Genomic DNA, 121,896 nt, shown 5'->3' on the forward strand with positions numbered 1-121,896 from the left:
CGCATTGAGCCATTCTCAAAATTTTTCAGTTTTCCACTCTTTTTATTGTTTTTTGCTTTTCATTAAGAAAAAAAACTAAGCGAGAGGGTTTCTCACAAATAAAAAAAGAACGTTTTTTACCCAAGAATTCTGAACAAAAAATTAAAATTTTTCTCAAAAAAGGTATATTTTTCCTAAAAAAAAGAATGTGTTTAAAAATTATTTTCTACTAAAAATTAAATAATATTGTAAAAATGTTAAAAGGAAAATAAGATATAAGAATAAGAAATAAGACTTTAAAAAACTCCTTACAAAATTATCTACATTGAACAAATTTCAAAGTTTTTCAGTTTACGTTTTACTTTATTTAAAAAATGTAAAAATTAAAAAAACCTAAACAAAAATCAAAAAAAAATATCTATTAAAAAATTAAATTTTTTCCAAAAAAAGAATTGTTTCTAAAAACCATTTTTCTTAAACATTAAAAAAATGTAATAATGTTAAAAGCAAAAGAGGTTATTTGACTTTAGATGACTTCTTACCAAATTTTCTACATCGAAAAAAAAATTTAAATATTTAATATAAATTTAAAAAAATAAAAAATTTAACAAAAAAAATTTTTTTTAAACTGTATTTTATCCTAAACATTAAAAAAAATGTAATAATGTTAAAAGCAAAAGAGGTTATTTGAATTTAGAAGACTCCTTACCAAATTTTCTACATCGAAAAAAAAAAATTAAAATAAAAAAAAAAAAAAAATTAACAAAAAAAAATTTTTTTTTAAACTATATTTTATCCTAAATATTAAAAACAAATGTAACGATATTAAAAGGAGCAAATGTTATTTGACTTTAAAAGACCCCATACCAAAATTTTCTCCATTGAAGAAATCCCAAAATCTTAAGTTTTTTGAAACATTTTTTCGGTTGCCTTACTTTTTATTCAAGTCTACAAACAAACCAATTTCAAGAAATATTTTAGACTAAAATGCTTGGATACCTTCACATGGAATCGCATATTTGTAGGTTTCTCATCACAAATACAGAAAAAGGCTGATTAGTTTCATATAGGTACATGCAAGGTGGCGCAAAATTGTGCACCTTATCAGAAGATTTATGATTTTTGCAAATGGCATCGTACATCAATCATGACCGTTGGAAATTTGACAGCTGCAGTATTCAACAGACAAAGAATAGAACGCGTAAAGCTCAAAATAAAAATTCACTCAAAACGATTAATTTATTCAGTAAAAAATTTATTAAAAAACAAAATTAAAGATAAATTTTGCGCTACCCCTAAATACAATATTCTTAATATGTAAAACATGCTTCGGAATAGAATGCGCCTACTAATTTTAGTAATCTGATAACCAATAATCTTGAATTAAATATATTTGTAAATATTTGCGCTGCTGGAAAACATTTGGAAATCCCGGCAATAGCAAATTACTCCCTCCAAAAATGCCGCAAATAGCAGCCACAGCTTGTGCTACAACCGATATTTTAATGCTGCAGGAGTAAGTTACTTTCACGTGAGCAGGAGGTAAAATCGAATCAGCGAACGAAATATACACAAATATGCTGATATAGCTGTGCACTAATCCGCACACACACATACACATGCATACCTATGTATACTCTGATGCGAGCAGCACAAAACCATAAACTAACGCTTATATTCAGTTTATGAAAACGAATGCTTTTGCGCCACGAGCCGCACTCGCTGCTGTGGTAATTGAATGGCTGCTGCCGATTTTGTGCGATGAATTAATTTTCCAGCAAATCGAATGCACTGATAAAGCAAGTTTTACTAGAGAGAGTTTCTAGTGTTGTCCGTTGAGTTGAGGCGGTGTCGAAGTAGATTTAAATTATGTAGATTCACGCACACAAAGGCAGTGGGTATAAAAATTCAAGCAATAGTGAGCTACTAAAACAATGGAATGAATTCGGTGGCAGCAGCTTAATTTCGTATTCTAAGTACACGAATTCTCGTAATGTATCCTGTCACATACATAAATGTGGTAGTGAATATAAGAAATAAAAAGAAATAATTGACGAGTACACTTCTACACGAGCTCTTATTCCTATTTGTGGAGGGCGTCTCGATATTTTGTCCACATATAGATGGATCTATAATTTTACGCTACCTCAGAACCGCAGATGGATTTTTATGAGAAACCTTGACATGGCAGAAATACACTCGGAGGTTTGCCATTGCCTGCTGTGGGACGACTGCTGTTAGAAAAACTGTTTAATTTTGCTGTTTCATGCACGGAGATTTGAACTTACGCACTACCGAATAGTACAGGGTGGGACATATAGCGTTTGCTTTTTGAACCACCTATTTTTTTGAGAATGGTAATACAAATGAGATGTCAAATGTGTTCATAATTTACTTAAAGGTTTGACTTGGGAAATATTGAAAACCTATTCCCAAAGTGGTGAGCCTTCTTCTTTTTTTCTGATTTGCACATCGGTGGCTACGTCAATAAGCAAAATTGTCGGGTTTGGGGCTCAGAAAATCCACACGTTACTGTAGAGAAGCAAATGCATCCACAACGAGTCACTGTTTGGTGCGGTTTTTGGTCTGGTGGCATCATCGGGCAATTTTGGTTCGAAAATGAGCGAGGAGCCGCGGTTACAGTAAATGGCGAGCGTTACCGTGACATGCTCAACGAGTTGTTTCCAAAAATTGAAGAGGATGACATGGACGACATTTGGTTTCAATAGGACGGTGCAACTTCTCACACTGCCAAAGTTACACTCGAACTTTTGGCTACTGTTTTTGAAAACCGAATAATCAGCCGAAATTCCAATATCAATTGGCCGCCTCGGAGCTGTGATTTAAGCCCGTTGGACTATTCTTTGTGGGAAGCCGTTAAGGACAAATGCTATGCGAACCATCCAGAGACGATTGATGCTTTAAAACACGAAATCGAAGTAGCCATTCATGAAATTGGAGCCCAAACAATCGAAAATGTGCTTAAAAATTGGGTTGATCGAATGGCCTACTGTAAAGCCAGTCGTGGCAGTCATTTGAACGATATTATTTTTCATTCATAAATGACAATGTTCAATCTTCAAAATAAAAAAAAAGTTTGGACGGTCGCCGTGTAAGTGTAGGAATAACAAAAAGCACGCTGTAGAGTTCATCATTTGTATTCACTGATATAAAGCAACTTACTGAGGACCTTTCATGGCCCAGCTCCCTCAACAGATATAGTTTTTAGAACGGTCCAGACGAAATGAAGTGAAGTGAGGTTTTAGATCGTCGAGTGGGCGCTTTACTGCCTAACTGTCTACTTAGTTTAAGTTAATGGCAAGAAAGATTATTTGTTTTATTTCAAAGCTTTACATTTACTTGCCGGCCACAAATACACTAAGGCCTATATTTTAACTGTCGCCGGTGGTTTTCGAGTTTAATCACGCTATTTATTTGATGTTCGAAGATACTTTGCTCTAGCAAGTTTAGGGAAGGCAGAACAAACGGCGTGACTGCTAAAGATTATATGCTCCTGAACGCATTGAATTCCGCGGGTAAAATTATGTTCTCCAATAATGAGTTAAAGAAATTTCGTGATTACGGGTTACCTTACCTTTGACTTAGTTCGTTATCAAACAGTTAAGCGAGGTTCTTTCCAATTCCGATTGAGTTGGTGAGCTCCGCACAGTTTTTGGGAAACTTTGTTTTTCGTTTCAGCTTTTACGTTTGTTCAAGCTCTTAACTTTATATAGGTTGGCTTAGTTCGGTGTTTTTAGTTTACACTTATATATAACAGGTGCACTTACGAGCTTTCTTTGTTCTTTTTTCAGTGAGTTGAAAAATTCATTTCGCCTAAAAGAGGGAATTAAATCGCGAAAATTTTCTTGCAATTATTTACATATTATGATTTTCAACGTGGATTATCGAGACAGGAGTACTTTGATCAACTTACTTCAACTTTTGTCGTTGCAGCATCAGAGTTACTCGTAATCACACTGACAAGCTGGTACAACGTGTTCCAACATTTATGTCGATCCTCGCAGGATGAATTTCATGAACTACGTCTTTGAAAGCCCAACTTCGTATTTTCACAACTGGCTAATTTGTGGAGATCAAACTCAGTACTCTCGCCCGCAAAAGTGCAGATTTTAAATGCTTGCCTTAAATTGATTTTTTTATGCGGATGCGTGATCTAGTCAACCACAAAGACAAACGTGAGGAAGCCTCAAATTGTTGTTAATATGTTGTTTTTTTGTCGGGACAACTAGTAAGGGCAGCACTCAGACATTTATTAAGTCCATTGTACTACACTTGGATTCCATTTTAATTTTCTTTAAATCTTCCCGATCTCCGAAGAAATCTGAGTAGATTTTGTGGTGCCAAGGAGCCAAGATGGTCGTTTCTTAACACATCAGTGCCAAATACCCCAAACTTGATTCGAGCGAAGGTGCGGCAGACGCACAGGAAGTGGTCCGCCGTCTCGTCTTCCTCTTCACAAGCTGGGAAGAGTACACAGAAAGTGGCCCATCATCAGTCCAACCAGCCGTCTGCTCTCCCCTCTGCTTAATGACAGAAGGGTTTGCGACAGTCGATCGTCCATGACAGGTAACATCAGTTTAGTCCATCTGCAGCCTCGCTTGTGGGTGGTAGTTACCATTTGCTAAACGTGGCTTTCATAGCCGGAGAAGGGAGTGGCAAAACGGGCTCTGGGCCATAGAAGTTGGCCTCAGAGCTCATTTTAGCTAAGAAGTCAGAGGAACCATGTTCGCATCAGGCTATTATGTCTACCGACATAGTTCAGCCTGGATTTACAGGACTTGACTACCTCTGATGTGGTTGGGGGGCTGTCTAAGGCCATAAGCGCAGCTTGGTTCTCGCTGAAGACACATATAGATATGCCCCTCCATCGCTTCTCCATAACAAAGTTTATCGCTTCTTGAGCTGCATACACCTCCGCTTGAAACACAGATGCATGCATTCCAAGAGCAAAGTGCAGTTTTGCCCTGCTGGATTCCACGTAGGCCCCAGAGCCGGAGCCGAGCTCTGTCCTGGAGCCATCAGTGAAAATCTGAAAACAGAGTTTGCCGGGCTCATTTTCAGAGTTTGGCCACGACTGAGCCTCTGGCAGCACTACACTGTATCTCTTTTCAAGTACGACTCTTGATGGCGTGGAGTCAAGGAGTATGGAGAGAATCGTTGGATCGAAGTCCATGCCTTCTCTGTTTTCCAATGCCAGACAGGGGACGTACCAGTTCCCATTGTGTTTCAGTCTGCAGGTGGCCTTCAAGGCCTCTCCTTGGATGAAAGCATCAAGTGGTGGGAAACCAATCAGAGCATCTAATGCCGGGCCTGAAGTAGTCGGAAAAGCTCAGGTGCAACAGATGGCCACAGTGCGTTGTAGTCTCGATAAGGTCCTCCTGACTCCCACGAGAGAGAGAGACCACTGATGCATAGGTGATAATAGGTCTTATCATAGCCATGTAGATCCATAGGACCTTGATAGGTGAAAGACCCAAAGAAAGCTGTCAGTGCTTTGGATATCTTTGTTTCAACGTGTGATTTCCAGAGGAGTTTACTATCGAGGATTACTCCAAGATATTTAATTTTCTTGGATAGCTGGATTGTGACTCCTTTTAGCTTAGGCAGAACAAGTCCATCAAGCTTCCTCCTTCTGGTGAAGAGGACAATACCAGTCTTGGCGGGATTTGCCGATAGCCCATTTGTACAGCACTAAGTGTTAATCAGATTCAGAGTTTTCTGCGCTTTCCTGCAGATGTTCATAAGCGAATGGCCTGTTACCAAACAGGCAACATACAATTAAAAATGTACATTTTCAAATATATTTTCTGAGAAAAAAAAGGATAGAGATAAAGGGTAAATACCTTTAGACAAAAAATCTATGATACTTGTAAAATTTATTATAGAGGAAAAAAGAACACTAGGTATTCAAAGGTTCCAAACCAAACGTAATAAAACTGATTAGTTGATATTACGCCGATTCTTGAGTGAGAGGTAAGCTAAACGGGTTTTCTTTTCTCCAGCTATCTCCTGAGAGTCAAAACATTGTTAGACGTTGCGAACGCAAAGCTTAATACAGTGTGAGTTTTTCTTACTTTTTAAGAGCACCGGGAAGTAGGAAGAAAGATTCGTTGGGATAACTTAAAAAATATATGAAAAATTTCTGTGAGTGATCTCGTGTAGGCCGATTTTATTCGTAGACCCAAATTTTTTGTCAGCAGACCTGGTGCAGGTACAAATCTTAGCAATTAGGGCTGAAGCAATTATAGTTTCACATATTTTAGATTTAGTTTTGGAACCTATTACTGAATGTTAACTAGAGCTGGAATTAAGCGTTCTTTTAAATGAAGAAGAATACTTATACGAATCCCAAGCCATTGTATGGCAAGCTCAATGCTGAAGGAAAAATAGTCGAGAGTAAAAATTTTACCTTCACTATTCAAAGTGTCACGTTTCTGTATCCATTTAAATTCTGCTGTTAAACAATTTCAAACTGAGCCAAGTTATAACAACCAAATTTATATGTATAAGTATGCATGAAAATGTTATTGGTATATTCGCTTTGTAGCTAGAAACCTTTATTTTCAATTATTCAACAACTGCTACACACTAATTCCGCATTTTTCTTTTTACTTTCGTCTACACGAACCTTTTTTTTCAATTTATGCATTTTCTCTTATTTCTCATATTTTTCCCGCTACTCTTACATACCCAGTTCATAAGCCCAGGCGCACACAAAAGCATATCTAAGGCCGTCGGGCCGTATGAGTGATATTTTTTGCCAGCCAGCACGTGAATGTTGCATGTTAATGTGAAAAATGCTAGCAGATAATAATATAAGTATAACAGTTAACATATTTAAAGATGAATATGTGTTGATTTATTCGTACATATGGTGCATAAATAAGTATATAAATGCATACGCCTGTGTTCCAAATAGTAGGAGCAGACGATTTGACAAGTTTTAACTTTTTTTTGTAATAAGTTTTTTTTTTTTTTATATTTTTTTAAGGTATAGCGCATTCTACAATAAACATATATAACTTAAAGTTCCTAAATTTGTAAAAATTTTAAAAATTACAAATAAGCAGTTTCCAAAGTTGGTTGGTATATTTCTTAGAACCTACAATCATTTATTTTCATTTATACAACTTTTTATTCAGAATATTTAGAAAAATTCGGAGTATGCAATTTTATAGCTCATTCAGTATTAGTTTCAATTAGCAAGTTTCAATTGGCTAAAAATTCTTTTAGATTTTTGACAATTTTTTTTTGCTGAGGTGTTGAGACTTCCACGCATCTACAGGTGCATTATATGGAGGAAAACTCTGTACATCGAAAGCAAAAAAAAATTTTAAAAATCAACGCGTTGCTTGAGCGACTTCAAACTTCCAATTTATTATACTAAAATTTAATGAACTATAAAACTGCGTACTCAGTAATTTTCTGAGGATTCTAACTAAAAAGTTGAAAATTTGTACGAGAATTTTTTTAAATTTGTTAAATTTTGTTTTGAATTTTGCACAAAGTTTTGTATTTGGATTTACAAGGTTTTTGTTATGCAAAGAACTATATTTTTTCACGGCGAATCTATTAAAGGTGGTAGCAGTCGACCGTCTGAAATGGTTTTTTTTCTTTCGCCTTGTACATTCGGATGCCAGCACAAAATGAAATAAGGAATAGTTGTTCCATTCCCGCTATCGTCGTATGCTTTTAGTCTCAAAGGAAGGTCGGCTGTTGAGCTAAGTTCGTCCTTTGCTTTCTCTTTTCTATTCTCTTCTGCCGTGATATTCCTATATAAATAATATATAAAACGCTGTTATTCGTCTAGTGCCATCGCCTTTAATGAATGTGCCTTGTATTTATAATATTTTTCTAAAGAGTTAGCATGAAAAGTATTTGTGAACATTTTAAAAAGCTAAAATGACTTAGTTCTGTGAGCACAAATGTATGCCCCCTAAGGTGTCTCAGCAAAAACATTTCTTGAAAATACCTCTTAAAACTCTTAATTTTTAATGTAAATAAAAAAAATGATGTAAATTTTTCCCTGAAAAACACCAGCTTTTGAAGCAATCGAATGTTATAGCTGATATGTCAGATTTTCTTTTGACGTCATCTAGCTTCAACACATATATGGAATTTAGCACAGGCTCGAAGTATTTTTTAAATGAAAGAAAACATCCAAAACTGGGGGGGGGGGAAATTGCAAAAAAATCAGCGCAAACTTTGAGCCCTTTATTATATCAAAATTTAATGAGCTTTGCAACTGTATACCCAGATTTTATCTAAAGATTCTGAGTATAAAGTTTGAAGCTTAGATGGAAATTTGTCAAATTACAAAAAAAATTGTACAAAGTTTGAAACTTTGCGTTATGTGGTTTTGATTGTAGTATTAGTTACATTTTTCTAGAAAAATAATTGAAGTTGAAAGTAAATAAATAAATAAAAAATAGTCAAAACTGGTCAATACGCAGCGAATACTTTCTTTTGATACTGAGTGTATGCAAGCGAGTTCTCTAGCTTTTATTTAAATCTCGATGCTTTTAGGCACTAAAAAATTGCTGTTTGCGTCGCTTTCAATAATTTTACAAACTCGTTTTGCATTTTACTTGAGCCTTCAATGTGTAATGCCTTTAAACGTTCATATTCCGGTATTTTTGCAACTGGTTACTTGCGTTGGGTGTCAGAATAAATGCATCTAATTTTGATACCCGCACGAAGTTTACTTCCAATAAAGCTCAATAACTTTTAGCAGCAATTTTCGAGTTGAAGAACAAGAGCAACCTTCCCGCAAGTACTGGTACTGGTACTTCACATTCTATCTCACTTCGTTTTATCCATTCGTATACTTGACCGTACATAAATATTATTGAGGCCATAAATACCACTGAGTGGTGCCGAATCGAAGTTAGAAGTTTAGAATATTCCACTTAAATGTTAAATGCCAGTCTTTCGTTGAGACTGAGTAGTAAGGAAAGTTAAGAAAATTATTATTTCTGATCACTGATTTTGATAAAACGAAGCATAAATCACATTTTTTGAAACGCTTTTGCAACTCTTTGTAAGTAAAATTTGAGCTAAAACTCAAAAGATCAAAAAAGGCCTTTGCAAATATTTCAATTTGAGCGCCAACTGAGCGCCGTTTTGAATAAAAGCCAAATCGGATCATAAACATAATTTTTAGAAATATATCGGTGCCACGCTACCTAAATTTTGACTTTTCCGCTGGCTTTGTATAGTTCAGTCGACAGAATACCGTCTCTAAAGACTCCCAAACTTACACATAGATTTTGTAGTTTACCCATGAGTTTTTCACAATTGTCGCAGTTCGAGAGTAGTTGGAATTCTGAACATTTTTTTTTTTATAATATTTCCCAATAGACCAAAGCTTCATAGTCAATGAGTCTATGATCTAAAGACTTACTGAAGGATATTATTTTCAGAGTAAATAGTAGCCTGTAACCAGTTGAACAAAATTCTATAAAAAAATTACCTTTTTAAATCAACTCCGTCAAATTGGGCTCATCTATTCCGGAGATTGTCGCACTGAAACGAACAAACAAACAAAACAAATTATTCTAAATTATGCTGTTACACATCCTACAATATTAATTATTGTCTTTTTCATCTTAATATTTTCCATTTTTTTGGCACTACAGTTTTATTACTGTATATACCCCTCGAAATTATTATAAAGGTGCCACATACTGAGTAGTTTTGACTGTTTTCTTACTGATTTATTAATTTCAATAATTTTTAATTTCTTACTTTTATTTTTTAATATAGTTCAATCTACAACCAATGCCATAATAATCTTGGTTTCAAATTAGGTTCGTTTGTGCATGGTGCGCCATATTTTATGTAGGCATGTAAACGCTGAATAACTTTGTTTTCGATAGGTAAATTCAGTACAATATTAACCATGGATCGCTTTACATCGAAACAACGCGCTGAAATAGTGACGCCATACATCGAAAACAGTCGTTCTATTGTTCTAACTCAACGCGCATATCGCACCGTCGCACCGCAGGCACCGTCTGACAGTACTATTCATCGTTTGGTGTCGAATTTTTTCGAGCACGGGGCAGTAGGAGATCGTCAACATGCCATTCATCAACGACCAATAGGTTCCAATGAACTTGTTGAAGCAGTGAAGGAGAGTGTTGCCCAGGAGCCAACAGTGTCGTATTGTCGGCGCGCTTAGCATTTTGGCGTCAGTGAAACCACAATGCGATGCATTTTAAAGGATGATTTAAATACGTTTCCGTATAAAGTGCAATTGATGCAAAGAATATTGCCGACAGACCATTCACGTCGTTTGGAATTTGGCCAAACAAGCGCTCGAATGGTTAACACTGAGCCCAATTTTTGGAAGCACATTTTAATGACTGACGAGACACATTTTAACCTCTCTGGCAGCGTGAATAAACAAAATTGCCACATTTGGTGAACTGAGAATTCACACGAGATCCATGAAACGCCACTGCATGACCAGAAAGTAACTGTTTGGGCCGGCACTTGCGCCATATTTTTACTGAGAAAACGAAATGGTCAATGGAAACCGATATCGATGGATGTTGGTTCATTATGTCTGCCCGCAAATGCGGAGAAAGGTTCAGACGGTTACTCGTTTCGACAAGACCGTGCGCAATGCCACACTGCGAATGCAACAATTACATTTCTGCTACGAAATCTCTAGACATGTGTCAAAAAGAGGCGACATCTACTGGGACCCTTGGGCAACTTAAGGCAAAGATTCGTGCCGAAATCGACGCTATAAAACCCGAAATGCTTAACAAAGTGATGACAAACGCAGAAAAAAGATCGCAGCTCGTGATTGCTAATAAAGGTGGCCACTTGACTGATATTAAAAATAGTTTTAATAGATTGTAAATAACCAAACCAAATAAAAATACCTCACTTATACAAATCATTTTTTTTTTTGAAAGTTATTCAATGTTTTCATGCCGACATAAGAGATGGCGCTCCCTGTATAATAAAAACTCACGATGGAGAGAATAATGAGATGACGCCTATCGGGGTCCCGTTACTTTGCTCTCAGCGAATTTGACAACTAGTTACGTGATTTTAGTTCCAGTATGGCCAGATTACCATTTTCGTAACTTGATTTAGCATTTTTTTTTGTTATTTAGTCTCGGAGATTTAGTTCTTTCTTCATGACATTTTTCTAGCTATTCTAATTAAAATGTTATGATTATATTTTTGTAAAATATACATTTTTTAATATTGTAATTATTTAAATAATTCAACCAGTTTTATTTAGCTTTACTTTTTTTTAACATCTGGTGGCATTGCCCGCGATTGCAGGTGTTGTTGGTGTTCTTCTGCTTTCGGCAGTCAAATCTCTCTCTCGCTACTGCAGTGTTGCCTAGATTTGGATATAAAAACGCACTAAAATGCCCATTCAAAGAAAATAACCCAACAAATTTTTATTGAATCACTTAAAGAACTTTGTATGCGTCACAAATTGTCTTTAACATGTGCGTTTTTTTTTAAATAAATGTGTTATGCTTATGTACAATTTAATTTATGATTTTGGTTTTTACTAAGCGAAACTATTTTTTTAAGGGAACGACTTATTTGCTAAATTTGAGGTTATGTATTGTAACTAGATAAGGTACTGTTTTTGCAAAAATGTCAGTATGGTTTCTTTAGCATTTTTGGTATTTTGTGGCTTATTTTTACAATGAATACAACTCTTAATGTCCTATGTCTCACTAAGGATTGATGACCGGAATTCGCATTCAATAATTTCAAAGGCTTTTTAAAATGTGTAAAAAGGTTTTCAATCTTAAGAAGAGTTGAGAGAAGAAGATTTAATATTCTTGCATAACCTTAAATGGAGCCAAAAATTAAATTTGCACTTTCAAATTATCAAATTTTATAAGAGTAAAAAAATTTTCATTAGCACTAAAATCTTCTCAGAGTGACCTTTTCTTGTTTAATAATATAGTTTGTTTTTTAACTTAAAGTTTCTGTAGCTTTAAATTAAAAAAAAAGAAACAAACACGAAACTTACAAATTTTTGTATTTTGGGTATAAAAAAGCACTAAATTTATTGTGAAGAGCAAATGGTTGGTAATACTGCACAACTCGGCATACGTGACGTCACGCACTCTTGATGGGCGCAATCTTCTTTCTATCATTCTTGATAAAAACCCGACAAAATTCAATCAAAATATCAAAATTTTTATTGCAAATTTTTAAAACATTTTGGGTACACCGCTTTGTAGACCATTAAATTTTAGTATAGCGAAGTATATATATATGTATGTTTGGCTGAGCTCCTCCTCCTATTTGTGGTGTGCGTCTTGATGTTGTTTCACAAATGAAGGGACCTACGGTTTTAAGCCGATTCCGAACGGCAGATATTTTTTATGAGGAGCTTTTTCATGGCAGAAATACACTCGGAGGTTTGCCATTGCCTGCCGAGGGGCGACCGCTATTAGAAAAAACTTTTCCTGTATTTTGGTCTTTCACCGAGATTCGAACCAACGCTCTCTCTCTGAAAACCGAATGGCAGTCACGCACCAACCCATTCGGCTACGGCGGCCACGAAGTGCAAGTTTGAAGTCACTTAAAATTTCGGTTGATCATTGATCATTTTTTCCCTGACGATATATCGCATTTCCTCCGCATAAAAAAAAAGTTCGTGCATTTGTCATAGTCGCATGGAGCAAATGCGCAACAGCTTCAGGCGAAAAAATTATGAATAATCACCGAGAATTGTCAGCTACTTAAAAATTGCACTAAAGTTATGTTCCAAGAACATCAGGCGGACAATTAATCTATCTGACCATTCAATATTTTTCAAGCAGACGTCTTTGCGGTAGGAAAGACTGCAGAAATAGCACTAGCAAGGACATCGAGCAATTCCAACATAAATATATACGTTGACAGTTAAGCGGCAATAAAGGCAATAAACTCATATGAAATTTCATCTAAAAACGTTTTTAGGACCAGGGAGGACACACGGGTGCACATCTATGGGATACCCGAACATAAGGGCATTGCAGGAATCGAAATTGTAGATGAGATTGCCAAAAGCGCTGTTTACATAGGTACAATTCGAACAAGAAAACAACATGCTGAAACCTTTAAATACGATATACAATGACATCGCTGCGGACATGAAAACACGGATAGACAGGGGGTGGAATAATCTAGCCACTTGCAAAACCGCGAAAATCTTGTGAACACAGAATGCAGATAAATTCTCGTACGTCCGATTCGTACTAGCCCTGTCTAGAATGGAAAGCAGAACTATGGTAGGTATACTGACAGGCCACAATTTGTTAGCGGCACACGCATACAAGATACGAATTACAAACAATGATAACTGCAGATTTTGCGTTGAACTAGAAGAGAGGAAAACGCTAAAACACCTTCTATGTCAGGTAGAACCAGATTGAAATACTTAGGAGCTTTATAATATGACATGTTAGAATGCCTCTCGGGGTTAGAGCTTTAGAGTTTACTTAGGTCGTCTACTACAAAGAAACGTAAGGATCAAGCTCCATCTGGTACTACTAAGGACCAGAAGGTCCATGTGATGGCTTTCAGCCAGCCAGCTCAACCTAACCTAACTTATGCTCCAAGAAGTACCCAGAGACGAATCCCGGAATCCGACAATTACTTTTAAAATCTCCCAAAAAAATATACCCTACTGCATAAATAAAATAAAAATTAATCATTAAATTTTTTTGTAATAACTTTTTTACAATAAAAAAACCCATTGTGAGTGATGGAAAATGTCGACTTGGTGCTTTACGTGCCCCATTGCTTATTTGTTTGTGTACTGCAACTGTCTTGTTCACAGGTGTCAAATATTATTGAGGTGAGATGCTATTTGCAACAGTAGATATAAATCTTCCGATTAGGTGATTAATTTTGCGCCACCTTGTACAACTTCAAACTTTCGTTCTAGCTGCGATCACGCTTCAGTAGGCAAAGGCAAATTTCTATCATGAAGTGTAAAGAACTTTTTGCTAGTGCATAGCCGGCGAACTTGAAAATAGCAACTAAATCTCATCTCAACATCTCAGAGCCTTTAGCCGTTTTAGCCTGAGGAGAACTACTGCTCTTATAGAAGTTGTAGTCAAATGAGGTATAACTACAAATACTCGTACAATGCATACATACTTACAAATCGCCTTGCTTGAGATCCACTCAATATGAAATTCACCGTAAAGCTCATTGGGCATTACAGGAGCTCAATGGTAGTTTGCATAACTGCTTTGACATTAACGTGGCACAATTATGTCAAAGTTAACGCAAACACTTTAATTTACTTACTATACAAACATACTTGTACATACATATTTATGTATGTTTCTGCGTGGGGAATAACAAAAGTGCGATTAGCTGGTAATACTGAATAAATTTCGGGACAACCAAAGATGTTAGATGGTTTGCTATTATCATTTGTGACATTTTAATTTATATTACATTTAAATTTACATTTAATTAAATTTTTACTGTAAGCAGAAAAGGTAAAGTAAAGCTACTAGGAAAGAGTCGATTGATATTTCACTGCTTCGGTGTGGAATTTTTTGGACGTTTTGGCATATTTTAAAGATTGTAGAAGGATTTAAATTTATCAAAGTACATATATGAAGACAATGCATCTACACTTGTGACCACCTGAAAATGCTTTCGAAGTGACATTTTTTATATTGGACGAGTCTAATCAAAGTCACCCAAAATCTGCAATTGATGAAGTGATTGCTTCTTTGTTGAAGCGCAAAATTGCCGACTTGTCCAGTTTCATTCGGGAAATAACTGCCGAGAAGTTAGATTTGTGAAATGTTGGGATTGCTTTGCAAATATTAAGGCCAATCTTGGACTTTGGGTTTCTCGACCTTAACTTGATTCTCGAAAAGAGAAAAAGCTTAGAAAGCATCACCTTGCACAAAATTATAGCAGGTGTCGAAATCGGTGCCGAAACCAAGAAGTAATTCAGAGATAGGGAACTCAGAAGCTGCTAGTCCACGCCTTAAGCAGAAGTCACCGGCAAAAGTATGGTCATACATTTATTTTACTGAAGAAAAAAATATTGCAACTGTTCGGCCTCTGAAAGCATATCTACATATTTTAAATGCTAAATGGAAAAGGGTCTTTCCAAAGGCGTGCCTAGTTGTTGTTCTAAAATAAAACATGTAAAAATTTAGATTCATTCATGCTTGATTATTTTTATATAAAAAAAGCTTCTTAACAGCTACATGTGAAAAATTAAAACATTTAAATGTCCACCATGCGCACAATCTGCCAAAAACTCGATTCATAAATGCCTTATTGTTGAGAATGTTGAAATATCGATGCTGAAGGTTGTTCAGCAACAATTTGTGCTACAGCAACAACATGCTCAACGGAACGTCCAATTTTTGGTTTGCTAGTACTTTTCTATCCTCAACAGAAACAGTTTCTTGAAATTTTTTCTCGAACCTTTGGATTGCCATCTCACTCGGACGATTATTTCCTAAAAAAAAATTACGAATTTTGCGATAAGATGTTCTTAAAGATCGACCATTTTCATGATAATAAGTTTCAATAATTTTAAGGCGTTGTTCTAGCGTACAAAATTGTACATCTGTCTATTTGACAAATGTCAAATATGACAAAAAATTGGTACCGTCTAGAAATTATTCATAATTCACATCTAGGTGTCCCTTTTGAAAGATTAAGGTCTTTGAAATCTAAGTAGACTTCCAATACGGATGAACTGTGCTGCTACCTTTTACGTTTGGTTCACGACCCAGCACGCACTGCTGACCTCTAATTGCGGCAATTCATTTAGTATCATTATTCCTGAGCTCAGCGCCATATGCTTTTCGGTTGATGAAAAAAGAAATAAAAACAAGTGAAGAAGTGCCCAACTCTCTTTATGTATAATTGGCGGGTACACCCTTTTCGGGTGTTTGGTCGAGCTCCTCCTCCTATTTGTGGTTTGCGTCTTGATGTTGAACGGCAGATATTTTTATGAGGAGCTTTTTCATGACAGAAGCCCAACTCTCTTTAGTAAACCTTAATTCAGGCTGGTTGTTAATTCATTAATCAAACATGCTCATGGGCAATGAGAAATAGCTAATTGCGTGATTATTGACAGAATCCCTCAATTTTCAATAGAAACTTGCCCTCTATCTAAGAAAAAAACCTTGAAATTTCTAAACATTTGTTTGAGTTATGGTTTTTAATATCAAATGGACGGACGGAAATTTTATTTTTATATTGTACATAAAAAAATGTGGGGTTGTTATCGGATTACTTGGGGACAGCCTGCTCGTGGGTGGTTCGAAGTTGGATGGTAGGGTTGGAGGAGGAGTATTCTGCAAAGAGCTCCCCATCAAACTCAAAATCAGGTTACCGGATCACTGCAGTGTGTTTCAAGCAGAGGTGGCGGCAATCAGAAAAGCAGCTGACTGGCTACTTACTTGCGTAATAACTGTTAAGAAGGTAAATTTTTACTCCGATAGCCAAGCGGCAATTAAGGCCCTAGACTCTATTATGGAGCATCCGAAGCTGGTCAGGGAATGCTTGATCTCTCTCTCGATTGCATCAGAATTTTTCGACATAAGGATAATTTGGGTACCTGGTCATAGTCATATTGCTGGAAACTGCGAAACCGACGAGCTGCCATACAAGGGACCTGTGAGGCAGTGTGCCCGCGAAAGGTGAGGATCGGGATCTCCTTGACAACCTGCGCTCTACTCCTGGAAGGATGGGCTCTGCACCAACTCAGCGAGCGCTGGGCAAGTACATGAACGTGTAAGTCGCGCGGTCTCCTTCTGATCACGTTTGTATAGGGGGCGTTCGAGGAATATTCTTAGGATGACAAAGTCTCATCTCTCAAATTTCATGGGCAACGTTACGGGGCACTATACGCGGGGTATACATGCCGTGAGACTTGGAATTATTTTGAGTCCTTTTTGCGTCAGCTGTATGGAGGATGCGGTGTAATCATCTCAGCGCGGGACTAAGATTCAAGCATCTTGGTTCTCACTTATTTTCTGCGCCTGCTGATATAGCAGGTCTTGATTTTAAAAAATCTGATGAACTTCTTCAGCAGCATAAAGAGGCTAACACAACCGCAAATTAGTCACCGTTAATAGTCCACATATACTCAACCCTCCCTACCCCTCTCCTTTTCGTCCTATCGACTTTTCCTTCACCTCTTTTTCCCCTCTTGCAATGGGATCACAAAGGATGAACCAAACTTCTTCCGTCCAACTGGGCCTACTTTCTGGACAACTATTACTACCTAACCTAAGCTATCAGATCTTAGTATTCTTTATGCCAAATAAAATTAAGGGGAGGAGCAACACTTGTAACAAGTTTAGCCGAGTTTTATTTTGTCATTGTCGAGATAGATGAATTTACACAAAAGTGGGCGTGCTACCACCGATTTAAACAAAACAAAGAACACTTTTAATAAAGTTTAGCAATTTTGCTTTATTTATAGCAGAAGCATCGTTTTTTTTTGTTTTTTCCAAGTAATAAATACTAGTTAATTCCTCAAAAGTAATATAATTTTACGGCATTCATATAACTCCCCATCAACTGTAATGCACTTATGCCAGCATTTGATTTAGCTCTGGAAACATATTTGGAACTCTATTTTCGAGTTTTCCATTACTTCCTTTCGGTTGTTAAAAAGCGACTGGTTTTTTGACTCTATAAAACTTAAAAAAATCGCAGGGAGCCATATGAGATGAGTTGGGTGGCTTTTGTTTCGTTCTTGGTCAAGAATTTTTTTTTATTATTTTGCAAAATCCACGAGTTGTTTTCCAACAAATTCTTTCATTTTTGGCGAATTGCTTTACGTAAACGTCTCATAATTCCCATATAATAAATAGTCGTTATTAAATGTCTGAACTTTTGGGCAAAAACTTGTGGTCCACAATATTGTTGTAATCTGTAAAAATCATGGGCATAGCTTTTTCCTCTTCATTCGGAGCTCTCCACTCAGTCGCACGATGTCTGGATTGTGTGTACAACCAAGGTACTCATGAAACCATATCTCTTCTCCAGTAATGATGCGTTTCATGTATGCTGGGTTGGGTTCAACCTTGGAAATCATGTCTTTGGCGATATCAACGCGGTTCCTTGTTAGCGTTAAAATAAAGTTATTTGGGACCCACTTTGCAGCAACACTACAAAAACCAAGAATCATTAACTAAAATGTCTTAAATCTATGACTCAATTTTCAAGTCCTCTCCTAACTTTCAGATGGTTAATTTGCGGTTATTAATCGAGTTCACTTCCACTTCATTGATGTGTTTATCAGTCTTCGCTGTCAACGGCCAGCCACTACGTTCGTTACCCTCGATAGACTCACCATCTCTTCTGCAGCGTTCATGCCATAACAAAACGGCTGATTTCTTTAGAGAGTCATTACCCAACATTTCTACAGTTTTTGCTCCATTGAATCTGCATTCCAATTTTATCGTAAAATTTAACATAAATCCATTTTTAAAACTTAAAAAAATCGAAAACACATGCAGAGATGCATTTACTCAAGACGGCGTTACTTTTGCCAATGTCAAGCAATTTTGGTAGTTATGCTAATCACAGATGTGGAACCTAACAAAAAAAAAAAAAACAGAAGTCAAATCAGTTGACTTAGAGCGTTACCTGGCGGTTATTCTGGAAACTTCTCGATCAAGTTGGTGTGTCTAAATCGATTTCGATTCCTTTGTGCTAAACGGTATGTGAATAAAATTGTAATATCCTCGGCTACAAGTGCGCTGTTACGAGATATTAATCTGCAAGTGCATAGATTTGCACACAAGGATTTGTTTACTCTCTGTACTAAGTTCACCCAATTGTCAAGTTCGAAAAAATTTCGTAAGGCGCCTTATTCTGGTCTTTTCGACATCATGTGAGGCACCGCTATTAGGAAAAACCTTTTCTCTCAATTGGTGCGTCATGTCCACACTGGATTTCGAACGCGAGTTCTACCGAATGGTATTCACGCACAACTCATTCGTTTACAGTGGCCACTAAGTACTACCATCTTTAAATATGACAAGCTTTTCAATGGCCATACCAAAGTTGATATACTCCCTTTCGTATTGTGGTATCTAAAAACTTAAATAGTCATCCTCGTAAGAGGTTTAAAGTTCTTAAACTAAAATTGCTTCAGGGCTTCTCCGCTTAGTCTACTAATCGAACTTTTGCCAGGCCTTTCGCATTTACCTATTTTCGCCTGCTATCTCTGCTCCATATATGCACTCCACATACGTCGCTTGCCATTTTCATTATAAGGGCAAAAGTATGCTTGCAATTATGAACTCGAAAATGTCAAGTGCCAAGTGTCGAGAGTAAAGTGAAAAGGCAGTTGTCATGTCACAGCAGCATCCCACTGTCAGCCATATTAATGCATTTGAATGTTTATATGCAAATCGGTGTGTAAGTTGGCCAACTGTTGGGAAATTACTTGTGAATACCAGTCAGCTGACAACATGCCAGTCATCCTTTAAAAATATTACCTGTTAGTAAGTTAATAAGTGTTGCATGCGTCGTGGATGACTAGTATTGCGATATATTTTTCTTTTTTTCACACGCTGTCATATTCTCAATCGTTAGCCAGTCTTTAGACATGGCGACCAGTCAGACTTTTTGATGCTTCTCCAGCCATGACATCATTCATTTAATGGACGATTCCATCAGTCATGCATACAGTTAGTGTTTCATTTCGCCTATTCATCAGTCCTTCAGTCAGCTATTCAATCAGCACAGTTGGCGCATTCAGCCATTCAGCATGACTTTTTGCTATGCTTACAGCCAGTCATTTTCAGCGCAGTCACTCATTTCCTTCCATTTACATGTAGGCATACCCGTGCTGTACTTCCTATTTTCTTCGGCTGCTGTCAAACTCTCACAACGTGCATTTAATTAAATACACGCAATTCGTATTTTCTATTTTCATTTCGAATTTCTGCGCCCGAATGCATACAAAGACTTAAATGGGAATCAAACAGCAGCACGTCGGACATACGCGCGTGTGTGTGTGTGCGTATTGTAAAAACTTCAGTATATCATTACGTTGGTATGCCTGTGAAGATGAGTTGTATAAGTCGTGCTCCCTGTTTTTATTTGCGGGCTCTTGTTGATCTTACGTACGTTTGTTGTTGCAGTTTTTGTTGTTGTTTTTGTTTTTGCTTTTGTTATTGTTATTGTCCTCGAACATTCAGAGTACATTATCGTTATAATGGCAGCAGCTCAAGTTTTATGAGAAAAGTTTGTCGTTTACTTTTGGTTGGTAGTAACCTCAAACAAATGCATGCATACCTATTTAAATAACGGTCTCATACATATTTATGTGAGAGCTAGGGACGTCAATATTGGTGATCTATGCAGATTGATTGCGGGATTTCGAGATGCCGTCAGGAGTTTATAGTTTTTTGTTCAGTTAAATAGAGTTTATATAAAGTATTAATTCTCCAAGTTTGTATTTGAATAAGTTTTTTACAGAATGAAAGTGAGTGAAAAGTTTATTATAACCTTTCGCTGCTCCATTGCTGTTTGTATGCTGCAGCTGTCTAGTTCGCAAGTGTCAAATATGATAGACGATAGGGTGATTAATTTTGCGCCATTTTAGATAAAATCATAGGTAATAGTTATATGAGCTTTTCGCATCCAGATATTTCCATTTCCTCTTCCTCTATAGCCCCAAAACTAGAATCCAAAACGTTGAGTGATCTTCACAATAGTGATCACTACCCTATTTTTACATCTCTCTCCATGCCACAATTTTACAGAGTTAAACCCAAACCTAAATTTATAACAGAAAGAGCTGATTGGGAAACTTTCTGTTCTAACATAATACACCTATCAAGTAAAAAAACCTGAATCACATAATGTAAACAAAGAAGCTTTTACTATCAAGTCCCTCATACGTTCAGCGGCGAATATTTCTATACCACAGACTTGCACCAAAAAGTTCTCTGCGAAACTTCAATATTGGCCAAACGTGCTCTCCATTCTGAGGAAAACTAAACAATCTTCTTGGGCGGAGTACAAGCGAACTAGGTCTGACGAGAATCTTGTAAAATACAAAAAAAACCAACGCATGCTTCAGGCGCGAATTAAAAGCGTCGAAAAGGCAAGCTCTAGAAACTCTTACTGCCAGCATAACACCCTCCTCTAACCCAAAAAAGATCTGGTCAGATATAAAATATCTTACTTCTTCCTGTCAGCGCAACCACATCCCTTTTACACACTCGCCAGAAGGCCCAATATATTCCCCCAAGGAAATTGCCGACAAATTTGCAATAACTTGGTCAAACTATTCACATAGCTCAAACTTTCATCCAGATTTTAGCTGTAAAAAGTCAAATATTGTACCAAAATGTTATCACAATTCCTCACCCTCCTACGAAGCTCTCTGTTTAGAATCTCGCATAAATTTAGAAGAATTTAACTTAACTCTTTCTTCGTTGTCAGGTAAAGCACCAGGTTCTGATCGAATAACGTACAATATCTTAAAAAAATTGTCATTCGCCTTAAAATCGCGCGCTGTTTATTTGTACAATTCGATATTAGAACAAGAAACATTTCCACAATCATGGAAAATTGCTGCAATAATCCCGATTCCCAAAGCAAACAAACCAAACTCCCTCATTTCCAATTTCAGGCCTACGAGGGGTGCCTTTTATATTTCGGGATTTGGCAACCCTGGTGTTGCAATCTGGCAACTGACAGCTGTATCGCAAAATTTGACATTTTTTGCCTTTTACGTACTCAGAACGTTTTGAAATACCAGCGCTATTTGTGTTGTTTACAGTAACTTAAAAGATTCATCTCGGTCCAAAAATGAAATTAAATCGTGAACATTTTCGTGCGATTATTTTTTACAGCTTTCGACGTGGATTAACTCAGCAACATTGCATGGATGAACTTAATTCATTTTTTGGCGATGAAGCTCCATCAAGGACCAGTGTTTATCGATGGTATGGTGAATTCAATCGTGGTCGTAGTTCACTCCAAGAAGGTCGTCCAAAATCAGTTGTTGTTCCGAAAACCATTGATGCTGTGCGCGAACTGATATTGCAAGATCGTCATGTGACCTATCGTGAGATTGAGATAATCTTAGGCATTAGTGAGACCAGGAAACATTCAATATTGCATAAACATTTGACTGTCAAACAAATTTGTTCGCGTTGGATCCCACACAATTTGTCAATCGCTCAAAAAAAGACTCGTGTCGATTGGTCGAAGGAAATGCTCAAAAAATACGATCGCGGGGCTTCGAAACACGTCTATGACATCGTGACAGGTGATGAATCATGGATTTACGCGTATGAGCCCGAAAGTAAACAGCAGTCGACTGTATGGGTGTTTCAAGATGAGCCAAATCCAACAAAAGTTGTTCGCGCACGAAGCACTTCCAAGCAAATGGTCACCTGTTTTTTCGGAAAAACTAGACATGTCGCAACCGTACCACTAGAACAACGCAGAACAGTAAATTTTGAGTGATACACAACCATTTGTTTGCCAGTTATCTTGCAAGAAATTAGGAAAACCAATCGCCAAAGACGGATCACTCTTCAAATGCGAGCTCTCACACATCGCTCAAACAACTGCATTTTTGAGCACCCAAAACATCGAATTAATGGGTCGTCCGCCGTATAGTCCTGACTTGGCACCGAATGACTTCTTTTTATTCCCGTACGTAAAAAACGAACTGATAGGTCAATGTTTTTCGACACCTGAAGAAGCGGTTGCGGCATTCAGAATGCATGTTTTGGAGGTACCTCATTCAGAGTGGCAAAAGTGCTTCGACAATTGGTTCAAACGCATGCAAAGTGTATAGATCTTCATGGAGAATATTTGAAAAACAATAAAGTGATTTTTGATGATTAAAATTTGTTTTTGTTCTCTAATCCCGACATATAAAAGACACCTCTCGTATATCCCTGTTACCTTGCATCTCGAAAGTTTTGGAGAAGATCATTGCTCGACGTCTTGTATGGTTTGCCCAGCAAAATAACCTCTTAAGTTCAAATCAGTTTGCATTCCAGAAAAACTTAGGCGTTATAGATCCACTACTTATCTTTGAAAACTTTGCCTCAACAGCCTTAGCAAACAGAAACCATGTTTCAGTACTTAGTATAGACTTTGAAACGGCGTATGATAGAATTGGCTCGCACGTTGTCTTGGAAGAGCTTAGTCGCTGGAAAGTCGGAGAAAAAATATACAAAGTCATAAAATCATACTTATGTAATCGCAAATTCTTAATGCGTGTAAACAACAATGAGTCTAACATTCTCCCACTTTTCAACGCAATACCCCAAGGTTCTCCTCTTTCCGTAATCTTGTTCATAATAGCGTTCCAAGAAGTCAGCTCTATCATATCCTACGTCCTGATTTTAGCTAAAACTTCCGATTTAACAACTGTCAAAAACTCATTCACTGACATCCTCTCTAAACTCGAACTTTGGTTGAAATCATCAGGGCAAGTATGTCTATTAACAAAAGCTCCACTTTTCACATTTGTCGTAAACATATGTAAGTGTACTTTCCCCTCAATATCCTTTTCTAACGTCACATTTCCTCACACGAACACCCTAAAAGCACTCGGAATTATATTTGATAAAAAATTAACTTATAAGCATCATTGTGAACATATTAGAATGAGCTTATTATCAAGACTAAATATAATTAAGTACTTGTCTTCAAAACACTGTCTAGTTCATACACAAAGGCTGGTAAATATAACTAGAGCTTTGATATTATCTAAGATAGACCTCGGATTAGCTATTTACGGACATTGCGCATGCACCCATCTGAAACGGCTAGAAGCGCCTTATCACGCAGCAGCTAGAGGGAGCATTTGAGCCTTTCCTACTTCTCCCATTTATGCCATCTTAGCGGAAGCTGATCTACCAACCCTTGTGGAAAGGGCATCAAATAACACGCTGATGTGTATCCCTGAGTTTTATATTGCAGAAACAAGCTTCAGAAACAACGCATTCAAGCGTTTCTTCATGTCAACACAAGGCAAGTAAAAATGGCCGAAAATCAACGATTTCAGAGATTTTAAATCAATCCAAAGAACTGAACATATTTATATCACCTGTTCTCGTAGGAAAACTGTCTCATCCAGAATGGATCGTACCAAGCTATTTATTCATAGATAATTTACTGCATCATCAAAAAAAAAAACTACCGGCCCCGTTGAATTCAAGCAATTATATCTAGAAACTGTGTCTCATTTGAAATCAGACTGGGATCTGTTATTTACTGACGGATCTAAAACCGATACCTGTACTTCATTTGCCGTAACAAACTAAATAGGTACCACTATAACCGTTGGAGTTTTACCAAGCTACTGCTCAATTTTCACAGCCGAAGCTGATGCGTTACTTCAAGCGGTATACATCGCATCCCAAAAAAATCGTCAATATACATATAATATGCAGTGACAGCAAATCAACAATCGAGGCTATTCTGAACCCAGCTAATAACTCTCCAATAAACACAAAACTGCGCAACATGCTCGCAAAACAAAAAGGTTCAATCAAACTTATGTATGTGGATTCCGGGTCACAGTGGCATCAAAGGTAACGAACAGGCCGACAGTAGAGCTAAGAAGGCAACCAAAGAGCCGTCGCCAATTGGCCACACCAAGTGAAGTCCTTCTCCATCTGATCTTTCCAACGCAGAGGAGGCCTTCCTCTTCCTCTACTACCACCAGCTGGTACCGCATCGAATACTTTCAAAGCCGGAGCGTTTGTATCCATTCGAACGGCATGACCCAGCCAACGTAGCCGCTGGATCTTTATTCGCTGCGCTATGTCTATATCGCCGTAAAGCTCATACAGCTCATCGTTCCATCGTCTGCGATATTCGCCGTAGCCAACGTGCAAAGATCCAAAAATCTTACGCAGAATCTTTCTCTCGAACACTCCAAGCGTCGCTTCATCGGATGTTGTCATCGTCCAAGCTTCTGCGCCATACGTTAGGACGGGCATGATGAGAGTCTTGTAGAGTGTTAGTTTTGTTCGTCGAGAGAGGACTTTACTGCTCAGTTGCCTACTTAGTCCAAAGTAGCACTTGTTGGCAAGAGAGATTCTACGTTGGATTTCAAGGTTGACATTGCTATTGGTGTTAATGCTGGTTCCTAAATAGACGAAGTCTTTTACAACCTCGAAATCATAACTGTCAACAGTGACGTGGGTGCCGATACGCAAGTGCGCCGACTGTTTGTTTGAAGACAGAAGGTACTTCGTTTTGTCCTCGTTCACCACTAGACCCATTCGCTTTGCCTCTTTATCCAGTTTGGAGAAGGCAAAACTAACAGCGCGGTTGTTAAGGCCGATGATGTCAATATCATCGGCATACGCCAACAATTGTACGCTCTTATAAAAAATTGTGCCTGAGCGATTAAGTTCTGCGGCTCGTACGATGCTCTCCAACATCAGGTTAAAGAGGTCACACGACAGCGAGTCACCCTGTCTGAAATCTCGTTTGGTATCAAACGGCTCGGAGAGGTCCTTCCCAATTCTGACGGCGCTGCTCGTGTTGAGCAACGACATCTTACATAGCCGTATTAGTTTTGCGGGGATACCAAATTCAGACATCGGGGCATACAGGTAACTTTTTTCGTACTGTCGAATGCAGCTTTGAAGTCGACGAAAAGATGGTGTGTGTCGACTCTCCTTTCATGGGTCTTTTCCAAGATTTGGCGTATTGTGAATATTTGGTCGATGGTAGACTTTCCAGTTCTGAAGCCACACTGATAAGGTCCAATCAGTTGGTTGACGGTGGGCTTAAGCCTTTGACACAATACGCTCGCTAGAACCTTATAGGCGATATTTAGAAGACTTATCCCGCGGTAATTGGCCCAAATTGCAGGATCGCTCTTCTTATGGATTGGGCAGAGCACACTTAAATTCCAATCGACAGGCATGCTTTCATCCGACCATATTTTGCATAGGAGCTGATGCATTCATCTTACCAGCTCCTTGCCGCCATGTTTGAATAGCTCAGCCAACAGTCCGTCGGCGCCCGCGGTTTTGTTGTTCTTTAGCCGCGTTATCGCTATTCTCACCTCGTCATGATCGCGGTAGCGGAACGACAATTCCATCGTCAACGATTGGGGTATCGGGATCTTCACATTCTCGGTGATATGCGCAGCTGTCACTGTTTAATAGGTTCGAGAAGTGTTCCCTTCGTAATTTAAGAATATTCTGTACGTCAGTTACCAGTTCGCCGTCTTTGTTCTTACAGGAAAACGCCCCGGTCTTAAAACCTTCTGTAAGCCGCCGAACTTTCTGGTATAATTTTCGGGCGTTGTTCCTATTCCCCAGCATCTCAAGCTCCTCGCACACACGTATTTCAGCCTCTCGTTTCTTCTGTCAGATAATACGTCTCTTCTCTTCCTTTTTCAGCTCTCTGTAGCGATCCCACATGGCTCGCGTTGCGCCCGATCGCAGCGTGGCTCTATAGGCGGCATCCTTTCTTTCTGCGGCAGCATGACATTCCTCGTCGTACCAATTGTTTTTTCGGGCTCGCGGGAATCCGATTTCTTCTTCGGCGGCGGTACGTAGAGAACGAGAAATGTTGCTCCATTGTTCGTGGATGCCGGTTTGTTGGGCAGTGGTCTCTGAGAGCAGGAGTGAGAGTCGAGTGGCGAATCTTCTGGCTGTCTGTTGTGATTGCAGCTTTTCGATGTCGAACATTCTTTGCGTAGGTAGATGCACATTTTTTGCTGCACAGAGGTGGGTGCGTAGTTTGGCTGCAACAAGGTAGTGATCCGAGTCGATGTTGGGTCCTCGGATCGTACGTACATCTAATACACTAGAAGCGTGTCTTCCATCTATCACAACATGATCGATCTGGTTTCGCGTTTTTCGATCAGGAGACAGCCAGGTGGCTTGGTGAATCTTCTTATGCTGGAATCTGGTGCTGCAGACTACCATGTTTCGGGCCCCGGCGAAGTCGACCAGCCTCTGTCCGTTACCGGATGTTTCGTTGTGCAGGCTGAATTTTCCGACTGTGGGACCATAAATTCCCTCCTTGCCCACCCTGGCGTTGAAGTCGCCAAGCTCGATTTTTATGTCGTGGCGGAGGCAGCGCTCATAGGAACGTTCCAAGCGCTCATAGAAGGAAGCTTTGGTCGCATCGTCCTTCTCTTCCGTCGGGGCGTGGGCGCAAATTAGCGATATGTTAAAAAAACGGGATTTGATGCGGATTGTTGCGAGACGCTCGACCACCGGAGTGAACGACAGTACTTGGCGACGAAGTCTCTCTCCCATAACAAATCCAACTCCGAATTTGCGCTCCTTTAAATGACAGCTGTAGTAAACGTCACAAGGTCCTACTCTTTTCTGGCCTTGTCCCGTCCATCGCATCTCTTGAATGGCAGTGATGTCGGCCTTTATCAACCAGCCGGGCAGTGGCACCTTCCCCATTAAGGGACCGGACATTCCAGGTGCATGCCATCAAATCGTAATCCTTATTTCGTTTGCAGGGGTCGTCATCAGTATAGGGAGGCCTCATCCGGGTGTTCGGAAGCTACCCAGAGGATACGTGGGCTAATCTCGGCCGTTGTGATCTGCTTGAGTCATATGCAGAAGAATCGTCCAGGCCATTCCCAAGTGAATGGCGATCAGTAACTTTCCCCACTTGCGTGGACTTCTACACATGGAACCATCCTCCTGTGTTTTCATTATTGGGCCCAAAAAATCGTAATACTTAAAGCTCTTCTTTTAATTACACGACTAGCACTGAGTTTAAGGATCCTTACTCCAAGAAGTTATTGTACATACAATGCATTTGAGAGAGCAAAATGTTGTATATAGCTGCATAATATAGAATCCGTTCCATGACGTCCACAATAAACGAACTGAAAGTGTAAATTTTTTTTTTTTCGAAAGTTGCTTAGGTAGGTAGGTAGGACTGTTTCGATAGCTTTTTGATCTCGATGAAAAGCAAAGAAGAGCAGGTGTCGAAAATGTTGATTTTTACCTACTGAGTATTCCATTTAAAATTAATAAAAAAGTAAATAACTTAAAAATACAATTAGCATAATTTTGTAGAGCAGAATGAGTTCTATCGAATGAGTACTTACCCTTTGCCAAATAGCAAACAAATCGTTGTAAAGTATTGTAAAAGAAAACATAAAAACACTATGAACTTATTCCCCAACCCAATAATTGTTTACTATGAGACACACTCATATCCCATTGAGATGCTGCATGGAACAATTTTCCTTATCCCTCCTAAAACCAGTGTATGCTTTTCAAAAATTTTAGAAGATGCCTGATATCCATAGAACTGAGATTTTGCGAATCATTAAACAAAATTTTCAGAAGGTGAAAAATCGTCTCTTTCTTCTTTTTCATTTAAATAGCCTCTACAGAAATCGTTTGTCTGCGCGCCCAACCTCTGGGCGTCAGTAGGTTAATACTGCGCTTATTTTGGCTTAGCAGATATTTTTTGCGTTTAGCATTCAGAGTCGCCAAAAATTATCGGGCGACTGCAAATGATTTCTCTTATAATTTTCTCGCAAATACCTGTAGTAGCGCTGACGATATATTGCCTGCATATCTAGTGGAAGGAAGTTTACTGTCGCATGTAATGCTTGCGATGGTGTGGTTGACATTGCACCGGCTGTGAGATCAGATAAGACTCCTTGACCCTTTGTCAACCCTTTTAATTTTTACACTGTGCTCAAGGGCATTCCAGCATATTTCCATAATATGGTAGAAAATTGGCCCAACTACCGCCGTATAGAGCCAATGTATTATACTGGGTTCCATTTCCAATTTCTTTCCAATTAACCTTCTGCAGGAGTACAGCGCCGTCATTGCTTTGCGTACTCTAACCGCAACTGTGAGTCTCTCATTTCTGTATTCGGTATTCTAATTGCCAGCGAGTCAGCGATTCCGGTATTTCCATACTTACATTTGAGCAGCTGCTCACAATCATTGCCAGCATATGTGGACTGTTTCTTATATCTTGGATCTGTGACTGCTCTTGGCAACCAACCAAGCAACGACTAGAGAATCGAGCAGCAAACTTTTATTAGCTGCATATAAAATAAATTAATTTTCAGGTGCGCATTGCTTTCACACAGACATGCACACACACACGCACTCAGTTGCTTTAAAATCTATATTCATATGCAAATGTAAATGCATACCAAAACTGTGCATTCAAGCATAAATCTGCATGCTTACAAAATGAATTTACATACCTAAATATTTAGGTATTTATGTAGATACGATTTTAAGGCAAGTTACTTAAGGCAAGTATACTATACATTCGTAGTTGTTATCCTGCAGCTGAACAGGCAAAATCCAAAATTTCTCTTGCTTTCTTGACTTGATTGGAATTGGTTGTATTTTTATTGAGAAATTGTAAGAATTTTAATATTTTGTTGTTGCTCGTGGCAAAACTGCTGTGAATTGTGCTTTTATTTTTCTTAATAATAGTTTTGTAGTACCCAACTTTGGTATTTTAATCTGTTTTTCTGTTGCTCAAATTTCAATTGGCTCCTATCAGTTACGTGAGCAATTTAAGCTTCTTATAAATATTTTAGTTCAGTGCAGTCACATCAATTATTCAATCAAATGAAAGACAATATTCAAATTCCCAACAAAGCCTTTTGTGAGTGGGTAGGATTTTCGACAAGGCTTGGCATTGTATGTATAGGGTGGGCCATGTAAAATTTGCTTTTTGAGTCGGTTATAAAAAAAAACTAATCAATATTTTTTCAAACTTGTTTTTTTATTTTGAAGATTGAACATTATCATTTATGAATGAAAACTAATATCGTTCAAATGACTGCCACGACTGGCTTTACAGTAGGCCATTCGATCAACCCCTTTTTTAAGCACATTTTCGATTGTTTGGGCTCCAATTTCATGAATGGCAACTTCGATTTCGTGTTTCAAAGCATAAATCGTCTCTGGATGGCTCGCATAGCATTTGTCCTTAACGGCTCCTCACAAAAAATAGTCCAACGGGCTTAAATCACAGCTCCGAAACAAAAACTCGATGAGCATGTCTCGGTAACGCTCGCCTTTTATTATAACCGCGGCTCCTCGCTCATTTTCGAAAAAAAATGGCCCGATGATGTCGCCAGACCAAAAATCGCACCAAACAGTGACTCGTTGTGGATGCATTTGCTTCTCTACAGTAACGTGTGGATTTTCTGAGCCCCAAATCCGACAATTTTGCTTATTGACGTAGCCACCGATATGAAAGTGAGTTTCATCAGAAAAGATGATTTTTGGTAAAAATGCTCATCTTTGGTCAAACGATTTTCTGCCCATTGAGTGAACCGAAAACGCATTGGATGGTCATTAGGCTTCATTTCTTGCACCAATTCAACTTTGTAAGCCTTCATACCGAGGTCTTTATGCAAAATTCTCCCCAAAGAAGTGCGTGAAATGTTCAATTCTTGGGAACGATTACGAGTTTAGGTTGTTGGATGTTCACGCACATTTTCCGGCACAGCAGCAATGTTTTCGGGTGTACGCACTATAGGAGCACGTTCACGTGTTGTTTTATCCATTAACGATTCACTTTCACGAACACGATTAACAAATTGATCCACAAACTGTCTTGTTGGCAAATCTTTTTTTTGGATTTTTTTTTCAAATTTCTCACAGTTTGAGTAGAAGACTCACCACTTTGGAAATAGGTTTTCAATATTTCCCAATTTTGTTCAAGCGTATAGCGTCCCATTTCGTAAATGTCAAATCTTTAAGCAAAAAGCAAACGCTATATGGCACACCCTGTACTTGCATAAGTGATTGTGTCTTAAAACGCTGTAATATATCAGCTATAGAGGAGTGTAAAGAAAGTAGTAGAAAACTCGGCTTCAATAGCGAATAATCAGTTTTCACTGCCCAAAAGCTTATAATGCTCTGATTTAGTTAGGTTCGACGGAGCAGGAATTGAGCTCTCACTTAACCTGAGCTGCCAACTGCCGAACCAGAAGAAAAGCTAAGCTCTGGCTCTCAGTCTGCAAACAGTTACTCATTCCTCTCTTATCGTCATTAATTACAATCTTCTGCCAATCTTCTGAATGTAGCAAAAGTTTGAATTGGCTTAATTTCATTCCAAGTTTTCTCAGATGCTTCGACTTCTTTCTGAACCGTTCTCCCTCACAAGAATTTTAGACGACTAACTTTGCGAATACCCTGCGGGTTCCAGTCCAGTGTTTCACGACAGATTTTATTTGCATTCTTGCGAAGCGTGTGTCCAATCTACTTCAACTTTCACAGCCTTATAAAATTTGTTATCGGTTGAATTTTACAACTCTCGTACAGGCCGTCTAATTGTTTCCGAGTCAAGTTTCTGATCCATACAAAAGAACCGATATAACATTGGACTTGAAAATTCGGAGCTCTGTACGGAGGCGACGAATATATAAGGAAATAAAACGAAATAGTTGGTGTTTGACCGAGCTCCTCTTCCTATTTGTGGCGTGTGTTTTGAATGGAGGGACCTACAGTTTTAACCCAATTCCAAACGGTAAATGCTTTTTTATGAGGAACTATTTCACGGCAAAAATACAATCGGAGTTTTGCCATTGCCTACCCAAGGGCGGATGGTATTAGAAAAAACGTTCTATCATTTGGTGTTTCGTTCACGAATACCCGAACTTACGCACTCCCGTGTGGTAATTAGGCACCAACCCATTCGGCTACGGCGATCGCCCATATAGGACACTAAGTATAATTTCGCTCTACCCAAGTATAAAACAAAAGTGTCTGCGTTCGCAATTTGCTAACCATTTAAGAGGAACGGGCAGCTGTTCGTATATCGAATATTCATAGTTTTCGTTTCGCGCGATTTATTTTCAAGCCTGCACTCAGTGATTCTGAGAATAAATGGTCAGTTTTGTTTTGCATGTCATTGTGTTTGACGGAGAAAAGGCAGACATCATCAGCAAGGTCTTCAAAATGCTCATGGAAGTTCCAGTTCTATTCCTCCCAATGCAGATTTTTCGTATAGTATTTGCTGAATGAGGCGCCGAAAATTGCAAGGGTCTACTGGGTTCAAGTTTGCTGGTTAGGTTAGGTAAGGTTAAATGGATGCTCCAGCTAAGGGTTCACTTAGACAAATATTAAGAGAGGGGAAAGGAGATGGGAAGGAAGAAGGACCCTTGGGATTAGATACGATGATGACCATACATTTTACGACGGCGCCGATGGGGGCTGATTTGAGTTCGTAGTTAGCCGTAACAAGCTACTGATGAACTTCACCAAATTTATGATATTTACACCGGCTATATTCGCAGGCGTAGCGAAAAAGTGAGAGCCCAGATGTCTAAGTCTTTGCCAGACGAGAGCAGGGCAGCTGAGAAGAGGGTGTTGAAATGATTCCACCTCGTCCTCCAGACAGTTTCTGCAGAACGGACTTGAGGTAATTCCAAGTCTCACGGCGTGAACACCTAACGGATAATGTCCGGTAAGGATGCCCACCAAATTTGAGAGCTGGGGCTTTGTTAGCCTTAGGAGTTCCCTTGAGCGTCCCCGATCTACACGTGGCCAGGAGGATCTCGCGACCTTGCACGTTTGCGCACTAGCCCAGCGCTCGCTGAGTTGACTCGAGGCCCATCTTTCCAGGAGCAGACCACAGGTTCTCAGGGGAACCCCAATTCTCTCATTTCGCGACGAAACCGTCTCCAAAGTTCCCTGTCTAGCCAGCTCATCAGCCCAGCAGTTTCCCTTTATGCCGCTGTGCCCGGGAACCCAAATGAGCCTGATGATAAGGTATTCGGATGCAATCGAGAGAGAAGCCAGACATTCCCCGACCAATCTCGAACGCACAAACAGCGAACCCAAGGCCCTAATTGCCGATTGGCTATCGGATTAAATATTTACTTCCTTAACGGTAATTACCGAATTAAGCAACCAGTCCACCGCTTCCTTAATTGCGGATACCTCCGCTTGGAAAACACTACAGTGGTTCGGGAGCCTAAATTTAAGGTTGATGGAAGGCTCCTTACAGAATACTCCCCCACCAATCCTTTCGTCCAACTTCGAGCCATCCGTGAACATGGTTGCCATGCCTTGCCGCCGAATGTTGCACCCCGCCCACTCATCCCTTGAGGGAATGTGAGTAGAAAAAGGTCCGCTTGGACCTAGCGTGGGTGTACAGTGGTCCAGCACCATAGGGATGAACGCAAAGTTTTTAAGAATGCTAGAGTGTCCGTAACTTAAGTCTAGCCTATGGCCCGAACACCTTAATCTGATTGCGGCGCGTGCAGCGGTAGTTTCTCCTACAATGTCCACGGCCCCACATTCAGCATAGCGTTAAGCGCTAGAGTAGGAGTGGTACCCTCTCTAGCTTCTTAACTGATACCATCCTTTCTAGCGAGTTCCACCAGACAAGGACTCCGTATAGCAAGATTGGTTTTATAATCGTGTTATAAAGCCAAAAAGTGGCTTTAGGCGAGAGGCCCCATCTTTTGCCGATAGCGCTCCTGTAAACATACAAGGCGACTGTTGTCTTTCTGATTATCTCCTCAATGTTTGGCTTCCATGTAAGACCTCTGTAAAGGATGAGTCCCGGGTACTTCATCTTGTCAGAGAGCACCAACGGAGCGCCCGATATTGAGGGGAGAAACACTCTTGTTATTTTGTATTTCCTTGTAAATAAGACGAGCTCCGTCTTCAGAGGATTTATCGATAGGCCGCAATTTGCTGGACATTCAAAGAAATATTTTGTGAGATAGTTGTTATGTTTCAGCCACAACGAAATGGTGGCGGAAATAATGTGTGCCGGTCATAATCTCCTTCTTATATTTGCAGTTACGAAAGCGTTTATTCGAGGTGACAGGCATTCGCCTCCCTGTTTGAGCATAAGATATTGCTCTGTAATATTACCCACAGTTGGACTACCATTGGGACAACATACGAAATAGGTTAGATACCTGAATGCTTTCAGTTATATATACTTGGCCAGATTTGCCTTCATATCCGACATGAGGAGCCCTGACCCATTTGCTATTTCCTAATTAAGTGAAAGTCAGTGCAAGATACCTTCTAAAAGCAGTGTAGCTGAGCAGTAGATGTTGATGTTATTACATTTCGTCCCCCATCCAACAGGTACCGCAAACTCGGACTTCAGTATGCCGCCTGTATTCCTCTCGGTCCGTGTGCGCTTAATACCTTCCAATACTAACGATATTTGCTGTCTGTATTAATAGGCGGCCACCGTGGCTGAATGGGTTGGTGCGTGATTACCCTCGGAATTCAGAGAGCGAACGTCGGTTCGAATCTCGGTGAAAGATTAAAAATTAAGAAAAAGTTTTTTCTAATAGCGGTCGCCCCACGGCAGGCAATGGCAAACCTCCGAGTGTATTTCTGCCATTAAAAAGCTCTTCATAAAAAATATCTGCCGTTCGGAGTCGGCTTAAAACTGTTGGTCCCTCCATTTGTGGAACAACATCAAGACGCACACCACAAATAGGAGGACCCAGAAAGGGTGTACATGCCAATTACATATATATACCTATATATTAATAGCAGCGTGAGGCACTGAATTCGAAAAAGAATAGTTTCGTAGGAGAAGTAAACAGCTGGGCGTCACTGGCGCTTGCATACTGCGTCTATGGCAGCATTAGTTTCGTAATTTATTAGGTACACCTCGCACACTGGTCATTCAAAGTCTCTACGGATTCTGGATAGTTTAGCATAGTATCGAGGCGCTAGAGGGTGGGGTGGCGCGTTTTGCTGCACTGATGCCAATTAGGATCAACTTGCTGCCTAAACAGAGCGGTAATCTCTAGAGAATTCTACTATATAAGGAGTCGATATTATTTTAAATAAGCGATAGTGCCGTATTTCAAGTGGTCTCAGCGAACCACTTTTTCTGTGCATAAATCATAAGAAAAAAATCACTGAACCAAAAACGTAAGGAATTAAATAATCAATGAAGAGAAACAAAAGCGAAGACAACTGCATAAGTAACTGAGACGTATGATATAAATAATTCATATCGATAAGCATCGCTTAAGCATTCAAGTTTTTTTCACAATGACAGTGTGGCAGATAAAAGTGTAGATAGTCAATGTTTCATCAACATTATCATCATCATCAGCCAGACGTTTGCGTCCACCTTTGAACATAAGCCTCCTTCATTGATATCCAATTTTCTATATCTTCTGGGAAATGATAATATTTGAAAATGAAATATTCAGAACATTTTGACAACGTATTTCAAAACTTTAATAGTAAGTTGTTACTAGACTTATTAGGGGCTAGCTTTCCAAATAATTTTCGCAATCCACTAGGAAAATATGTAATGGGTGGGCCATGTAAAATTAGCTTTTTGAATCGGCTATAAAAAAACTAATCAATATTTTTCGAAACTTTTTTTTTATTTTGAAGATTGAACATTGTCATTTATGAATGAAAAATAATATCGTTCAAATGACTGCCACGACTGGCTTTACAGTAGGCCATTCGATCAACCCAATTTTTAAGCACATTTTCGATTGTTTGAGCTCCAATTTCATGAATGGCAACTTCGATTTCGTGTTTTAAAGCATCAATCGTCTCTGGATGGTTCGCATAGCATTGGTCCTTAACGGCTCCCCACAAAAAATAGTTCAACGGGCTTAAATCCCAGCTCCGAGGCGGCCAATTGATATCAGAATTTCGGCTGATTATTCGGTTTTCAAAAACGGTAGCCAAAAGTTCGAGTGTAATTTTGGCAGTGTGACAAGTTACACCGTCCTGTTGAAACCAAATGTCGTACATGTCATCCCCTTCAATTTTTGGAAACAAAAACTCGTTGAGCATGTCACGGTATCGCTCGCCAGAAGAAGAAGACTCACCACTTTGGAAATAGGTTTTCAATATTTCCCAATTTTGTTCAAGCGTATAGCGTCCCATTTCGTAAATGTCAAACCTTTAAGTAAATTATGAACACATTTGACATGTCATTTGTGTCACCATTCTCAAAAAAATAGGTGGTTCAAAAAGCAAACGCTATATGGCCCACCCTGTACAATTATTTTCATATATGTCGAGTGAGCTCCTTCTAAGGGCATGAACTATGATACTTTTAAAATTAAAAAAATGTAATTCACTAACTCGCGGTATTCCCGTCTACACTCTTTTATGGCCGACTGTATTTATTCTATTTATTAATATTTTCGGCCAAAACGTGCGGCATTAGCATCTCTATCAATGGCTAAATAGCGAGTTAGTCAAGTGAATAAAGGATGATAAAATATAGGCAGAGCAACAACAGCAGCACTACAGCGAAATGAGGATGAAAAGAACATGGAATTCCGAAGAATATCTAATATCACGAAAAGCGCAAAAATCAATACAAAAAAATGTGCAGGAATTTGTATTTATTTAAAAGAAATATTTCATTTTTATGAAAGAGCAGCATGAAGAAAATCAGGAGTGGGTGCGGAAATAAGGCAAAACAAATCAGCAGGGGCTTAGCGCAGAAAAAGCTTAACATATAAAAGAAAACAACCGAAAAAAAGAAACGAGAGCAAATTGAGGGCGATACAAGGCAAGTAGCTTAAAAGGCTTTAAAACACGCTGTAGGTGGGGTGATGCGCCTAAAAAAGCGCATTGTTTTAGCAAAACCTACGCGTGCTATTCAAGTATTGGGCGAATAGTAACAAAAAAAAAAAGAACAACAACAATCAAAGCGCTGCGAAGACAGCTGATAGAGATATATATTTTTGTAAAGGCACTGAATAAAGAAAATAAAATAGAATTACATTTGAGTACAAAAGCGAAGACATCAAAAAGTTTTAATACAATTTGTGCAAGCAAAATTTGCGCTTAACTCCTTCAACCCTACCAAGGCACCAGAGCACACAGCTTGCTACAAATAGATATCGATGCGAACACACCCTGCAGAGAAAGCCACTATTCGTATAGCCACTATAGGTGCTACTAGTGAATTGGGACCATGACTAGTTCTTTCAGGTATAGGCTAATCTGGAAATTTATATTTCAATGACTTAGCAAGTGACAGTTGTACGCAGAATGTTCCCTGTGTTGACTTCCATTGTTAATACCCTGTAACTGACAAAAAACAGCCAAAACATTTTTTTAATGCGAAATGTCATCCTTGAGAAGGAGCATAAACTGTAAATACTTTACGAGATATCGATCTGACAGCCATCTTCCGAACAAATAATGTATTGTATGTATTATAATAACAGATTTTTGAATGGCGTTTCCCAAACCCAGCACACAACCAGCTATCCTGAGATGCTTCACCTTGTCTTGTTGGCTCCCTCTCGAACGGGTATTCGGAAGCTACCTAGAAGATACTTGGGCTAATCCCAGAAGTTGTGAGCTATTTGAACCATATGTATCATAAAAAATCGTTCTAACCACTCTCAAGTGAATGGCAATCAGTGACTTTCCCCACTTGCGTGGACTTCTACATGTTCCATATGTCCATATGATCCTCTAAATCTGCATTCGACAGTACGAAGAGGAGTTACCTGTATACCGCGATGTCTGAATTTGGTATCCCCGCACAACTAATACAGCTTTGCAAGATGACGTTGCTCAACACGAGCAGCGCTGTCAGAATTGGGAAGGACCTCTCCGAGCCATTTGATACCAAACGAGGTTTCAGACAGGGTGACTCGCTGGCGTGTGACAGCTACTAGAAGAGGAGGAAAGCATTGTAAGGCAAAGATAATCATTGGTTGTTGCATCTACAAATAACTCAGAAAGTGTAGAGATTCAGACGAAGAACAGATCATTGAATTCTCAACTTAGCTTGCCGGACGTTTCGTCCCATGAACAAAGTTCAAAAAGGGTCGAAAGAATCTCAAAACACCTAAAGTTGTTGCAGCTTTAGATGGATGCTAGTTAAGGATTAGAGACCCCGTTTACATTTTTAATGCGATGGTAGAAGCACTATGATTTCCCTATTAACAAACCCTCGATTCAGCGAATTCGTACTGAAACTAAAAAAATCAGAGGCAGAAGCAATAAAAAAATCTGACTTCCAAAACAATGTACCTAGAGTTGTCACAGTCCATTGGGATGGACAGCTTATACCCGGGTTGGATGTACGAAATTTAAAAGAAAAACGCTTGCCAGTTATTGCTTCATTTGACGACAGAGAACAGCTGCTTGAAGCGGCAAAACGAGAGAGTGCTTCTGGAAAACATCAAGCTAAGGCCATCTCTTTGATTGGAACCTTCATAATAAAGCACAAATAATGCGCTGCGACGCAATAGCTTCCAATACTGGCCGCTTCAATGGTGTTTGTGTTATTTTAGAGCAAACTTTAGGAAGAGAATTACTGCTTTTCAGTCACAATGCAGAATGACTGCGAAGGAAACAAGGCTCTACAAGATGTATGCTTATTTGTCGTGATGCTAAGCTTGGCTCGAATGCACAGCGCCGACTAAAGCACCTAACCAAGATTTGCGCTTCTTTAAGATGTTAAGGTAAGTCTGGTCAAATACTCATTTTTACCCTGGTACGTGCTACAATGGAAACATTTTTTTGAAAACTAACAAATGGCGGGATTTAGAAAAAAAAAGTTATGTTTTTCCGGTGGAAATCAGACTGTAGTATGGTAAGTTAGGGCTGAAAAGAAACGAAAGTATCACCTGCCAGAGCGACAAGCCCACAAAATAATAATCAGTTTAACTTACTTTGGTTCCGCACTACTACAAACAAATATGTCAAAAAAAATTGTTTTTGTATACAATTTGATGTCAATAATGGCATACTATAAAATCGAAACGATCGCATTTTATTTTCGTAAGAAAAATATCTAAAAAAAATGAATATTTGACCAAACTACTACCTACGAAAAAGTTGACGAAACAATTTCTAAAGCTTCAGTAAGTAAGTTTAGTCATCACTTGTGATACTTGTGTGAAGAGACAGTCATTCCATCACTGTTTAATGATGAAGTTGATTTTAGCAAACTCTATGATCAGTCGAAGGAAGAACTGTCTCAAAAGTTGTTTGTTAAGTTGAAGCGACGTTTTGTGATACTATTAAATTTTTGATTTTGTTATTATTTAACTTATTTTCATTTTTTTTTTTTTTCAGGCAAAACTTTGGATGTTTTTGTATTGGAGAAGAGCAAACAATGTCTATCACGACTGCAGATCGATGACAGTTTTCTAAAGGAAAATGTATCTTCTTAGGATAATAATGGTGCTTTTCTGCATGCTAAAAGAAGAATAAGTCATTTGAGAGTTGTGAATGATACCGCTGGAAGCTCTGTTAAACTAATGCAAGATTTTAGCGGACTTATCACGGCTGAAGAAGAACAAAAACAGTGCTTGCTGCGCTGTGTCTAGAAAATTGTATATGGATTGTAAAAAAACTACTCTACAAGGTGAAGTCCAAAATAAATAACACTGACGTGATAAAAATATGTCTGATAGCCCCATCTTTTTAATGAGTTAGTGGAGTCAGTGGAAGCGAAGTTATTTCGTCTAAAGTGTCAGTAGGTTTGTGTCATCGGCACAAAAATGAGTGCCGAAATCAAAGAGCTGAAATCAAATTCAGTTTTAAAATCGGTAAATTGTTTACCGAAACATTTGAATTGATGATGAAGCTTATGGCGATGTTTGTCTATCTCGTGCCAGAGTTCATGAGTGGTTTACACGTTTCAGAGAGGTCGCACGTTGAGAGGACATAAATGGACCGCCCAAAATCAGTAATCACCGAAAACTCCATCGAATTGTTCGTAAATTTATCAAAAATGAACCGAAGTCATCGTTGAAATTCATGGAATCGGAGACGAATATCTCCAAAATATGGATTTATCGCATTTTAACTGATCATTTGGTCTTCCGAAAGGTCTGTGCACATATCATTCCGCACAAGTTAACTGAGGACCAAAAATTGCTCAGAAATCAACATTCGATAGACCTCATTAAAGGGACGAGAAAATACGCGAACTTCCTTGACTATATTTTAACTGGTGACGAAACGTGGTGTTTCCAACATGAACCCGAAACTCAGTGTTAAAGTGCCGATTGGAATGCCCCAGGCGAGCCACCACCCAAAAAATCGCGTTTGGAGAAGTCAAGAATCAAGTCGATGCTCATTTGTGTTTACGATTCCAGGTGTATTGTCCGCAAGGAGTTTGTACCAACCGGCCAAACTATCAATGCAATTTTCTATCTCTACGTTTTGAAGTGTTTGTCAAATTCGCCCTGAAAACCGCGAAGGAGAAAGCTGGCGCTTTTTGCATGATAATGCACCATCTCATCGATCTACTCTTGTGACTGATTTTTTGACTAGAAATCGTATTTTAACCATCAATCAGTCACCGTATTCGCCTGATATGGCTCCCTGTGACTTCTATCTATTCGTAAAATTGCATTTGGCTATGAAAGGAAAACGTCTCGAGTTCGTCGAGGTCATCCAAAAGGCTTGTAATGACATCCTGGAGGACATTCCGGGCAATGTCCTGAAACACTCTTTCGAAAAGCTTTTAGATGGCGCAAAACAGTGTGTCGAGGGCAAATGGGTCTATTTTGAATAAAGAAACTCGAAGTTATCAGAACAAAGCCCCTGTTATTTCTATTTTAGCTCAGCCTTGTTTATTTTTTTGTCATATAAGGGACACCTCAATGTATATACATTGCAAACATTTAAGTATGTAAATACGAATGTTGGTAAATTTAATCCAGTAAATCGAACTTTAGAAATATCGCTGACAACAGCATAGTCCGTAAAAGAGTGCCTGCATATAAGACTTTACTGTTGCATGTCTTTCCTACAGGGTAATATTTCGTTTGTATGCGTGTGTGTAACTGGCAGCGCGTGCGTGTTTATGTGTGTTTGCGCGCAGTCGTTTGAATTGTTTGGCAAATCAGTAAATGGCATTCAAATGGAAGATAATGCTGCGCTACACAGCAGGAGTTGATTGGTATCGGAAAGCACCAAAAGCACAAATACACAACAATTGAAGTACTCAAAATAGCCGAAAAAAAGGAAGAAAACGAGGAAACAGAGCAGGAGAAGAAGAGAAGGAAGAAGCAGAAAAAGAAGCTGCAGTATCAGCAGCAGCACCAGAAGCACGACGCACAACACTGTCACTGTAGCACAAGAAGGAAAAGTGAATGTAAAAGGCGGCAGTCAACACCCGATAACAAGCAACAATAAAAGCTAAAAAACAACAAAAACAAAAGCAAACATTCAATATTGTTGCGTCAGACACTTCTACCGCTTGCCGCCCCTCATCAAGTTGTTTAACCGTTGTCTGTCTTCCTACCATCTTGCTCCAATTTCTATTTCTGCTTCCTTCTGCAGGAACGATGTTCTTGCTTTTCCCTCAAGCTGTCTAGTGCCATCGGTATATGCTTGCCTGTCAGTTAGATTTATTCTCATTCCACTTTGTGCTCTCTCTTGCCCCATCCGGCGAGAGCCTTCAGCATATCCGACCACCAACGTCGCGCAACAATCTCGATGACGACAGCGGTAACAACAAAGTGTTTCAAATTCAAATAGCAATTTCCGAAATATTAAAATCTGTGAGTAAATAATTTAATTTGGCGAAATTTAGGCACACAAACACACACACACACGCGAATACAATCACAAGACATAAGGCACGTATAGGCAGAGGTGTAGGTATATATAGGACATTATATTTGTATGTGTGCACTGAATATATGTACATAAATATTTACTGGCGTGAATGCTTTAACTATTAGGTGGATAATAAAAAATGGTACTTGGATTTACTGGCCACTTTACTGGCGCATAAAAAAATTTTGGCTGGAACGCTTCAAGCCACTGGCAGAAAACCGGCGCAGGTAGACCACTTTTTTTTAAACAATTACATGTTTCGTAAAATAAGGTAAGAAATACATTCTGTGAGAAAAGTACCGGAAATCGTTCAATAAAATACAAAATTTATATCATGCACTCAAATTTATTACATCGCCTTCTAAGTACGATAGACGACTTCTTCCATAATACAGTTCCTCTTCTTCTTGATTGGGGCGTTAATCGGTTACGTGATTTTGACCGAGTTTAACAAAGCGCGCTAGTCGTTTCTTTCTTGTGCTAACCGGCGCCAGGTGTACACACCAAGTGAAGCCAAGTCCCTCTTCATCAGATCTTTCCAATAGAGAGGAGCTCTTCCTCTTCCTCTGCTACCACCAGTTGGTACCGCATCGAATACTTTCAGACCCGGAGCGTTTGTAACCATTCGGATGACATGACCCAGCCAACGTATCCATTCGTTGCGCTATGTCTATGTCGTCGTAAAGCTCAGACAGCTCATCGTTCTACTCGCCATCACCAACGCGTAAAGCTCCAAAAATCTTGCTCAGAATCTTTCGCTCAAACACTCCAAGCGACGTTTCAACAGGTAATGTCATCGACCACGCTTCTGCGCCATACGTTGCGGCGTGCATGATGAGAGCCTTGTACAGCGTTAGTTCTGTTCGTCGGGAGAGGACTTTAATACTCAATTGCCCACTTAGTCCAAAGTAGCACTTTTTGGCAAGAGAGATTTCGTTGGTATTCTAGGCTGATGATATCATCGGTATTAATGCTGGTGCCTAAATAAACGAAGTCTTTTACAACCTCGAATTTGCAACTCCCAATCAGTGACCTGGATACCGATACGTGAGTGCGCCGACTGCTTATTGGAAGACAGGAGGTACTTCATTTTGTCCTCGTTCACTACCAAACGTATTCGCAGACCCTTCTGGGCAAGGCAGAAAAGTTATGCCAACGAGTAGTGCAATCATCAAATGCCTTCGGTTCTTGCAGAGATCTTTGTATTTTTGTACATATTCTACTGATCGAAAATTGGTGGCTCGAAGTGGTTATTTGTGTTTTGGAAATAGGAAAACGTTTGCGTGTGCATTGAATGAAGGCAGTTAGGTGACTGAGGTCATTGTTCGATTATTTTGGTCGCTAAATAAATAAAGATTGTTGGAATTTGCTTACTTAAGCTCTTCATACTAGGATTATATATAAATAATTGGCGCGTATTCCCGATTTGGGTATCTGGCCGAGCTCCTTCTCCTATTTATGGCGTGCGTCTTGACGTTGTTCACAAATGGAGGAACCTACATACAGCCGACTCCGAACTGCAAATATTTTTTTATGAAGAGTTTTTTCATGGCAGAATTACACTCGCAGGTTTGCCATTGCCTGCCGAAGGGCGAACACTATTAGAAAAAACGTTTACTTTATTTTGGGGTTTCACCGAGATTCGAACCTACGTTCTCTCTCTGAATTCCTAATGGTAGTCAGGCACCGACTCAATGACATTAGAGGCCGTGGCAGATTGGACGCTGAAGGCCGAGCCGAAACATCGTATGTGGTTCATTTGCTTTTCATAGCAGGTCGTTATTAGTTATTTTGAGTGAAATAATGGATATTGATGCTTTAACAATTGACGTTTTTTCTTGACCTACTCGACTTAAAGAAAATAAATGAATAAATGATGTACCAGTCTAATTTTAGTTTAACACCTTTGGGAACATGTTTCAAGCGAAGTTATTGGATGCTTACCAAACCATTTTGTTTTTCATTACAATAAAATATTAAATACAGAGATCGATGTAAATAGAATATTATTCAGCCGACGAATCTGCTCTCATAAATTACACCTACCTAAATACGAAAAAATAAAAAATAAATTAATTAAAGCACGAGCGATATTCAGCGCTGATTCTTGTCCGTCCTGCGGTACCAAATCTTGATCGGAGTCGATTGGAATAATCTTTACGCTTGGCTCAGGTTCCGGCATTCATTCTAGGGGTACTTTAAATTCAGACCTTCTTATCGGGATCTTGGTTCTTGTCTTTGATCATCAGGGTCAAGCGAATTTTCACTAAAAATAATTTATCTAGAATAATATTTCAAATGTATGTATGTAAAGGATATAAAAGGTGGCGCAAAATTAATCATCAGTATTTACTTTTGAATATATTTTTTACTAAATAATTAAAAAAATCTGGAATGGAAATCTTTATTTAGACCTTTACGCGCTCCATTTCTTGTCTGTTTGTGCTAAAATTGTAAACAAAATTTTAAGTTTTTAAATAAATTTTTGCATGCAAATTTTGCAAAAATTTTAATTTAATTTTGTGCCACCTTCCTTACAAAAAATGTTAAATCTTCCGATAAGATGATTAATTTTGTGCCACCTTACAAAAATTTCTTTTGTAGCCAACTACGATCGATGGAGTTGCCAACTCTTGATTCAATAGCATAAGTTTCGCACGCTGAATGAGTAAATTTTGACGCTAAGCGCCTGCCATGCAAACAAGCCTCCAATTTTCTAGTCACTAACTTCTAAAACTTCATCGTATGGCTTCACTTGAATTCCATTGCAGTTTTTCTTTGCTAACAACCTTTTAAGAAAACATTTTCTAAAGCACTTATAGTTTAATTTGCCAGTCGATATAGTGTTTTTAGTGTTGTTGCCACACATTTTTTGTTGCTGACACACAAAAGTGGAGACTTAATATTTCCGGGCACAGTGCATAAGTACCAGTCCGCGCCACCACAGCAGCAGTGCTTGACACACAAACCGCTTATGCGGCCAACAGACGTGGGCAATAACCAAGCAGAGAGAGTAAGAGGGCGAAAGAGAGAGAGAGAGAGACACTGTGTAATGGAAAGCGCCTGTCTGCATACAAAACTTATAGAGTGTATAGAATAATGGAAGGTATTTTGATTTCAGCGCAACGTATCAAAAACGCCAACCAACAAACCAAAGCAACTGAAACCGAAGCGTACTGAACTGCACCGCATTCCCTGCTTTGTACGTCCCGCACTCCAGCCGAGTAATGTGGCTCAACATTGGTTGTCCTATTTTCTTGGCTGGTCGAAAACTTTTAACGCTCGTCGCCACAGCAAAGCAGAGCGTCATGATAGTTCTACGCGCGGCACATTGTGCGCGTCATTCATATCCTGCACGTATCCTTTTCGATCGCATATTGTTCCATCTACATGCAAACGCCAAGAGTCTGCGAGTTTGCGTGTCTATGACTGTATGGGTGTATTGGGTGTATGTGCATTTGTGGCACACTGTGTTTGTCGCAGCGGTGACGTTTGTTGTGCCACTGCGCATCAGCAACTGCCAACCACCACGGCTGGCTAACCATCGTACGGTATTCAACATCCGCGTGGTGAGCAATTCATCGCAATCTGCCCCCAAACAGCAGCCACCAGATTTCATGACACCATTACGAAATACGCTGCGGGCTATACACGACGCGACGACTAACTTTTCTTCAACACAGCACTGAGGCTGGCTGGAAAAAACGGGGAAAAGGCGAAAAAGGAAGTAAAAGGGACGAAGAAAAAAGAAAAAGGAAATTTGTGAAAAATAAAAATTGTGGCAAATGGTAGAGAGAAGCGAAAGCCAGGCAAACCAACGCGGCTTGTGCGGATGCGGCAGCCGAAATATCACTTCATGGGCTGCTCTGGCACCGCAAATGTACAGAACGTTACGAAGCGCTAGTGTGCATGTGTGTATGTATATACACGTGCATATGTATATAGTACGTGAAGTTGTGAAAAAAGCAAGCAGAAAAAATAAAATCCAAATAGTCATTTGAGCAGATAATTTTCAATGATTATGTGAAAATTTGTTCTTTTTTACCCATTTACACCACTTTACTAGAGCGTCATTTCAACGTCAACATGCGCGCAAATGGCACTCGTGCGTATGTGTGTATGCATGTATCTATGGGTATCAGGGTGTGCTGTGTGTGTGTGTGTGGGAGTCTATTCGTTTTAGGAAACGGGCAAACAAGATGCTGTTTGCCTGAGTGGAATCTGAAATGGCGTGAAAAGCGTTCGAGCGCCGTCAACAGTTTACACGGCCATTTGTAGTGGTGCCGAATGGGCAGATTGTTGCTTAGCTACGGCGGTTGGAGTGCCAAAAGTGTGGCGTCTATAATAGATTCACGATAAGGTAAACTGGCTTGAGAGTTGCAGAAAGGGTAACAAAATTACGGATTACTGTTGGATTTATTATCATTTTATTTTAATCTTTTATGATTTTGGGCAAATTTAATTGAAAGTTTCAACGGAGGACATTGGTGACTAGAAAAAGGTACGTGCGATATTTCGAAAATAGGTATAAGTTAATATAAATGGGATTGGTGATGGGGTCACGTTAATTTTGTATTCAAAAGCCAATGTAGTTTCAACTTTCGCATGCTTTGCAATGTCAAAATGTCCTTTAAGTTTTAAATTATTCACTTGGTGTGGTTCAAATGAATGAAAAACATTGGGAAATTATTGAAAATTGTTACTGAAATTCGGGGTCGGTGGATGCAGCTCTAAAGCGAGGCGGGCATCAGAAAGATTATTTATTTTATTATTTATTATTTTTACGGCTCTCTGAGCCTGGATTTGTGCAATAAAGGCCTCAAGCTTAAAATTATTATGCATTAAAGTATTTAAAACTACTTTTGCATTTATTACTTAAATATTACGAAATTCGAAATATATCACATTTCAGAGCAAAAGTAAGCGAGTAACGGAAAAGTGTATGGAGAATTGAGTAAACTATATATTAAGACGAAAATTTAATTTTCTTTACTAACTGTAGACGGCCGCTGTAGCCGAATGGCTTGGTGTGTGACTATCATTCGGAGCTCGGAGCTCGAAGCTTGTAGGTTCGAATCTCCGTCAAACACCAAAATGAAGAAAAAGTTTTTTCTAATAGCGGTTGCCCCTCAGGCACTGGTAAGCCTCCGAGTGTAAGATCTTCGTAAAAAAAAAAAACATATGTGCCTTTCGGGGTCGGCTTAAAACTGTAGGTCCCTCCACTTGTGGAAAAACATCAAGACACACGCCACAAAGAGGAGGAGGAACTCGGTCAAACATCCAAAAAGAGAGTGGCGCCTATTAGGTCAGTTTAATTTGGACTTGGCTGATTCTGTAGATCGCACATAGACCAGAAATTTACCCATAGTGATACCAAATGCTTGTATGGAGAGTTTGAAAACTGTATATTCAGTCTTTAAGTTTAAATAATTTGAATAAGCTGTTAATTTTCTGAATAAAGATCCAGCGGCTACGATGGCTGTGTCATATCGTCCAAATGGATACAAACGCTCCGGCTCAGAAAGTATTCGATGCGGTATCAGCTGGTAGTAGCCGAGGAAGAGGAAGGCCTCCTCTGTGTTGGAAAGATCAGGTGGAGTAGGACTTGGCTTCACTTGGTGTGTCCAACTGGTGCCGATGAGTACGAGAAAGAAACGATTGGCGCGCTTTATTCAACTTGGCCAAAATCGCGTAAGCCGTTATTGCGGGAATTTTTTTTTTTTTTTTTTTTTTTTGTTATTTTACATTGCGACTAGTTACAAAGAAAAATTTTATTAACTAACGAGCAATTTGTTTAGAATTTAGAAAATAAGGTATATACAACAATTAACGCTAAGGTGTGGTTAGTACATTAAGTCTTTGGGCTTTTTGCGTTTCAGTCTTCTTCTCCAATTAGCTGGATTAACAAGAATAGAGGCCTCCGTATTAAAGTGGTTTTTTAATCTTTCATCGTGGGCTTTTGCTATCTTTTTTATTGCGTCTGCCAACGAGTTAATATTTTGATCGCGTTCAAGATCGGAGCTACGGATATGCCACGGAGCACCGACTGCACATTTAATAATTTTATTTTGGAGAATTTGTATAGATTGAATGTTACTTTGGCTGAAGCAGCCCCATAACTGTGCGCCGTAGGACCATACAGGCTTTAGAATTTGTTTGTATACAATCATTTTATTATTGGTGGATAGTGCTGATTCCTTTCCCATAAGCCAATACATATTTCTGTATTTTAATTCCATTTCTTCTTTCTTTTTCTTTACATGGGCGTTCCATCTTAGCTTGGCGTCTAGAGTCAGGCCCAGATACTTTGCAGTATTTGAGTATGGAACCTGTCTATCATTTAAATATATTGGAACATATTTGATTTTGTTTTGGGTGAAATTTATATGCACAGACTTGCATTCATTTAAAATGGCATAATTGGTCCAGTCAAATATTTCATTTATGGCTAATTTTAATTGTGATGTCAATGTGTTTTCCGTGTTTCCTATCGAAAGAATAGCTGTATCGTCGGCAAAAGTAGCTCTTACACAGCTTGAATTGCATGGCAGATCGCATGTAAAGAGCAAATACAATAAAGGGCCAAGTACGCTTCCCTGGGGAACCCCTGCTTTGATTGGTTTGAGACATGAATATGAATCTTCTTGTTTTACTCTGAAGTAACGGTCGGATAAATACGAATGTGGGATGGTGAAGTACTGCTTGGTTAGCAACGCATTTACTTTCTTCTGTAGCCCATAGTGGCATACTTTGTCGAACGCGTTGGATTTATCAAGGAATACCGCAGATTAGGTTTTTCTTTCTTCAGAAGCATTTTCTATTATTCGCACTATCCTATGTACTTGATCGATAGTCGAATGCTTCGTGCGGAATCCAAATTAGTGCGTCGGTATAATTTTCTTGTTTTCTATTATTATGTTGATCCTTTTGATTAACAATTTTTCCACCATTTTCGATAGTATTGGAAGAAGGGAGATAGGCCTGTATGATGTTACATCGTGAGTATCTTTACCTGGCTTTTGAACATAACGACTTCCGCGATTTTCCAATATATTGGAAAATATTTTAGCTTAAATGTGGTGTTGACGATATTCGTCAATACAGCGCCAATTAAGAAGATGCTAATTTTTTGATCTGCCGTACTTTTTAAAGTTGAAAAGGATACAGAACATAAGAAGTTCATTCGTATGGGGAAGGTGGTATAGGCGAGTCTACAGTGCGGAAATGATTTGCAAAGTTCAAAAACGGCGACTTTGACATCGACAACACGTCTCGCGGCGGAAGTTCTTCTGAATTCGATGAAGAAAGTCTCAAATCAATTTTGAGGGAGAACAGTCGCCAAACCCGTCGTGAATTGGCATTAAAAATGAATTGCGATCATAAAACGATTCTCAACCAACTGCATTCAATGCGATTTACTGAAAAACTGGGAGCGTGGTTGTTTCACGAGCTCAACGAAAAAACAAAGATAGTCGCCTTAAAAATGCTTCTCAGCAACTCGCCCGCCATCGAGCAACACGTGGTCATAAACAGCTTTTTTTGTACCGAATGGTGACGGGAGATGAGAAATGTTGCCTATAAATCAATATGAAGCAAAGGAAGGAGGTACGCTAAAGGGGAGAGTCAAGTCAGATGTTCATCCAAAGAAGATCAAGATATGCATTTGGTGAACTGCGCGGGCATGGAAGTCTGGGAAAGGTTCGAAAGGAATTCCACGGTAAACAAGAGCTCTACTTTGCCCAGCTGCGGAGACCTGATCGACATGGTCAAACCATACTCCTTCACGACAACGCCAGGCTCCATGTTACGCAAGTTGTTAAAGCCGCAATCCAAGAGCTCGAATGGGAGGTCTTTCAGCATCCGCCGTATTCACAACAACTTCTTTGGCACCAGACCAGGAGATTTTTGGGGAAACGGCATTAACAAATTGGTCGAGAGGTAGGAAGAGGTTGTAAACAGCAACGGCGAATATATAATTTTGAATGATTATTTGTTGATGTAATTAATTATTGTGTTTTATTTAAATAAAAGTCTTCGGTAAAAACGCTACGAACTTAGTCCCAAAGCCCAATAAATCAATTTGTCTGAAGTAACTTTTAGGGTGAAATTAAAATGCATTGCGGAGACAACTTGAATCATTCTACCAACGGTTTCAAATAGCGTAGATAGCTTCTGGATGATTTTGAGAGTAAAAACTGAGTTTGCAGTCTTTGGGTTTGAGAGAATTGTCAATCGTTTTAAGCGAATCGTTTTTATGCGATTTTGAAGTTGTGTGGTTTGTATTTTATACGAAGATTTTTTGAACAATCATCGCAAAGTTTAATTTGCGGTTACATTGTTAGAAAATAAAGAGTTGCAAAGCACGATAATAAAGTTTGTGCAAATCCATCAGAGACAGTCTCTTCTGATGATGAAGGTGATTTGACAGATAGCGAAAATGATTAAAAATGTATAACTGTATGGCCCTTCAATAAAATAAAATGAATTAAGTTTGACTACTATTTAGTTCTTCAGCCGTCATAGCAGCTTCCAAGATAACGATTTGCTGTTGCCTACGTAGTATTCTACCTTCGCGAGTGTTATCGTTAGTGCGCTTATCTGCCACTTTCATACGTGCAGCTTCCATTTTTTCAGCATACCGAAGTCGGTTGCTTGCAGCTGCTGCTACCTATTTGCTCTCGAACGCTCTGGAGCGCCCGAGCGCCCTTTGTTAGTTGTTGAATAACTCGAAAAGTATTTGTCGGATTCACTTCAAATTTTAGCACAATATTTTTAAGATATTATACTTTAAGGGGGGAGCCTGGTTATGAGGTCTAAAAATTGCATCTCTTTGCGATTTTTTTTTAAGGAAAAAGGTAATTTAGCACTGCAAAGTTTTTTCTATCTTTTAATGAACATTTAAAAAGTATAACAAATTTTTGTACTGGTTAAAATAAGTTGAAAAAATTGTTTAACATAGAAATTAGTAGAGCGCTGCAACGCTGGAGTTTCCAACTGGCGTACAAGATACAGCTCGTAATTATTATCTAAAGCAAAAAATTCAAATGGATTTCTAATTACGATGATTTTTTATTCTAGATGAACTAAGAAAAATTCCAAAATTTAAACTTTTTTGAGGTTTTAAAGACAAAAATGCCTTTCTATAAAAAAAAAATTCACTTCAACTTGGCATAAAAATCTTGAAAATTTTTTTTTTATCTATTTTGTTAGTTCAAATTAGAGAATTTAATATTGAAGGGAACAAGCTATGATTCATTTCAAAAGGTTCATTAGTTTTTTTTTCATTCATGTACGCCGATTCAAAGAAATCATAAAAATGAAAAGTCGAGAAAAGAAGATAAAGTTTGTACTACAGCTGTCCGGTCACAGCGTAACTACCTTTGGCTTTGTATCTACGGAAATATTGAGAATTAGGCTCTGTAACTTTGTGTGAATATTCTGAAATATATTAGGAATCGCTTAAAACGAAAAAAAAATTGATTTTTTTGACCTTATAAACCAAAAAATCCCATTCTTTGAAAATTCAGACTAACCCTAACCCCTTAAGCTTTTATAAGAATTTATTTCAGACATTCGAAATAATTTATGAAGCAGCCTATTTCTTTTAATTTCTGCAAACTTTTTTATGCGGTTTTAAGTTAATTTTAACTCATTGTTTTGGTTTTACGCGATTTTAAAAAATTACGGAACGTATCTCTACTTTTTCAAAGTAAGTAAAGCCTTTTTAATGCAAGTATTTTGTATGCGCCTTTCTGTAGTTCTGTAGAACGTATCTACCGCATAAAACGAGACTTTACAGTATAAAATAAACTCATTTTCAATCTTTGCGCTTAGTTTATCTGTCAGTAAATGCAATAGTTTGTGTTACCAAAAATTGTATACCTTCACTACATCCTCCAAGGGTATGAAGCTAACAAACGTCTATTTAATGGTTCTGCGTGTTATCAATAATTTGGTTTTGCCTGCCCAATCTTGCCTTATGGCCTTGTGTCTTTATCATATAGTAGCTCATGCAACCCCACTGCCTCTTTTCTCTACTCTTCTCCCTGCCCCTTTTAGTGTATCTTTCTCTCTTCGTAATCACATTTAACACAGCCGTTTACGCACATTAACGCAAAAATTAAGTTGTACTAAATGAATATTTTAAAACTTCAGAGAATGACAGCAACGAAAGTACGAATTACAACAGCAACAAGAATAGTTGTGCGCACAAAAGCAACAAAAATATGTAGACAAGAGAAACTGAATGTTGCAACAACAGTCAAGTCAACTCGGACAGTGTAGCTGGCAATAGGCATAACAGTGACGGCAACAACAACAGCAAATCAAGTTGCGACAACTGTTGTAACAACAAAACAAAACAAAACAAAAAAATGCACGCTTACAATTGCCACAGTCAGTTTTCTAGCGTTCCTATCAGCGGTGATGTGATAACAAGGAGTGACAGCTTTTAGCTGTACACTCCGGTTAGGCTGAACGTAGTTTACAATGCAAGTAGAGCCACCCGGCAGAGAATTGAGCTCGTTTCAAATTAGCTGTGCTGCTCACTAGTTGGTAATGGCCTGTGTCTCCCATGGCCTTGTGCCTCACAGTTGGTGATTAAGTGTTCCATAGACTTGTCTTCATCACTGCTTAACAAAGTGACCTGTAAGTGCTCGACAGAGTGATCTGAGTCCCTTTTGATCTACGGTTTGCTCTGTTGGCATTGAAGTTCAAAAACTTTTTCGAATGTTTAAGGCCGCTTGTGCTGTTCCAGTGTTCCCTGATTTTAGTTTTCATCCATTTTTTAGTTTCTGATTTATGTAAATATATTATTTTTGGCAAAGCCGAAAAATGGGGTTGGTCCAATAAATAGCCCCTCTCTGCACTTTTTTTGGCATAAAATTCTGCCTTCTCGTTCCCTTCGTGTCACTCATGTCCTGGTACCCAAATTAGTGAGACCTGATTATGAATAGCCAGTTTGCTGAGTGCATTGTTCTGCACTCTATTAGGCCGTTTGACTTGAATGTGAAGCTATTCAAGGCTTTGAGAACCGATTGGCTGTCCGAAAGTATTTTAATTTTTACTTTCTCGAACCCTCTTTTGGATATGATTTCCACTGTTTCTATTATGACGAAGAGCTCTGCGTGAAAAATTGTGGTATCTGTACTTGGTGTTAGGGATTTGTGTGCTCTACGCGCCACGATTCCTGCTCCTACTCCTTGAAGCGTTTTGGAACCATTTGTGAGACACATGATTGTTGTGAGCTACTTATGATTGTTGGTTTCACTTTCGCTCGATTTTACTACATAATTCGAAGTGAATGTCTGAAGTTAGTTTTTTGCTTTAGTATGCGTTAGATTATGTTAAATCCAGGCAAGACGGACTTAGTACTCCTTACAAGGAAGTACAAGATTCCTAACTGGATATCTCCGAGGCTGGGAGGAGTTGAGTTCACACTAAAAACATCGACTAAATAGCTGGGCATTGTTGTGGATAGAAAACTGTCGAGGAGATTAAATGTGGAAGAAAGAGCAAAGAAAGAAAGCCTCTAATGCCTTATACGCATGCAGAGGAATGCTCGCTGTGACTGGGGGCTTATTTCCCCGACCACACATTGGATATACATGGCGCTCACTCGACCAATAATGCTCTATGGTTCGGTGGTATGGTTGGCGGCCTGTGGTAAACTAACTTTCGTTGCAAGATTGGAAAGCGTGCCAAGGATTGCAAGAATATGTGAACCGGCGCTGTAAGCACAAACCTAGTAGCGGCAGTATCAAGAATTCTCAACTGGCATCTAATAAAACTAGTAGTAAGAAACTCAGCCAAAAGATCTGCTCTAAGACTGAAGATGTCAGAACAATTCTAACAGAGGCTTTTTGGTCACATCAACATTCTGAATTCAAACGGACCGTCAGACTACGTAATTCCACGATTTAAATTTAGCAAAAAGCCTAGCGTCTGTAGAGCAAAATGGATGCCAGAAAGATCTAGAATCCACATACCATTCACAATATTTATTTACAAATGGGCCCAAAATGGCACAAGGATTAAGACTGCTGTCTTTTTTCCGCAATTTGGTACCCAAAAGTCCTTGAGACTCCCTAATTTCTGTGGGCAAAAAGTAAGCTGAATTTATTTGTCAAACCTCGCCGGATTAAAATTTCGCTCTAGTTAAATATTTTCATGAGTTGGCAGCACTGTTAATAACATCTGGGCCAACTTTCATGTGAATGTCATTATCAGTAATATATTTACGCCTGTGTTTACCAAACGACCAAGAGTGCATTTTGCGATTTTTACAATACCTGATTTGATTGAGCAGAGAAGTGCCATCAAATTTTGTTTGCGGAATGAAATTTCGGCTGCGGAAACGTTTAGCATGTTGCAAAAGCCATTTAGTGATTCGACCATGTCGCAGAAAAATGTTTATAAGTGGTACAAAGACTTCAAAGAGGGTCGAGAACGTGTTGATGACTTGGAGCGCTCCGGACGACCATCGACGTCAACAGATGACCAACACATAAAGTGAAGGAGTTAGTGCTCAAAAATCGTCGGTTGACTGTTAAAGACCTTACTGATATGATTGGAATATCAGAAGGATCTGTGAAAACCATTTTGAAAGACCATTTGGGCCTACGAAAAGTCAAATCTCGTTTGGTCCCGAGAACTCTCAATTTCTTGGAAAAAAGTCGTCGCGTTGATGTATGTGAAACAATGCTTTCAAACTATCGGGACAAGCTCAATACATCATTACGGGAGATGTGACCTGGATTTATGCTTACGACCCTGAAACAACCGACCAATCAAGCGAATATCGTGCTAAAGGCGAGGCCAGACCGAAGAGAGCACGTCAAAGCCGTTCAAAAATAAAGGTCATATTGACAGTTTTTTTCGATTTTCGTGGTGTGGTGCACTACTAATTCCTTCCACCTGGCCAAACTGTTAATAAGGAATATTATTTGAGCGTTATACGTCGTTTACGTGAAGCAATTCATCTAAAAAGACCAGAATTCTGAGCCAACAACTCTTGGTTTTTGCATCACGATAATGCACCGTCTCACACTGCACTCGTTCTTCGTGACCATTTCGCCAAAAATTCCACGCATATCGTTCCGCAACCACCGTAATCGCCTGATTTGGCTCCGTGTGACTTCTGACTATTCCCAAAACTCAAGAGACCACTCCGGGGAACGCGTTTCGAGTCGATTGAGGAGATAAAAGCTGAATCGAAGAAGGTGCTGATGGCTATACCGGAAATGGACTATTTGGCATGTTTCGGGGATTGGAAAAATCGTTGGCATAAGTGTATTTCAGCGAGAGGGGATTATTTTAAAGGGGATGAAATTGATTTACAAGAATAAATAAAGATTTTTCATTTTACAACCAAAATCACCTTACTTTTTGCCCACAGTAGTATATTTCAAGCTGAAATCTATGACGCAACAAAAACAGCTGAACTAGCTCTGAAATGAACTCCGTGTAATACTCGGGCAAACATTTTCATTGATAGCCAAGCCGTTATTAAAGCAATTATGGCTCCTTGCATCTACTCGGAATGTGTTCAACAGTGCAGATCCAAAATGTATGAACTCTGCGGAAATAGGCAGGCCACTACTAACTGAATACCGGAACACAAAGGAAAGGCAGGTATTCGCTTGCCGAGATTGAGCACGTCAGAAATATACACATCACACTCCTTTCTGAAAATGTAACTAAATAAGGAACTAGCTCTGGAAACGCCGTCAATATGGGAACACTCAATCTCGTACAAAACTACAAAAATTATGCTAAGGACTTGGAATACCAAAACTGTAAACTTTATTTTATCACTGTCTGGGAAGGCCTGCAAAATATTGGCTAGATTACTGACGGAACACATCACGCAGCCCAAAATGGGATTAGTCCAGAGCGTTGCATGTAACACAAGGAACAAAGCGAATGCTACTGATAGTCAATCATATTTTGTCGACCCTTGTACGAGTAATGCAAGCCTTCGTAATCATGGATGATGTAAACCCAATACAAATACCAAATCGATCTAAATCCGAATGAGTGCTGCAGCAAGTTTTAATTCATTCACATTCAAGCATTAATGAAATCCTAATCCCGCTCATCCCTACAGAGCTACAGAGCTTAATAACAACAACAACGACAATTAATTGCATAAAAGCTGCAACAAGTGCCACAAGCAAACGAAAAAACCACCGAAAAAACCAAACGACAAAAAACTAACAATCACATTCGACCAGCGACAAATTCAACAACAATAAATTTGCATTTTTCGAAGCAGTTGGTTAAACTCGTTACAGCAACAACAGCAGTTACAAATTTTCCTTCGATTGTGCCTGTCGCTTGCACACGAAATATAGGTACACTTCCTTTTGTTATTGTTATTGCTGGCAATTGTGCTGGCTTCAAAAGCAGCCATTTCAGGAAAGCCACTTATACACATGCACACCCACGCACACGAGTACTCCACCTAAACACTTAGTCACTGGGCCACTTCACTTTGCATTCGACATGAACGTTTTACAGCCTAAAAGCATGCAAAGGTTTTTGAGTGCGTGCACACATACGCAGACAATTTCATACTTCAATGTATGTGGGAAGGCATGCCTGTGCGCCTAGGTGCGTATACTCGTATGCAAACTTTTAGTTAGACATTGGGGGCGTTTAACTGGGTGTTACTAAGTGTAGGCTTTTTATTTGTATTGGTAAGCGTACTTGCGTTCACATATACTTGTATATATGTGTGTGTGTGTGCATACTCGTATGTATTGCAAAATAATAAATGCCAGTCGCAATGCTTTCGGAAAATGCCTTTAATACCTTTGTAGTATTCAATTCATCGCCACAATTAAGTGCTGGCAGTTGGTAAAAGAGTAAGCACGTCTGTGTGTGTGTGTGTGTATGTTCCTGCACTAGTGTGTAAGTGCTTGTAAGATACGTGTTGGTAAAAGTGCCTGCTGCCTAGAACAAGTGTAAACGTAATAACTGATAAAGTGCTGACGGTAAAAGTGAATGAGAGTCAGGTGTTGGACGCTGTCTACTTTAGGAGCCACCATCCCTTGGCAACTCTACGCCCGGTCGCTGTAATAAAGTCGTAATTGAGTTTTGATTTTAGATCCTTTGATTTCAAAAACAGCAGAAGAAAGCCAACACAGCCAGAAATTTTCGAAGCTGATTGGCACACTAAAATGCTTTAGGCGTGGACGCTTACGCCTCATGTGCGTATGCAAACACTCATTTATGCAATGCAATTTGATCGGCAGCCCAATCGCATAGCGCAGACATCAAAGCAAAAGGCAAGCATTATTGATTTTTGCTCATAACCCACTAAAGGTTCTTTGTTAATAGGTTTTGTGCAAAATTCAGTCTTTATGAGGAAAATCAGTACAGATGAATACAAATATTAAGCTGAAAGAATACTGTTCTCAAATAACCACCTGGCATTTTTGTGTTAGTCTCCGTGCCTTCCGTAAAGCTGCGCATGCTCAAGTAAACTTCAAGTGGTTGGGCTAGTCAGAATTTTACAAAAATTGTATTCTTTTGCATTTTCTTTAAGTATAATATCTTAAAAATATTGTGTGAAATTCAACAATTAATAAGGGGCGCTCGGACGCTCCGGAATCGATAGCAAAACTTTAAATGAGTTTCTCTCAAAACTATGTTTTATGAACTGGTGATCACTGTAACTTAAAAACCGCTTAGTAGATTTTAATCAAATGTATACTGCTTTTGAAAAACATAAAAAACTCGTGTCTGATCGAAGGAATTTTTTTTTAAATTTCGCAATTTTTTTTTAACAATTAATTGTCGGTTTTTTCTCGAAAATCTGAAAAATTGTTCCTGAGGCCGCCATATTGCTAATTTTGAAAAAAACCTTGGATCAGGCACAAGCTTATCTATTAATAAAACTGATTTCTCCTGTCGGATTGATTTTTCAAATTTTGGTAAAGTCAAGTCGAAACATAATGTATTAATGCTATGCTTTTGAATTTGCAAAATAAAGCAATTGACTAGCAAAAAACAAAATTTTTGAAAATCATCATTTTTTCGGGCCTCTGACTACCCTTAACCCATTAAAAAGAGAGACTGCTATAATTATTGTGGTGCAAAACTAATCATCCAGTTTTGTTTTTGAATAATTTTTTTTTTTCAGTAAGAGCGCTTCAACTTTTTTTTTGAATAAAACACAAACGGTTTGACTCTTTCAACTATTTTTTTTTATTATCGAGTTTGAACATGTACATTTAAGTATTATTTTGAATGACCACCGCGTGCACGTTTTACGAAGTCCAATCGTTGAACCCAATTTTCGACCACTATTTTGCATAAATCGGCCGAAATTCCAGCAATTTCGCGTTCAATATTGGCTCTGAGCTCACAAATCGTCGCCGGCTTGTTACTGTAGGCCAATGACTTCACATAACCCCAAAAAAAAATAGTCTAGAGGCGTCAAATCACACGAGCGCGGCGGTCCATTTCCGGTCCATTTGTGGAAATAATGCGCTCATCGAACTTACTCTTCAACAAATCAATTGTGGCGTGTGCTGTGTGGCTTGTGGCCCCGTCCTGTTGAAACCACATGTCGTCTAAGTCCATACCATTCAATTGCGGCTAAAAATAATCGTTTATCATGTCGCGGTATCGATTTCCATTCACAGTAACGTGGCGATCGTTCTCGTCAACGAAAAAATATGGGCCAATTACGCCGCCGGCATGTAAACCGCACCAAACAGTGATTTTTTCGGGATGCAACGGTGCCTCATGAATCACGTGTGGATTGCTTTCTGCCCAGTAATGCATATTTTGCTTCTTGACAAAGCCATTGAGCCAATAGTGAGCTTCATCACTGAAGATGATTTTTTGGAAAATTTATAAATTTTCATAAAAAATTTGCACGATTATTTTCATAAAAAATTTGCACGATTTGCAATCGTTGCTCAAGTGTGTAGCGTTCCATGATGAAATGTACACTAATGAAGTTTACAAATGACAAGCGAAAAATAAAAAATATTGTGTCGTTGGCCCTCCCTATCGGAAAAAAGTTGAAGCGCACCTATTGAAAAACGCCTTACAATGCAAAAAAAATATTTTGAATGATGGAAATCTTTATTCTGAACTTTACTCGCTGCGTTGCTTATCTTTTTGCCCACTGCAGCTGCCTAATTCACAAGTGTCAAATATGAGTGAGTCAAACTTCTGATAGGGTGATTAATTTGGCAATTTCTTAGTCTTGCGTAACATTGGGTAAGATTTCCAGGCACAGTCAGTAATTTACCAATGTATGCAAACATCAAAGTCGATTAAGTTAGCTAGGTTGCTTTTCTAAAACAAGACACTCGGTGGCCCCAAGGCCTGTTTTGATACCTGCATTTACTTTGCATCCGCTAACTAAGTTGCTAAACCACTCAGATGTTTTTAAGAAGGCAATCAGTCAGTGGCCTCGGTAGTTAAGCGTAAGTGCACTAGCCTGCCATCCCAGAGGTTGTGGGTTCAGATTCTACGTAAAGCACCGACCTCGCACTTTTCCAAACTTACCTACTTTCTCTGTTTCTAAAAAAAAAATTGCATTTCTCGAACCCGAAAACCTTTCCATCCTTACCCCCGTACATTACTCAGCATTATTTACATTTTTGCATTGTAGCTGCTAAAACACCCAAAAAACAAAGAAAAACGCACAATTACACATTGCATCAGTGGCGCCAGGAAGAGAAAGCTGGCAAACGCGGTAATACCGCAGACAACCAAATTTAGCGAAGTCCTCAATCATCTGTGCGATCCTTCTGGCAGAAAAATGTGAAACACAGATGGCGCTGCAATCAGTTCCTAAGTAACGACAGGTGGGCATTCCCACTATTTATGACTGGTAATGGCGGGCTAATCACTTAGCCTGTCAGAAATCAAATAGATTAACGAAATCAACTCAAGACAGTCGAGTCTTGTCGAGGCTCTATGCTCCCGAGAGGAGTGAACAAGAAAAAAAAAAAACAAAAAAATCAGTCCCTCCAGTGAGACATTTTGCAAATTTCCAAGATCTTCAAAGAAATAGTCGCCAAGTTACAGAAGAGGTGTTGTACCGACTAAATTTCTTCTTCATCTCCACAGCTCCTACAGAAGTCATTGTGAGAGGTACACCCATTCTACTCGCTAGGGTGCTAATAGTGCAGTGACCCTTTATAAAACTTGTTAGTTCATCTGTTGTATCCAAGTAGAGATTTGGCCCTTTTAAGATTCAGTTTTGGCTAGAGAGCTTTGGAGACCCTGCCGTTAGTAGTCAGATACCAACTTCTATTGGTTTCCGCAATTATGCGCAAATAAGTCGCAGTGTGCAATTCGTATGCAGGAGTGCTAATGTTCTCTACCACTCGCTGAAGGTTCACTTCAGAGTCTTTCCTTGCACACTCATCCGCTTGTTCATTTCCCTTTACTCCAGTGCGGCCGGAAACCCAACAAAGTGTGATGTTGTGTTGTTGGATAAGCGAGAGCAACCTCCTGTATTCTTCAACATAGCGTAAACTGATGTGTGCTGAGGCCAGTGCCTTGATCGCTGCTTGAATATCAACAAAATTAGTAAGGTTTGCCACAGGTAAATCCATTAGTCGTATTGTTTTTGTAGCTTTGTCTATAGCGTAGATCTCAGCTTGCAAGATGCTACACCGGGCACACATCACATTATGTCCGGTCTAAAGTGGTAAACTAATGCCTTGAAGAGCCCAAAGAATCTGATGTTTTTCATTTAAGCGAAGGAGGGAGAATAGTAGAGATACTCAGACCCAAAATTTAGTGTAGAAATTTAATATATCTAACAGCTGATTCCTAAAATAATAAGCAACCTCATGACATCTGATTTCATACATATTGAATTTCTACTCATTTGGGATAGAGAATGGCGAACTTCAAACCCAGAGTATCTTATAAGGCGCCTGCGATTCGCCACTTCTCTGCTAGCTATATCTGGGCTCTGTTCGCTTGATGGAAAATTTGCACGTGAAAGCAACAACAGCAGTTATCGAACAAGATTCGCCGCTGGCTAGAATGGTAATGTCTCATATAACTGGTATAAATCACTATTTTTAAGGCTGTTTTCTGATATTAGGCAAGTTAGATAGCGTTTGCATAGAGTAAATTGTGTTGCTTCAGCTTTGCGAACTTCCTTTTGGTGTTGCCGGTCGTGTTCCTTGGGAGTAATTCTCTCCCATTCCCCCACATAACACCTCTCAAGAGCTCTTTGCTTTTAATTTAGTGATTTCTTATATGTATGCCCAGAAGTGCTCATCAATAGGATTTAAATCTGGCCATTGTGGATGTGTTGGCAGGCACGTATGTTGCAGGCAGTAGTCATTTGTTAACCCCAGCATCACAGCGTCTTGTCGTAAATTTCGTTTTAGAATATCTAAAAATGCAAACTGATCCTGCAACTTTTTCATGCTATCAGCTGCCATGCACCCCCACCCCATCACCCCACCGCCACCATGTTTCACTGTTGCTAATAAATTTTCTTTACTCAGCGCTTTATCAGATTTCTTCCACACATTTTTTTTCCAAATCAAATTATCAGTACTTGGCTTTTGATAAGCCCTAGGACAATGCCACGAGATGCCTTTTTAAGATTCCTCTTCTCTAGTTGGATAATAAATATCGATGCCAGAAACCAGCAGTAGAGACCACAGAGTAGAAAGTGCCTATTGTGTCATAGGTCCCTGGAAATTCGAGTAAAGACATAATTTTTACGTGGGTTATAGATTTCAGTTTTGCATTCATATATTTATATGAAAAAGTTTTCCGCTAGACAGATGCTGCCTTTGTTTACAACTTAAGACAACCAAAACCATTTGACGAGTTCGAAGCAGTGTTTGGCAATTCGAACAAGCTTTAAAACCATTTTGTAGCAGTGAAAAAAGTGCGCACACAGACTTTAGTCCTAATGACAAAACTTCATGAATTTGACAACGAATATTATCTAGACTCGGCTTGCTGTGACCATTTCCATTTTATTTTTCTGAAAATAAAGCCTTTTTTCAGTTGTAAGAAATTTAGGTCAAAAGAGATGTCACTGCTCAAATAAACGCTTTTTTGAGGGCCTTCGAAAACCATATAATATCGCATCACTAGAGAAAAGTCGAATGTAGTACCCCATGATCAGAAAGTTCCGAGGCTGTTTAATTTAAACGAACCGTGCACGTGAGAACCGGTCCATATCTTTTTTCTTATGTTGGTAGGACTGAAGACACACATCTGCCACTTTTAAGCGCCATCGGGCCAGTAGTGTCTCCCTGGCTGGCCAGAGATGTGGGAAAACAATTCTTGGATTTTGCATGATGATGACGCGCGATATCACACCGAGCCCTAATTGTGCTTGACCAAACACCAAATACCAACGTACAAGCACCGTATTCACCTGATATGGCCCCGTGCGACTTCTTTTTGTTTCCCAAGTTGAAGTTACCACTTCGTGGATGGAGATTTGAGTAGATAGAGGAGATCAAAGAGAATGCGACGAAAGAGCTGAAAGCCATTCCTTCGTTGACCCACCAGGGGTGCATGGAGGACTGGTTTAAATACAGGGTTGTCACATATGTATGTTTTGCTTCAGACGGGTAATTTTTTGAAAGAGATAAAATAAATTTGCCTGAAATTTAACTCTGTTTTGTTTTATTTAAACATTCCCGGTACTTTCAGCTCATAGGGTAAAAGGGGAACAGTTAAAGAAAGAAAATACTAAAAAAGTATAGGTTTAGAAAACATTTTTTTTTTTGGCAAAGAAAAATGTAAAGTAATAGAGTTCGAAATCTCTTTCAGTTCTCTAAGTGGACGCACCATTTGGGCATACCTTGCATAAATCGTACCGCAGTTCCTGATGTGAAAAGTATAATAAGAACAAATAGCCATAGTTGTTATACAAATTCAAAGGAAGGCACCCTTTATCAGATGCTTTGTCGAGCTTCGTCTCAAATTTATGGCATGCGCCTTGATGTTGTTCTACAAATGCATGGGACAACATTGCTCGTGCATAGATTTTTATAAGAAGCTTTTTCGTGTCAAAATTGCACTCGAAGTTTTGTCATAATCAGCTGAGCGGATGAACACTATTAGAAAAAGCTTTTTCTATATTTCATATTTCATGCCCAGATGTAGGTATCGATTCATGAAGCAAGTGAAGAGCAGTTACTTGCACACACCCCACTAACACCTCGTTTGCTAGGCATATCAAACGGAGACATTTATTGGACGACCATGGGATTATCAGCAGGTCAACATATGCATATTGCAAACGGAAATAGTTTCCGGCTCTTAAAATTAAATGCTTTGCTGGTTTACGCCTACTACATTGCCAAACCAAATGCTAATTTCGGACTGGCGCAGGTGGCAACAAATGTTGCACTGATTAAACACTGCTTTCGCCTTGTTGGCAGCTGAAGGCCTTAAATGTTTCGAAGATTTTTATCCCAGGTTTTTGTTTATTCAACTTTGGCTGTTCTTGTCTTGCTTTTTTCTTCATTCCTTCTTTCCTCTGCGACTTTGTGATACTTAAGTCCTGAGTAATGCTGTTTTCCCTACAACGTCGAACTTTTGGCTCTGCTTGTTGAAAGACGCTTTTTAAGTAATTGCACAGCGCGCCCGGCGCAACGCTCTCTGCCAGCAACCACAAAGTGACCATAAAAATATATTTAATCTTAAGTCTAATTTAATTTAATCTCTATTAAGAGTAGTTTCGGGCTCGTCTTTTTTCTTGGCATTGCTTTTCATTTATTCAGTTTATTTCGGCTCTTTTACGCTTGCCTCAAGTTGTGGATGTTGATTAAAATAAAGTTAAAAGTTAAAAGGTGAAAAGGGAATGGAAAAATTGTATGCTTTAAGTTTTAAGATAAGCTACAGCGAATGAGTTTTTGCTGTGAGCAGAACGACAAGCACGACTTTCATATAGTAGAAAAAGTTTTAAAATAAAAAAATAATAAAAAATTTTAAGGAAATTTTTGTATAGACACTTTGGTCATTAACACCTAATGGTCGCTAATTTTCTCACTGTTTTCAGCATCTAATAAAAGCCAGCCATTGACTTTTATGGCGTAAAAAAGCACCAGGTGAACCGACTGTGGATTTTTGTCGCCTCAATTCGATCAGTTTCTTTAACTTACTTGTTGAGTGATCCAAGTATTTTGCAGAATGTGTATATATGTATGTATATTTTGCTGAAAAACAGTTGATTAATGGCCAAAGTCAAGCCATTCAATAAGAAGTAAACTGAAATAAAAAATAAAATTAATTTTGAGATTTTCTATACCAAAATTTTTACATATCAAATAGCTTTTTAATGTGAAACATCTTAGGTTCTTATTAACATTTTTATAGTTTTTACGCAATATTTTCCATTTATTCACTGTACACATTTGAATATAGCACGAAAAGTTATGTTAGTCCTATTATGAGACTCTCATGAGTTACTGAGCACAGCCTCGTCTATACATGAAAACCAAAAGAAAGGAAAAAAATTTGGGGGAAGGCAGGCATTGAAAAATGCCAAAAAATCTTGAATCAAAAAAATAAAGTTTTTCCAAAGAAAAATTGTTATTAGTACCTGTAGTAGTATTCGGTCGCCGTAGTCGAATGGGTTGGTGATTACCATTCGGAATTCACAGAGAGAACGTAGGTTCGAATCTCGGTGAAAGCAAAAACTAATAAAAACATTTTTCTAATAGCGGTCGCCCCTCGGCAGGCAATGGCAAACCTCCGAGTGTATTCCTGCCATGAAAAAGCTCCTCATAAAAATATCTGCCGTTCGGAGTCGGCTTGAAACTGTAGGTCCCTCCATTTGTGGAACAACATCAAGACGCACACCACAAATAGGAGGAGGAGTTCGGCCAAACACCCAAAAAGGCTGCACGTGCCAATTATATATATATATATATATAGTAGCTATAAGTAGTAGTAGTAGTTAGTAAAAGTTGCCCAAAAAATGTTTCCAAAAATTTTGAAAAAAGAATACAATTTTTGTCTTTGGAAAAAATTTTTTTAAGTAAGTATAATCCAAAAAAATTAATTTTTTTTTTTAAATGGTTCAAAAAATCAAAGAACAAAATCTCACAATTAAGTTTTTATTAGTATATTTTATCCAAAAAAGTTGAAAAAGAACTCTAAAAAGAGTACAAAACAAAACGATGATATTTCACTGTACTTCTATAATAAAATATTCAACATAAAATAAATCTGAAAATTATAAAGTTAAGAAAAACAATTTTGAATTTATTATACTTCATCCAATAAATTAACCAGTTTTTCGAAAAATTTATATTACTATAATATCCAGATTATAATACTTAGATACCTTGACATGGAATCGCCTCGGATCGCGGATCATTTTGTTTATTGGTAGGCTCAAGTATGATAAGAAAACAAAATTTAATAATTTTGAAATTTACTCAATGTAGCAAATTTTGTATATACATACAGTCTGTGTCAGAAAAAAGGAATCGCGATTATTCATGAAGTATAAAACATATCATCATCATCATCATCAAGTAGCGATTACAGCTCAGAGTGAGCTTTAGCTTCATCCATAATCCTCTTCCAATCTGCACGGTTCATAGCAACAGATCTCCAGCTCTTAACTTGTAGCTTTTTCAGGTCGGCTATCGCTTGGTCAAGCCAGGTTAACCTTGGACGTCCTCGGGCTCGGGCTATTTGACAATTCGTTGATAAAAAGATTTTTGGGGGCGGCTGTCTTCCATGCGTACAGTCTGCCCTAACCATCGAAGCCTTTGGGATTTAATGTATTTCACAACGTCTTCGCCCTGGCATATGTTTAGCAACTCATCGTTGTAGCGTATTCGGTACGTTCCATCGTTGCAGCTAATGGGGCCAAACACCCTTCGGAGTACTTTTCGTTCGAAAACTCTTAAGCTACTTTCGTCTTTGCTTGCCAATGTCCAGCACTCGCAGCCGTAAGACAGCACCGGTAGTATTATTGACTGGTAGACGCGGAGTTTACATTCACGTGTGAGCAGTTTGGACTTCAGCAATTTTGTGTGGGCGTAATATGCTTTGTTTGCTGCCATTATTCTGTCTTGTATTGTGTCGTAACTACTGTTGTCATTTTTTATTAACACTCCCAAATATTTGAAGTGTTGAACATCTTCAAAGGTTAATGTCCCGATTTGGATGTTTTTCAGGACTTTGTCTTTCTTCGCTGCGGGAGTCCTTCAAATATTTAGTTTTGCCTTCATTTATTCTAAGGCCTACTGATTTTGCACGAAATTCAATATTAAAGAAGGTTTCAAAAGATATTTTCCTTGCCACCAGGACCAGGAAGGCCAGTCTGTCAATACTGTGACGCCATTTTCTTGTTTTTCAATGTGTCTTTTTGAGAACAGTGGTTTTGATGATGTGAGACGGTAGGACATGTTCGCCTCCTTCAGTCGACGTTCGATGGTGTTGATACTCACATCTATTCCCTCTTTAGCAAGAACTGATTGTGCTTGGCGTAGTCACAAGGAAGGGTCCCGCTTAAATAGTTGGACGATCACCTTATCCTGCTTTTTTGTCGGCACCTGCTTCAAGCCGCGCTCGGAAAAGTCATCAACGTTTTTGTACACCCTATACCGCTGATTCCACATCACAACAAACATTTTTGATTTTTAATTACTTCTGCAGCCGCGGCGTAAGATAATTTCGGCCCTTTCGAATGTGTGCATAAAAATACCGTCTCAAAACGCTTCGCGTAATTCTCACTTATTTTTGAAAAAAGAATACAACTTTTGTACTAAAAATTTTTTGTTTTTTTAATTAACTTTAATCCTAAAAAATTAAAAAAAATCTCAAAAATGGTATAAAAAACCGAAGACCAAAATCTCACAATTAAATGTTTGCTTTTTCAGAATTTTTTAAATTTATTTACTGCATTCTAGTTTTCAGAAAAATTAAATAAAGACAAGTTCTTGATTCAAGTAAGAAGGTGTGCCTGGTATACTTATATAGAGGAGTGGGTGCAAAAACGCTTCTGTAAATTGATATAAAGTAAATAATAAAGACAAATTATTAGTATTTCATTTTAGTTAACCTGATACACTTCACTCAACACTTATACAATTTTATGCCCTCTGAATTGTATGATCAAAATTAATATTTTGTTTTAGCGCTGATTTTCCCTCAACCCAAATCTTTTACCATCAAGTAATTTCTTCATACTTTGAAATAGGTAAAAGGCAAAGGGCGCTAAATCTTAAGAATGGGGCGATTGAGTGAAAAATTCGTAATCTAATTTATGTAATTTTGCCGTTTCCGAACGTATTTGGTTGATCACTTCAAAAATTATTTCGGACTTAGCATAAACATATGCTTCTTCAAATGCAAAATGATGAATGTGAGACGGCAACGCCAATGCTACAATTTTATACCAAGCCACTCTCGCTTCTTGTCCCGTTAACGAGATCTGTGTTGGATTGTCAGAACAGCCCGGTAATTACATATTTCCACGAGCGGGAACTTATTTTTATTTACATATTTCTACTTGTGACCTCCTCTTGGCAAGCTCTGCAGCAGAAACTCTGAGAAATTTTCTGCTACAAAAAATGTTACGTAATTTCACGAATTTCGTTTGAGCTCCATATTTTCCGTTGAGTATTTGCACAAAAGTGTTAATATTTAATTTATAATTACAAACTGAAAGAAGTTAAGCAAAAAATGAGAAATGTAAAAACCACAGCAAAGAAATTGTAGCTGAATAACGTAGCCATAGTAGCAGTGGTGGTCAGGCAACATGCGAGCGCGAAATGACTGATGCATGGCACATGTGTTTGTGTGAATGTAGTCGTAAAAGCATAAAGTTCACCGCAAATTTGAAATCCTTCAAAAATTTCACGCTAGCAAATTGTTGCAATAATAAAGGTGCATCGCGATGTATAATATATGGATATGTATGTATTTATGGGTGTATGCATTTGAAGGTACTGCTTATGCAGCTTTGGAGTCCCTGCCGTGAGAAAACAAGCTCTTGAGCAAGCATGAACTGGAAGAAGTCGTACTAGTTATAGAGTATGTAGAATTAGACCAGTTGCAAAATTACCAATTAGAGGTGTAAGCAAATATTCAGATATATAATCGATATATTTTTTATACAGATATATAAAAACATAGACGATTTCTTCGAAAGAGCATTACATAAAAACAACTGCTCAGATTTTAATAATTTTGACACCGTTGGAAAGGTCGTGATTTGTGTGTAACACGAATTTTATTTAAAAAAAGTTTTTATTTAGAAGGATGTGATTTATTGAGAAATAGATAAAAGCGTTAAAGAAAATATTTTGGTGAAAAATGTATTTGAAAAAAAAAAATTGTTCCACTAACGTTGCCACCTGAATTTTATTGTAAAAAATACCAATTATCACAAATCTCAGTTGTATTATAAGTCACAGATCTGAAATCAAAGGTTTAAACATCTTTAAAAACAAAAATTTTTTTGGCTGGCGTTGCCACTAATTTAATTTTAAAAAAAGCTTTTATTTAAAAGTAAGTGATTTATTGGGAAATGAACAAAAGCGGTACAGAAACAGTTTTTGTGAAAAGTTGATTAAAACTGTTTTATAGCGTTGCCACCTGAATTTAATTTCAAGAAATATCAATTTATCACAAATTTCTGTTCTATTATAAGCCATAGGACTCAAATCAAGGTTTTTGAAACAAGATTTAAAACAAACTTTTTTTTGGCTAGCGTTGCCACTAATTTAATTTAAAAAAAGTTTTTATTTAAAAGAAGGTGATTTATTGAGAAATAGACAAATGCGTTATAGAAAATATTTTTGTGAAAATTGATTAAAAAAAATTGTTTTATAGCGTTGCCACCTGAATTTTATTCTAAAAATATAACAAATTACCGTTCTATTATAAGTCACAGATCTCAAATCAAGAGTGTTTAAATATGATTTAAAAACACAAATTTTTTTGGATGGCGTTGCCACCTATTTGTGACAAACTAGAAGCTGATTAGAGGTAAATTAGGCATATTAATTAAAATAAAAGTAGGTATGATATAGGTATATAAATACATAATCAAGAGAAATTTGATCTAATAACATTTAGGCGTTGCCACCTAATTTGAAAAAAATAACTATTAACAAAATAGAAAGTGCGTATCATACAAAATGTGCTCAAAAGAATGAACAAAGCTTTAAATAAAACTATTAGTGTATGGTGTTGCCACTTAATTCTTCAGACGCAAATGGTAAATAGCGGTGCAGATGTATCAAGTGCTAGGGTGTGGGTAGCTTGTTTTAATTAAAAAGTATTTTTTGAGCGGCCATGCCACTACTTTTCTAATTTAAAAATTATTGGAACTGTCTAATAATAAATATTATATAAAGTATGTGCATTAGGATGGGTCCCTTTGTATGGAATACTTGTTTTAGACATCGTTTTTTAACAGATTCGGGATATATATAAAATTTTAAGAAAAAAAGTTAACTGGAGCATAGCTCTAAAATCGACCGTCTGCTTTTGTGCCCATTATGCACCAGTACAGTAACCAGTACAGTAACTGGTATAATACTGATGCATATATTGGCAATTTACAATTCGTGGCACATCCGGCGTGCTATTAACACTAGTTGATGGCTTGAAAAAAAATGCAGAAGACCCAAGACTTCAGCTACAAAATCTAACTGGCGGCCAGGTAGTTCAGAACTGGCAGGTTCAAACGCAGACATCACACGATTTGATTAGTGCATGGATACTCGTATGAGTGATGCGGATGCTCACGCCTGTCTGCGTTGATATTGTTTTCAACTGAATTTAATTGAAAATTTACGCGCTTCACATTGCGTTATATAAATTACATTTCTACAAAATCTCAGCTATCAGCAGCACCGAAAAACTTTTCACCGTTCCACCTTCAGCAAATTCACCGGTATATCGCTAACCTGCTGCTATTGCTAACCAAATATATGCACATACAAACATTGGTAAACAACCAAATTTTGAATTAGTGTACATAACAAGAAATAGGGATTGAATTTTCTCTAATTAAGCTCTTCCTGCGGTCGACACAACAACGCTACACGCTGCGGAAGTATGCAAATTTTCCTTCCTTCAGCCAACAGCCAACAGCCAGTCAGTTAGTCTCATCAGCCATTACGATGTGCTGCTCTTCAAGTATTTTTCCCTTTCCCATTCAAAGGTTATTACACAAGTCTATTGGAGTGGTGAGTATGGCGACGGTGTACACTAGCGCGCATAGAGACATTCTAATTATGTCGCGCGTCCACGATGCGCAATCAAGTTGGCTTCTATTACGTACTTGGAAATTTTCAAATTTTCGTTGAAGGGGTTAAGCGTAAATACTCGCAGTGCAAGGAACAGACGGCGGAATATGGTGTGGTTGTTAGTTGAAAGGCCACAGGAATCAGCTATGAGGCTATCAAATTGGCGCCGCCACTTGACCTCCCGTTCATCTCGTTCGTTCGCTGGCTCGCTGTTTTGTGGCCACGACTGGAGGTTAATAGGAAATATGCAGTTTTGACTATTTTTCTAGATAAATCTGCTGCTGCTTTGCAGTGAACAGTGAGCAGCGATGGCATGACACAGTAAGGAGTTGCAAGACATACACCCGCACATATTTATGTCGTGTAATTTGATTTTTCTTCGGAAATTGTGACTGGTTTTATGACAAATTTTGCGCGGTAAAGTTGTGTAGTGCCCTCATTTCGCTAATTTAAAATACATTTTAAGATACACTTGACGGTGAAATGATGATGTGTACGTACTCGTTCTGGCGTAAAGCATTGAATAGTCGGCATATGAAAATTTACATAATTATATAATAACGTTAAATTAAGAGTGAACGAGAAAGTAATGGGAGCTACGGCTGATGGTGGGAAGTGGAAAGACATATTCGAGAGAAGCTAGCTAGTGTCTTGAGGCAGTACGGGGCTCATAACAACCGTCTGTATTGGCTCTACCCAATCATTAGATTTTGGGTCTCTGTCAGTCTCTGAAATGGAGTTCATAAATTATATTACAGCACAAAATACTTCTATGAAAGGTGACACGGATGATTTTTGTTCTTAATTTTTTAAGCAATGTAAATTTTTCATTTTAGGGCTATTATGTGTAATATTTAATCGATTTATTTTTTAGGTGAATTTTTTAATTAATTGATTTATTTTTTTATAAATCGATCGAGAGTCACTTCCATTACACCTTTTTAAAACGGGCAGCAGAAATGATATAAGCTCTTATAGACCAATATCTGAATTAATAGTTTGCTTTATGATTTTTTAGTAGGTAGTGAAAAAATTACTTTCCCTACAGAATCTATTTTAAAACCACACCTGTACCTGTATGCACTTGAGAGTGGGCATAGGTAGGTGCGTGAAATGATTGAAGTACCAGACACTATCTGGGTAGCTCTAAAGGGCCGTTTTGATACCACTATTTGACCTCCAATGGGCAGATAACTACAGCCAAGCAGAGCTATTGATTTATATTTATTTATTTGCATATTTAGTCTATGAAACAATACTTTCTTATAGGCTAATTAACAAGTACGAGTATACTTAAATTAGCGCATCGTTTTCAGAATATCAGTAAAAATTGTTTTAGGTAAAGACAAATCAAAATCGATAGATGTTGAGATTTTGTTAAATTCGTAAATAGCCTCCTGAATTACTGCATTGCTCACGCGAATTTGCTTTCAAATGAAACTATGGGTATAAAGTCGTCTTTAAGTACCAAAAAGCAGTGGATACTGCTCAGAGAGCATTTTAAAGAGTTTTCTGTGTCCCAAAGTTCCGTCTTCGTGCCAGAAACCATATACAAGGCCAAGTCCAAAATAAATAGGACTGAGCTAAAATAGAAACGACTGATGATGTTCTGATAACTTCGAGTTTATTTATTCAAAATAGTGCTCTCTGGCCTCGACATACTTTTTTGTGCGATCTGAAAGCTTTTCCAAACGGTGTTTCAGCTCATTGACTGGAATGTCCTTCAGGATGTCGGTACAAGCCTTTTGTATGGCCTCTATGGACGCAAAACGTTTTCCTTTCATGCAACCAAATGCAACTTTCCGAGCAGGTAGTAGTCTCAAGGAGCCCTATCAGGCGATTTCTAGTCAAAAAATCAGTCACAAGAATGGATGAATGAGATGGTGCATTATCATGCAACAAGCGCCAGCTTTCTCCTTCGCCGTATTCTGGGGGAATTCGATGAACGCGATACAATAAACGCTTCAAAACGCCAAGATAGGAAATTGCATTGACGGTTTGGCCCGTTGGCACGAACTCCTTGTGGATAACTCCCTTGGAATCGTAAAAACAAATGAGCATCGACTCGGCATCGATTTTTGATTTCTTCAAATGCGATTTTTTGGGTGGTGGCTCGATTGGGACTTTCCATTCGGCACTTGGACGCTTAGTTTCAGGTTTATGTTAGAAACACCACGATTCATCACCAGTTACAATGTTGGAAAGGAAGTTCCCGTTGTCGTCTTTTCTCGCCTCTTTAGAATGTTGAATTCTGAGCAATTTTTGGTCCTCAGTTAACTTGTGTGGAATTAAGCGTGGGCAGACCTTTCGGAAGCCCAAATGATCAGTTAAAATGCGATAAATCTATTTTTTGGAGATATTCAAATCCGATTCCATGAATTTCAACGATGATTTGGGTTCATGTTTGATAAATTTATGAAGAATTTTGATGTGGTTTTCGGTGATTACTGATTTTGGGCGACCCGTATGTTCATTGTCATTTATGTCCTCATAACCATCTCTGAAACGTGTAAACCACTCATGAACTCTGGCACGAGATAGACAATCATCGCCATAAACTCGTTTCATCAATTCAAATGTTTTGGTAAACGTGCCAATTTTAAAACACAATTTTATTTCAGCTCTTTGATTTCGGCACTCATTTTTGTACCGATAACACAAACAAATTGACAATTTAGACGCAATAACTTCGCTTCCACTTAACCGAATGTCACCAAACTTTCACTAGAGGTCAGCTAGAGATGTAACTTCCAACGCACTAACTCATTAAAAAGATGGTGCGATGGAAAGCATTTTTATGACACCACCTTGTTTACTTTGGACTTCACCTTTTATATGAAGTCTACACATTGCTTGTATTGTTTCCTGTTCTATCTTAAGTTCGAAGAGCAGCAAATTAATCATAGCATTTAGGGCATCGCCGGAAGTTGTACTCATGGCACCCGTCATGGATAAACATGCACTTCTTTGCTGTCTGTCGTTCTGTTCCTGACGTGTGGACTTAACCATGGACCGTCACCACCAAACTGCAGAGGCATAAGTGATAAAGTGCTGTGTATATCCACCAGGCCATAGCAAGTTTGAGACCCTAGGTTTTGCAAAAGGTTCTACTGAATTGTTGGAAAATCTTTAATGCGCGATCCACCTTCATTGAAGCATGCGTTTCCCATGTCAGTTTCTCAACTAAGGTTTACTCCTAGATATTTAACTTTCTCAGAGAGGCTGACTGTCACACCTTTCAGTGCTGGTAGACTAAGTTCATCCAATTTCCGTTTTCTCGTGAACAAGACTAAAGTAGTTTTTTACGGATTGACCGAAAGACCAGTCGTCGATTTTATCCAGAATTCTCTATACTTTCTTGCCAAGCATTGCGGGAAGTTTATCCGATGTTGGCGCACAGACATCGCCCGCATATGATTGGACAAGCCACCTGAATTCCAGTATATGCGTTAGCAGAGAATCTACGAGGAAGCACCATAACAGCGGAGAAAGAACACCCCCTTGGGGACATCTTTGCTTGGCCCTGACTGTAACTAGTTCGTCACTGTTCTCACCAGCGGTTAGCAGCCTCTCAAAGAGCAATGGATATATCCATTTTACAATGGTTCTATTAATCCTAACCCCATGACGTTCCACTTGGCCCTTTAATCCCTTGTCGATGGGTCGCTCATATGGTATCTTCTAAGCCTTAACTAAACATATCCGAAGAGATCTTTTCAACATTTTTAATTTCAATAATATTTTATCATAAAAAATTCATGATCTCTCAACGAATTGGTCGGACTCGAACGACACATCGACATTCGATCAGATCAGCGTACTCGTCAGCTTTCAGCCCGGCTGCAATCTTGCTAACGATCGTGTCAGACTGATTCACATGACCTTCCCCTCTCGTAACTAAGTGGACTTCTCGGCAATACCCTTACTGGAATGTCCTTCTCTACTACTCATTCTAGACCTTTCAATACGAACGATGTCAAACTGTTTGGTCTACAACTTTTAGCTAGGGAATAGTCATCTTTTTCTGGTTTCGGAATAAAAACTACTCCCGCCATCGGGATTGTATGTGGCCAAGTTCGAGACAGGCTGTGAAAATCCTTTTCAGGGCCTCAATCAGCCCGTTTCCTCCTCTCTGTAGCATTGTTAGATATATTCCATCAGGTCCAGTGGACTTAAAATTATGAAACGAAGATGATAGATTATCGATTCCTCTGTCACTATCTGCCTAGCAATATGCCAGCTATACCCAGAGGCTCCACCATCGCTACACTAATGTCTGCTATTGCGTACTTTGCGTTTTGTTTCTACTACGTCTTTACTATCATTTTCGCAGAGGGAGAACAAATTCTTTTCCTTTCTTCCTACTTCCAAAATGCAACAGTTATCATTGAATACAGAAACTTGTTTTATTGATTATCGGCAAATAAATACAATAAATATTTCGAAAAGCAATTTTAACTTGAAACGGGTTTCGTACTACACCTACTATATTTGGGGTTCATTGGAAAGTTACTTGATTCCACCACCTCTGAAATGAACGAAACTTTTTTGCTTTACTACAGGATCCGGCACTCGAAGTGTAACCAATTAAAAGGGCCATACATTTAGTTTCGAAAATTACTTTTATTCAATTCAAATTAAAAAAATGTGTGAAAATAATAATAAATTAAGACTTAATTTACTTTTGCTCGATATGATCACCTTTTGCCTTGACTATGGCCTTGTGACGGCTCAGAAACGAATTACAAGCTGCCCGAATGTGACCTGCAGGTATTTTGGCCCACTCACGGACAATGGCTTTTTTCAGCGCCTCGTGACAGGTGAATCCTTTAGTTCGGACCTTGCTCTCCAAAATGACCCAAAGAGAATACTCCATCGGATACGCGTCTGGGGAATTTGAGAGCCATTGTGTGGACGTTATGAAGCTTGGAACGTTGTTTTTTAGCTATTCTTGGTTCAGTCGAGCTTCGTGAGACGGTGCCGAGTTCTGCTAACGTCCATGGGCTGTCATTGAAATGTTTCTCTGCCCATGCCTTCAAAGCAACTTCCAGAACACTTTCCCGATAATATTTCGCTTTTACCTTCATGCCAGGCTCAATAAAAACGATTGACGAGCGCTCAACTGCGGTTACAGCGGCCCAAACCATTACTTGTGGCGAGTGCTGCCGCCTGGTGGTCAATCGATGACTAGATGATGCATGCACGATCGATAAAATAAACCCTATAGTTTTGGGAGTTCACGAATTGCTCAATTTGAAAATTTTTCTCATCAGAAAACATAATGTTCGGAAATTGACCGCTTTCGGCCAAGCGAAGCAACTCCTATTCTCTCTCAAGTCTGACTTGTTGCTGCTTTGGTGTGAGATCAAGCGCCTTTTGGATCTTGTAAGGCTTCACTTTGTGATTATATTTCAGTATATAGCGGATGCTACGGTCAAATATTTTCAGTTCTTTCGCCATTTGATTCGTCGGGAATTACGCTCAAGTCGCTTCTTCACTTTTTGAACCATTTCACGTGACGCTGTAGTCTTTTGAAGACCACCTCCATGACGTTTCGCGATGCTATCGGTATCATTGTAACGAGTAATGGAGCGATAAACAAAAACTTTATTTACTTTAAGGTGCTCGAGCTCACGAACAATCGCTGGTTGTTATTTTCCAAACAAATATAATGCAATCAGACTATCACGTTTGAAATCCATTACTGATTTCGGATTTTACGGATTACAGATTTTCTTTTTTCGCATTTACTCTCGGCAAAATCCTTCCGCGCGCTTGTAAACAATACTCTGGACTGTGATTTAGTCAACTAACAGACGACTGATGCTCGTACATCAGCTGCGCGAGCGGTCTGAAGTTGGTTACACTTCGAGTGCCGGACCCTGTATTCTACTAATTAGATTTAGTGGCCAAATTCCATTAACGGACTTGGTTTTTAGTGAAAATAGTTTTCTGACATTTTATGTTGGTGAAAAAAGCTGAGTTCCACTACACTTAAGTGGTATTAGAAAACACAAAGCTTCACTATTTTAAGTATTAGTGTTATCCGAAATTTAGTGTACTACCCCATACCTGGACAAAATATAATAAATAACTGGAATAAATAAAATCTAACTCCTTGTATCTCATACAGAATTTTATTCGCAGAAACATGATCGCAAAGAGTTTTTGATGTAATTAATTCCAAATTTTCATTTACAGCTTTCCTGGAAGGTTTTTCATATTCGATAATAGGAAAAATTTATCTTTAGGTTTGTTTTATACACAAACAATGAAATCCTGGAATTCGAGTATTATAAAGCGGACTGTTACTTTGATTCCTGATTCCCCTCCATCTACTATATAAGTTTTTCTTTTATTATACTTGCAAGTATGCTTTTGGCTCTGCCCTCTGTTCTAGCGAAATCATTCTGACATGCAAAAACTATTTGTGCAAAACTCAAGACTTAAACAATATTTTGATTTTCAACATCAAATTCTAGCAAATTCATTTGACTTGTGGCGAAATACGTAGATATGCACGTCTGTATCTATTTGCAAAGCAAAATCTTGGCATTACAACGCGATTCATGACGTTCAATATTTAGGAAAACAGAAAATTTGTTTCAATAAAATATAAATTGTCTGCTAATCTACTGGGCAGGTAGGTAAGCGCAATATGCCAGTTGCTGATTCTGGATTTCGAAGGGGGTTGAAGCAAGTTCAAATTATTGCTTCACTTTTTGAGAGTAATCCTTTAACCGAAAGTAGTAGCGAAATAATAATAAAAAAAATTAATAATTTAGTGCGCCTATAACATCCCAAATCGTATTGCAATCCTCTACAACAAGAAGCTTAGTTGGCCGACTGGCCATGTGGTGACCACCAACCGCATCAAAATCTGCGCGTTATTTGCTACAAAATCAGACATAAAGTACGATGCAGGGTTTAGATGAATTGAAGAAGCTGACAATGACGTAGAAACGGGAGCTCGCTGGCGAAACATAGTATCGTTTGTTAGTACACCTGGCAAGAGGAGTAGACATATTCGCGCTTGTCTCACTTCTGCTGAGTTATAAAATTTAGACTTTTTTGTTCCCTTAAGGGACTGTGGACCCGATAACGCCCTTTTAAACTCCGCCATCGAAGTACACACATTGCCATTTTAAGTTATAATGACAATTTTAGGAATAACTTCTTGCTGCTAATATGAAACGTGGGCATATATTTATATTAGGGTGGGTCAATTTTGTAGGGGAAATTTTTTTCGACATCGTTCTTAGCAGATTCGATTTCTACATAGAATTAGAATAAAAAAATAGGAAAAAAGTGCAAAAAAGAGCACAGCTCTAAACTCGATTTTGAGCCCTATAGATTCTATTCCCTAAAAGGAGATACATCTAAGCTCACATAAATAAGTCTAGTAACCTTTTTACAATATTCACAATAGTTTTCATGCTAGACTTTATTCGTTAATTTTTGACAAAAATTTTGTTCATTGTATCACAAAAATTTTATAAATTACAGTTCCAAATTTTGTACTTTTTTTCGTATAATTTAACAAATTTCAAAAATTATTCTCAACACTTTAAACTTTGAAAAAGATTTTTTAGAAAACTTCTGACTATGAAGTTTAACGCCCGTTCAATTCTAGTACAATAAAGTTATGGCTTAAAGTCGCTTAAACAACGCGTTGATGTTTGAGTTTTTTTTTTTTTTTGTTAGCATACGACATAGATACTTTACTTTTAAATCGAATATATAATAAGAAAAAATAAATTAAGCACATATTTTCAGTCTTTTATATGGAAAAAAATGCTCAAATTCGTATGCAAAAAAAAAACATTTTTAATGGATATTCCGCATCGCCCGATGATCAGAGAGTGACTCTCGATGCCCAAGCGGCCGTTCCATATATCCCCCATTGGCCGTTTTTTTGGAAGGCGGTGCAAATCAAAATGTCAGAAACATCTTAGAGGTGCCGTCACATCAATGGTATGTGGGGCACGCTCCCACTAATACTATAACAATCCTCCTAATCCGGCTAATTCTACCCTGGAACCATAAAAGTATAACTTCTGGGTAGAGCCGCGTTTATGTCTGAAGACCCAACAGGTACCTGCGTCCAGATTCTTCCCCTGCAGGTACATGAAGACTATACATTGTCGTTAGCCCCAATTACTCCCACTGTATTTATAGGTGGTTTCAAAGTAAAGGAGACATCGGAAAAGTTGCAATAGTGTTATATTAACTCACTACCGTCTTGTCTTCTGTACGATACTGTATTGAGTATTTCACTCAAACGTCTGTGCTTGTTGTCGGTTCATCAGAAACTGTCCGCCTTCTCTGTTGCTGTATCGCTTTCCGTTCCCAATCAAGCATCATGATCTTACCTGCGAACGTAAAGTCGCCCATCGGTCTTATTATCATGATGTACATCCATCTCAGGATTCTTGGGCTACGGCCTCAGGATTTTCCTTCTAAACGTTTGCAGGTAATGAAAGCCTCGGTTTCTGGCTTGGACAAGGTTGCATCAGCGTACCGCTTCCAGCTAAGCTTAGCATCCAGGACAAGTCCAAGATATTTAACCTCACTGACGAAACCAATAGCAACCTTGTTCATTCTGGTCTCCCTCATTCCTGGTAAAACACTTTTTCTGGTGAAAGGAATGATGATTTTGGACTGGCTTATATCTAAACCCACCCCAACACACCGCATTTATGTTCGGTTTAAAGCTCTTTCCAATATATCACAAAGAGTGTTCTCGAACCTGCCTCTCGCTAAGATAACAACTTCATCCGCGTATGCCTGACAGCGGATTTCGTTGTTTGCCATCAAGTGAAGCAGGTCGTCTAATACTAGGTCCCCCTGCGGACTACCTTACTTGTTTGTAGCTGGATAGTACTATTCGCTGCTACGGTTTCAGCTACCCTTATCTGTAGCAGGGGCTCTATCCATCTGCAGGTGTGCCTTTACACTTTCTCTTCTCTAGTGCACGACATACACCCGAGTCAGAGCCATTGCCGAAAGCTCCCTCTTTATCGAGGAAGGCACAGAGCACTGTTTCTTCACAGTCCAAGGCACTCAGGAGCTCCGTACATTGCTGATACCACGCAGTGTCCGTAGACCTTCCTGCTCTGTACGCATGCTGGTTTTGATAAAGGGGTGTTATACGCAAAGTGTTTGATCTGATTTCATGATAAATAATCTTCTCCATTCCTCTTAATACAAAATAAATGAGACTAAGTGGTCTGAAAAACCCAGCCAATGAGTAGTCCTTTTTCCGTAATTTTGGTAGGCAAATCACTTGTGCCCTTCTCCGCACTGTTGGTATGCATGCTAGCGCAAAACTGTTTCGCATTATCCCAACTAGATGGGGTGTAATTAACTCCCCGCCTTGCTGTAGTACTACCGAGCGAATTCCATCAGCCTCCGTGGTCTTGTATGGGTTAAAGGAACTCACGGTCCATCTAATGGATTGCTGGGTAAATATTTGTTTAGCCAGTACTCAGTCCGACTGCGTCAGCCTCGAAAACACCGTATAGGTCTCCAGAATCTGAGTTACGGATCCCGGAAAATGTGTAGCCAGCAAAACGCATGATCTTCACACCTCATTAAATGCATATGTAGCGTCTGTCTTTTTAATACCTAGTTTAATGCCCACTCTCTCCTCAGCCATAGCTTTGTGGAGCTTCTAAAGCTACCCCTCTTCGCTTTGCTAATTTTCTTACTACTTTGTAGGTGGTTAGAATGGTAGTCTACTCATCCCAGCATACGATGCGTTTGGCTTTATTACTTTGCCTTCGGCCGCCTTCCGAAAGGCTGAGGCTTCCTGCGACCACCACAACATGTTGGTCTTGTCTTTTGATTTGGTCTCAGGACAGCTATACTCAAAATAGATACGAGAAATCAATTCTTCGTACCAAAAAATTACCAAGTGAAAGTTTGCTTAAAAAAAACATTCTTAGTAGATAGGCGAAGGTAGGTCAAATGGTTGAAGTGCCAATCTGGCACTCCTCTGGTAGCACTAAAGCGTCGATTTGATACCATTATGAGACCACCAACAGGCAGATATCTACCGCCAGAAAGAGCTGTTGATGTAATGGAGGGATTGGAATGTAATAGATGGGATTAAGGTTGGCGCACTGCCCCAGGCTGTCGAAGAAAGAAGCGCCCAGTGACCTTAGTTATCTAGCTGCCAAGCCCGGACATTTACAGAGAAAGTGCTCAACAGTCTCCTTATCTGGAAGGTCCTCACAGCTTCTGTAATTGGGGTTAAATGGTAACCCTACTTTTCTGCGTGTGTGTCCATCGTCCAGTGTCTGGTAAACACAGCTAGAGATTGGAAATTGAATGGCGAGGAGTCCACAGGTCTTTCTAAGTCCTTGGTATATTGTACTAGAGCCTAAGGGCTTTCGAAATAGCACATGAAGAAATGCAGCTCCATCTTTTCTGCGCTTTCCTGAGAAATAATTTGTGCAGTTCTGCTTCAACAACTGCCAGAGGGATGCCGGTGCCCAGGTAGGAGGTCTCTGAGGCCAATTCAGTCTCCTTTCTGGCAAGCTCAACAGCAGTTTTGTGTCCGTCTATGTTCCTATGTCGCGGAACACAGATTAGGGAAATGTTACTTGCACACCCAAGAGATTTGAACTCCTCCTTACAGGAGTTTACTAGTTTTGTTCTGCACCAAGGCGTCGTCAGAGCCTTGATCGCGGCTTGACTATCGCAGAAAATGTTATTATAATATCTTCCTTGCTCGCATTCTTAGTACCTACGTAGTAATTTCTTAAACTTTAATTCATTTAAGGATAATCTCTTTAAAAATTGTGTACGCCCGAAAATGACTTCGCTGAAGTTTATGTAATTTTTCTCATATATTTTTTGCAGAATCCGAATCTGCTCGAAGCGATGTACAAAAGAAAATTGACCCACCCTAATGTACATGCATGCAGACATATATTTGATATTTACAAATAAATAGTAAATTTAAGTATTACGAGCACATAACCGAAAAATCTATTCACCTGCTGAGAACGAAAAAGGAAAAGTTGCATTTATAATTACAAACAAACAAAAAAAATACAAAAATTCCTAGGTATAGCAGATTTTTTTAATTTTATAGCTACAAAAATAAATTTCGAGTAATTTACAAATTGAAAATAAAATTTTTATATAAAATGTCAGCTCCATTTGCTCGCTTGATTTTCGTATAAATGCAAAATTTCTTTACCCAGCGGCTGTCTTTCACTTTCAAAGGCATTCGCATTTGCTGACCGAAACGCAGCCACACTCATTCATGCATGTGAATACATTTGCAAAAATATATATGTAAATCTTTGTATAAAAATAACACAATTTTGTTTAAATAACTATCAATATTAATCTTGCAGGTAATGAGGCGAATTTTAGGTGAATTTTTATTTGAAGCGAACAACCACCGAATGTGGGCAGAGCCGCCATGCGTCTGGGTCTTTGCTTTCCTTTTGCTTGAGAAATGTTAGAAAATTTGCTTTTACACGCAAATTGCAAAATTAAGTGCGCCCAGCGGCATATAAAAATGGCAAAAATGTATTTAAGCAAGATTTACAAGAAAATTATTAGCAAAACAAAAAAAAAAAATAAAACAAAGTAGCAGAGGAATTCCGTAAAATGTAAGAATTCTGCAATATTTATGCATTTGCGGCAATTGTCGCTTGAATGTAAAAATAAAATTTAAATGTAAATTCGTTCATGCCTATATTTGTACATACGTACATATATATGTATATTCCTTTCTAGGCGCTTAGCTAAGTATGTATATATGTATATGTGTGTATGTATTACAAATTCTTAGCTTAGCAGACAATGCTTGGTTTGTTAATTGCATGCTTTGCTAATTTCTGTTTTAATTCTATTTGACTTTATTCGGTTTGCAGTCAGATAATACGTCAAATTAAACGAAAACAAAAAAAACCAGAAACGAAAAAAGGAAAAAAATAATAAAGAAATACACAGACATGCCGAAACTATTGTGCTGGTATTTTATGTGAAACCCCAATTGGACACGGTCGAACTATTCAGGGAGTAGTCACAAGTCACTAATAATCACAATTAGTGTCTAGGTTAACTCCTATCGCTCACTGTTTTCGTTTAAGAAAACCTCTACTGAAGTTTTGCGGTGAAAATTCCTATTTATATTCCAACAGCAATAGACGCTGACAGATCTTCTGATACAACAACTATTTACCAAAAAATTACAACTGACAATATGAAAAAATGCATTAAAACTAAAATAAAGAAGACTTAGACGAATACTCACGAGGAGCTCAGCTCACTTGGGATACCTGAGGGACAAATCGGGACGTTGGGCGATGAGCGGCGAGGAATCACTAAAACTGCTTCTCGACGCTCATTTTCCGACGAATCCGATATCTAGCAGGCCCAGCTTGGGAAGTACACTAACCTGTCTTCAGAACCAGGACTGGCTGCTGGATGACCACCGCTTGGCTTGGGCTATTGGCTCCTTCGGGCCCTTCAAGTCGCCTGGTCCTGATGGCAACATACCTGCCCAACTGCAGAGATCTGCGTGAGTCGAGAAATGTCATCGACGAATCATGTTCAGAGGAAATTCTTTTAGGGAATTCTGCGGTGGTATTGAATCTCTAAGTGACACGGCGAAATTGGTTAGGATCCTGAAAAGGGATCCAACGGCAAAGTTGGGGTCACTTAGGAAATCTGATGGTTCCTTCACGGAGAATCAAAGTAAGACACTCAGCTTGCTAATGAACTCTCGCTTTCCAGGTAATCAGATAAGCATTGGCCGGCCACAGCCCTTAACGAAAGAGGCTGTTGTCAGAGCTGTTACACCTTCTCGGCGTGACTGGTACGTTGCCAGATCGGTGGTGAATGAAGCCGCCATTCGATTTGCCACTGAATCTTTTGGCGGCTACAAGTGCCCCGGACCAGATGACATTTATCCTGCCACGCTGAAGGAAGACATAGAGGTCACAGCCCTTAACGAAAGAGGCTGTTGTCAGAGCTGTTACACCTTCTCAGCGTGACTGGTACGTTGCCAGATCGGTAGTGAATGAAGCCGCTATTCGATTTGCCACCGAATCTTTTGGCGGCTACAAGTCCCCCGGACCAGATGACATTTATCCTACCACGCTGAAGGAAGACATAGAGTCCGTGACTGCAGCCCTAAGAAAATCTTCACTGCATGCCTGGCGCTGGCTTATATACCACGCTCTTGGAGGATTGGGAGGGTCGCCTTCATCCCTAAGTTTGGGAGAGATGACTACACCAGCACCAAAAGCTTCAGCATGACCTCTTTCATATGCGTCAGAAGTTTCTGAAGGTTCACCCATGCATATGAAAGCGGAAAATCCTGCGAGTCGGCACTGCAAAATCCCAGCGGGTCAGGGGTTAGAATTTGCCCGAGATAAGGTATGCCTGTCGTAAAAGGCGACTAAAATCCAGGGTGACCAGTCCCTGAGTAGGGGAGCTCAACTGGTAGTGTCCGCGGGCGCAAGGTCTGACCAAGACCTAATCTTAGTACCACGAGGAACAGAACCCCTCAGAGTCTGCTCCTACACTAAGCGTTAAAAACTGATAGCGCGGCATCAGAGAACGCGTGCATAAAATGCTATCTCGATGAGGTCTCTGTGTCAAAGGCGATTCGACACCGCCCTCAATAACAATAACAATAAAAATAAAAAAAAGCAAAAAAAGTGCCCCCATCACCGCATGGTGAACAATAGAAAACGACTGACCCACAGTGGGCGGCTACCTGGTCAGCGTCTGTTCTCCATGTTAGGAGCGGCTGTCCTTTTAATGATGTGGAGTGGCTTGCGAAGCATCAGGATTGACTCCAGTAAGATCCTGATTATGGCATACTGGAATTGAAGCAGATTGCGATTGGGCTGGGGTATTGAATCTCTGTGATCTTAGTAAGTGGAGTGGAATCCAACTGAAACGGCTCACAGAAGGGTTCGCTGCCTCTCCGTCCTACTAAAACTTGGCAAGTCTCACGATACGTTCAATGCCTGTTGCCACCTTTGGTGGCCACGTAGGTTGGATTGAGATGACTCCCCATTAGTTCCGGTCTGAAGCCTGGCTCTGAACCCTGTACCCCATAAAGGGCAGTGTCAACCCTCGCATGGCCTCTCTGAACTCATAGATAACCATGGGTCTTACGGAAGCTACGTATACTAGCGGAGATAGCGGTCGTGAGTTGGGACCCTTACAGCATGGAAAAACATTTCAAACCGACAAATAAAAACGAAGAAATAAAAACAGCAGGTGGCATCGAAGCCTTTAGGAGGAGCTCGGTTATTCGGAGATCCCCGGAGGAGGCACAATCGGTACGTAGCAATCCTCTAATAGTTACTGCTGAGGAAAAGAAAGGGACGCCCCAAGTGCAACCGGAGCTATGCAGCACGCCGTTAGTACAATGCATTGCCAGGGAACTAATAAGGGCCGAAGACGTAACGCCCCAAAGCAGCGTGATAACGCCAACAACACGGCATATAAGAGGCTCAGACGGAGCAAAAAAACAAAGAGATGGAAACACCAGTGGGTGGGTGCTGCATCGGAAAACCCGCTGGAAAAGGAAAATTTGCAACTGAAAAGCAGAAGGCACTACAGGTAAAAATGATGAGTCTAGGAGAATCTATTGACTCTCTCCTGGCATACTACTAAGGCCGTCACAATGTGCATCACGAAATAAAAAAGATCGGTTCACTTATAAAAAAGAGGCACACCGAAGCTATTATGGTGATGGAAGAGTGTGAGAAACAGCAGACAACTCCAAAAAAGAATGCGTCAAAAACCTCAGACGTTAACAATAGAAAAGAATGTTCCGGTATAATTACACAATCGGTTAAAAGGACGAGAACAAGAAACAGTCCTAGCACGCAAGGAACTGGCAACCCGGTCGTGAACGCACTATCGCCTGCTGCAAAAAAAAGGTGTGCAACGGCAGCGATTCATCAGACAAAACCAGTACAGGCACCAATTGAAGGCCAAAATGCCGGCTGGACGGTTGTCAAACCAAGAAAAGAAAAGAAGCCGCCTAAATCGGTGAGGACAAGGCCTGATGCTATAATCATATCCAAGTCTGAAAATGCTACGTATGCTGACATTCTGCGTAAGGTAAAAACATCGGACTCACTCAAGACTCTCGGAGAAGATATAAAAGCAATCCGCAGAACAACTAAACAGGAATTGATCATAGAGCTTAAAGGGGCACCGCACGGAAAAACATCAGAATATCAGACAGCGATTGAAGATGTTCTGAAAACCGCAGCAAAAGTGACGGTTAAAACCCACACTGTAACAGTACAATGCAGAGATCTGGATGAGGTAACCACTGCAGAAGAATTGTGTGACGCGCTTCATGCCCAATGCAATATTAAACGCCCAGATACAGCGGCGGTAAGAAGCCTAAGAACGGTGTACAACGGTACACAGACGGCATTCATTGTCCTCCCAGCCGGAGATGCGAAAAAGGTGTTAGAGGTTCAACGTGTGCGAATTGGATGGGTGTCGTGCCGGGTACGAAAGGTCGATTCTCCTAAGCGTTGCTTCAAGTGCTGGGGTTACGATCATGTCGCTCAAAAATGCAAGGAGCAAATAGACAGATCGGGACTCTGTAGAAAATGTGGTCAGGAAGGCCATAAGGCAGTTACGTGCAAAAATCCTGAACAATGTGCACTGTGTAAGGGGAACCATGCAGCTGGCAACTACAAATGTCCGTTAGCTAAAAAGGCGCGAAGAGAAGCCATCCAATGAGGGTTTTACAGCTTAATCTCAACCACTGTCAAACTGCCCAAGAACTCCTGGAGCAGTCCATGCAAGAGCACAAAATGGATATTGCCCTTATATCCGAGCAATACAAAAACATCGATGTTTATTCCTGGACGTCGGATGGTTCAAACAAGGCGGCGATTTGGACAATGGGACATATTAAGCCGCAGAGCAAAATGATGACTGCTAAACTCGGCTTTACATGGGTTAAGACGAAAGGCATCTATTTCTTCAGTTGTTATGCTCCACCGAGCCTCACCGCAGAAGAATATGAACGAATGCTGACAGCCTTGGCATTTGAGGCACGTGGCAAGCATCCAGTACTTATAGCCGGCGATTTCAATGCCTGGTCTACTACCTGGAGAAGTACGCGTACTAGCAGACGTGGCAGAGTGCTTTTGGAAAGCCTGGCACCGTTTGACCTTTAATTGCTTAATGTGCCTGGTAAATACACTTTTCAAACCGAAAGAGGATGCTCAATAGTGGATCTCGCCTTCGCCCATAGTACTATAGCGCGCAACGCAACATGGACTGTAAGCTCTATCTACACGTACAGCGATCATAAGGCAATAACCATCGATACTAATGGGTGTAGAAAATAGCGATTTTCGCCCTCAAAGAGCACAGCAAAGGGGATGGAAGAGACAATCTTTTGATCCCGAAGTTTTCAACATGAGCTGGAACGCTTGCCTAACTCTAGATAGCGCTGGAGAAATGAAAGCAGAAGGCATGACGGCGGTCATAAGCAACTATCTCAGCAAGGCCTGCGACGCGTCCATGCCTAGGGTATCGGGAAGGCCACACAGAAAAGCAGTATATTGGTGGAATAGTCACATCGCAAAAATAAGAGGAGACTGTAATCGAGTGCGCAGAAAGCTGAAGCGAGCTCGCGGTACACCAGCCATCGACGCATTATTAGCACACCATAAAACCTGTAAAGCTGCGCTTAAAAATGCTATACAGGCTAGTAAAAATCGCTGTTTTAAAGAGCTTTGCGACAGCGTGAACATCGACCCCTGGGGAATGGGATACAAGGTTGTAATGAGAACTGTCAAGAATCCAAGAGCACCACAACCAACGTGCCCAGCCCTATTGCAAGTAGTGGTTTCCACATTATTTCCCTATCAGGTGGAGTCAAACCCACGACAGACACAATGGGAGATGGCGGCTAGCATTCCAGAAGTCACCACACAAGAAGTGCTTTCCACCGTACAGCGCATTGCGGATAACAAAGCTCCGGGCTTAGATGGCTTCCCAAATGTAGCTGTGAAAGCAGCAATTAAATCAACACCCGAGGTTTTTGCTAAATTTTACAACACATGTCTCAACGAAGGCGTTTTCCCAAAAGTGTGGAAGAAACAGAGGTTGGTACTGCTCCCTGTGTTGCAAGCGTTATGCAACGACGCAATTGTAAGAATTAGAAGATGCCTTAAAAATGTGAAGTTAGAACTGAAGTCGTATTACTGACAACACGACGGGTACGTGAAGAGTTAGTGATTACGGTAGCTGACCATGACATAAGGTCGCAGCCATATATCAAATATCTGGGAGTACTCATTGACTCGAAAATGACCTTTAGGCATCATTTAGAGTCAGTCAGTGAAAAAGCCGTAAGAATAAATAACGCGTTGACTAGACTAATGCGTAATATGTACGCAGCACCAATCTGGGCAAACACAAATCCATCGTACCTCCAACACATACGAGCCACATACAGACTTGGCGCCCTGTGAGTAGCCAGTGCCTATCGCACTGTCTCAGATGACGCAATCCATGTGATAACGGGAATGATGCCTATCGACCTTCTCGCGGTTGAGATGTACAGGTTGCATAATACCATTGGGCAGAAACCGTCGAACGTGGCTAAAAAAGAAGAAAGGCGGCGAACAATTGAAGAATGACAGATACGATGGGAACAATCCGAGAAAGGTAGGTGGACCTTTGAACTGATTCCAAACATTGCGAGGTGGATTGAGCAAAAACACGGAGAAATTGATTTTTGTATCACACAGTTACTGACTGGACACGGTTGCTTTAAAGCATACCTAGACAGGTTCCATCTTGAGAACGACCCGTACTGCCCGCAGTGCCCCGAAGAACAAGAAACGGCGAGGCATATCTTGTTCCAATGCCCGCGGTTTATTAATGAGCGAAATATACTTGAGGGAGCGTTTGGCGAAAACATAAGTGAGACAAATCTTATCCCACATATGTGCGAAAGCGAAGAAAACTGGAAAATTACATGTGTAGTGGCCGCAAATATCATGAAGAACCTTCAATACGCGGAATATTCACGTAGGGCCCTAGAAAGAGCTCCTTAACACAATATACAGAACAGAATGACAATAACAGACGATTGAGAAATAATATACTCCTGACGTACTACTTAACGGTGAAGTTCCAGGAGGACATACCGTAGGACATGAGGGGGGGTTTAGTTGGGTTAAAGTCCCACACCACGGCTTCGGCCACAGGCTTTTGATGCCTGCAAAACCTTGTTGCTCGGATAGAGCAGACCATCGACAAGAGGGACTACTCCATGGGCATCTTTTTGGATATAGAAGGGGCTTTTGATAATGCCACTTTCGATAGTATGTGCAGTTCTACCAGTAGGCATGGTGTAGACCGAGTGCTGGTGAATTGGATTCGTTCAATGCTAGCCCAAAGAATCGTCACGGTGCGGGCGGAGTTGGATCTGCTGGTGTCATCCGTTAATAGAGGCTGTCCCCAAACTTGTATTGTCCTCTTTACCAGAAGGAGGAAGCTTGATGGACTTGTTCTGCCAAGAAGTCACAAATCTAGCTATCCAAAAAAAATCAAATATCTTGGAGTAGTCCTCCTTTGGAAGTCACACGTTGAAACAAAGACTTTCAAAGCACTGACAGCCTATTATCACATATGCATTAGTGGCCTGGATGAGCAGAATCTCTCTAGTGGGAGTCAGGAGGACCTTATCGAGACTACAACGCACTTTGGCCATCTGTTGCACCGGAGCTTTTCCGACTACTTCAGGCCCAGCAATTGATGCTCTGCTTGGTCTACCACCACTTGATGCGTTCATCCATGGAGAGACCTTAAAGGCCATCTGCAGCCGGAAACTCAATGGGAATTGGTACGTCTTCTGTCCGGCATTGGACAACAGAGTAGGCATGGATTTCGATCCAACCATCCTCATCATGTCCCTTGACTCCATGCCATCCAGAATCGTGCTTGACAAGAGATACAGTGTGGTGCTGCCAGAGGCTCAACTGTAGTCAAATTCAGAAAATGAGCTGGGCAAACACTGTTTTCGCATTTTCACTGATGGCTCCAGGACCGAGCACGGCTCGGGCTCTGGGTTCTGCGTGGTATCCAGCGGGGCAAAACTGCACTTTGGTCTTGGAATTCATGCATCTGTGTTTCAGGCGAAGGTATATGATGTTCAACAAACTATGAACTTTGTTGTGGAAAGCAGATGGAGATCTAATATAATATGTTATGAATGGTACATGTTTTTCTGTCATTTAAAAAAATCCTGCTGAAATTTTTTCTATTTTTTCTTTCATTAATACTTGAGACAATGCTCCGTAATCCCTGAAGTTTTCATATTGGGATTCCCGTAAGTTTTCGAGTTATATTTAATTATGCACACCGAACCAGTTTTCAGAAAAAATTCTAACAATATCCAAAATAGCTGAATCACTTAAGAGGAAGTCCCATTGCATTGGGACATGTTTCCATTTGCGCCAACAAAAGAATTGAAATCATCTAATTGAGTCCGACAAATGACGCAAGAGCAGCACTGCAATAGAAAGGCATAGATCATCAATTATTCCTCGTGGGCACATTTTACTTGCAATTTATTTGCGTTTTTCATTATTTTCGCTCTCTTCGGCGCGCACCACAGCTACCAAATTTTTCGTCTTCCTTCAATATGTCATTAAAATAGAATAGCAATAGCACGACATCATCTCCAAGTACTCTATAAGTTACACTCAATTCGTATGAGTGGCGAGAGCAGACGGTGTGTGGTGCGGCGTGCGGTAATTGAAGCGTAGTGCAGCAGAACCAAGCAGTGCAGGGCAATGAATTTAATTAATGTGAAAATTTGCACAGACTTGCGGCTATTTTTAAGTTTGATCAACTTGGATGCTGGCCGCCAGTGATGCAGCAATGATAGCAAAACAAGAAAAAAGCAACAACAAAAAAAGCAACAGCAAGCACAATCATGAGCGGCCACTGCTGCTAAAGTGGAGCGAATTGAGCAGCTCCTGGGCAAGATTTGTAGGAAAAATGGGCTCGCACCAAAAAAGTACAAGTCTGTTGCACAAACTAGAATTGTTTTTGTTTATTTTTTGCTTACGTATATGTGTATATGTGTGCATGTGTTTGATGCCTGTGTATGCACGCATTCTATGGCTGCCTATGCCTGCGCAGCAAAGTTGAGCGGGCCTGGGCAACGGCAATTATTCGTGAATTAGGGCACGCGGCAATGGCTAAACTGAGCGCCGAAGGGGACAACACGCCGTTTTTTGCGCGCATAGCTGGCCACCTCACCTGCACCCTTAAAGGTGACGAGTTAAATTAAGTGTAACTTGACTAAGCGAATTAAGTTATTGCTGCTTTTTGGGGTTATTTAATTGCAAATGTTTGTTTTTATGCACACACGCGCACACACAAACAAACAATTTAGTATCGAGTTCATTAATTTAATGGCATTTCGCATTTGTATGCAATTATTTAAATTTAATTACAAATGCATTCTAAACAATTTCTTTGATACCTGCACGTGCTTGTGTGCAAAAACTTGTGTATTTGTTTGTGTGATGTTTTTTTTGTATACAGCAAAATAATGGATTTCAAATGCATTCAAAAGCCGTTTGTTCAACTTTGTTCTAAAGTGCAGAAAGTTAGCCAAAGTCATGTCAATATTTATGAATGCCATTCTGCTCAGTTATTTGCGGTAAAATATGTTCGTATGTATGCATGCACGTGCATGTGTGTGTGTTGCGCATTTGAAAATCACTTCACTTTTAATTAAATAAATACAGCTCAATATTATTTCAATGTACTTTTTCATATTTACACTTAATTGTGTGCACTTGCTCTCTGTGGTTGTTGTTGTTATTTATACACATTCTTATAATTGAATCGGTCAATTTCATTTAATAAATATGTCAATCTACAGTTGTGCTTAAATTATTGGTAGCCCGTAAGCGAGTGAGTAAATTCAGCCCACAAAATCGAAAAAAATTAGTTGTAGCGACACTGCCGAAAGGGATGCTGAGCGAGAGATTTCCCAAATATCACACTAAGAGCGGTCAGTACAGCCTTTCGAAGCGGTGGGCAAATCTGATCTAAGGTACTTAAAACGGCATCATATTAAGAGTTCCCTTTTCTTGATTTTTTGTTTTTTCATAAGGGTTTTTATAGCAGTTTTTCCCCCTTAATTTAATTTTTATATGTATATTGTTCAACATTATCTTATGGAAAAAGTATATTTAATAATTAAGAGAGCGTACACCATATTCTGCAAATTAGGTTTAACAAAAAAAAATTTATATTGAACGTTTTTTTTTACTACTTAATAAATAAATAATAAAAATATTATATTAAGAGTTGGATTACTGTATCGGTTCTGAACTATTAAACCATGCCGAGGAAGCAGTGCTTCAGAGGAAGCAGTGATTCGCAGTGAACGAAGCTACAGACCTGCCAAAACACTGCCATAAGTACTGCGACAGGATGTCTTCTGATGTCCGCAATACATCATCTACATGACGAGGTCCACATGCTACCTGTGAAGGAGCATAATAAACTACTCAGCAAGCATTTCCTGCTAGAGTGCTACCACAGGCCTCACCCATACAGACACGTGCTGAAGCCTGAGCCACCTCCCAGACATGTCAGGAAGCACCTCCTTAATTACGCGGACAAGATTCAGTACAAAACAGACCGACAATTACTGGATTCGGATAGTGTATAGACAGACAATTAACGACATGCATCAGAAGACTCTTACCACCTTCTTAAGCTCACGAAATCCGAATGCCGTCATCGGAGTTCAACCACCACCCATTGCAGACGAAGAGCTCCCCGAGAGTCTCGCGTAACCTTGGCACAATTATGTTCTGGATACTGTAGCAGGTTAAAGTCCTACCTATCCAGAATCGACCCCGATATACTAAACATATGTCCGGCATATATCCACATGTCCCGCACGACACTAACCAAATTTTAACATGCCCCATCAAATCCACTCATCTAACACCCCTCTACCTCTGGACCCAACCTGTCGAAACAGCAAGTTTCCTGGGCTTACCGTTAGATGACCTAGACGAAGACGACCGGTGCCTACACTACACTGACATGGCAAAGTTACGGCTACAACAACAACAACAACGCCATACAAAAACAACTTATTTCTCCGGTTAGATTGTACTAAAGAAATCTATGTATGCAGTCTATCAAATGGAAGCGTGACGCAAAATTCAAACTTAGAGTTTAGGTATCAAAAAATGTTAATGCTTCATTAACTTCATCAAAATCAGTCTATATATACAAAATTTTCTGAATGACACGACTCCTAGCGGATTAAAATATAGCCTATATCCATACCATTTACCAAAGAAATATACCGCTCAAATTTGGATGCAATGCGTTTGAACTTTTTTGAGCTAACTTTTAACAACTCTTTAACGGCTACAGTTTTATAAACTCGCACAATCACTTTTCTTCTTCTTGATTAGCGCGATAACCGCTTGCACGATTTTGGTAGAGTTTAACAAAGCGTTCCAGTCGTTTCTTTCTCGTGCTAACCGGCGCCAGTCGGATACACCAAATGAGGCCAAGTCCTTCTCCTCCTGATTTTCCAACGCAAAAGAGGCCAAGTCCTTCTCCTCCTGATTTTCCAACGCAAAAGAGGCCTTCATCTTCCTCTGCTACCACCTGCTAGCACCGCATCGAATACTTTCAGAGCCGCAACGTTTGTATCCATTCAGACGACATGACCCAGCCAGCGTAGCCGCTGGATCGTTATTCGTTGCGTTATGTTCATGTCGTCCTAAAGCTCATACAAAATATTTCTAAATATAAATATAAATAAATTAATATATCACCATTTAAGTCATACTGCGACTATTTTGTACAAAGCTTCCTTATCTTATTTGCTTCCTTAAAATATTTGCATATCTTCAGTTAACAAATAAGTAAAATATTTTTTTTTATAAACTGGCAAGGCCATCATTTGAGTGTTGGACTGCCATCAATAGGAACACGACTGTAATTGTAAGTATATAATCAATTGTAAACATTATTCCATTATATTTCCAATATGTATTTAAATTTGCATGCACACTGCAAACGCATGAATATATTTTAAAATATACGTGAATTGATTAAGTAAATGTTTGCATAATGCGAAGTCAGTAAAGTGCTAGGTGCGTATTGCTTCATAAATTGTAAGAAAAAAAAAACTCGCAGCGAAGAATATCAGTATTATGGCATCAGGTTTAAAAAGGTAGTAATAAAATGAAACCGAATAATAGCAATAATAGCAAGTCGGCTTCTGGAGGTTCAGCATAAGTCGAGGGCTGTGTCAAAAGAGATAAGTATGTGCGTAAAGAATTTATTGTACGCATGTGTACATATACTATTTTATAGGCGGTAAGCAAGAAATTCATAACGACGAATATTAGCACGAAGAAGCACTACATAGTTAAAATTTGAGAAAGTCAAAGCTGGCAAAAGAACTCTAAAAGCAATATAACAAAATTATATCGGTTACTAGAAGTTTATCATACGCCCAGGTGGCCATGCCGTGTGTACAGAGAACAATCGATGATCGGCTTCGGCTATTATTATTATTATTAGTTGCCATCTTTGGGCGCATAGTGCCCAGAGAACGTTAATGTATAGAGAACGGACTACGAATAGTGTGAATTGTCAAAAATGAAGTGAATCTGCGAGGACTTTTTCACCTCGCCAAACTCGACAGCGGGGAAGTTCTTAACAGAGCTGATTACGGTGGATTCTGTATAAGTGCATTGGCGCTGCACAGTTTTTGGCTTCTGTATGAAATCAAATTGCCGACGGCATTTGAATAAATATGCATTCATTCCTTCCTTTGGCAAACGAAATTTTATTCAATTAACATTTTATTATAGGAAATAATATATGTATGCATTTTTTAGATAGTATGAGACTTTGAAATTGACTTTAAATAAAAGAAAAATTCCAAGAATTTGTTTTAGCATATGTGTATGGGGCAACTAAGTGAATTGCATCTTTAATATAGTGTTGTACATATATGTATGTACTGAAGCAACCATGACCTACTTCACGAGGTCTTATCAAATTTTCATTAATAATTAGGGAATAAATACCCGAATGATCGAACTCCTGTCCAACAAATGCTAAAATTATTATCTTTTGCATTTGCATATATATATTGCGAATACACGCTTGATGCCCTAGCCCATGTATGTACATATTTGTTTTCTAAACTCCAGCAAAACTATGATTATATGTATATATACATGTACATATAACCGCACTCATAGGACAGCCACTTTATTCCTCTAAATGCGTATGTCGCCCAAAGCTAAGATCCTATGCCTAGCAACTACAAGAACAAATGGCGCAGTCGTAGCGTCCATGATTCTAGTTGACATGACGCCGAACAGTTTCAAATATTGTACAGCACAACAAAAAAAAAAAAAAATTCATTGATAAGTTCGAGCTTATATTTCTAAGAGCAAAGTACTTTCATGCATAAAACGAGCCGCCCATATGCAAATTCTTCTCAACGATGACAAAAATTTACTTCTAAGATTGAAGACATCAAATCAAAATAGTGAGTATTGGAATATTTCTTATAGAAATATTAGCCAATATTTGGTAAATCGTGAATTTTTGTCATTTCAAATGGTGGCGGCTCCGTATATGTGTATGTAAATATAAGAAGTTTTATCGTAATATCTTTTGTTGTGGCAAGTGCACACAGCATATATATATGCGCATATGCATAAAAATTCACATATTTAAGGGGACAGATACCTGTGAAATTTCGAAAAAAAAAACATTTTTTTTTTGATAAAATGTTAATATAATCCTTTAAGAATATGTAAAACAATGTAGAACGTAAATTTAAGTATTTCTTATACAATATTATAGATCGTCAACCGGGACGCCTCTATTCTTTGCGTTCGAGCGCTGGGAAAACTATAGTATCGTTGCGGACTTTACATGCGTTTTTCTCAAAACTATATTTTTCGAATTGGCGCACACGATAACTCGAAAAGTTATTGACCGATCTCCCTGAAATTTTGGCACAGATCCATTTTTAATGATATTACTTTCTATATGAATTTACAAGTTTTCGAAAATTTTTCGAAAAAACATTTTTTTCGAAGCAAAAAAAAGAAAGAAAATTCTCCCCCAAATTAATTTTTTTGTAAGCATTTTATTCCGCGAATGTTTTTCCCCCATTTTTTTTAATTTACATAGCAACTATGGCATTATTGAACAAAAAAATTTTGGGTTTTTTGTATTTAGATCACTAACGCCGATGCTACAATGCCCGCCGATTGAGAAGCCCCGCTGCGACATTCCTGGAAGGTGTACATCCGCCATTTTAAATGATTAAAATAAAGAAAATTATATTATTTCAATGTATAATTAAACTGTATGCCAATTTAGAAAAAAATATATTGACTTCATCATTTTAAATAATTTTAATGAAAATCAGGGAAAATATGGACGTTTACTGTATCTGTGCCCTTAAATTTGCATATCCCATCTTCCTGTGTGCCTGGTAATGAAGAGTTTTCTATAAAGGATTTTGATTTGGGTTAAGGGAATTCAAATAAGTTTAACACAAATACATATGTCTATAATTTTGAAAGATTTGCAAAAAACTCAGCCTACTGCGTTAAAATTCTTTGTTTCTATCACCAACAAATTCTAATCGACCGCTGCTAAATTTACATAATTCAGTCTATTGCTGTTAACTTTTGGTGCAAAATGTGTCTGTGGTGATTAGGCTTCGTGGGACGAGTACCCCTCACAATTCCATACGTTCCTGTCATTGAGATTTCTCTATACATTAACGTGTTCTGTAATGCCCGTTTGCCAAGCTGTAGGCTATAGAACGGGTCACAGGTTGCGAATAGTGAACTGCCTTCAGATATGGAGGTAAGCTGGAATGAGATTTTCCTAACAAATAAGCAGTCCCGGACAAGCAGCGGGTGGAGCATGCGGGCGTTCGTAGGGTGGACCTGTATAATCTTAAAAAAAAGCTACAAGGTCAAATTCATCACCGACAAGGCGAGGATGTGCCGCCATAAATAATAAGCGCTTAGCCCAAAACAGCAAGTGGCTGAAAAACGAAATGCTGCGCCCACCAGCTAAATCTTAGATAACAGCCCCATCGTGTGGATAGGGACACTAGGCTAACAACCTATTGCTACTGAACTAAAACTGTTACTGAAACCGGATCAAATAAAAGTAAATTGAACCGCTTCGGCTATGTTCGACCACAAAAGTACAATTCAATTTCAATACGGCTTCGACAGAAAAAATCCAAGTATTGCCCAAACATTTCTTTAAATTTTTTGTTCAAAAATTTTATAAACTTTTATTTTTGAAATATATAAGTATAATATGTTTTGAACAGCAACATGAAATACCACGTTTTCTGTTAAAAAATTTGCTTCAAAATATCCAGTGAATCTTCCCATGAGTTTAGTTAGCAAGCAATTGCTGGTCAGCTCAAGGTGCAAATAACAGTGAGCTTTTGTTCATACCTGACAATATATAATTATTCAACTATGAGTATTAAAAAATTTCCACATATACGCGCGCAAATCTAAAGTAAGTTCTTTTTGCTGTTTTTACCAAAATATAAATTAATGTGATTGATACTTATGTAGTTTTCTTGCATTTCTTGTAATAAATATGGTACACAAGATTTTTAAAAAGCAGTTGTTTGTTTATTATTTTGTTTCTCGAAAATGTTCGGTTCAATTTCGGTTCGCTAATGCTCGGTATTGAAAATCAATGTACGGTCGTTTTCTACCTTTGTCGGTTACGCAAATGATTTGCGATTGCTAGCTTTGCTAAGCTTACAAGTTTATTGTAAATTCCTTTGTTAGGAAATAAAATTTTATAATTTATATGTGAACTATATATGTTTATATGTTTGTACTCAAATATAAGAAATACTTTTGAACATAAAACCACTTTTATTGTACAGAATAAAAGAAATCTTTGAATAAAGTAAATTCTGCTTCGTTCAATTACTCAGGTTATGCTATGGAGTTGTTGTACCCTTCAAATATAAATTTATTGTTGTATTTGATGAGATTGCTTTTCGAATCACTTGTATTTCTAATCAATTTACTCTCCAGTTGTGAGTACTATGAACTATAAAAGCAAGAATGTAGTGAAGTGAGATGCGCTCTCGCTCTTTGTTTACAAGCCCTTTCGCTCAGCTGCTGAGTTGGTATGTGCAGAGGTTCATGTGAGTGGCTTAAAACGTCAGATAAATGAATTGTTGCCGGAGTTTATTACAGAGTAGGGACCGTTTTAATCCAAATTTCACACTTTGAGAGAAATACTGAGAATTTCTAGAAAAAAAATTGTTTACGTAGCTTTAAGTGCATTAAATTTAAACCAATAGAATGCAAGTTTTAAGTCGCACGAAACTCTTGTGGATTTTTGATAATTTTTTTTTCCTTGACGATGCAAAATGCGCCCCGTAAAAAAGAGAAAAGTTTGTGTATTTGTTATATGGAGAAAATGCACAGTATCGTTAAGCTAAAAAGTGATTAATATTCTAGTAAAATTTAGAACCGCTACAAACTTGCACTTTATTTAAAATAAAAAGACGTTGTCTGTAAAGTCGGTTTACTGACGATAGTTTAACGTGGCAGCGTCATAAGAAAATACTGATAAAATGGTTGCATTTTTCAAAAGAAAATTTTAGTTTTATTTGTTTGATAGATACTTTGTATGTATACAGAGAAGGAGGTAAATGGAATCGCAATGGAGTTACATTTACGCAAACGTGTAAAATGACGAAGCATTTATCAAATTCATGAAAGATATGTTCAATTTCGATTGCGCAGCAGCCGTTAATAAGTCAACAACACTAAGAGGCAACATCATCGATTTGCCCTTTTCAAGACACATTACACTCGAAAAACTCCCTTTCATATTTCCTACTTTTCCTCTCATCGTCCTATTCTCAACAGAGAAATGGTTCATTACCATGCACATAGGAAGAAGGCATATGCAAATACAGGTATGTGAATTTATATACAAATGCGCATATACATACATATATGTATATGCTCACTCAAGTAGGACAGAGTCCGATGTCGAACGTTGCCGAACGCGGGGGCCGATTGTGCATCTTTGTCGTTCGTTCCGCGCTCTCGCTTGCAGTTCAAGCAAGGTAACGACGCATGAAGCAGATAACGACGCATTTTTTGGTGCATGCAACCGGCTACATCGAATTATAAGACGCCAAAAATAATTGGCGTGCAAACTACCGAAAATAGCATAACTTAGAGTTTTAAGCCGACCTCGAACGGAAAATGGTTTTTAAGAGGCGGTTTTCCATGGCAGAAATACACTCGGCGATTTGCCATTGCTGGCCTAGGGGCGACCGTTATTAAAAGACACATTTTGTTGGCTACTACTATAAAAAGATGGGGTATAAAACTGCATACGCAACATTATTCTTTTTCTTTTTTTATCCGCACAAAAAGCGTGCATTTTTAATAGAAATTGGAAAAATGTTTAAACATTTGCGCAAAAAGTATGGAAGTTATTTTTTATAGTATTGTATATAATTAAAATTTATATACAAAAAAAAATTAGTAAAACTTACCAATATGCCACTTATTTTAGTAAAAAAGAATGAGTATCAATGAAAATATTCATTAATTTAAGTATGAATGCATTAAATGTAATATAACTGAGAAAAAGTCGAAAAATAAATAAATAAAATTAGTAAAAAGTTTTGAAGATTAAAAAAATTCAAATTTTTTTTAAAAGGATTTCAACTCTTAAAATTGCACAAGTCAGAATAAACGCAGCGACGTAATTCATAAATGATATTTGCAAGGGCTTTAATTTTTGATAAATATACTTTTTAATGAATAAAAAATTAAATGAGTACTTAAAACTTTTTCTACTGAAGTGACATTTTTGAATTTCGTTAAACACTTCTTTCGCTTATTCGTTATGAAATATCTCCATTTGCGCGTAAAAAAATGCCCTATTTTCACTCCACGCACGGAGTATATACACACACACATGGATAGATATGTATATATATATATGTACAAAATATATGTATATATTTCGTATGTGTGTATGCGTTCTGCGCTTGTAAAAATGCAAAGTGCATTTGAATTTTTTCCGGCAACGCTATTCTCTTGACTGAGCGCATACATTGCATCCCTTGACAAATCAAATTTTGATGACGTTGTTATTGCTGGTGTTGTTGTATTATGCAAACAGGCAAATTACACTTCACTCAACTACAATTTTCATGCGCGACTTTTTCACAAAACTTTATGAACCAACTTTTTGATTCCTTTACTCGGTTTTTACTTTTTGTATACCTACCAACCCACACAGTCATGCATATTATGCATTTATATTTTTATATATGCACATATTTACATATAGCTGCGTGTGTGTGTAAGTGTGCAAATATTTTTCCAATCGCGCCAATTCCCACTGTCATTTGATTTACACGCGGCACATAAATATTTATGCGCTGCATTCAATGCAATACGTCGCTCCAAATGCCGGTGCTACTGGGTGAGAGCAAAAAAAAAAAAAACACAACGGTAAAAAAAGACATCAAAACAACTAACGTCTCGCGCGTGTACTTCAGCGTACAATCACCCACTTTGAAAGGCGAATTGTTGGTGCAGAGAAATGTTGCTTAGCTGCTTAGTGCAACGGCAACATCTAAATCATTTGTCGTTGGGGAATTTCTGCGTGTACTTATAGAAGTAAAAAAAAAAAAACGCGCAACTAAAAAGCAACTGAGCATAATAATACAAAAAAAAAAAACAACAGGAAGAAAATGCGAGAAGTACTGCAAACTAACAAACAAACAATTTGATGTAGGAAATGTTGTATTGGCAGCAACATAAACAGCAGCAATAACAACAACAACTGCAGTGGTGATTATGGCAGAGAGGAGGCGCGACGGAGTTGACACTTGGCAACCGCGAAACCAGTGGAGCGCATTCAACGGTTCTAATGCGAACGCAACGAGTTCAGAACGCTTCTGTTTTATATGTATTTTGTGTGTGTTTGTTTGTGTTTTTGTTTCTCTTTACAAAGTAATGCATGAGTAGGAAGTGCAGAGACGAGTGGAGCAGTCAAGCAGTTGCGGAAATTTTTAAGGTGAAACCAAATTTTACGAGTTCTAGAAGTCAATAAAATCGACGAGTAAACAATGGCGGCGGAAATAGCTGAAAAAAGCAAAAATAAAGAATAAAGGAAAAATAAAAAAGAGCAAAACTAAAAGAAACAGAAAAAAGGAGTAAAAATAAAAAAAAGCAGAAAGAAAAAAAGCTAAAATAAAAAGAGTAAAAATAAAAAAAAAGAAAAAAGCAGAAATGAAAAAAGGAAAAGCAAAAATAAAAAAGAGTTAAAATAAAAAAAAAAGAGTAAAAATGAAAAAAAAAAACAAAAAAAGCAGAAATAAAAAGAGTAAAAATAAAAATACGTTGCTTCACTTGTTCCCTATCGATCTGGCTGGCAAAGCGATTGCAGCGAAAGCAGCGACACGCATGAATGCCATATCGAAATAGAAAAAGTATCTTGGCCATTCGGCCATACTGAAAAGGAACACTGCTATCTCTTCCGACATAGACTATCATGTAAGTCTTCCATCACCACCCTTGCTATTCTCCTGTTCACTCCCAACTAGGGAAGAATGGAAGACAAATCTAACCGAAATCGATGGCCTTCTGATTATATATACAGATGGTTCAAAACAAGACGGTAAAGTGGGATTTGGAATCTTTTCCAATTCCCTTCACATCAATCTATTTATCATTTAGATTACCCGACTACTGTAGTGTATTCCAAGCGGAAGTATGCGCTATCTGGTATGCTGCGAAAACTATCTAAGAAACGAGAATATCACTTGAGGATATCCGCTTTTTCACTGACAGTCAAGCGGCCATTCGAGCACTCAGCTCCTCTTAAACCCACTCAGATGTGATTCGATCCTGTCTCTTATCTCTTAACGAGATAAGTGTTCAGAATTCCGTCCAAGTTATCTGGATACCGGGCCACAGTGGATTCGAAGGTAACTGCAAAGCTGATGAGCTCGCCAGAGCTGGAGCTGCGCAATCAAATGTTAGTAACTTGCCCACAATCCACATTCCGCTCTCAACATGTAAATTGCTCATTGAGCGAGAATTTTACAGCATTGCTGATCGGAGGTGGCAAGTGGAAACTACTTGCGTTACGACCAGACAAATCTGGCTATCCTACAATCTGAAACAGACAAAAACCCTTATAAGTCTTTCGAAACACGAACTAAGGCATATAATATCTCACAATATATCACCGGCCACTGCCTTTTGGGCACTCACGCACGTCGGATCGGGGTTCCTCAAAACGACCTGTGCAGATACTGCGAGGACGAAGATGAGGAAGTATCGAGCAGATATTTGCTGATCGGAGGTGGCGAGCCAGAAGTCGACTCGCTCTTCTAGGCTCTCCAACAATTGACAATCTTTCAGCACTCTCGGACCTGAAAATCGAATCTCTCATCAAATTCTCGAAACGAGTTAATATTTTGGACCAAAATCTATAATAAAAATCTCGGTTAGGTGGGGAAATCATATAACATAATGAGCTCTAGGGCAACACAACGGACCCAACTTGCGGTCTATGTGGCACTCCGATGCGGGGTCACCCTTTAAACAACCAACCAACCAAAAAAAAAAAGAAAACAGCAGAAATGAAAAAAGAAAAAAAGAAAAAATAAAAGAGAGTTAATAAAAAAATAACAAAAGCTGAAATAAAAAAAGCAAAGATAAAAAGACTAAAAATAAAAAAAAGGAAAAAAGGAAAAAAACAAAAATTAAAAATTAAAAAGAGGAAAAAAAGCAAAAATAAAAAAGAGCTAAAATAAAAAATATGCAAACCCAAGTAATAATGGCGTCATTGACTTCTGGTAAAAAAAGAGTGTTATTGCAGCTGAAAATCAACTTAAGAATTAGCGAATATAACACATGGGCTGAAAAGTGCCGGGTCTAACAAAGAAAGCTCGTTCTTTCTTTTTGTTCCAAATTAGATTTATTCTTCAACGTAATTTCCATCAAGAACAACGCAATCATTCCAGCGCCGCTATAACATTTCAATACCACTTTTGTAGAACGCCTTACTTTACGCCTCAAAATAGACCTCAGGTTCAGCAATAATCTCTTCATTCGAGCGAAATTCCTTACCGGCGAGCATTTTTTTTAGGCCTGCGAACCGCCAGTAGTTTCTGAGAGTCAAATCTTGCGAAGGTTGCAGGAGCAATTCGAAGTTCAATTGCAATCAAATGCTGCAATAACGTTATATAATGTTCACTGTTGATGGTATTTCCCTTCTCAAGATAGTCGAGGCCATAACTTTTCCAGCCGATTGTTGTGCTTTCGGGCGCTTTGAACGGTGTTCACCGCATGCTGGTCACTCAGATGCCGATCATTTTGAGTCCGGAGTGAAGGATATATCCATGTTTCACGCACATACACACCACTTCCACAGAAGCTATCTAAAGTAGGAAGAGGAAGAGGCGATTCCTGACATAAAGACATTACTTTATGAAGACAATTTTTCAGTGAATTGGAAGTTATGTGGCATCTCTAAAGTTTCCGAACAGTTCACGCTGGTCTTGGGAGAGGTAAGGACAAGCTTCACATGAGGCAACGTAATAGGCTACAAGTCTGAGTGAGCTCAATAGTGCACAACCACTATAACCTAACCTAACCTGACTTGAATGCCCAGTTTGTTTAGTTTAAGACCTCAAAAGCCATAAGTTAAGTTGGTTAGGAAGGTCTAGAAGAAGCATTTTGATGTCCTAAAAACAATTCATCTGGATTACTCCAGGTCTATCAGTCAAACTTGTGAAATTATCCATGACATAAAATAACTATTTTTATACTCCGGGAGCTACATAGATTTTGTTAAACTTTCCACAGTAAACTATAAGCAATCCTCGAGGAGAAGTTTGAAGGATATTTCAAGGTAGTTTTTTTCAAAGTATGTGTGCCAATTTTACCTTTCTTATTCTTACATTTCCTTTCTTAGCCCTTACATATTCATACATACGTTGGATGAGTTTTCAAACTTGCGCGCTGTCAGTGTCCTTGTGAGTGCGCATAAGATGGCTAGGTCACATTACCTCGTGACTGTACCGTGAAGAATGCATGGCAGTCATGAAGGGCCTCAACCCATTGCTGAGCGAACATGACTGCTGTGAGGAATACTTACATCAGTTTAAGCTGGCAGACACCCCTTTCTGTCCAGACTGCCTCAACACGGTGGAGAGTACGGAACATGTAATTTTGTACTGTGACCGCTTTAAAGTTCTGGAGCACCCAATTGCTTTAAACGCCCTCACGAGAGAAGCTTCAACCTACGGAAAGTGGGAGTCAGTTCAAGGCTTCGCAGCAAAAATCTTAATGCTTCTCCGTCATATCAATTAGGCACGCACTGCAGTGAAGACTGATCGAAATTAACGGGCTGACGACAACCACAGACATTGGAGTCATTTCCTGACAATGACTTACTACTTGACGTAGAGACACAAGCAGACGAGCCTATAGCATGAAGCTGACTATTAATATAGTGGACCCAGACGTGGGTGAATAGAATTTGTCATTTTTATGGATTCCGCTCTGGGCCTTGTCGAAGTAATGCAGAAAGTAATCTCGAGAAAGATGTCTACCCCGAAGAAGAGGGGTAGTGGTCACAGCACTCAACGCAGTAGACAGCGGTCGCTGCAAGTGTGGAGTCATTGTGAACCCTATTTCCAAAAAACAACAAAAAAAAAGCATGAAAGACATGACTGAGGAGCTAATAGGCGTAAAGGCCAAAGATAGGTCGAGGAACCAATGGATAGACGCAGTAGAAAGCGATCTAAAAGCTCTCGGAATCGTAAGTACAAAGCAAAAGCTAAAGACAAAACGGAGCATTGTGAAGGAAGCATTAATGCACCTCGCGTTTTAACGCCACGAATGATGATTATGATGAGGGTGTTGTATACCCATCTGTGCAAACTATTTTTCACGTATCCAGCGATACTCTAAAAATGTTTAGGGTTCTTCACCTGCTGCTTGGTGCTACTTTAATATTTTATTAACGTACGTGTGATTACGAGCCACTCAAGGGAACTTTGAAGTTTTTGACTTTACATAACAAGCCTCGTGGCTTAAGTAGCAAGCCTCGCGCAGTTTCATCTTTTCCCAGGATATCGTTTTCTTCCCAAATGCAGTTTAAATGGACGATGTCCCACTAAAGCAGTTGGAAACATCCGTTTGAGAAATTTCTCACGGCGTTGGGTATTTTATTTTGAAAACATTTCGCGCATATGTTGTGTGGGAAAAATACACAAGATTACCAGCAAAAAAAGGATTCCCCTGAGAACCTGTGTTCCACTCCTTGAAAGATAGACCTCGCGTCGACTCAGCGAGTGCTCTGTAAGTGCGTAAACGTGCAATATCGCAACATTGCACTGGCCGCGAGTAGATCGTAGACGCTAGGTGAACTTCTAAGGCTAACAAAGTCACAGCTCTCGAATTGGGTGGGTATCCTTGAGGGCATTGCCCGTTAGGTATCCCTACGATGAGACTTGGGATTGCTTCAACCCCTTTCTGCAGAAGCTGTCTAGAGGATGATTGGAGTTATATCAGCACCTTCTTCTCAGCTGCTCTGCTCTCGTCGATCTAAGATTCAGGAGGTGGTGAATTTCATCTGTTGCTTGAGGTGGCTAATTCAAACGTAATTAGTCACTACTTCTCGCCATTTTCTAAATCAAAGCCCCTTTTTCCCTTTTCCCCACTGTGTGGTTCTTTTCCCTTTTCCTTTCCCTAAGCTAACCAGAAAAAAGTGCCAAAAATCAATACAATTTTTCAGCCAAAAAAATTAAAAATTCAATGGGCTCTAAAACTGCGTACTTGAAAATTTTCTTAAAGTATCGATTAAAAAGTGTGAAATTTGTATTACAAATAATTTTTTTTACACAAAATTTTAAACTGGGACTATTATTTTTGTAGGAGAATGAACTAAAGGGTTTTCCAATAACAAGTCTTATTTTGAATAGCCCGCTATTTTGATAGATGTTTTTGAAGCTGTCTTTTTTTGATATTTGACAAGTAGAAAATACGCCATTAATAAAAATGGAACGATACACGCTTAAACAATGCCTTGAAATTATTAAAATTCACTGTAAAAATGGTGAAAATTTGGCAGAGATGGTTCGTAAAACTCGAACATTTTTTGGTCATCGTGAAGCACCTTGTCGGTCCGCAATACAGGAATTGGTGTGAAAATTCGAGCTGCAGGGACAAGTTAGTGATGTGAAGAGTAAAACCCGTGCACGTCGCTCAAGAACAGCCGGAAATATTGCTGTTGTAGCCGAAAGTGTTGAAGAAAACCCAGGTTTTTCCATTCCTCGTCGTTCTTTGGAATCAGGCATTCCACAAACGTCATTACACCGTATTTTGCATAAAGATTCGGGTCTTAAGGCATATAAAGCTCACAAGAACTCAAGCCGGCCGATCGTCAACTACGTCGTGTCTTTGCTGATTGGGTTGTTGAAATGCATGAAAATGATCCGGAATTCCATCGAAGAATCATCTTGAGTGATGAGACCCATTTCCACTTCAGTGGCTTCGTCAACAAGCAAAATTGTCGGATCTGGGGCTCAGAAAATCCAAAAGTTATTGTTGAAAAGCCTCTCTATCCTCAACGTATGATTATTTGGTGCGGTTTATGGTCCGGCGGAGTCATTGGACCATACTTTTGCGAAAATGAAGCTAAAACAACAGTTATGGTGAATGGATTGCGCTATCGAGAGATGATTAACTATTTTTTATGGCTCGGAATGGCTGGCGGTACGTGCCACGCGAGCAAAGAAACCAGTGATCTTTTACGGGAATAACACCTCTTATCGGAAAACCCTTTAATTTTTATATAAAAAGTTATGAAAAGGAAATGAGGAAAAAATGAATCATCAAAAGTTGCCAATAAGTGCTTGCCATTAAAGTAGATAAAGAACAGTAGAAGCCATTAAAAATACTAATTCAGGTGTCAAAGCTCGCTGATGTTCGGTTAATAATTCAAACTTAAAAAGTGTTTGGAGAATTTGAAAAAATGTTTTGATGGAAAGCGAATTCATGGAAGGGACGCAGTATATGTGACAGCACAAGTAAAGTCTACAAAATTTAAACTACAAGGTGGCGCAAAATTGATCATCCAAGTTTGCTCTTGAATTTTGTTTTTTCGTAAATAAAAGAAATAGACTTCAAATCAGGACCTTAGTAGGGGCCCTCACAGGACATTGTCTCATAGGAAATCATGCAAAGAGATTAGGCGTTTACACGCATGATTTCTGTCGTAGCTGCAGAAATGAGGAGGAGTTGGAAACAATTCAACACCTTTTTTGCACATGCCCAGCTCTAGCCAGAAGCAGGAACCGATTTTTAAAATCCTACTTCTTAACGAATATAGATAATCTATACATTTTAGGTATCAACAACCTTTTACGCTTTGTCAAAAGCTCAGGATGGTTTAATATGGAGAGGGAAATGCAGCTCAGCCCCCGCGGTTCACAACGGACCCATTTCGTGGTCTAAGTGGCATCGTTGTCTCTATGTGCGATGCGGCTGCCAAACCTAACCTAACCAAAGAAATTATCTTAAGTGATGAAAAATTTTATTTTGACCTTTATGCTTTATTTCTTGTCTATTTGTATACTGCAAACGCTATTTGCGAAAATTATAAACCTCTTAATAGGCTGATTAATTTTGCGCCACCTGGTATTTATCGCTTTTCAATTTGCTAACGGTATTATTATTATACAATACTATTGCGGGCATAGTGGCAAATGTAGCTTACGAAAATCTACTAAAATCTAGTTCTAGACACTGAAATGCTTCTGTGCCATTTACAACACATTCACAGAAAAACAAATAATTGAATGTTACGTGAGGTTGAAAAAGTTTCAGTTCAGTTAACGCCGTTGTAATAGAATGCAATATAAATTTACAGAAATTTGCAGAAACCTATAACTCAATTATACTTTTGCATTTCATTGTATTCATCGCTTATAAAAACCATAAATTTTATTTTAGTTTTAATTTTTTTCATCATTCAAATAATTTTTATTCATCGATTTTCCCCAAAGACTGCGGTTCACATTTCTCCAATTAGTTTAACAACTTCATGCCACAATATTTCGTTTGCTGGCGCATCCAAGGGACTACATGACAAGTGTGCCTTACTGCTGACAAGTCAATACGAGTACGACACAATACACAACAACAATGGCCTTACGTCCCACTAAGGGACAATATTCTGGTACGGTTGGCTGTCGTCGTTTAAATTCTCCTCAAGTGCGCCACTTGTGTTAGAATTTCTCCAAAAGTTTTTAATTTCATAGCAAGTGGGTGAAATATTTAAAGATCTGACAGTCAGCGGCACTGCTTCACAATATCGTCGACAGTTATTCTCTTTACACCACACTAACATCACTTACTTATATATAACTGTCAGGTTTTCCCCTCCACTCTCGCAGCCACACTTGTTCTCCCATTTGATTTTACGCCCCTTTACTTGCTGTCAGCATTTAGCCTGTCTATAAAATAAATACTTCCAATAATTGAGTTATTGCTGTGAAGCACTTAGTTGCTCGACACTTTGCCTTTCCGACTTTCCGTCTTTCCATCTCTCAGCCATGGCGGACAAAATTTTAGCACTTCTATGGTACTACAGATGCTTTAGTATATTTATATTTGTGCATGAGTCTGTGTGTGTGAGTGTTTGTGTGTGCTAAAGTGCCTCAGCCACATATTTTAACATCAATGGGGCTTACATCGACTCTCACTTGTTTCATACCTACTTAGCGCACATCAATAAATATTCACACGCACACATAAGCAGCCAGTAACCGTGCACACTCACATATATGTACTTGTATATGTATGTATCTCCACAGAATATTTTATGTACTCTGTCTAAATACTCTTGTACTCTCATGTACTTTACTTTGTGAAAGCTTTGTTATATTGTTTTTGCATTTTTTTTTTTGCCTTTTTTGCACCCGAAATAGAAGTAAAATCAAATTAAAAAAGAAGAAAAAAAATACAGACTACCAAAAAATTCCAAATTTATTGATAGCTTTTGTATGCATAAGCTAGGATTTTATTTTTCTCGCGCTGCTAACAAGCAAGCTCACATACATATATACTCGCATATACATGGGAATGCACAGTGTGCATGGGCATGTGTATACCATCGCTCGCAGCGAACACTCATAGAAAAACTTTGTACGAATATTTTGTATTTTATTGATTTTTTTGTGTATATTTTTAGCACAGAGGTTATATTATTTTCGCATAAATGTAAGCTGAGACGAATTTGAAGTGGCAGTGTGAGGGAGTAGCTGTACGAGGAACAAGACAAAGAACCGAACAAAGGCTGGCGGAAGGTGAGTGTATACAACTACAAGGATGCACAGCTTACTAAATAATATAAGGTAGGTATGTATGCACCTGCGTGCATGCACTGGCGTATCTCCAAATTTTCACTGGAGGTGGACATAGATAACAATTTTTGTATAATTTGATGGGCTGGTGCCCGTGGCTTTGTTTGTATAGCCGAGTGTGCTTTTGCGTGACTAGCATTCGGTGGGCCCAGATTGGAAGCCCATTATGGACATGAAATATAAATTATGGAAATAATATTTTTCTTATAACTAACGCACCTCAACAACCAAAGAAAAACCTACGATTGTATTCTGCCTTCAAAAAGCTTCTCATGAATGCGATTTGCTAGCAGAAAACTGTTGGCCGCTCCGTTTTGTAGAACAACATCCGAAAGTATACCAGAAATTATGGAAAAGGCTCGGCCTAATACGTAACTGAGGGGGCACCCGTCAAGAGTAATATTTTTAAAAAATTAATAATGAATATGCAAATATTACAACATAAGATCAAAGTGAAACTGTTTGAAAAGGCATTAACAATTTTCTGGATAGTATTGGAAAATTATTTTAGAGCAGAAATAGAAATAGGACACAATTAAATTTACTCAGTTGTATGTAAATAGCAGAGGAAAGGTTTGGTGGTTAGTTTTGAAACCACCTTTTCGCGACTTTTTAAAATATATTTTTACGCCATCTATCGATAATGTGCAGTACTGCTATGCTTCCTTATGTCCTTGTTTGTCAACGCGTTGCAATCTTTGAAGTAGAGAAGTGACGGCTGAGTTGTTTCAAATATTTGAAAATGCAGTGCAGTGTTAATTTTTCAACGGAAGAGTTTGAAATTCATTAAAAAAGGTAAGGGTGCTTATTATGTTACAATTTCAGTGTTTTTCTGTTATTTAGTGTTGGTTTCCTTGGTTTATGATAAAATCTTAAAGAATCTCGTAAAGGTAAGTTATAAATAGCGCAAATATTACGGTGGTTAGTTTTCTAACCACTGTGACTTTAGTAGATCATATTTTGTTCGTTGTTCATATGTAATTAAACTAATGAAATATTTTATTGTATTTACTTTTCCAGAATGCCGCGCATACCGAATGAACGTGAGATTGCAGACTTTCTTTTAGAAGACATAACATCAGATGGTGAGAGTGTAGGTATGTAGCGTGGAGCTAGATGAAGATGACAACAACGATGGATCGTAAAGTATGATGGTGCTCGGTGACATACCCCCCGAGTTACAGCCACAGTTAGATGATGGATTTACCTCGGATGATGACGTTCCTTTGTCAAATTTAGTCTTGCCTTCAACTTCAGCCAGTCATGATCAAACTGAAGTGATGGAACCTAAGTGGAAGAGACACTACAAAATAGAAGAGCCAAGTGAGTATATAGGAGGTAGAGGTGTACCGACAAATATAATTGATTTGGAGAATGTCACACTAACACAACTATTTCGCATGTTTTGGTCAGAGGATTTAGTTGAAATAATCTGCTTCCAATCGAATTTATTCGCCACGCAAAAAGAAACGCCATACACACCTACTACGCCTGAAGAAATAGAAGTATTTCTTGCTCTAAATTTGGTGATGGGTATAAAAAAAATGCCTAGTTATAAAAACTACTGGTCTTCTGCCCCTGACCTCCATGATCCTTACATATCGTCGTTTATGCCACTCAATCGCTTTGGCTGGCTTCTCAATAACTTGCATTTGAATGATAACAACATGATGCCCAATAAAACCGCTGCTAATTATGACAAGCTTTACAAAGTTAGACCTCTCTTGGATATACTGCAAAGAAATTTTGACAAAAACTATTATGCTTCAGAAAAAGTTGCTATAGACGAAAGTATGATAAAGGTTGTCAAAAAAGTCTTGCGGTATTTTTATTGAATTTTCAATTGTTCATAAAATTGGTTATAATAATGCGATTTAAGTCAAATATGCGCCGTTTTGTTTGACGACGAGTTCCCAACGAGATGCCAACTTCATAATGCCCCTCTTATAGAAGCTCGCTTCCCTATTGTCAAAAAACTCGCAGAGCCAATTTTCACAGGACTCTCTTGTGGGCAACTTCCGACTACCAAGCTCGTTCGCCATGGACAGAAATAGGTGGTAATCACTTGGTGCGAGATCCGGACTATACGGTGGATGCAAAAGAACCTGGATCGCTTGAATGCAGCACTCATCTGAGCTCCCGGAGCTTCTGGCGCGTCACCAAAGGTGTGTGTGGCCCGGCGTTGTCCTGATGGAAGACAATCCGGCCTCTGTTGATCAAAGATGGCCTCTTCTGCATGAGTGCTGCATTCAAGCGATCCAGTTGTTAGCAGTACAGGTCCGAATTGAGCGTTTGGCCATAGGGGAGGGCTCATAGTGAATGATTCCCTGCCAATCCCACCAAACACACAGAAGAACCTTCCTGGCCGTCAATCCAGGCTTGGCCACCGTCTGGGCAGCTTCACCGCTTTTCGACCACGACCGTTTGCGCTTCACGTTGTCGTAAGTGACCCACTTTTCATCGCCAATCACCATCCGCTTCAAAAACGGGTCGATTTTGTTGCGATTCAGAAGCGATTCGCATGCATCCATACGGGCAAAAATGTTTTTTTGCGTCAAGTCGTGTGGCACCCATACATCGAGCTTCTTTTTGAATCCAAGCTTCTTCAAATGGTTTATAACGGTTTGATGATTCATGCCCAGCTTTTGGCCGACGCTACGGCTGCTACTATGCCGGTCTCTTTCGATCAATTCAGCGATTTTATCGCAATTTTTGACGACAGGCCTTCCAGACCGTGGCGCATCTTCGATCACCTCTGCACCAGAACGAAAACGTTGAAACCATCGTTGTGCGGTGGAAATGGAAGCTGTATCGGGTCCATAAACTGCACAAATTTTATTGGCAGCATGAGATGCATTTTTGCCTTTATCGTAGTAGTACTGTAAAATATGCCGTATTTTCTCTTTATTTTGCTCCATGTTTGCGACGCTATAACTCACGAACGACTAAAAGCAAACAACAATTTATCAAATACGTGTTAGCACGTGAAAAGAGCTTTCCAAAAAGCTCTAGCGTGAACCGATGCGACGAATACAACTAGAACTACGCGCTTGCAAAGACAAGCTTGCGGAAATACCGCAAGACTTTTTTGACAATTTTGAAATTCAAGACCACAATTATTTGAAACATTATATACCAAAAAAACCAATAAAACGCGGTTATATAGTCTGGATGAAATGTGCAGAGTCCGGATACTGTTTAGATTTCGACATATTTACTGGAAAAGAAGGTGACAAGGTACAGGTTGATCTCGGTGGAAAGGTGGTTCGTCAGTTTTGCGAAAACTTAAAATATAAAAATCATAAAGTATTTTTTGATAATTATTTTAATAGCACAAGTCGATCTGCGAAAAGACAATATATTAGCATGTGGCACTGTCAATTCCAATCGCAAAAATCTGCCAAAACTAAAAGAAGACAAAGATTTGTCACGGGGACAGTATGATTACAAGGTCAGTAACACGAACGTTGCGGTTCTTAAGTGGAAAGACAAAAGATCAGTTCTCATTCTCACCAATTATATAGATCCAACGAAAGCAGGTGTTGTTACTCATAGAGAACGCAATGGAGACAGGACCCAAGTAGCATGTCCTGAAGCTGTGATGCAGTACAACAGTTGCATGAACTAATATATGTTGATAAATTCGACCAGTTGAAAAGTACTTATGCCATCGACAGAAAGTCGCACAAATGGTAACAACGAATTTTTTTTCACTTCTTGGACTGCGCAGTTGTGAATGCTTTTTTAGTATATAAAGAGATCCAGAAAGAACACCACCCACAATTGGACCAATTGGATACAAAAGACTTTCGCAGAAGTGTTTACCAAGGCATACTAGTACCCGCTCAGGCGAAGAACGGCAAGCATTCCAGACGTTCTCTCAGTGGCTCTGGACCGTCATCACCATTATCAGTTCTGATAAAACATCATAAGCCTTCAGTTCCGACAGAGCTACGCACGGAAAGTAATATGCATCAGCCAGAGCGATCTACTTCACGAAGATGCGCGAAATGCAGCACTAAAAGAAGTCCAGCACGTACTCTTTGGCAATGTAGCACCTGTAAAGTCCCCCTTTGTATCCGCAAAGACAAAACATGTTTTGTAGATTTTCATAAGAAATAAGTTATTCATGTATTTTGCGTATATATATATATATATATAACATTTTATTTTTCATTACTGCTAAGATTAGTTTTATGCTGAACGCCACAGTGGTTAGTAAACTAACCACCTCGTACCTCAAAAGCCTTAAAAGGTGTTTTTGTAAAAAAAAATTTCTCTTAATAATTAAAGCCTTATTAAACCAAATATCAAATTGTTTTATTTATAAAGTCATCATACTAAAACTGTGGCTGAAAGAGTTAAGTCAATTTTATAAAAAATTATGTACATATATATTTTTTTGTGCGGAATCGCCACCCGATTTTTAATAGAGAAGCACTGAATATAATATTATTTTATTGTGCAGGGTTGCCATCTGATTTGGAGTAAACAAATACTGAATATATTAAATACTTTTTTTCGTAGGCTTGCCACCTATTTCGCATTAGAAAAACACCGAATATAATATTTCTTTTGCATTGGATTGCCACCTGTTTTGTAAGAGAAAAACTTGGAATATAATATAATTTTTTTTGTGTAGGTTTGCCACCTGTTTTGCAATAGATAAGCACTGAATGTAATATTATTCTTTTGTGTAGGGTTGCAACCTGTGTTGTAATAAAGAAAAATACAATTTAATATTATTTTTTTTTTTGTTGGGTTACCACCTGTTTCGTAATAGAGAAACACTTAATTGAATATCTTTTTCTGTGTAGGGTTGCCGCCTGTTTTGCAATAGAGAAGCATTGAATTAAAAATTATAATATATTACGCACATACGCGAAAGCTATTGTCGAAAGAGTTCAGCCAAAAATAATAGTCCGAGGTTTACCGCTTAATTGTTAATGAAAAAATATAAGAAGAGTGACTTTCTAATCAACAATGGCTTCGCTGGCATATTAAATATATTATTACATATATTATTTTTACTGAAATTATTTTCATTAATATTTTTATTGAAAACGAAATTATTTTTATTATTGCATGTTTTCTCAATAATGGTTTTATTGAAGTTATTTTTATACTTCATTCAATTTTGCAATTTATTGCCACTTTCGCAATAGGTGGCAATGCCTTGTACCTTTTTTAAATATCTTCTTTATTTTTTTAAAAAGTTCATTTGACATCTAGGCCGAAAAATCTAATCAAATTTTTTTCTAATTTATATTTTTCATTAAATATTATGTGGCTCCTCTATTGAAAAAAATGTTTTATTAAAGTTTTTTTCTAAGTTATGTAAATATTATATTTCCTATTCTGATACCTACGTATATCTGTTTATTAAATTCAACTATGCTATAAATTTCCATTTTTCCCTTTCCAGTAAAAAGTAGATGGCCACACTCTCCAAAAAGAGTTTTTAAAGAACGATTTCTTCATGCTTTTGAACATCTGTCATTTGATATTAATATTGCAATATCTAATTAAATATTGCCTTATTGCCTTTCATTTAAACTTTTCCAATAATATTCAGGTGGCAACACTATTCAAAAAACTCACTTCAAAAAACTCCTTTCACTTTCCTTTCGTCTCAAATCTATATTCAAGTACTTAATTCAGCATACAAATTAATTCTTCATAAAATATTAAGTGGCAACTCTATACAAAATAATAATTCACTGAACTCTTTTCTAAGATATTTCCTCTGATATCTACGTAGGCCTGCGTATTGAATTCAGCTGTGCTATATATTTCCATTTTTTCATTTCCAACACATTGTGGGTTGCCACACTGCCAAAAGAGTTTTTTAAATAACAATTTCTTCATTCTTTTGAACATATTTTGTTTGATACTTATATGAAAATATCTAATTAAATATTACTTTTCATTTATATTTTTCCAAAAATATTCAGGTGGCAACACCACCCAAAATTTTTTTTGTATATTTTTACACTCCTTTTGTTTCAAATACATTTTCGTGCAATTATTTCAGCTGAGTCATTAATTTATATTATCCCCTAAATATTATGTGGCAACTCTATGTACATAGAATAATATTTCATTAAAGTTTTTAGAACAAATTTACAACATATAAAAATAACTGAGTACTGAATTCAGCGGTGCAGTATGTATTTATGTTTCTCAATAAAGTTTTCTTTTTCAATAAGAAACAGGTGGTAACACTCTGCCAAAAATAAAATATCATCTACAACCAAACAACATCATCAAAAAAATTGCATTGTACGCTGAGCTAAGAATGTGAAAATTGCTGCCATAGAAGCCAGAAAGGATATTAAGCCCAATGACGTAAAGGGAACTACGGATGATCTCTTTTTCTTATAAGATTTCTTTTGGTAAATTTTTCTCGAGCATCAGGTAAAATACGTGCAAGGCAGTATTACCTCCGACTTTTTTTACGGTTGTTTAATTTCCGAAAAACTAGTTTGCTGTCCTTTTGAGAGAAACTATAAAATCACTGCAATTTGCGCAGATTACAATCATTTGTTTGCTTTGCGATTACCAAAGCGATCAGATCATATCTGAGACCTTTTACGTGGATCTGTTTATTATAGAAACAGCTTCCCAAAGTGTAAGGGGTTAGACGAGCTTTGGAAAGGTCTTTGGAAAGAGTGGATTTATGGATAATTCTATATACTCATTGTGTACTCCTTCAAAGGCTCAAAAACTCGCAAGGAATCGGCGTCTTGCATTGAATTAGCAATCCTATTTGGTAAAAGCTTTGAAACTTTGTTTGCCACTATAGCAGAATGAAGGAAATGCTGCCTACTGCACGTATCTCAACTTCTATCAAGAAGGTTTCAAAATAAACTGTGGAGTGCGTGCTATAAAGTACATGAGGTCTCTGAGCATGACTATTTGTATTTGATCCTTGTATGTGGTGTTCAGCTAATAGAACCGCTTCTCATTTAAGAGCCCTGACTAGTAGTCTTCTTTGCGGTCTTGGCTGCTGCTGCTACCTTTCAGAAGAGTGCGGAAGTGCTTTAAAAATGGATTAAATGATGCAAAAACCTTAAAATGTTGGTTAACTGTTTCTGTAATGATACTCTAAGGAAAACAGCCGTTTACGAGTGACATAAACGCTTCTGAAGAATCTGTGAGTCCATCGAGAATGACGAAACGTAGTGGCAGGCCGTCGACATCGAAGACTGATGAAAGCATCAAAAAAGTGAAAAGTTGATTAATAACCACAAATTAACTATCAGAGAGTTGACAGCGGACTTGAGCATTGCTTATGGATCCGTTTAAGACTTTGTAGTTAAAAATTTGGGTTTGCGCCTTGTTGCAGCAAAGTTAGTCCCAAAGCATCTGAATTTTATAAAAAAAAAGAAACCGCGTTGATATCGCCAAAGCCATGATTTCCAAGGTCGCATTCGACCCAACATCCATCAAACGCATCATTACTAGGGACAAGAGGTGGACTCATGAATACGACATACATCTAGACATCAGGCGAGTGATAGGAATGCTCCGAATAAACCAAAACCAAACAAACCACTTCGTTTTCCATCAAAAAAGAAACGGATACCCACAGTTTTTATGGATTATAATGGTATTGTAAGCCACAAATTTTCGCTAGAAAGTCAGAGAGTTGGACATTATGAGTTGTTTACAGTCAGCAATTCGTCAAAAAAGAATGTGTCATCAATATTCGTGAATTTTTTGCCCAGAACTAAACGAATACCGTCCAACGGCCATCGAATTCACCTCGTATGGCGCCCTGCGCTTTTTTCTGTTTTATCGAACCAAAAAACAACCTGGGAGCAGCTAAAAGGAACTAATGGAAATATCGCAAGACGGCTCTGATGGCGAAAATGAAGTTCCAGAAATGTTTGGAGAATAGAGAGAGATAATCAAATACTGGCATAAGTGCGCTGAAGTTGATGAGGAGTACTTTGTAGGCGATAATATCACTTTTGAGGAACAAACTTGTATTTTTAAATTTTTTTAATAAGGTCTGACACTAGAAGTGTGACCAACTTCAGAACGCTCGCGCACTGATGCACGGGCATCAACTGTCTATTACTTGGCTAAATGACAGTCCAGAGAATTGTTTACAAGCGCGCGGAAGCATTTTGTCCGAAAGTAAACGCGAAAAAAGAAAATCAATAAAGGATTTCAAACGTAATAGTGCGATTGCATTATATTTGGCTGGACAGTCGCAACCAGCGATTGTTCGTGAGCTCGAGCATCTTAAAGTAAATAAAGTTTTTATTTATCGCACCATTACTCGTTACAACGATACTGGTAGTATCGCGAAACGTCATGGAGGTGGTCATCAAAAGACTGCAACGTCACGTGAAATAGTTCAAAAAGTGAAGAAGAGACTTGAGCGAAATTCCCGACGAAATGCCAATCAAATGGCGAAAAAACTGGAAATATCTGACCGTACACCCGCCACATACTGAAAAATCATCTCAAAGTCAAACCTTACAAGATCCAAAAGGCGCATGATCTCACGCAAAAGCAGCAAAGCAGCAACAAGTCAGAATTGAGAGAGCGTAGGAGTTGATTCGCTTGGCCGAAAGCGGCCAATTTCCGAACATTGTATTTTCTGACGAGAAGCGAGAGATTTTCAAACTGAGCAGTTCGTGAACTCCCAAAACTATAGGGTTTATTTGATCGACCGTTCATACGAGAATTTGAATCATCGATTGGCCACCAGGCGGCAGCACTCGCCACTCGATGGGCGCTCTCCAATCGTTTTAATCGAGCCTGGCGTGAAGGTAAATGCGAAGTTTTATCCGGAAAGTATTCTGGAGCAACCTCCTTTGAAGCCATGGACATACAAACATTCTGGTGGCAGACCATGGACGTTTCAACATGACTCGGCACCGTCTCACAAAGCTCGAGGGAATCAAGAATGGCTAAAAACAACGTTTCGAACTTGATAACGTCCACACAATGGCTCTCAAACTTACCAGACGCGAACCCGATGGATTATTCTCTTTGGGCCATTTTGGAGGTCCAAACTAAAAGATTCACCAGTCTTGAGGCGCTGAAAAAAGCCATTGTCTGCGAGTGGGCCCAAATACCTGCAAGTCACATGCGAGCAGCTTGCGATTCGTTTCTGGACCGTCTCGAGGCCGTGCAAGGCAAAAGGTGATCATATCGAGCAAAAGTAAATTGATTCTTGATTTTGTATTATTTTCACATATTTTTTACATTGAATTGAATAAAAGTAATTTTCCAAGGTAAATTTATGGCCTTTTCAATTGGGTACACTTCGAGTATCGGACCCTGTATTTTTTTAAATTTCTTTTTAAAAATTTTCTGGGGCTTGTAGTCCCCATAACGACCACATGAACAAACGCTACTGTATGCACGTATATTTGAACACCCAGATACATATATATGCGCACACAAGGGAATATAAATACATGTATACCTATATGTGCATGTATAAGTAGTTACATGTCTAAGTAGTGCAGTTAGGTTGTGGTAAAAACGCTTACCTAAATGTTCTGGGTTGGTCGACTGATTGACTTGAGTTGATGTGATGCTGCCTCTGCCATAACCAACCTTCGACTAAGCAGACATTCATACGTACAGAAACATATATATATGTGTGTGCACATGCTAGTGGAACGTATTTCCATGTAAATCTGTGCATATGTGCATGTAAGTTTACTGAGAAGGTTGCATATATTTGTGTACCTCTATTGATGTGTCGCAAATTAGGGATTTAATATCAAATATTTAATGAGTAATTAGAGTTGCAGCGATGTAAGTACATAAATATTTATGTTTAAGTAAATGTGAATTCTTGAAATTGTTGTAATTTAAATGAGTTAAGTACTCATATAATTTACTTGTTTGGTTGTAGTTGCACATTTGGACAAGCTGTTAGACTCCTAAACGGAACGAGGTGTGTGCTTACATAGCAACTCCCAAGTAGAGTCCAATGCAAGTCACTCTCACGCAGTTCTATGACTAGCGCATGTGGCTCGCTGTATAAACGTGCATATAAATAGTGGTTCAATTTTAAGGGCCGATGTTGAATGTGAACCACACCTAAACGTCAAAGACACCGTTGGACTTCTTTCTTTGGGGTTATTTGAAAGAAAAGTTGACCGTCGATAAGCCAGCAACAATTCAAGAGCTAATGGATGAGATAATTCGGTACATTAATGGCATAGAACGTCAATTGTGCCTCAGCGTCATCGAAAGTTTGGACCATCGGATGGAGGTGTGTCGCCGAGGCAGTAATGACCATTTGGCCAATATTTTGATCAATGCGTAATTGAGCCATCCCAATATTATCTACTAAAGAGAAATCACAATAATTTTCTAAAAAAATTGTATTTTATTCAAAATCAATACCGGCCCTTGAAACTTAACTACCCATTATAACTATATATATGTATATTAAATATTGGGTAGTTGAAAATGTCTTTTCGTATTTCTAATCAAACTTGAACTCATTTTTTTTTATATTTATAATGAACTTTATTAAACCAAATATGTACCATTTTGGTCGTCCACCTTTTGCCACTTTTCTTCTAAAGACATTATTCCATCAGTGTAAAACTTTTGTGGTATCTCGGCGAAAAACTGCGACAAGTAATTTTCACAGGCTTCTCTTGAAGCCAACTTTACTCCATTAAGGGAGCTGGGCTATATGGTGGATGCATCAAAACTTCCCAGCCAAGCTCTCCCAATTTTTGCCGAGTCATCAAAAATGTGTGTGGCCTAGCGTTGTCCTGATGGAAGACGACGCCCTTTCTGCTGATGAGTTCTGGCCGTTTTTTTTCGATTGCTTGCTTTAATCTCAGCAGTTGTTGACAGTAAAGTGTAGAATCCATCGTTCGAGCAGGCTGGAGCAGCTCATAGTGGATGATTCCTTTCCAATCCCACCAAACACACAGCATAACCTTTCGAGGCGTCAATCCTGGCTTTGCGACCATTTGTTGAGCTTCACCACCATTACACCATGATTTTTTTCGCACATTATTGTCGAATTTGGTCCACTTTTCGTCTTCTGTTACCATTCGTTTCAGAAATGGTTCGGTTTCATTTCGTTTCAGCAAAAAATCGCAGATGTTAATTCGGTCCATTAAATTTTTCACAGACAATTCATGTGGTACCCAAACATCGAGCTTCTCTTTGTAACAAGCCTTTTTTAAAAGGTTCAAAACCGTTTGATGATGAATGTTTAGTGCCTTGGCGATGTCATGACAGCTTATGTGACGGTCCTAGTCAATCTCTTCCATAATTTCATCGACTTTTTCAACGATAGGTCGACCGTAGCGAGGTGCATCTTTCACATCGAAATTTCCAGAACGGAAGCGAGCGAGCCATTGTTGGGCTACACGAACTGATACAGCATCGTCTCCGTAAACTTCACATATTTCATTGGTGGCTTGCGTGGCATGCTTCCCTTTTTTATAACAGGTGGCGCTAAAGTAATCCTCCTATCAGAAAATGCTATAAATTGCGATTGTCCCCTAATGTCAGTTCTGTTTTCACATTTGTGTAGCAAACACATGCGAAATACCCGTTAATAAACAATGTTACGCTACACTGCTCCAGAACGCGGAATATTGCTGACTATTTATTTGACCAATAATCGGTCGGTGACTTTGGCACAACGTGAATTTCGTCGCAGATTTCCTCGCCGTCCAACGCCTGCTGGTGAAACACTGCGACGTTTAGCCGCTCGCCTCGAAGAGACTGGCACAACACGAGATGCTGCCAGGCGTGGCAGACCCCGGGGTAGCCGTTCTGCAGAGAATATTGCTGCTGTAGCCGAGGATGTCATGGATGCGCCGTCGACATCGACCAGACGACGTGCCACGCAAATGGGTATCAGTCGACGGTCTTTACAGCGAATTTTGGTACAAGATTTGAAGATGTTTCCATACAAAGTCCAGACGGTGCATCAGCTGTTAGCCGCTGACCCTCAATCGCGTCTAACATACGCTCAAGCCATCCTTAATCACCACCAAGAGGAAGATGATTTTTCATCAAAAATAATCATGAGTGATGAGGCCCATTTCCATCTTAGCGGATACGTAAATAAGCAAAATTTACGCTTCTGGGGCACTGAAAATCCGCGTGTAACCCACGAAGAGCCATTACACCAGCTCAAAGTCACTGCATGGTGTGCTGTTTTCGCTGGAGGAGTCATCGGACCTTTTTTCTTCGAAGACGTCGTGGGCCAAACGGTTACTGTGAATGGTGAGCGCTACAGAGCAATGATCAACGAGTTCTTTCTGCCGCAACTTGATGAATTGGGATTGGAAAACATGTGGTTCCAACAGGACGGTGCAACAGCACACACTGCACGTGCCACAACCGATATGCTGAAGGATGCATATCCCGGGCGCCTAATCTCCCGTTTTGGCGATTTGCGCCACCTTGTACAAAAATTTCAAAATATAGCGAATTTCTTCATTATTTTCACTCATTTTCGAACAGCTATAACTTTTTTTCAACTTCTCCGAATTTAATTTTTTTTTGGTTATAGAAGCTTGAAATGTCACCTTTCTAATACCATATGACATGACACAATGTGATTGGTAGCACTGGGGATAGATGACTCCAACGACATCCACTGACAAAATACGAAAAGACTTTTTCGACTACCCAATAATATTTATACAAATAATATTTTACGCTAAATATTTTTACAAGGTGGCGCGAAACTAATAATCTAGTTTTGTTTTTGAATAACTTGTATATTATTTTTTACTAAATAAAATAAAAAATGTTGAGTGGTGGAAACTTTTTTGTACCTTTACGTACTCCATTTCTTGTATGATTATATTCTGCAGCTGTTTAATTCACAAGTGTCAAAAATGACTGACGAGTGATCCCAGTTGTAAAAATTATTAATCTTTCGATAGGGTGATTAATTTTGTACCACAACACGCCATAGCACAGGGACTTATTGAGCAATTTTGACAAAAGACTTTTCTCTTTTCAATTTTGGTAAGTTTTTTATGCAAATATAGTGCAATATCCTACAAAAACTATATACATCCAAGTTTACAAATTTTCATCAAAATTTCACACTATTGAATAGAGTTTGCAAAAAAATTTCGAGTATGCAATTTCATAGCCCATTAGATTTTGTTAAAAAAAAGGTGCAAGCTCACAGACGCAAAGATTGCTATGATTTTTGACAATTTTTTATTGCTGATCTGTGAATAAACTCCAACCAAAAATTTCAATTTATGGGAATTTAATTTTTGTTTTATATCCCTGTTCACTCCGCTCGGGCGCATAGGACCTCAACAAGACTCTTCGATCGTACACAGTCTAGAGCTGTTGTTTCTGCGCCGCTCCATGTGATGTCGGCATTTGCTAGTTCGCACAACATCGACGTTCGCCAAGTGATCTTTGGTCGACCGCCACCGCTGCTTGCTTGCGGTTATAGTCAAGTGGCATTCTCCTAATGCTATCTCGTGGTTTTCTAAGCGTGTGACCTATCCATCGCTACTTTCTGAGTTTGATTTCTCATAGTTTGGATTCCTCATTCGTTGCTTTTGACGAAAGATTCTAGCCTCTGGGT

The 121,896-nt window shown here is 38.8% G+C and overlaps 1 long non-coding RNA gene across 1 annotated transcript; it reads right to left on the bottom strand.

Annotated features, from left to right (window-relative positions):
- Nucleotides 1-7,435: 7,435 nt before the first annotated feature.
- Nucleotides 7,436-107,518, bottom strand: LOC128860396 (uncharacterized). The gene is made up of 4 exons (XR_008454247.1): nt 107,313-107,518; nt 63,659-63,764; nt 9,473-9,525; nt 7,436-7,772 (listed from the first exon to the last, which is right to left on the bottom strand). It is a non-coding gene; the product is annotated as an uncharacterized LOC128860396 (long non-coding RNA).
- Nucleotides 107,519-121,896: the final 14,378 nt, after the last annotated feature.

This window comes from Anastrepha ludens, chromosome 4, assembly GCF_028408465.1.
Source record: "Anastrepha ludens isolate Willacy chromosome 4, idAnaLude1.1, whole genome shotgun sequence".
Classification (NCBI taxonomy): Eukaryota; Metazoa; Arthropoda; class Insecta; order Diptera; family Tephritidae; genus Anastrepha; species Anastrepha ludens.